Raw genomic sequence first — 116,053 nt, 5'->3', positions numbered from 1 at the left:
AAACCCTGATATAACACTGCATCATTTATTTTTCTTTAATAGCTGTGCACACAGCATATGCACATCGATTGATGGTCTTTATACAGAGACAGAAAGTTTCCCATACTACTTTTGCCGGCAGGTTGTCAGCTTGAACAGGGCCATGACGATCCGCTTTCTGGTTGGAACCGGTGCCAACCTGCGATATGCGCAACATCAAGACCAATATTACAGTCCTATCAGAAGGGCAACTGCTCCCTTTTGATTGCAATTCCTCCTCTTCTGATTGCTTTTATTTGTTAATTAAAATGACAGTAAGCTGACTAATTTCAATGAATTGTTTCCAATAATCTCCCCATTTTACCAAAACTTCAGAGGAAAGAAATTTGGGACATCTGGGAGGCGAATTAGCAATAAACACACATTTCTGAATGGAAATGGCTTCAGGGCAGATTTCTTTTGTGCTAAACCAAAACCTATGCGACAAAGTGTTTTTTAGGCATGATGTCATCACGCACTCCATTTTTATCGATAACAGGCCATTTGAATGGAAAATTGCAGAAGGCGGCAAATGTCGCAATTCTTTTTCGAAATGGATGGAAACTAGGCTTATGACAATTTCCGCTTCGTGGCACGTGGACGTGTGAAAATGGTCCATAAGCCTGTGTCTTATTGTGAACCTATATCATTTAAATTACACAGTATATTCAGTTTTATTTTCTTTCACAGCAGCAGTGTTTCTTCATGCTGTGTAAATGTTAAAATTCTTCATATATTCATAATAATCTCTTGATCTTCAGTAGAGATGAAAATCTCTAAACACTGAATATCTCGTGGGAAGTAAATCGTGCCAACTCTCTCCAAGCTTCACCCATTGGCTGTTTGTGGCAAATTCACTGAACCCGATCTAAACCGGTTTGGCTCTCTCTGGTTTTCTCAACCTAAAACTCTTAAACTCGAGTTTGTTCAACTAGCTTTGTGCAATAGGCCACTGGGCTCTTGACAATATTTAGTTTGTTTTCAGTTGTCAAGCTGTATGGTTGAACACTATTGGCCCATTAGTGTCCTCTTCAATGGTTAGGGTGGCCCCTGCAGAGGGGGGTGTATGTTTGTTTTTGTCTATGTTTGTTTTGGGACATGAGAGATTGTGGATTACAACCTCACATGCACTAGCAGACACAAATCTGAGATTTTAGCCTCTCCAACCCCCTCCTCCTCTTCCTGTGCAGGTAACCTTTGACCCTTGTCAGTCAGAAGCAAGAGAAATGAACGTGAACTCCTCTCCCAGACTACAACCCCTGACCTGTTTAAGGCTGCTCCCCAGCCCCCACCCGGGGTCCTCAACCATTAATTTCTGAGAATAGAAACTCTGTCTGAACTCAAACAGAGATGACAGATTAGTGAGGATTGTATAAATCTAATCTGCCCAGAGGAGAAAAGATGAATATTCTTGATCGCCTGAAAACCCAAATCAAATCAAACGATTATAGCAGGCAAACAAACTCATACATCAGGTCTTCATCTAGTTTTGGTTGGTAAACTGCATGGAGCCTGATAATATTGTCATAAACATGGGTACATTGACATTCAGATAGGATATTCTTACTACGGGCTCAGTCTTATTTCTTTCTAAGCTGCTTTGAAAGCTATATTTACAAAAATTCAGTTGCTGATGTGGTTTCCATTTTGAACAACTGTGTTGTGCTAAAATCACATGATGGTACAGAAAAGAATTAATCGACAGCTTCAAAAACTTTAGTAATGTTCTGACTACAAATAAGACAAGATATCAGTGATGGAGATGTTTAGCACCACACTACTTGGAATTATGCCCCTTCAAGGCTCAGATGCCCTATGACATAAGCATCACTTCACCCACTCAAAGTGGAAGGTCAGCCAGGAAGATCTCCACTCTACTTCTGCTCCCCCTGCTCTGTCCAATCAGAGCTCAGGATTCTAAGGGTCACACATCTCCTGAGGGGTCAGTGTCTAAGTGGGGCGATAGAATTAGATAAATAAAGGGGACTCAGACCATGTGCATCGGCAGTGACAGGCCAGGGCCTTAAAAGGTTGCATTTGAGCACTTTAGACAATCAAGTATCCCCCATGAGATCTCAACCATCACAGCCTACGCTGCTGTTTCCTTATTCATGGGAGATGGTCTCTTACAATCATGCTAGTGTTACTGTTGTATACTTATATAAAAATAGCAGTCATGCAAATATGCACATTAATGTGCCTTTTCTTTAAAACATCAATAGCAAGATTATACTGTGTACTGTAGGTTCCAGGTGGTGGATAAAGTGCCCTGTAATTGAGTAGAATTATAGATACCCAATCATTTCTAATTTTATCATTTTATACTCATTCAATAATTACTCATATGTAGTCCATTTAAATGTGGACTTTAGTAAAAGCACAAAAGTACTTATTTTTGAATGTGCTTAAGTATCAAAAGTTCTGATCTATTAGAACTATGTTTTATGTTTTGCACATTGATATGTTCCATCCTCCTGCTTAAAATACTTAAGGAGAGAGGTTTCTAATGGCACAGGCACACATATAGAATGGAGCTTAGATAGGCTAGAGCTCAGTCTGAAATTATTATGAGATATTATGAGTTGTCAAATAGCCAGTCATAGATCAATTAGGAAGATTTGAATGGATGCAGACATTAAATATATTAAGCAAACTATTATTTGTATTAACAGAAAGTGCCTTACACTATAAGAACAGTAAACTTTCAATATAAACTAAACTACAGATTTTTATGTGAAATCTCTTTATACAGTAAAGCATAAGATCTATTTCTGATAGCAGGTTTAGCCTTTAACATTGATTAGCACGCTGAGCATTTTCCACAGCACTTATGAAACTTCCCAAAACTAGTTTTTTTTTCTCGACTTAAGTGCGGTTCCATCACTGAAAATGAAAATACAAAACAATGGTAAATGGTCTGCACTTATATAGTGCTTTTTTAGGCTTATCGGTTTGTTAGGTGCTTTACACTGTGACTCATTCATGCGCACACACTCACCAATGGCGGCAGAGCTGCCATGCAAGGCGCTAGCCTGCCATTGGGAGAAACTTGGGGTTCAGTGTCTTGCCCAAGGACACTTCGGTATGTAAAGTCATGTGGGCCAGGAATCGAACTGCCAACCCTGTGATTAGTGGCCAACCTGCTCTACCACCTGAGCCACAACCGCCCCAAAACGCAGTAAATAACTGAGTAAAAACACTTATACATTGTCCAACATTGATCATTTCAGGGTTTTGGGGGTATCTGTTGTAATTGTAGGTTTCAACACACCCCTTCTCAACTAAATAACTGAACTTAAATGCACCAAATCCCCCCACTCCTCCTCATGTTTCTGTCCATTTCACCTTGGCCAGTTCTGACAGTTGATTCAAATGACAAACCAGAATGAAATTGGAGGCTGATGATGGGGTGAAAGAAATATGTATAGCCAATGTAGAGTTTATATAGCGTCCCTTAACAAATCACAAGCCTGCCTTTGACATTGTCAGAGGAGAGTAAACCATAGAAACTGGGATTTGGGGTGAAGGGCAGGACAGGGTACATGCTGTTCTGCCATGATCCAAACTCTATCATTATGAGCATAACACTCCTGACATTTATGTATTCATTTCTGTCTGGGTCCTAGGCAATAAACCTCAAAATGTACTGGACCTTCTTGTTTTAGAGGCAACCTTTTAAGCATATGTTTTTATCCCCCATTCCTTCTCAATAAGCTTTTGAAGGATTTTGAAGATAAATATAATTTATCATATAGTTATAACATAGTAAAGGGGAAACAATTTAACCAAAGAAGTAGACAGGATTATTGAGGATTATTATCAACTGATGTAATTTACCAGTTCAGTTGACTTGCATGGGGAATTGTTTTTTTCATTGCCAATAAGATCTCTGTGACATCTGTCTGTTCATAGCCAATAAAAATATTCTGTGTAATATCACAAGGAAATTTGTTTTACCTTAGGAACAATTTGTTCCAGATGAGCAACATGCTGCAAGATACAAGCTGTACTGCTGTTTGTGAGGAAGACTAGAATGTTTCATTGTTTCTGAGGCCGTGTGTTCATTCAACATCCTGAAGCATCTTCCCTGTCTTAATGGGGTCTTCATCATTATTTCGATCACCGCTGTGGTAAACTGCAATTCCCAAGGATATAAATGGAGTGCAAATGAGGCCATATCTCTCTCCAAGTCTTATTAATAAATCTGCCTGGTCCCTGGCAATAAGAGACTATTTTACAAAGGATCAAAGAGTCTTTTACTGCTCAGAAGACACTTACAGTATGTTCAAGATAGATGTATAGAATAATGTTTTCTTGTTGGATCATCACAGTAATAAATCTGAAAAGAATTAGTTATTATTAAAATGAGAATCAATGGCTCATACACAAAAATAAATTAAAAGTTACCATTTTATTTTTCAGATGGTCTCTTAAATCGGCACAAATACTGCATGGTATGGGTATAATACATTGTGCCAGTTAAGTGAGGCTTAGGGGCGAGTTCAGTAATTATGGCACTTTTGTGTGTGTGGAATTGCTGTGCAAAAACCTTTTGTATTATTCACTAACAACCCAGAATCCAGTTTAACCAGTCCTGAAATGTGAATTACTACGCCACCACGAGGACTTTCCAAAATGGGGAGAAAAAAATTAAATAAATAAACAAATAAGCATTCCTGTTGATGGTATAACATAATTTACAACTAAAAGCAATGCATTTGACAACTCACTTTTGGCAGCACTCTGTGGACATTTCACCAAGAAATTAGCTCTCATGTGCCCATATGTTCAACAACAATTCCAGCTTTGGCCACTGGGGGCAGTAGTAAAACTTTTGGTAAGCACAGATCAATTTCAGCTGGAGAACTTTAAACCTACTGTCACCAAATTTTAAATTACAATATTCTACATTATTTGAGCACTGGTTGAACTGGGTTCTGGGTGGTTTGTGAATATGACACAGGTTTTTGCACTGCAATAAGTACCTTTACTATTGAATTCACCCCTCTGTCTAGCTTAACTGGCATAATGTATCATATCCAACCATGCAGGACCTAAAGTATTTGTGCCAATTTTAGATACTATCTGAATAACTTAATGATACCTTTAAATTTTCTTTTTGTGTTTGAGCCAGTGATTCTCATTCTAATAATAACTAATTCTGTAAAGTGGGATGTTTTTAATTATGAATCAGCAGGAATCAACATGAATGCATTTTTCTTTAATCATACACCCAAGCCCTAACCCTAAACCTAACTGTCAGTAGAGTATAAATATAATCTCCAAATCATGCATTATCATTGATTATGTAAATGTTATTACTTCCAGTGGTCCCATGGGGCCAGAAGCCTTGTCTCTGTGTTTGCTCACACACAGCGCTATCAGTAGCATCACAGGAAATGGTAAAAGTGTTTGAATTAATGCAAAGATGTCTGATAGGAGATGGCACTTGTCAGTAACTCAGCAGAATGGAGTCGATGTCAGGGTACTGGAACATTCAGTAGCATGATGTCAAGTTCCTGGGTGTTCTTGTTGTGTGCAAATAAGCTGTGCTATCAGCGGGTGCAATTGATTCTTAGTATATTCCGCCCAGTGTTACTGGTTTCACTAAGACACACAATGGTTGTGTTTGTTGTGTTCAAAGCATCGGAAGAGACTAGTGATATTGTGTTAACACATTTTCTCTGTTATTTAGCTGAGTGTGTCAGTGTCATTTAGCTGTCTTCCTGTTAGCTACAACAAATGCTCCCCTTTCTCCCAAATGCAATGAAGGTGACAGTCTTGTACCAATTATTCCCTGCATGCAAGGCAGCCTAAACCAATAGCACTATGACATTTTGATGGTAGAGGTTGGGTGAAGGAGTGTTATACTCTGTACGCTGTGGGACTCTCTGTACCTGTACTGCCTCACGCTCTTGATCTCTCCCCAAAATGCCAACTGAGCCACACCACGGTTCCCAATGTTGCCTAGAGGAGAGTTCCCTTAGTCAGCCTCAGTCTGCACCCTTTCTGCTGATATGTGACATCTGTTTTTTTACGGGAACGTTTCATTCGCTAAAGACTCTTATGTAACGCAGCCTCCGGCACAGTGTGTAAAATGCTGAGAGTTGAAATATTAGAGAGCATTTCAAAAGCTTCTCGTAGAATGCTGCTTTTTATTTCGTCCTTCATTCTGTATTCAACAGAACTGCATGGTTCTGATTTATTGCTGCAGGTAGCACTTTTGAACAAATTCCTCACTGACATCAAAACCTGTGTGAAGCTGATATCATAATTACTTAAATTTCAATTCAGATTTATATTACCAAACAAACAAATTGATAGGACCAGTGCCAGGGGTGTCATTTCTAATATATCTCGATCTGGAGAAGCTAGGACTCCATTGGATTAAATTTATACATATGAGTTTTGATTTCTGAACACCTTTTTGAACACATACAATAATCATGCAGCTTCTTTATCAAAGATAAAAAAATAAATCTAAATCTACTCAAAAATTGTGAATTGGCATGATGATTCTGGTCAGCATGTAAATACTCACAAGTTGTTTGAAGTGCAACACATATAGCCTCCACATGCGCTACGTCTCCACGGTAACACACCCAACAAGCCACGCGATAAGATGCGTGGACTGACGGTCTCAGACGTGGAGGCAATTGAGATTCATCCTCCGCCACCCGGATTGAGGTGAGTCACTGGGCCACCATGAGGACTTGGAGCGCTTTGGGAACTGGGCATACCAAATTGGGGGAAAAGGGGAAAATCCAAAAGAAAGAAAAAATAAGTGTACACTTTACGCAATATATATAAATTTGATAATGGTAATTCAAAGTTTAATGAAATCTACCCTTGCATAATTGAACAAAAAAAAAATCTACTTGTCCCACCTAATCTCAAAAAAATAAAAATGAAAAAAATCGGGGTTACAGTGTGGCACTTTCATTGAAAGTAAATGGGGCCAATCCGTAAACATTAAAATACTCACTGTTTCAAACGAATATTGTTATAAAATAAACAACTTTGTTTTCATGATGACTTAACAGTGTAAACCCTGTAATCCCGGTAAACAACAATTTAAACAACTTTACAGCTCAAATACTACACAAGTTTTAACCGAAGAATTAATGTGTGCTTTAATAACATTTGTAACTTTTCACATTTCTGCCTTTAAGCCCTCATAAATGGTCTATAAACCCTCCAAAACTACATTAATATGCAATGACAACAATCTATTGGTAGCTTAATTTCCTTTTAATGTAAACACAGACATTCTGTGATTATTTTATAAAAAAAATTTGTATCCCGATTGGTCCAACACAGCAACATTTGTTCAAACAAGGTGTGAGTTTGGGGCAAGAATACCTCTCTGTCCAACCAATGGCAGATGGGAATAGTGTTTGGTAAACCTGTGTGAAAACGGTTGTTATTTTTGCAATTGTTTCAAACAAAGGATATATGCTATATATTAAGGATATGCTAAACTAAATTAAACATGCAAAGTTCCTTTTCCCCTGGAACCACCCCAAAAACTCATTCATCTCATTTACTTCTGGATTGGTGCCTTTCACTTTCCTGTTCCTCTGGGTTCATTGGTATCTCAGCACATTAAAATCCAGCAGCAGCCTCTGGCCTTGACAGCCCTGACAGCAAAATCACAGTCTTGCCCATCAGACACCATTACATGTGAAATGGCGGTCGCAGGGGGAAAAGAGAGGCAATTTACAGCTGTTTAAATGCAAGACACAGCCCCGGCTCTGGGGCTTTTCTTACTCTGACTTCTCTGAGAAGAGCCATAGATCTGGTGGGGACAGACTGTGCTCTCAGATTGGGTTACGAGTAAGTGGAAGGGGGTAATGATGATAAACTTTGACGGAGAGTGATGTGCATATAGAGAAGTGCGAGAGATCACCTTGTTTGAACCTGTGAGGACAGAAAGAGGACTAAGACAAGAGTTTGCAGTGAGATCCTGTCTATAGCGAATCAAAAATGAGAAAACCTTTCACTACTTTTGGCAGGATAACTTGCTGATTGATTATATCTATTAAATGAATCGATCTGCATTGTTTGGGCCCCACTGTTAATGTTTTGAATTAATATTTTAATAATATACCAAGGTTCTCTGTATAATTTACAGCATTAGCTCAGAGAGAATTTCTTTAATATGTAGGCACAATGGACATTATAAACAGTGTTGGCTGTAATCTGGTTTCAAAGTAATTGATACTGTAATAAAATTACTTTTAGTAAAGAAAAATGTAATGTAACGCATTACATTTTAAATTATTGTAATCAGATTACAGTTACTGACTTTCAGTTAATTTAACTACTTTTAAATACATTATTAGGCATTTTGTAAATATTATAAATATTTTACATATTAATTATGTAAAATACATTTAAAACATATGAACATTGGTTTGTTTTTATAACAGGGAGGTGCTGAGTGTATGACGTGTGTCACAATGAACAAGGAGGAAATATAGACACTATTTTGAATGCGTTGAGTGAAAAAGTGTTTTGAAAAGCAAATGAAAAGTAAAGTAATTAGTAATGTGATTCTTTTTTAAATTAAGTAATCTGTAAATTAATCTGATTACAATTTTATAGAGTTAATTAGTAATTTGTAGTGGATTACTATTTTGAGTAACTTAGCCAACACTGATTATCACTGAAAAATAGCTTAATATATCAGAGCTGAACAGAATCAAAATCAAATGTGAATCGATTTGAATTTGGAAATCTGTATTGATACAGGCCCTACTCCAATTGATCCTATGATACAAGGATCTTATATGTGCCATCAATGAGAAAAGGTTTCATAAGCCTTGACTCCAACATTGAGACAAAGCACACCTTGCCCAGAACTGTACTATATTTACATGCCTGTTAAAAATCACAGCCTAGAACACCAGCTGACGTTGCATTTTGCATGTGACTTGCATGTATTTTAACCTGCTCAATTTAATGCCAGGTGCCCAGAAATCACTAGATGATGTCTTTTGAACAGTAATTTTTTTTATGTCCTCTGACATGGAAAACCCATTTATTAGACACAATATGAGTGCCAGACACATTTGTATGAAATCCTTTTAAATCTTCTGCGATCATGAAATTAATTTGCCTTGCCTTGACATGTGTATCTCTAAATACCTGCAGTATACACCATAATCTCTATGGCTATCTCCGGGGAAATGCATTTTAATTTCATGGGTATAATTCTAATATGCAGAGGGGGGATATGGCAGCCAGGAGGGTGAGGAGGAAAGGGTTGATGCAAAAATGTCCATGTCTAATCCCACCCTGCTTTTTTCTGATACCCAAGTTATTTAAACACTGTTCCTCTGTATGCATATTTTTACAATTATTATAGTAAGACAAAAATGTGTGTATTATCAATGCTTCCAAGCTGTGCAGGCTTAGGATATATACTTTCATACTTGGCACTATATTATAATCATTAATGTCTGTGAATATGATGCGCTCTTATGTTGGGCCAAGAGAAAGAGACATGAAAAATTATGAGAGCGAGAACCACTGTATAACCAGCACATGTGCTTTCATTTGCTACTTGCATGTTATTGAAGAGTCATCTTGAAACACACATACAAATGTACAACCCCTGGCAAAAATTATGGAATCACCACACATCCATCAATCAAATTAAATAACATTATTTAATGGCATATTTTTTTCCAGATCAAGTAGAGGAATATATTTTGGAATCACTCAATGTTGAGGAAAAAATGATGGAATCATCAACAAAAGAAATCACAATTAGTACTTTTGCTCCTCCTCTGGCTTTTATGACGGACTGAATTCTTTGAGGCATGGACTTAACAAATGAAAAAAAAAATATTCTCCATCAAGCTGGTTTCAACTTTCTCAAATAGCCGTTGACAGATCATCTTTGCAGGATGGAGCCTTGTCATGGACCAATTTTTTCAATTTCCACCATTGGCTTGAGATCCGGACTGTTTGCTGGCCATGTCATTGAGTTGATATGCCTTTCCTGAAGAAAAGCTTTAGCACTCTTTGCTCTGTGGCAAGATGCATTATCATCCTGAAAAAATGACTTCATCATCAACAAACATATTTCCAGCGACAGAATGAGAAAAGTGTCCAAAATTTCAATGTACACCTGAGGTTATGATTGCCACCTCCCCTTGTCCTTTACCTGACATGCAACCCCATATCATAAATGTCATCTTTATATATTTCATTAGAACGGTACCAGACAAACGTTCCAGCATCATCACCTTGGCCAATGCAGATTCATGATTCATCACTGGATATAACTTTCATCCAATCATCCACACTCCATGATCGCTTCTTTTTAGCCCACTGTAGCCTTGTTTTTTTTCTGTTTAGATGTTAGTGCTGGGTTTCGTTTGTCTTTTCTATATGTAAGTCCCCTTTCTTTCAGCCCTGAAGGTTTCTTACAGTTCTGTCACAAACATTGACTCCTGTTTCCAGCCATTAGTTTTTCATTAGTTTTTTTTGTGCATTTACTATTTTCAAGGATTATTGCATTGAGTTTTCTATCCTGACGCTTTGACGTCTCCCTAGGTCTATCCTGATGTTTTCCTTTTATAACCTTCCCATTTTGTTTACACTTGCACCAAATTTTAGACACAGCTGACTGGGAACAACCAACTTCTTTTGCCACACTCCATGTTGGATTTTTAGGAGTTTTATAATGTTTCAATTGACAACTGTCTTGTTGGGGCTATGTTTCTTTTCAATTAGCCAAGTCCAACAGCTCATTAAGGTTTGTAAGCTGTATCTTTTAATTGCAGACTAATTTGCTGTATTTAATTTGAAGACTAACTTGTGCCAGTATTTGTTTTAGAAATACAAGGTGATTTGATCATTTTTTCCTCTACTTGATCTGGAAATAAATATGCCATTAATTAAAATAATGTAATTAATTTGTTTGAGGGATGTTTCACAAAGCCAGAATTTTCAGCTATTAAACAAAATCGTTTTGTGTCATATATGTGATTTGTTTATTTGCTACGAATTAAAAAAGCTGGGTGAACATGATTTGTTGAAGTGTGGTGATTCCATAATTTTTGCCAGGGGCTGTATTCATAAAGGTTATCCACCAGTGTGGGTTTCCACAGAGACTGTCCCATTAGGAAACAGACTGCCTTCATGCATCTCCTCAAATCAGCTCATTTGAGCTCATTATTAAATTCAGAACCATCAAGAAACAAACGAAAGTGGGCGGTTTTGACAACTGGGAGCCGTGGCGTCTTCAGAGCTGGCTGACATGCACTGAGACGGCTCTTTGATGCCACTATTGTAAACATCTGTTTGGTCTCACGGGAGACTGATGTTCATCGTTGGCCACCTCTCCAGAGGAATTAGTCATTCCTGCCCATTGTTTTCTTGGAAACAGGGCATTAATTATTTATTAGCGCTTCTATTGAAAGTATTTGATGTGCCACCCAATTTTAACAATGGTAAAGTACAAAATGTGGCCTGGTGTAATCTTGAACTTAAAGGAATTGTTCACCCAAAAATGAAAATTCTGTAATTATTTACCAACTCTCATATTGCTTTAAAACTACAGTATATGCGGTTATTCTTTCCTGTGGAACATAAAAGGAGAATCTTCACAAGTTTTTTCATACAATGACAGTTCATTCTGACCACATCTGTAAAGCTAAAAAAAAAAAAAAAAAAAGAACGTCAATAATAAAGTAAATAGGGATAGGAGTAAATAATAACAGAATAATTTTTTTGGGGTGAACTCTTTAAAGAACAGTGGAAAAACTGAGTTGTAAAGGTCTGCGAAAGAAACTTAAATGTTGGCCTAGTGTTGAACTACATTGCAGTGATAATGAGAGATGAGAAGTACTGTAGTTGTTGAAGCCCCAAGCAACAGGCTATACAAATGCATAGTCCTTGGTAGAGCTCTAGTAGATTTCAAAAACCTTCACACTGTTCCTGTACTGTGCCAAGACATGACATGCATCATGTGAGAACATGCAGAGGAATCTGGTCACTGATATATAAGGATTTTGACCTTGATTTTAGAGGTAGGCCATTAAATCTCTGTTTTCTAATGTTACCCTGCAGTTAAATTACATTCTCTCAACTTTTACTCACCTTCATCCCAACCCAGATGTACATGATGTTTTTTCTTCTAGAGAACACAAACAAAGATTTTTAGAAGAATATCTTAGCTCTGTTGGTCCTCACAATGCAAGTGAATGGTGACCACAACTCAGAAGGTCCAAAAAGCACATAAAGGCAGCATAAAAGTAATCCATATGACTCCATTGGTTAAATCTATGTCTTCAGAAGTGATATGATAGGTGTGGGTGAGAAACTATATAGTAACTATACTATAACTCTCCACCTTTGTCATGCCCCAACCAGTAGGTGGCTGAAGGTGAAAGTGAAACTTTCACACTAGAATGTGGAATTAAATTAAAGTGTAGATTTACCATCAAAATTACTTAAATATTGATCTGTTCTGGTCACTATTCAATTCCATTGTGAGAATCTACAGAGCTGAAATATTCTTCTAAAAATCTTCATTTGTGTTCATACATAGACAAAGTCATGCACATCTGGGATGCTTGAGGGTGAGTAAATGATGAGAGAATTTAAATTTTGGGGTGAACTATCCCTTAGGTTCCTAATATTTAGTCACATAACATTAGCATCCCTGCCTCTCTCTCTCATCCCTTTAAGGAATAGTTCACCCGAAAATGATAATTCTCTCATTTACCCATATGCCATCTCAAACTTGTGTGACTGTCTCTCTTCTGCGGAACACAAACTAAGATTTTTTTCTTAGATAAATATGTCTATATACATACAATGCAACTCAATGGGGTCCAACACTTTCAAGCTCCAAAAAGTATATTAAAGCAGCATAAAGGTAATTCATAAGACTCAAGTGGTTTAATTATGTCTTCTGAAGTAATATGATCATTTTTTGGTGAGAAACAGACCAAATCACTAACGTACAGCGCTCTGCCCACATGTCAAGTGCCAGGAAGTGTAATCGAGCTTTAAAACATCATCGTGCAAAGGAGACTGTAGATGTTAAGATTTATAGTGAAAACTAACTTACATTTTGGCCTGTTTCACCCTCAAAGTGATCACATTGCTTCAGAAGCAGTTGTACAGTCTTCTTTATGGATCTTTCATGGTGCCCCCCCCCCCTTTTTGGAGCTTGACAGTCCCAGTCACTGTTAACTGTTGTTGAATGGAAAAAAGCATTGTGAAGATTCTTTAAAAAATTTCCTTTTGTGCTCCTTATTAGAAATAATATACAGTACAATATTAGCATTTTTGGATGAACTATCCCTTTAAGTGTTTTCAGTGGGGTTTTATTGATGAATTTGTGATTTAATAAAAAAACTGCAACTAAGAATTAAAAAGCACTAAACATTTTCTGTATATTCCGTTACATTCACACACATGACTTGTTTTTATGGCATTGGTCTTTTCATGCCTCGTACAATATCAACAGAAAATCGATTTGTTGCATGGCTGCACATAATCATTCAGTAGACATTTTTGTACAAAGACTCAGAATGTTATTCAAGTAATTAAAGAAATTATATGGAAAACTCCATGAATATTTTTACAATTACAAAAATGTTAAAGGAGCAATATGTAACATTGACATCAAGCATTTAAAATGGGTACTGCAGTCCAAATGAAAAATATTGGAGAGAGTTGTCTCCCCGGCCCCTCCTCCTCATACGCGAAGCTCACTCGGGTTACCAGGTTGAGGACACGCAACAGGAATGAGCAAACTGACAATGGCAAGCGGTGAGCCTTACACTGTAAGTTGATCATCAAATGTATACATTTGCAATGTTTTTATTCTTTGCAAATTATAAACCATCTCATGTGGATTTTTTATAACTCTGTCAGTGTTAGCTAGATGTATTGCTGGCTTCCATGGCTGCAGCGCGCTGTGTTTGCCCACAAACTTGTTTCAAATCTGGCAACCCTCGGTGTCGAAATACTATTGGGAAATGGGCAGTGGGCGGGACCACACAGGCCAAAACACAAACTAAAATTCCAGCCTGGAACGGACATTTCAAAGTAAAATATAGTGACTGTAGCATTGTTTTCGGAGAAGCCAGTATTTCAACTTGTTTCCTAAATCTCTGATAACATATTATGATAATTGTATGCTTTAGTACAGAAAATATATTACATATTGCACCTTTAAGCTATGTTGAATCCACCAATATTAAATCAGTTCTGTCTGGTTCACTCTGGCCTTTGACCAGTGCTGAGATACAGTCTAACCTTCCAGTTGCTGACAGCTCAAACTGTTAATTGATTTAACATCTTTTTGATGTTCCACATGCATTGTTAAGATAATTTATTGATTTCATCAAGTCAAAACTGACACAGACATTTTCTCCCTGTGTGCTTCCTGTGCCATTCCTTCTTATGTGCTGGTTATGTGGTCCCTCTGTGGCGTTGCGTCAGAGGCTCTTTAATGGCGGTATAGTCCTGCTGTGTGTGTGCTGACCTCTGAAATGCCAACGTCAGGGTGCGCAGATGAAGCACAACTGGAACTCATGCTGGGAAGAGAGCTCTGATGTGAAGTTCAAGCTTGAGGCATGGCCAGCTGTGCCCACACCTTATCTTGCCCGGAAGATCTCCCACCATATCATAGGTATCACAGAGGACAGTGGTTCCCAAACTAGTGGTACACTCTTATATTAATGTTTGAATTAGACTTCAAAATTAGCATTTTATCATGCAATTATTGAAAACCTTTGTGTGGTTTTAAGATGCTGATATGGTAGAATCCTTGAACAGATCTGCAAAGGGTCAGTCAGAGGTCTGATAGAGTTTTGCAGCACCTTGCTTTATATGAACCTCAGAAACTACTTGATATTAATACAAATATGGCATAATGTCACATATACAGTCCTTAAAGGGATAGTTCACCCAAAAAATTACAATTCTCTCATCATTTACTTAACCTCATGCCAACCCAGATGTGTATTTATTACTTTCTTCTGCTGAACAAAAACAAAGATTTTTAGTAGAATATTTCAGTTTTGTTGGTCCTCACAATGCAAGTGATAGGTGTGGGTGAGAAACAGATTCCCTTTTTACTATAAATTCTCCTCCCTATACAGTAGGTGACAATATGCACTAAGAATGTGAATCGCCAAAAACAAAAGAAGAAGAATGTGAATGTGGTTATTGATAGGAAAAAAGGACTTAAATATTGACCTGTTTCTCACGCACCTATCATATCACTTCTGAAAATATGGATTTAACCACTGGGGTCTTATGGGTCAATTTTATACTTCCTTAATGTGCTTTGGGTCTTCAAAATGTTGGTACCCATTCACTAGCATTGAGCTGAGCTGAAATATTTTTTATTAAAATTGAAAAAGAAAGTCATACACATCTGGGATGGCATGAGGATGGGTCAATGTGTGCACTATTCCTTTAGTCTTGCTCTCAGAGTCAAATGTTAATTTGCTTAAAGCAAAAAACTAGTTAGAGGAAACACTGTTGTGACTTTGGTACTTGGACATTCTGATATGATTAAAGGTGGAGCTTGGCGTGAAAAAGTTAATAACTGAGAAAGGCAAATGCATACACACCTTCACTTTATCAATTTACATGTTCCGAATTTTCATGTACCCTGAAATTACTGAAAAGCGCCATCCCCCACCAGACATTTTTGCATCAATTCAGATGTGATCACCTTTCCCTCAAGTGCTACTGATAGTGTGTTGTACGACAAGGGTTCTGGTCACATGGAAACAAGGAAGTAATTACGTTCACGTAAACAATGATTTAATGATTCGAAGATTGTGTTTTCACTTTAAAATGACATTTTTACTACACTGGTGGTTAGGTGTAGGGTTAGGGCATAATATTAATGAAAAATGCATTCCTGTTGGCTGTATTACATCATTTAAAACTAAAAGTCATGGACTAAAAACCCTTTTTTTCTGTGCTTGGGGTGAGAGAAACAAGGGATCTGGTCTGGAAAATTAAGATAAAAATATGGGACTTGCCTCAACCAAAATAAGCAAAAATAAGTGATATTTTTTTTCCAGTGGCTCAGCGGTTAAGGCTCTGGGTTACTGACCAGAAGGTCAGGGGTTCAAGCCCCAACACCAGCAAGACACCACTGTTGGGCCCTTGAGCAAGGCCCTTGAACCTATCTGCTCCAGGGACGCCATATCATGGCTGACCCTGCACTCTGACCCCAACTTAGCTGGGATATGTGAAAAATAAATAATTTCACCATGTATATGCAGAAATGTATGTATAATGTGTGAATTGATCAATTTATTTATTTATTTTATATAGAATCTTTGCAATAAATATATTCTTAATATCAAATATATCCCCCAAAAATATTTCAAATATACAAATAACTGGCCATCTAAAATCATGTGCCTAAATCTCTCTCTCCTCTATACACAGGCTGGACTAAAAATCATCTTATGCAGGGCAAATTATTTAAAAAAAATGTAAACCTTAGTTTACCCAAAAAGAGAGCATGCACAGACCATGTTCTTCTAGATCAGACATGGGCAATAAACGGCCCGCAGGTTGGATCAGGCCCTCCACATGGTTTAATGTGGCCCGCGGCTCATTTACATTTATGCATTTGGCAGATGCTTTTATCCAAAGCGACTTACAGTGCAATTATTACAGGGACAATCCCCCCGGAACAACCTGGAGTTACAGGTGAAACTCTAAAAATTAGAATGTCATGCAAAAGTTCATTAATTTCAGTAATTCAACTTAAAAGGTGAAACTAATATATTATATAGACTCATTACAAGCAAAGTAAGATATTTCAAGCCTTTATTTGATATAATTTTGATGATTATGGCTTACAGCTTATGAAAACCCCAAATTCAGAATCTCAGAAAATTAGAATATTACATGAAATCAATAAAAAAAGAAAAGGATTTTAAATACAGAAATGTCGGCCCTCTGAAAAGTATAATCATGCATATGTATTCAGTACTTGGTTTGGGCCCCTTTTACATTAATTACTGCCTCAATGCGGCGTGGCATGGATGCTATCAGCCTGTGGCACTGCTGAGGTGTTATGGAAGACCAAGATGCTTCAATAGCGGCCTTCAGCTCTTCTGCATTGTTTGGTCTCATGTCTCTCATCTTTGTCTTGGCAATGCCCCATAGATTCTCTATGGGGTTCAGGTCAGGCGAGTTTGCTGGCCAATCAAGCACAGTAATACCATGGTCATTGAACCAGGTTTGGTACTTTTGGCAGTGTGGGCAGGTGCCAAGTCCTGCTGGAAAATGAAATCAGCATCTCCATAAAGCTTGTCTGCTGAAGGAAGCATGAAGTGCTCTAAAATGTCCCGGTAGACGGCTGCGTTGACTCTGGACTTAATAAAGCACAGTGGACCAACACCAGCCGATGACATGGCTCCCCAAACCAACACAGACTGTGGAAACTTCACACTGGACTTCAAGCATCTTGGATTGTGTGCCTGTCCATTCTTCCTCCAGACTGTGGGACCTTGGTTTCCAAATGAGATGCAAAATTTGCTCTCATCAGAAAAGAGGACTTTGGACCACTGAGCAACAGACCAGTTCTTTTTTCTTTAGCCCAGGTAAGACGTTTGACATTTGAAGCCCATGTCCAGGACCCGTCTGTGTGTGGTGGCTCTTGATGCAGTAACTCCAGCCTCAGTCCAGTCCTTGTGAAGCTCCCCACACATTTGAATGGCCTTTTCCTGACAATCCTCTCCAGGCTACGGTCATCCCTGCTGCTTGTGCACCTTTTTCTTCCACACTTTTCCCTTCCACTTAACTTTCTATTAATGTGCTTTGATACAGCACTTTGAGAACATCCAACTTCTTTTGCAATTACCTTTTGAGGCTTTCCCTCCTTGTGGAGGGTGTCAATGATGGTTTTCTGCACAACTGTCAGGTCAGCAGTCTTCCCCATTGTGAATTCAACTGAACCAGACTGAGAGACCATTTAAAGGCTCAGGAACCCTTTGCAGGTGTTTACCTGATTAGAGTGTGACACTTTGAGCCTACAATACTGAACCTTTTCACAATATTCTAATTTTCTGAGATTCTGAATTTGGGGTTTTCATAAGCTGTAAGCCATAATCATCAAAATTATATCAAATAAAGGCTTGAAATATCTTACTTTGCTTGTAATGAGTCTTTATAATATATTAGTTTCACCTTTTAAGTTGAATTACTGAAATTAATGAACTTTTGCACGATATTCTAATTTTTCGAGTGTCACCTGTAAGTGCCTTGCTCAAAGGCACAATGGTGGTGGCCGTGGGGTTCGAACCAGAGACCTTCTGATTAACAGCCCTGTGTTTTAGCCACTATGCCTCCACCACATTTATTGTAAAAGTGTTTTTTTTTTTTCATTGGATATTTCAGTTCACTTGCATTGGGACCTAACGCGTCTCCACAAGCGTTTAACATGCTCATGGTTGCCAGAGACGAAACACCCCCAGTTTGAGATTTATTCTTGCGCAAATTGGAAATATTCTGCTTAATGTTATACTTATTTTGTGCAATCTGGCAACCATGCATGCAAGTTTACTTCCTCATCAGTCCCGCAAAGCTCAGACAACTTGAGCATTGCCCATACTGCTTTTTAAATGTGGGCCATGAATGTGTTAGATGGTAACAGTGGGTGTTTTTGATGAGCTGATTTATAAATATTGTCTTAACATTAAAATTATTTATTTATTTGGATGCAACTGTGGATTATAACCACAGTGGAATATTTCCTCTAGAATTAATGAGCCGGAAAATAGGGCCGACTTGCCAAGAAAACCTTACTTAAACTGGGGAAAAATATGTCTCTCCTGGCTTTGACGTTTCCAGTAAGGCAAGGCCAGAGCTCCAGGTGATAGAAGGAGATGCAAGAGGGCCTGAGGAGCCTATATATAGTATTTCAGAATCTGTGTATGTGTCTGTGTAGAATGGTCTTATGTTGTTTTAAAGTTATAGTTCACCCAGAATTTAAAATTATGTCATCATTTACTCCCCCTTATGTTGGAAAAGGAAACATTGGTAGGATGAATAAATGATGACAGAATGTTAATCTTGGATGAACTATCCCTTTAAATATGTGGCTTTGTACTGTACGCATGTTCTGCCATTTCTCTTGTGTTAATATTTGTGTTTCATTCCAGACTGGAGTCAGTTTTAAATCACTGGAACTGTGGTGAATGACAAACTCTCAGTAAGAAGCTATAAAGAAATTGGTTTCATTGATCCATTGCAATACTTTTCCTCCTGGCTGGTTCCTGAAAAACATAATCTCAATATATTTATTTCTAACTGTCTCTAAAATGTAGTCTACAAGCAGGCAAGCCAAAGTAGGTCAGTTTTACTGCAACAAACATAGCTACATAGTAACTGTTGGTTCTGACTCTCATCAGCATCACATTGCTTCTTTGGATTAATCCCCAATGGGAGTTCTGATGCAGACGTTGTGAGTCTGCCAAAATCGCTGATCAGCAGGGTGCATCGAAAGCGAGTCTTCTGATTTTGTACTCTCAGATATGGATTTTATTTTGATGCCTGTTTAAGAATAGCTAGGCACTGAAAGTCACCATGCAAGCTGTAACATAAAAGGATTGATTAAACAGACATTCTTCTGTTAGGAGACTTTAAGCTTGCAAGAGTCTAAACTCTGGAAATCAAATAGATCCTCATCATTATACCCTGTAATTTTTGTAATTTTTAAATGTTATTAGACTTTCTCCTATCCCAGCTTAATATGCAGAGACAACTATGAGTATTCGTATTCATTCGTATGTTGACTTCCCCAAAAAGTGTAAACACTGTGACTCTGTGCTGCTTTTTTAAAACATTGCTCTGTTTGAGCATCTCAACCAGCCATAGCAGCATCTATCTGTCTGTTTATCTGATCTTAAAGTATTCAACCTACATTTGGCCCATACAACTTTTCAAATTTTAAGGCTTTTGAAAATCAATCTCTTTTAAAGCATTCTTGATAGCTGTATACGTTAAGATTAAGTAATGCAATATTAACTAACATGAGCTAAATTATTTTTTATAAATTAACATTAACCATTAAACAAGATTTATAAAAACTGTAAAAATGTAGTTTATCTCTAGATCATGATACCAATACATTAACGTAATGTTAAAGTTTAGGATGTTTTTGTAAAGTTTTACCAAGTCTTATTTTTGCAATTCTAGAAAATGAGCTAGAAACATCAAAAAACATTTTCAACATACATTAACTGAGCACTTTATTAGGAACACCTGTACACATATTTATTCGTGCGATTTAAAATATCACACACAACTCTCTGAGTTTACTCAGAATGGTGCCAAAAACATCCAGTGAGGGGCAGTTCTGCGTACAGAAATGGCTGGTTGATAAGAGAGGTCAATGGAGAATGGAGATTCTGACAGAAAGGAAAATTAGATAACCACTCTGTACAATTGTAGTGAGCAGAATAGCATCTCAGAATGAACAACATGTCGAACCTAGTCGCGAATGGGTTACAACTGCAGTAGACCACATCAGGTACTTTTTTAGGACCATTGTGTTAATAAAGTGCTCAGTGTGTGTATATTCAAAAGTGTCTAGTAAGTGTTACTAGAATTGTTTTTATTGAAAATTAACTTTGATTGGACTAGAAATGTATGGCAAATGTCCAATGAGTCAATGCGTCTGTGAAGATGTTGCCTGATTAGATGCAAATTCATTCTTTTATATCTTTGACTCGCACCGTCTCTTGTCTTTTTCTAAATCTTGTGTCTGGTCTTACGACTTTGCCACAGAAACAATATGCTGACCCATAAGACCCTTAATCTCATCAAGAACATCATGAATGTCATAAAAAAACACACAAACCAAAAAAAAGGGGTCCGTCTGTTGGCCATCATTGTTTGAGTGTTCTGTTTAGGGAATCTTTCTAACCAAAATGGACTACATTCACAGGAGCATTAAAAGGCTAAACCCCATCCATCTTAAGGATTAGGGCAATATGTAGTTAGGCTCAGATCGAATAATCAGTCATGTTAAGGCGAAATCCAGGCACAGTGCCACTAGCTGGACCTGACAGATTGCCCCATTGATTTGGATTGATGGAGTTGGCCACTGATCTCTAGGCCAAATGGTCAGGCTGGGGGTAGAGGTTTGCTTAATGGGATTTGTAGCTGGGATTTACCTAGGGCCTGTAACAAGGACAAAGCCATTTTGGGGGACCAAAATTTAGAAGTCAATGTTAATGTCATATCAAGGTTGTGTTGAACAATGCAATTTTAGTACTATGGATTTGCAAAACTACATGGATACATTTTATTGAATGACTAGTCGACCGATCAGTCTTTAGGAAACCCTCTATAAAAAGGTTAGTTTCGTGTTGACCTGACAACAATCAGACATGTTTCTTATTGGATGTTTACATAAGACACGTTCCTGCACTTACAAACAAAAAGATAGAGCACAAGGAAACGGAACTGAATTTAGGTGTCTCAAACGGTTGTTAAAAGTTGGACTTTTCAAACTTGACACACCAGTGCTAGAGATGCAACTTTGCAAACTGAAAACAGCTAAATTACACACTGTCAGCAGGGCTGGACTGGTAATCTGGCATATCAGGCATTTTCCCGGTGTGCCGAAGCACTTTGGGGCCGATCAGGGGCAGACTGGCCGTTGGGAGAATCGAGCGGGCTGGTGGGTCGGCCACGAGATGGGCCTCGATAAGCTAAAATGAGCCACTGCCTTATGCAGAACGGACCACAAAATGGCACCACGATATGCAGAAAAGTACAGTGAACATGCTAATTAAAACACCACCAATAAATATCAAAGCTAAAGAAAAATCTAAAGCTAGTCCACCTTACTAATGAACTAGTCGGTTGTTGGATGACTAATCGATTAGTTAAACATAGCATAATCTTTAGCAACAATCATCAACCATTCTATTCTTTTAAATGCTTAGGGAACTTTCAGTTAATTTACAACAAACAGGTATGTTAACGCTTCCCTCCTCTGAGACTTAAGCACACACTAGGGTGACCACCTCCAGTCAGACAAAATGTGGGACAAGTAGCATGGTAAAGTGGGACAATGTGGGACAGACGTAATAACTTTAAACTTAAGATATATTGTCTATCTAATTTACCCAGAAAATTTTTTTAAACCCACTTTAAACTAAAAGATTAAGACACTACCTGACCCAAAATATCACCCAAAGTTTCTACAGCTTAAGGCATAGGCCTATAAAAGACAAAACACTAATTTCCATCCATCTCTCTTTATTGGGACTATCAAATTAATCAACTGTTTCAAAAGGACCAGGCATTACGGAACTAAAAAAAATGCTCTCAGTGAATAAAATTCACCTTAAAATACAAGACAAAAAATATTAGGCCTAGCCTATTTAAGTTCAACAAAATATAAGGCCTAGTCAATACAGTGCAAAATATTTAGGGCTTGCCTATATAAAGTTTAACTATTTCTGTGCAAATAAGGTAAACCAAAATCTTTTTTGATAAGAATGGCTATATGGGATTAAAAAAAAGAAAAAATTCTTCCATCAAGCAGACACATATGTCAACACAATCCAGATGGTAGCAGGCCAACAGCATTCCCCAGCACCATTGCACTGATTTGCATGTTTCTTGATGATGTGCTTTTTTTCTGTGGTACTCACTTGCACCATGTCGCTTCACATCGTACTCTCCACCATGTCCCACAGAAAAACTGCTTTTGCATAAAATACAAAAAGCTCTCTCTGCTTCACCATCTACGGGTCTTAACCAAGAGTATCTTGTGGTCCATTCGCTATTAAAAGTGCATCTTCTCTTTTTCGTGGCCGCAGCACTGGCCATGGCTGCTTAACCGACCGAACAGCGCGCCCTCCAATTTGAGATTGTTGACAATGTTGAGGAGGCGTTCGTGCACCAGTCAACAGTTTGATTGACACACGACGATAGCCTATCGACTGCCGCATTTATTGCTCTCCTCTGCAGTATTGGACATAAGTTAACAGTACGCCTATGGACGCACCCGTGTATTTAGGCAGGGTCCAATGAAAAAGCGGGACAGATGCTCAATTTGCGTGAGGCGGGACAAAGGGTAAAATTGCTGTACAGTACAACGTAAAGCGGGACAGGTGGTCACCCTAGCACACACGTATGACATTTGTTGCAGATGTTAAATGTAAACTGTCACTACATATCCCATAATCTCCTGTGGTATACACTTTTGGGCTTACTATGTGTGATTAATGATTGTAGTTCAGACACCATAATGCATGGCTATACCATCAAGTCTCAATTCACATATATTCATTAGATTAATGTGTAACAAAAAAAAAGAAATGCAAGGAGCTCATTAACCCCTCCACAAACACTTTCCATTCTCCTGAGATGGCACACTTCTAGCTGCCAGTCCCAGGTGTCTTACTGCCAGACACACTAGCATGAACGGTAGTGTGATAATTGACATTAAACAGTAAATCTGTCATTGTACAGCTAGTTTCCAGAATGTCTAATAAGCTCTGATTGTTCATCCGAATGGTAGAAATAATCAGCATCTGCCAATTAATGATGCTGCCACTTGCTAATGCAATCTTGTAAGCTAAATTGTTGAGAAGGGTAAACAGTGATACACACAATAGCTTAATATAGACTACATGCCAGATTTGTTATCGTTGCTTTGGTTATGGTCCATAGATAAGTTTAAGGATCAATTGATCTGATTTGCTGTTTGGCCTGTTAACTGCTTTGTGTTTTTACTCATTCATTGTGTTTTTTGCACTTGGGGGATTTTAAACATATAATAAAAAGCAAGTTAAAGCTATTTTGTGAACCAAACATCTTCAAAATATTTTATTATGCCTGTTGTATTTCTGAGACTTAGTATCCTACTTGAAATGTAATAATCAATAATATAGCTTTGAATGCTGTTCAAAACAATAACATGTAGATCACGATTATGGCATAAGTGCTTTGTCCTATTTAACAAATCAATCATTAACCATCTACATTTGAATTCAGAAGTTTACATACACTTAGGCTGAAGTCATTAAAACCACTCCACAGATATAATATTAGCAAACTATAGTTTTGGCAAGTTGCTACTTTGTGTATGACACAAGTAATTTTTCCAACAATTGTTTACAGACAGATTGTTTCACTTTAAATTGACTATATCACAATTCCAGTGGGTCAGAAGTTTGCATATACAAAGTTAACTTTGCCTTTAATCAGCTTGGAAAATTCCAAAAATGATGTCAAGCCTTTACATTTTACATGTATTTATTTGGCAGACGATTTTACCCAAAGCGACTTAAAAAAGAGGAAAATATAAGCAAATTATCTTAAGGAGACAGTGGTACAAAAGTGCCATATTACAAAGTTTCAATAGCATCAGAATAGTATTCAAAACATATAAAAGTGTGATTTAAATTTTTTTTGTTAGTGACTCGTTAATTGCTCTTGGAAAAGATGCGTTTTAAGTCGTTTTTTTTTAAGACAGAGACGGAGTCTGTTTCACGGATGGAGTTTGGGAGGTCATTCTACCAACGTGGTATGATGAAGCTGAAAGTCCGAGAAAGTGTTTTGGTTTCTCTTTGTGTTGATACAACAAGGCGATGTTCCTTAGCCAAACGCAGGCTTCTAGTGGGTGTGTAGCTCTGCAGAAATTATTTTAGGTATGATATTTAGACCCAGTGACTGTTCTGTATGCAGCATCAGAGCCTTGAATTTGATACGTGCATCAACCGGTAGCCAGTGGAGAGAGACAAAGAGTGGTGTAACAAGTGCTCTCTTTGGTTAATTAAAGACCAGACGTGCTGCTGCATTCTGGATCATTTGTAGAGGTCTAATTGCACATGCAGGGAGGCCTGCAATGAGAGCATTACAGTAGTCCAGTCTAGTTATGACAAGTGACTGAACTAGCAGTTGTGTGGCATGTTCAGATACGAAGGGTCTTGATGTTAATTAAGAGTGTAAAGCTACATGATCTTGCAGTCTTTGAGATGTGGTCTGTGAAATTTAGCTTGTTATCAATGGTTACCCCTAGATTTCTGATTTACTCATTACTCTAGTCGAACCCAGCTGCACGGTGATGTTGTGTTCAACAGCAGGGTTGGCTGGAAAGACAAAGACAAGAAAGACTTGGCTGGGTTGAGTTGCAGGTGGTGTTCCTTCATTCCGGCCGAGATGTCTGCCAGGCAGGCAGCGATTCGAGCAGTCACGGTGGTGTCGTTGGGCTGGAAAGACATGTAGAGTTGTAGAGTTATGTGTCATCGGCGTAACAGTGGTATGAGAAACCATGTGCCTGAATGATGGGTCCCAGTGATGTTGTGTATATAGAGAAGAGAAGTGGCCCAAGCACTGATCCCTGAGGTACCCCAATAATTAGTTGATGTGGCTTGGATACCTCACCTCTCCAGGCTACCTTGAAGGTACTACCTGAGAGATAGGAGTTAAACCAGTCAAGCACAGTTCCTGTAATACCCAGTGAGGATAGGGTGGAGAGCAGAATCTGCCTTCAAAGCCTGCCTTCAAACTCAGTGCCTCTTTGCTTGACATTATGGGAAAATGAAAAGAAAGAATTCTGATTCAAGTCTGGTTCATCCTTGGGAGCAATTTACAAATGCCTGAAGGTACCACGTTCATCTTTACAAACAATAGTACGCAAGTATAAAAACACCATGGGACCATGCAGCCATCATACCGCTCAGGAAGGATATATATTCTGTCTCCTAGAGATGAAAGTAGTTTGGTGCGAAAAGTGAAACTCAATCCCAGAACAACAGCAAAGGACCTTGTGAAGATGCTGGAGGAAACAGGTAGACAAGTATACATATCCACAGTAAAACAAGTCCTATATCGACATAAACTGAAAGGCTGCTCAGCAAGGAAGAAGCCAGTGCTCAAAAACCGCCACAAAAAAGCCAGACTACAGTTTGCAAATGCACATGGGGACAAAGATCTTACTTTTTGGAGAAATGTCCTCTGGTCTGATGAAACAAAATTTGACTGTTTGGCCATAATGACCATCGTTATGTTTGGAGGAAAAAGGTTGTGTAAGTAATACAATGTTATATCTGAGCTGTCCAGAACAAAATATGCAGTATCGCAAATCATCAGAAATGTATATTATCAACTATTAATGATAAAATGTCCACTAGTCCACTCAGAGGCTGAGATATTCAATGAAAAAAATGGGGTGGTGCAAGAACTGAAAATTAGACTGATTGTCAATGGACGAACACATCTGCAAGGGCTAAAATGCATTATAGCACCACCGACATTTTAGGAAAAAAATTCTAGTACTTCCTGCCATCTAGTGGAATAAAATAAGACTATTTGGAGGGAGATGGGGAAGCAGATTCTATTCATCATTATATTGTAAACATATACAAAAATATTTTTCTTTTTTTTAATATTTGTGGGGATTACTGAAAAAAAATATGACACATTTTTGACAGTTTGTTAGACATGTTAAGCTGTTAAATTTGAGTGTGAAAAATTGCTGGCTTTAAAAATTGCTGAGTTTACTGGTTGTGACCTTTCCCTGATTAAAGGAACGTCCTGGGTTCAATAAATTAAAGGAATATTCTTGGTTCAGTACAATTTAAGGTCAGTCGACAGCATGTGTGGCATAAAGTTGATAACCTTAAAAATGTATTTCGACTTGTTTTTATTTCGACTTGCCTTTTCTTTAAAAAAGCAAAAATCTGTGGGGCCTGGTTAGTTCAGCCAGTAAAGATGCTGAATACAACACCTGGAGTCTCCACACTCGCTTGGTCTCCGTGGTAACGCGTTCAACACGCCACATGATAAGATGCGGTGATTGGCGGTCTCACGCGCGGAGGCAACTGAGATTCGCCCTCCGCCACCCGGATTGAGGTGAGTCACTACGCTATTTTTTACAGACTTTAATGGACTGGCTCCATTAACTTCCATTGTAAGTGCCATTTTACAAGTTATTTTTGTGGTAATCAACATGATGCAACAAATACTGTCGATTGAGCTTAGTTTATATTGAACTTGGAACATTCCTTCTGATTAAAGATCGCTACCTAACACGTTCTCTGCTTTTTAAGCATAAACAATGTAATATTGTGAGTGTAAACGCACTCATTGGACCAAATGTACAACAACTTTATTTTTCTAATAACAGCTTGTTTCTGACCTAACCTCAAACTCATTTTATCACTACAATGGTAACCTCTATTAATATTGTGAGAGATTACTTAATTACTTTATGTGAATTCAACTTGTTCGGGTTTATGGTGTATGTGTCTTATTGTATTAGCAATTTCACTTAGTTTTCAGTATCTTTGGAACTGCTGCCTTTTTAACAAATGTTCCATCAACTACTCCATACACACCCCCCGCCACCCTCACTTCATCTCATCTTGTCACAGCACCTTTGAAAAGCAGCCCGTTGCAAATCCCATGCCTTACACTTATCCATGAGCAAATATCACTGCCATGCAGCATCGTAATTACAATGCATTTCCATGTAAAAAGCCCTGTGTGTCAGAGCTGGAACTTGGTGGCTCACATCTGTGAGCTGTGATAGTGCAGCTAATCAAAAAATAAATGTCAGCTTGATTGTGGCAAACTGTGGCTGAGCCACTGATCCCCGCTGGTTTATCCATACAGTGAGAGAGAGATATGGAGGTAAAAAGAAGGGGCTCTCCACACCTGACGCCCGGCGAATTAATATCTGTTTTTCAGTATTTAGTACTAGCATAAGAGAACAAATATTTCACAAATCTCCCTTTCAATATTTTAGCCCTTGAGAGGATACTAAAAAGTGTGTTGTACAGGATGTGCTATGATGCACATTGAAGCTGAAGTGTGTAATTTCTAGCGTACACTAGTGTAGCCAACTGGAATTTCCCAAACATTCCATCTACCATTGGTTAAAAAAACAGATAGTACCGCCCCCAAACTCATGCCATTGGCTAAGCTGTGTGGGGCTGGTTGGGATGCTCAAACAAACAGAGCAATCTTTTGATAATGCCACAAAGCCAGCGTTTTCAGATTTTGAATAAAATAAATCTACAAATGGTTTCCTTATACTTTTTTCTGCATTTTAAGATGGAATAAGAGAAGAAAAAAAAATGACACATCATCTTTGAGCTTTAGAAAGTAAAATTAAAAAGAAAGTAAAAAAGTACATTTCAATTTGAGATTTGAGCTCAATTTTTGATTAAACAATATCCTTGTTGACAGACCCCCCCCCCACCTCCCCCCAAAGTCCTCAATATAAAAGACAATGAGGTGCAAATCTTTGTAGCCCTTTCATCCTCCAGAGACTCTGGATGCTCTGAAAATGTCTAAATTATTAAATGAAAATATTTAAATTGTGCTAATGTATAATACAACAAAGGAATTGAAGTAGGAGCCTCTTCCTGTCACATAGATAGAAACACAACACTAAAGTCCCTTTGAATTCACAGAGTTTCGGGGAACGGGGAGACAACCTGCTGTCAAGTTACCATCTGTGGTCTATTGTATCTGAATCTGAATGCAAAATAATCAGGTTAAGGAGAGATGCAGGGGTAAGCACTATTTGGGGATCATGCAAATAGCATTCATAAAATTCTCCTCTCATCTACTGTCAAACTCTGTGTCTTTGACTACGACTCCAGACATCAAAGTCAAGTAGCTCAGTGTGACTTTCAAACACTTCCATATTGTTCAGATATCACTTGAATAATCAAGTCTGTCTCTGTTATGGTATGTTTGGTTCATTCAGTCTTGCGTGGATGACACAAAAGCAGACATTTATGCATTTTTGTTCCATTTAAAGGCCTCTAAGCAATTCTATACAAAATCTAGTTCAATACTCAAATTAGGTTTTGTTTATTTAATTTTTTTTGCTTCAAATAAAATATCAAGGTCTGCGCTAAAACCGCTCAGGAAAAACGTATGCAGCCTTCGCTTTAATTAATGAGAATGGGGCTCATGATTTTGTTTCCCTATAGTCTCTTTATCTACTTAAATCAACCTAAATTTTGCACCCCACAGCATTCGTTCTCAGCACACTACAGTCGTTGCTGGCTGACCGAAATAATTAATGAGATCTGGGCAAGGCAAACCTCATTAGCTTTATGGTACCCATCATGGTATGATATGAAAATCTAGAAAATAAAAGTCTCCTCTCCACAAACTGTTTCTAGATCATGGCAAAATGAAAAGCATTACCCTGCATTTTCAAAGGATTTCTCCACACTGCATAATTGCTGAAACGGGCTCTCAAAATTGTTTTTTGCACCATTATAGCTTTTCCTAAGCAGTGTCAGTATTTAATCGGGGTATGTTTTATAATAACATTCATTAAAAAATCATTAAACATTGATATACACTCACTAAACACTTTATTAGGAACACTGTGGTCCTAATAAAATGCCTGATGTGGTCTTCTGCTGTTGTAAACCATCCGCCTCAATGTTCGACATGTTGTGCAACCGTAGCCTTTCTGTCAGCTCGAACCATTCTGGCCATTTTTCGTTGACCTCTCTCATCAACAAGGCATTTCCATCTGCAGAACTGAAACTTACAGGATGTTTTTTGTTTTTGGCACCATTCTGAGTAAACTGTAGAGTCTGTTGTGTGTGAAAATCCCTGGAGATCAGCAGTTACAGAAACACTCAAACCAGCCCATCTGGTACCAACAATCATGCCACAGTTAAAATCACTGAGATAAATTTTTTCCCCATTTTGATGGTTGTTGTGAACATTAACTGAAGCTCTTGACCCATATCTGCATGATTATATGCATTGCACTGCGGTCACATGATTGGCTGTTTAGATAATTGCACAAATGAGCAGGTGCAGGCCCTGACTTGTTTTTTTACTTGTTATTGACTGTAATTTTATATGTTGGTAGTAAAAGGGTTGTTGCACATACATTTTTTATCAATATCCATATTTTTTATTAAAACCTATATAAGGGAAAGTGTATCTTAGGTCCTTTAACTGGTCACAATTTCTATTAAGTTCTTTTTTAATGACTTTTTGCCTTCACTAGTTAATTTGAAATGATCCTGCTGTGTGAAAAATTTATTTTTAAAGGTACAAATATTCCATGTAGTATCAATTAATGAGTTCATAAATCTGCATGCATGATAATTATAAGAGAATCAGCTAAATATTGTTTAAAATAGTTAGATTAATAATAGAGTGTCACCACAGGACATGTTAACAAAAATATTTCATGTCAACTATTGTGCACCAGCAAAAAAAATAAAAAAGTTTCAGCCATTATCTCTCTGTCTTAAGTAGGTGAGGTTGTGTTTGTTGTGGTTTGCCCTTTTTAATTCCAAAAATCTAAGAGAGTGCATATACGTGGGAGGATGTCAGTGTGCTCACAAAGATGTGTTTGCATATGTGTGAAATTCAAGGGTGTACTTAGTATTTAAAACCTCAGTGAGTCAAAATTATAAAACAGATGTTAGGCCTATAAATTCTCCCACTTATCACCTCTATTTACACTCTCTCTCTCTCCCTCTCTCTCTTTGTCACTGTTGCCATGTTGGTCTGGTCACCACCCTCTCCCAGTCTAAGAAGAGTCTTGTGAAGCATCAGTTGCTCATGGACTAGAGTTCAGTCAGCCAGAAACAGACAGAATCAAGATGGCAAGACTCCAAGTCTCAGCCTCCTCCTACGTAAAATATGGGTATTGCCCCTTCCCCTTCTCTGTCTGCTCCCCACTCCTTCCCCCTTCATTTCCCTGCAGCCAAAAATGGGGGGACGAAGGGGGATTTGGAAAGGAATTGGGGCAGATAGATTGTGAAAACCATGACAGCTGGAGTAGACCCTGTGAGGTTCCATCCTGTTAATATATGCAGTGTTTCACTCACCTAATTGTTCCCATTTCACTCTGATCATCAACATGTATGTTGAAATATTGAATGTGGTGTGAAGCTTCTCTGCCTTTATTGAGCAAGTGCTGTCTTTGGAGGTGGGCTGCTAACCACAAATTGAGTTGGGTACCCACGTGTGGTGTGCCATCACAATGCACGCTGAACTCTCTCTAGCCTACACGGCACATTTCTACAACATAGTACAGTATACACTTGTTTTGACTTTTCCGTTCCAAGCAGATATGAGTTCATAATTTTCCAGCTGCTAATTAGAATCATTTTGGGGAGGGAATAAAGTAAAAAAAGACACAAATATATATAGAAAATCTTGGTCAAGATAATTATTATTCTGTGGGATTGCATCATTCAGTTCAGTGCTGTGATGACCTCACTCATCTCTTTGGACACTCTTACATCAATGCAGCTCTACGAGTTTGCGTTTATTTCTTTTATCTTGATGATCTTCATCTATTTGCTGAACAGTGAGACATAAACAGGCGCGATAAATAGATTCTGTTGCTTGGTTTCTAATGCTGTGCAAGTTACTGGTTAAGACTGCCCACAGAGATTTTTTATTGGTCCAAAATACAGCTCTACATAACTGTATGTTTAACATCATACATCCTCATATTGGCTGTGACTGCATCATATTGCACAGAAGTTTTGCATTTAGTGTGGACAGACATGTTGCTTATCTTTGGAAACTTCTGGTTTGTTGCATCACGCTGCTTTTGAAACATGTCAATTGGTTTAAAGTAGTTTGTAGTGGTAGTTCAGTCCAATATGATCACAATGGAAGTCGACACGTTGTTACCGAATGTTTCAGTACCCTGACATTGACCCCATTCTCCCAAGTTACTGAGAAGCATCATCTCCTATTAGACATCTTTGTATCAATTTAAATGTGTTAACCTTTTCCTGTGTTTTTACTGAGCAGCCTCAGAGACACTGGACAAACATGGGTTAACATAAACAATGATGAATGTGATTCAGAGATTCAAATTCATTTTCCCTCTGATATTAAATTGTTGCTCCACTGACAGTTAGGTGTAGGGTTGGGGTTTGGGTTAGGCAGTAGAGTTAATAAAATATGTATTCCTGTTGACTGTATTACATAATCTACAGCTAAAAATACAACTCTATTTTGGTGCCACTCTGTGGACATTTCACCCGGTAACTGGAGCTAAAACGTGTTTATATATTCAACAACACTTCTAGCTTTGGCCACTGGGGGCAGTGATTTGAATTTGGGTAAGAACAGACCGACTTTAAATTGCACTTTTTCTGTAAATCACTTTTTTTTTTTTCATTTCATGTATGGTGTGAAAAGGCTTTGAGACAAAAAATCCAAAGACTCACAACCTTAACCAAGTGTCGATTTAGCAAAACTCAACCCAGACAGGTGTGTTGGATCAAAGATCAAAATAAATACTCTCCACTAATACAGAAAGGGAGACAGGACAGAACTGAACAATATAGGTGTAGTTTGCTACCTGCAAAGCCAACAGTGTTTTTATTTTTGTTAAATGTCAGTTTAAAGGTTAGTACAAATCATCAATGTGCTGGTCATCACTTCCTCTTTTTAAATTCATTCTTAAATTGAGTTGGGGGATTGGGTGTGCAGAACTGGCCTAGAAGGGTGGAACTGGGAGTACAGAAAGGTTAAGGACATGTCCAATGTCTCCAGGCCCTGGTCTGTGTCCATATGCTTAGCAAGGGTCAAGGAATCGGTGACCAGGTTGAAGGTGAGAGGAGAATGAAGGCCAGTGTTACATTACTGAGGCCTAGACCACAGCAAGAGTGCCCTCAGCACTACAGACATCTCTGTCTACTGGAGGTGTAATTAACCTTGCATTCCCTTGTGCTTTTGGCAGCTTTATGGTGGGCAATAGATACAATATCAACTGTAAGCTCCAAAAAGGATAGAAAATAAATTATTAAGTTCTTAGAATATATTTGGAGTATTTGGAAACTTGAACGGATGACACATTTTCAATATAAGTTAAGCTCAATTGACAGCATTTGTGCCATAATGTTGATTCCCACAAAACATTATTTCAACTCATGCTGAATTATTTATGGTTGTGTGTGTGTGTGTGTGTGTGTGTGTGTGTGTGTGTGTGTGTGTGTGTGTGTGTGTGTGTGTATTTATCACTTTGTGGGGACCAAATGTCCCCATAAGGATAGTAAAACCCGAAATTTTTGACTTTGTGGGGACATTTTGTCGGTCCCCATGAGGAAAACGCCTTATAAATCATACTAAATTATGTTTTTTGAAAATGTAAAAATGCAGAAAGTTTTCTGTGAGGGTTAGGTTTAGGGGTAGGGTTAGGTTTAGGGGATAGAATATAAAGTTTGTACAGTATAAAAACCATTATGTCTATGGAAAGTCCCCATAAAACATGTAAACACAACATGTGTGTGTGTGTGTGTGTGTGTGTGTGTGTGTGTGTGTATGTGTGCGTGCATTATGGAGCTTCAAAGTTTTGGTACCCATTTACTTATTCTGTAGAGCTACAGTATTCTTCTAAAAATCTTTGCTTGAGTTCATCAGAAGAAGGTAAGTCATACAAATCTGGGATGGCATGAGGGTGAGTAAATGATAAGAGAATTTTCATTTTTGGGTGAACTATCCCTTTAAGTGTCCAAATACTTTTCAAAAAGTATTCGGATACCGTTAATTCCGATTTTTTTTAAATTTAAAATATAATAGATAAAATATGTTAAATATGTTCCCACATAGCCTATTATCATCCCATAAAACAATGTTTTTCAAAGAGCACCAATACAGTCAACGGATATAGTGTAACATTCTAAAAATATGTTGTCGTCTAAAGACACAGAATTGTCATAGAAAACCACCTGTTTCCCAGGGAGTGAGAGTTAGAGATAACTCACAGCACAACAGGTGCCAGACACTGTCTGCAATTGATTTCCTGTTTCACAGAGACACAATTTCAAGAATTTCAGAACTATAACAAAATTAACCTATGGTGGGTACTGCTATCTTTTAATCTTATGATTAATCTAACACAAATTAATCTTATGAGCAGTGGATTGTTGTTAGTTATGGTGGCAAATGCAATCACAACTAAGTTTGACACATCTACATCTTAAAAGCGCTTCCAGTGCACTATTGATTCAGATTAAATGCATTGCTAGACCCTTTTCGGGGAGGCATCAGCCTGACAGTAAACATTTAATCTCAACCCCCTAAAAACCTTTGAATCTGCAATCAGCATGCAAATTTGTGATTGCCTATTTTATGCTCCCTTAAACAGTTTAAACACCTGCAGTACTGCACTAGTTTGGAGCGTTAGACTGCTATGGTCTATAGCTCGAGCCAGTAGCATTCGAGTTAAGGAGTGTGGCAGATCACTAACTCTCTTGAAGGAGGAAGCGGGGGGCCAGATAAACAATCAATGTAAATCTTTTATTTGCAATGTTTTTCAGCATTCTACACCAATATTTGCTTTTCAGCACAACAGTCACACACACAAGACTGCTGTGTATGTCGTTCTCTCTCCCCCCTCTGGCTGTTTGGACTGCCCTGATATTCCTCTCCAGCTCTCACAGCAAACACAAACAGCTGTTAAGAGATGATTCCCACAGGTGTCTATCCTTACTATTCTCTCTCTCCCGGCCACGCTCTCCACAGATGCTGCACAGCCACGCCCGTATCTCCACAAGGAGCATATTATTAGTTTGACTCACTGAATAAATATGCCCCTGTTTTTACGGAACATATCCGTTATCAGCAAGGATCCGCAGGATCTGTTAACTGACTGAACAAGAGGAAGCATGTGGTTTGTTCAATTCGGTAATCTCACTTAACAAGTAGACAAAGTGCTGCTGCATCTTTATGAACTTTGTGAATAAGTGATTCCATTTTTAATTAATGTCATTTCAAGTCAAGACATTTTTATTTGAATAGCGCCTTTTACAACACACATCGTTTCAAAGCAGCTTTACAGAAAATCATGCAATAACAAAATATGAAACCGTAATATCTATAAAGTCTTAGAGTCATCATTATGTAGTTTGATTAAATGTGATAATGAAGTGTGTATAAAAATAAGTAATTAAATAATAATAGTATTTATAACCCCAGTGAGCAAGCCGAAGGCGACTGTGGCAAGGAACACAAAACTCCATAAGATGTTGGTTAATGAAGAAAACTAACCATGGGAGAAACCAGACTCACTGTGGGGGCCAGTTCCCCCTTGGCTAACAGCATGAATGTAATGCCATTATTACTTATTTATGTACAGTACAAGTCATGGCTTAAAATGATTAAACTAAGTAAGTGTTAAGGGTGTAAGATTAATGTCTAAAGTTTTTGAAGTCAATCCTGGATTAACTGCAGAAGTTTACATAGATGAATTGTCCTTTGTTAGTTGGCTGATGAAGGCTTTTGTTGGCAATTTATTGATAGTCTATGTATTCCATTATTAGAGTGTAGTCCATCATTAGACCAAGGTGATGCAGGCTGAAATCAGTGAGGTGCATCGCAGTTCAACTTGCCGGTAAATTCGGTGAGGTCTATCCTAAGTCCAAGGTTCAGGCAATGGCATATGAAGAATCCCATGTCTTATGGTTGGAGCTGGCACCAGTTTGTCCTCTGAGGTCCATCGCAATAGACTGAAGTGATGTTTGGTTTGCACCAGCTGCATTTTGTCGTCATCACTCAGAGACACGTAGCAGAAGAGTTCGATACCAAGCAGGAATGGAGCTGGATCTGGCCGGTTCTGGTGACCTTGTGATAGGAGTCCCGAAACAAATAGAATAATATTAGTATATAGGTCATGATCAATGTTTCAGGTTCCTGCAGACCTAACTAAAGCAGCCTAATTGTGGGTTGAAGGATACTTTACGTATATCTCTGGCTAAATAGATGAGTCTTTAGTCTAGACTTAAACTGAACGAGTGTGTCTGCATCTCAAACAGTGTTTGGGAGACTATTCCATAGTTTAGGAGCCAAATAGGAAAAGGATCTACCTTCTTTTATGGATTTTGATATTCTAGTAACTATTAACAGGCCATCTTATAGTGCATCTTATAGTGTCATCGTGGCTGAGTCCCCCTAAGATTGGAACCCTAAAATCGGCCATTATTCAGATGCATTTTTGTTTTCTTGTAATCATAGCTGGAGTGATGCTGGCCATCTTCAGAGTAATGAATAATTAAAAAACAGCATCAAGCACCCATTTGATGATAAATTATTCATGGGCGCATAAAGAATTCACATTTGATCAATTGTGATTCATATTGTCTACTGAAAGCATTTTAAAGGACACTTTGGTAGAGAGTAAATATGATGAAATGCCGTTTTATGTCTTAAATTGCAAAGTAACTTTGTAGCGTTGTTGAGAGTAGGCCTATGTGATGAGCATCTGTGAGTATCATAATGTGTGTAGCAATGAGCTATATATGAATGAAACTGATTAAATTGAAAGATATTACAAATCTAATGTAATTTCATGACAGCCCTGTCATGATATAATCCTGAAAAATAACACTATACAGCCGATGTGTGATTATGATGTATGCAAATAACTATGAATTTGTGCTTGAATCAGCTGTGATATGATAAACCATAATAAACAAACTGTAATGCACAGATGTGTGATATTATAGTTTATTGTAAGAGAGTGATGTCACATGCTAATGTCCAGCCAACTAAACAAATCACAGACATTGCAGCAATAAATACAGACATCCAAAATTTAATAGCATAGTGTTCCTTAGTCTGTTTTGGTAACCATTTTTATGTTGATATTACTTTAATATTTATTAAATCTGTTTTGGTCTCAGTCTCAATTAGACTATACATAATATGAACAATGTGTAGAGTTCAAACCATATGTGTTTGTATATACTATATGCTCTTACTGTCTGACTAGATCATCATGAGTGTATAAACTTATCCATGTGCAATTCATCTAGTACAAATAACAGTTCTGATCAAAATATCCTGGTTATGTATTGCATGTTTACAATATCCCTTCAGTGTGTGTAGACATAACAGGCCAATGTGGCTGGTGTGCTGGGAATAACAAGTTAAGGTTTAGTGACATCTACAGTCCAATACTGAAAATCATTCAGAAGATTATCAAAGATGTGTTGGCATTGTGTTTAACAAGTAGAACTATTAAAAAATATGTTTAAGAGTACTGAATTTCAGTGGCAATTATCTTCTTATTTAATTTGTGTTCTTATTTTGATAGTGTCAAGTGAATTTGACAGTACACTTAAGGGAAAGAAAAAATATGATGATCTTTTAAGCATGATGAATTATAGAACAACATGATGGAGGCTTAGAGAGAAGGCTAAATGAAACAAACTCTCTTTGATATGAAGGGTCTGTTGATTTGTGGAGTGCCACAAGGAACTAAGCAATGCATGAATAAGCACAGTTGGCGCAGAGGAATCAACTTGAAATCAGGAGCTATCTAGGGTCTCCCCAGAGTGCTTTCTTGGTCTCGATCTCTCTCACGTTCTCCCCCTTTTATTGCCACAACAACTGAACTGCATTGTTGCCAGGAAAACTAGAGCAAATATGAATTTATCTGACAAAATAAATATAAAAAACTTTAATTATATTAGAATACCAATGATGGGGAGAAGGGTGTAAGAAAACAAATAAACACATTTATTTATAGCCACTTGATTAATTTATAGCTGCAAAGTATTTTGCTGTTTTTTGCTGTAGCATATAGCGGTCAGCTACCTCACTCCAAACTGGATGGTACCCAACAAACTGGTTCAGATCAGTTTTTCAAGTAGCCTTATAACTTTGGGTTTGGATTGGGTTTGTATATAGTAAAAAAAATTATTATTATTATAAATATTTGGATATATATATATATATATATATATATATATATATATATATATATATATATATATATATATATATATATATATAGTATATACTGTATACACTGTATATGTGTATATATATATATATATATATATATATATATATATATATATATATATATATATATATATATATATAGTATATACTGTATACACTATATATATATATATATATATATATATATATATATATATATATGTATATACTGTATATATATATATTATTGCTGTCAGTCGATAGCATTTTTTAATCAAGATTAATCACAATTATTGCACATTTTGAAATTTGAGTTTAAATATACTTATTTTCCTCTCAAAATGCATTTGCGTTCATGATTCACATCAGGGCGTCAATGCCAACTTGATTTCTGTCACAAGTTCCATCAAGGCTTTTTTGTACAAGTAGCATTAAGAGCTCCTTTCCCCATCATTTTATCACTGACAGTGAATCACTGCTGTGTTGTTGTATTAACATGTTAATTTTGACAGCTCTAATATATATATATATATATATGTAGGCCTATAATATCATTTTTTAATTGTAACGTAACTTGTTTTGCACCTTTCTACTTCCACAAAAAACTGATTCTGTGCCGCTGAATCAGTCACACCCCCTCTTTCCAAATCCCACACTCCAAAGATCAAATGAGCTCTATTGAGATTAACACAGAGCTGAAGCATATGTCAAAAATAACAGCAGCAAAATAGTGCCCTCAATTGACAACTGTTATGAACTACATGGCAAAAAAATTGCATTAAGCCTCAATAATTTAGCTGCAACTACAATACTACGAGAAAGCACAAAATGACTGACAGACAGAAAACTTCTGAGAACACAGCCCACAGACGCATTTTTGTTTGTTGTTTTTACAGAGTCTTGAGCGGTCACAGAGACCGATGAAATACCTCACGACGCATATTTCATTAATATCTTTCAGGGAGTAGGAATGATATTCTATAGCAGCAAGCTCTTTATGAATATTTTTCCTCTTATATATTGAAAGAATGAGAGGAAAAATTAATTTCTGAAAATTAATTTAAAAAACATTCACTCAGCTTCTTTGAGCAAGCTAAAAATATACATTTTATTTTTCTCTCTCGTCTTTCTCCCTTCAAGCCAGATTAAGGAAAGAACTTCATCCCACCTAAGCGTTCCTGTAATCCCAGCTATACTATATGTTCTTAAACAGCATATATATACACACACAAACAAACACACACACACACACACAGGCCTCGAATGTGATGGATTTATACTAATGCGGTTTGAAAAGACATTCATGTTTGCTGAAATATGCTGGATGACAGGATCATTTCCACCTGCAATAAGTGACCCTGTGTTGAACCCTAAATTGAACTCCGATTCAAAAAGGCTTTAAGAGTGGAGATATGGCTGAATGAAAATGGAAGAATTATGCAAATGATAATACTAGAAATTCACAATTTTGCTTTAGAATGGACTTGTGAAATGTACACAATTTTTATTTGTTTGTTTGTTTTTTTACTGTATTTAAATGTTTCAATGTCTGTGTTTTTATTTATACTGCCACTAGCCAATATGGCAGTTTAGCAGTAGTTTTTTAGTAACAGATTACAGACTGCATTTTTCAGTTAGCCATTTAATCTGTAAGTGAAAGTGTCTGATAATAAGGGGGTTACTGAGATAAAGTGTGTAGCTGGTCATGTGATCTCAACATGGCAGCCCTCATTAGATGACCCACTACACAAAGTATTACGGCTTTTATTAAAATACTTATATGACCGAGTCTTCATCTCATGTGTGTGTATATGATTTAGGTTTTATTCATTTATTTATGGCTAAAAAAGTTTACGAGGACATGTTTTTAGGTTACAAACTGGTAATTACAAGGGTATTATGTTATAAATGAGGTTTAGGAGAACATTTCTAGTATCCCCATAATTCAAATCGAAAATGTAAAATGCAGAAAATTTTTTGTGAGGGTTAGGTTTAGGGTTAGGATATAGTTTGTACAGTATAAAAATCATTATGTCTATGGAGAGCCCTCATAAGTAAAGCCACACCAACGTGTGTGTGTGTGTGTCTGTCGTGTCTGTCTGTCTGTCTGTCTGTCTGTAAGTGTGAGAGTATGTTATGTGCAGTTTTTTTTTACTGACACTTGACAGGCATTACAATCAGGCACCACATTGATAAAGAAGAAAAGAGGTACCTAACCCATTAAAATTTCTTTTTTTGGTGTAACCTAATTTTGTTCATTTTGGTGTTACCACTTATAGCCCATTTTAGGGTACCGATATAAACATGTTTTAACATTAGTAAATGCATTAGGTATCATGAACAGCATTTATTTATTTTTGTTCATTTTGATTTTATAAAGATACATTTGTTCAATGTTAGTTCAAAATACACCATTTTTTTATATACAACTAATATACAACTTTTATGTATTAATATATGTTGAAATTGACTAACCAAGATTAATAATGTCTGAAAAAGTATTGTTCATTGTTAGTGGAATAAATGTGGAATTATTGGACTGACAGGCTTTAAATAGTGACATTAACCTTTGTAGTACCTCTAACATGTCTGGAATGCATCCTTGCTTTATTGTGTGTATTTCATACCTGATGAGGGGAGAATTTAATGAAAAATAAAACACTGGACACGGAGCTGCTGCTTCACCATCGTAGTCTCTGTATTATTTGAGCAGCACCCCCATCAGGTGAACACTCTTAAGGCAAAAGAAATCAATGATTGACTGATCGTTCAAGGCCGAGCCTCGACAAATGTATTATCATTTATATTATTATTATGTACACCATTTATTAAAAAAAACGTTATAAATTTGATTGCATTCCCTTTTTTAATATTTCAGTTAGACATATTTGTTTAATATGATTGATAGTTTTTCTTCTCCCTTTTTCAAGCCACCACATTAAATCATGTAGTTAACAAATGTTGACTAGTTCAACCTTTTTGAAGTGTTACCACTTCCTTTTTTTCATACAGTTCATAAACAACAACCCATTATTTATATTTAATATATTTAACAACCCATTATAAGTATTAAATTATATAAGTAATACTTAATTCTGATCTGTCAGATATAAATAGCCCAGAAATCTCTCATGTTCTTCAGAGGTTTTATGAGATGCACCTATACAGTGCATATTCGTATTGTGCTATTATTCCTTTTTATAACATGGCACACTGAAACACCTGATTCTTATTGGTAAATCGTAGCATTCTGCACTCGTAGCATTTTCGTATAATGACCACTAAACTGTATAATCGACCCTGTATATTTGTCCCAGGCAAATTATTTCCTAAGTTTCATGTCATATAATAATGTAAAACTCAAATCTGTATTACATGTCCATTTTACAAATGATTAGCAATTACACCCATAATATGCCAAGTAGTACTGTTTACATGCATCCAGAACAGAACAGTGGGTGTGGTCTTCAATCAGCCAAAGAGGGCTCACGTCACCCCACACTTTATTTCACTCCACTGGTTACCTGTAGCTGCCCGCATCAAATTTTAAGGACTTGAATCTGGCCTTCAGGACAACCTGTGGAACAGCAACATCTTCAATTCACTCCTCCAGGTCTATGTCCCAACTTCGCTCTCTGCAGTCAATGAATGACCGACGCCTGGTTGACTTGTCGTATTGAGGCACAAAGACTATTACACGATCATTCACTTTCTCTGTTCCACTGTTGTGGAATGAGCTTCAAAAATCCACACGATCTGCTAAAACCATCTCAACATTCATGAACCAGCTGAAAACACATCGGTTTAGAGAGCCAAAAAAATATATATATTTTCTGTATCTTTCTTTTATGCTAGCTTATATATTACTCCAGCAACACTGAGAACTTGGCAGAATGATACTGCAGATATTGTTAACTTTTATATGAGAAATTGCTTGCTATGCTCCTTTTTGTAAGTCACTTTGGATAAAAGCATCTGTTAAATGACTGTGATGAGAAGGAGGGCATTGTCGGGCTGAGTCAACTAATTAGTGGGAGAGAGAGATAAAGGGGAGCTGTAGACACCAGTTTGGGAGAGAGAGAGAGACACACACACACGCAGCCGCTTTGTGTGTGTGTTTATGTTTGTTTTATGTTGTTTTAAATTCAGTTATGTCATTAACTTTATGTTGACTGTTCGGCCGGTTTCCGCCTCCTTGCCCATCCTGAACCCATTACATTGGTGCCGAAACCCGGGAAGGAGGAAGGATGCGCTGTCGTGGAGTCCTCACCGCTGTCGTCTGCCAGAGGAGGAGCCGTGGCCATCCACCGGGGGACGGAGGAGTCGCTGTCAGCCGCCGGTAGTCAGAGGAACTGCTACCAGTTGCCCAGGGCCGGAATTGTTTTAAATTCAGTTACATCATTAAAGTTATGTTGACTGTTCTACTAGTTCCTGCCTCCTCCTTGCCCATCCTGAACCTGTTACAATGACAAAATGTAAATGTAATCCAATGTGTGCAAGTGTTGTGTGCATGACTATTCATGTTTAACATCGAAAGCAGAGAATAACACAATAATTACAAATCTCATGTAAATGTGTTTTTTCTTGTGTCGTCAGATACATTTTTTTTATCTCTAATTGTTGGTAGTTATCATCATATTGGTGTGCATGTACACACACTCTTCTTATAATCCAATAATACCCTTTTTATTTTAAACATGAGCAGTCTGTAACACATTGTTCTGGCTGATAAGAGTGAATAAATTCTAAGATATTTTCGCTCCCCAGCATGATCTGTATATAGAAAGTCCCGTCTGGTAGGCAGCGAGGTTCCCACAGGAGCAAGACTGGCCTGACATACCTGTTTTTGTTTGTATGCATTTCTATAGGTTCTATATTCTATAGCCATGCCCTTCTGTCTGCCACTTCCACTTTGACATAGAAGCCGTACGAGAGATTATGCCCAGTGCTGCTAATCTAGAATAATCTGCAGGGGAGTACTCTGGTTACAAGACCGAGTGATACCAAAACAGAGCATCGAAAAAGTCACATTGACCCAAATGGCAATGCAAATCCTCCTACTGGGTGAAATAAAACCTAAGGTAATCATTCTGGCAACCCAATACACACTTTTTCTCAAAGTCTTGTTTAAAGAGTATTAGTGGAATGTTTGTTGTGTTTGTGGGTTTATGGGCCCTGTAGGGGCAGATTGTCAAATTTAAAATGCTCCCAAATAAAAGGGGTCACATATGGTTTGGAACAGCAATCACTGAGCAGTGTGCGTGTGTGTCACAGATGTGTGCGGCAGCTCATGGCTCAAATTGTTTGTGTGTCTATTATGTGCATTTGAGTGTATTAAGCATTCATGTTGATGATGGTGGATATATGCCATCATTTTGCTCCATATCTTGAAGACCCCCAACTGAGGGGCTGACAGCCATGGCAACAATTAGAGGTAATTACAGACAGGACAGTTTTATAGAGCCTTAGCAGGGCAAAGAGTTGATTTACCGTAACTGGGCGAGGTGAAGTGTATCCTATCCTTCATTGACATCTGCAACTGTACTCAAGAGAAGTGGTTCTCCTCTTGTGTACTATATTTTTGTGCAATTGGTCAATTAAGTGCCTCTTAACTTCCCTTTCACTCCCCACCCCCTGTGTTTCATTTTCTGAAAAGCAATTATGTCCTTTCTTTTCACATGGCCGATTATCAGTGCAGTCCATTAAAATCAGATTTGCATAATATAGCATGCTCTGTAGCATCGGGATGAAATAACACATTTATCAAGCAGACTTAATCAAGGTATCACTGAAGAGGAGGATATATGACTTTCACTTAAAAATACATACAGTATCATACTGTTTTCTGTAAGACAAATTCGTCATTTAAGACAGTAAAAGGCCATCTGAGGTCCACGTGATCTGGGTGGCATTGGGTGGGTCATAATTTCCAAGTGTGCACCCTTGATTGTCGCCCTACATGTTTGCTGGCTGTCCTTGGTTCTTGGCAACCGGCAGTGGAACCAGATGTACATGGATGACCCTGATCCATATGTGTTCCTGAGGATTAAGGTCAGCTGTTTAAGATTCAGAACCAGACTGGCTTTTTCAATCACCTTCATATGGCCTATGAAAAGGCAAAGGGGAGAAGGGTCTTTTGGCTTGGGCCAAGTCAGGATGAAATGTCACATTGTAGCTTCTGAATTAAAGAAATAGTTTGGTTTCAATTCAAGTTAAGCTGAATAGACGGTATGTGTGTTATAATGTTGATTAGCACAACAAATTATTTTGACTTGTCCCTCATTTTCATTATAAAGAAAGAAAACAAAATCTGGGTTACAGTGTGGAATTAACAATGGAAGTGAATGGGGCAAATCCTTAAACCTTAAAATACTTACTGTTTCAAAAATATAGTTATAAGATGTAAACAATATGTATGTTAACATGATTTTAGTGTGATAAATCAGTTACTAATATTATCTGGTTCACAGCTCAAATAATGATACACAAATTTTAACATAAGAATTATTGCATTTGCTTTTATAAAATTATAAGCTTCACATTTCAGCCTTTAAACCTTCCAAAAATTGGCCCCATTCCCTTCCATTGTAAGTGTATCATGGAAAGACAATGAATAGAGTGAGATGTGGTTAAATCCAATTGCAGAGATTTTATTGACAGCAGCACAGAAATCAGCAAACACAAATGGGAAACAAAGAAATGATAATCCATACAATGAAGAACACAGTTCACACGACAGATGATGAAGGTAATAATCCACAAAGTTGACAAATAATAATAATCCACAAAGATGGCAAAGATAATAATCCACAATGAGTACATTGAAGCTGAATAGCAAACAGTATGGTCTGACAAGAATATAGACAAAGACCAAGTGACTAGTGGAGCGTATAAATACAGTCCAGGTTGATTGTAAACATGTCCGAGTGATGATGTGTTCATTGAAACCATTAGAATGTGATGGCAGATGATGGGGAGACCGATAGAGGTATGACAGTACCCCCCTCCATGGCCGCTCCGGAGGCATGGAACACCCGACGTCAAGGCCGGCCATGTCCACTGGGAGCTGGGCGGTCAAGGTGATCCATGTGTGAATCTGCGAGGAGAGTCAGATCAAGGATGTTGTCCTTAGACACCCACAACTACTCCTCAGGACCATATCCTTACCAGTCTATGAGGTATTCCAACTTCCCCAGACATGTCCAAGATTGCTCGGACCGTATATACCTGGCCATCCTCCAGGTCTAGTGGTGGACGAGGTTCACGAACCCCATCGGTCTCTGCAAGAGAGTGGAAAAGACATTGTAGGTGAGGTTTTAAAAGTAATACACGAAAGGTAGGCGCAATACGATATTGTGGTCTGATACGATGTCCTCTGGGATTCTGTAATTTCACAAGACGTGTTGGAAGAGAGATTCAGGCAGTAAGTAGCTAATTTAGAGGGATCAGATGGCATGCTTTTGAGAAATGTCATCAGCCACTAGTATACAGGTATACCCCTTTGAGGGGGGAAGGTCCATCACAAAGTCGACTCCCAGATGAGACCATGGTTATCAAGGTATCGGTAATGGAAATAATTTACCAACTGGGAGATGACAGGGAACTTTGGACTTTGGATGTCATACAGTCCAGGCAAGCTTGGTGATGTCCTGAGGAAGATGAGGCCACCAATACCGGTTTCTAACTAGTGCGGGCATCTGGTTGACTCCTGGGTGTCCAGATCCAGGATATGAGTGGAGCCTTTCCAGAAGCTGATGACGAAGAGATGAAGGGACATAGATGCGACCGGAAGGACAGTTGATGGGAGCAGGGTAGTCGGTGGTGGCCTGAGCGATCTATTGTTCCATATCCCAGGAGATGGGGATGATGATCACAGATGATAGAAGTATGGGTTTAGGTGGAGATTAAGTCAGTTCAGGTGAGTGGAGCTGGGACAAAGCATCGGCCTTAGAATTCTTTGATCCCGGCCTGTAGGTGACTGTGAACTGAAACCTGGTGAAGTAGAAGGCCCATCAAGTCAGTCTAGTCTCTTAGTGGATCGATGGTATTCCAAGTTACGATGATCAGTGATAAGCTGGAATGGGAAGCGAGCCCCCTCAAGTCAGTGACACAATTCCTCAAGCGCCATCTTTATGGCCAATAGCTCCCTGTTTCCAACATCATAGTGTTGTTTGGCCGACCACATCTTGGAAAAGAAGGCACAGGGATGGAGTTTAGGTGGTGTGCCTTGTCTCTGGGAGAGGACGGCTCAGATTCCAGTAGTAGATGCATCAAATTCAACCACAAACGGAAGATCCGGATTGAGGTGCTTTAGTATTGGCACAGCCGTAAAGGGTGTCTTGAGGCTTTGATATGCCTGGATTGCTTGAGGGTCCCTGTGAAGAGTTTTGGATTTGTTCCTCATCAGGTTGGTGAGTGGGGCACCTGCTTAAAGCTCTGATGAACCAACGATAGAAGTTGGCAAACTCAAGGAAATGCCACAACTCCTTCAAGGTATGTGGTTGAGGCCAGGTGGTAATGGCTTGTACCTTTGTCAAGTCCATTTGGAATCCATCTGAGCTGATGATATACCACAGGAAGTGAATGGAGGTTTGATGTAACTGGCATTTCTCAGCCTTGAGGTACAGACGGTGTTCTTGAAGGCATTGCAGGACCAGTCTTATATGACGATTAGCAAAAAATATCAGGATGTCATTTATGTAACCGATGACAAAATTATGGAGATAATCCCTGAACAGTCCCTGTAGCACTGTAAGACTGAGGGGGCATTGACCAGACCATATGGCATGACACAATATTCATAATGACCGGTAGATGTAATGAATGCAGTCTTCCATTCGTCCCCCTCACAAATGTGCTTGTGCTCCGTAGGTCCAGTTTGGAGAAGATGTTAGCCCCTCTCTGTAGCTCGAGTGCTGTGGGTACCAAGGGAAGTGTGTACTTGAACTTGATGGTTATTTAATTCAGAGCACAGTTTTCAAAACACAGTCAGAGCCCTCTCTCCTTCTTGGCCATGAAGAAGAAGCTGGAAGCAGCTGTTGAGGTAGAAGGATTAATATAGCCTTACCACAGAGCCTTGTCAACGTACTCCTCCATCGCTTGCTGTTCAGGTAGTGACTGCAGATAGATCCGTTCCTGGGGAAGAGGAGCTCCAGGTAGCAGATTGATGGCACTCCCAGAGTCAATGTGGAGTAAGTTGAGAAGCATTCTGGGGATTGAACACATCTCAGAACACTTCATGCTCAGATGGAAGGTTGGTGTTGCTGATGATGTTGGGACTGGATAACAACTTCAGTGTGTGGGGAGTGAACAGGTAAGGAAAGGCAGTGCTTTAATGATTGCTCCAGGCCACCAGCTTCCTTTGAGACAATGAGATGGTTGGATCATGATGTACAAGGCATAGTAATACAGAGGTGGAATATTCCAGTACCAGCAGTGATGCCCTCTCAAGATGGAGCACACCAACCTGGAGAGTGGGGGGTTCAGTATGGTGAGTGATCTCCGATGGGTTGCCCCTCTACTGAGTGGATGGGTAATGGTGTGGAGCAATGGATATCCTGGATGTTGAGGTGGATGACGAGGGACTGGGAGATGAAGTTCCCAGCTGAGCCTGAGTCCAAGCATGCATTAACATAAAGAGATTGTTGAGAGGTAGAAATCAACAAATTCAGGTGGAATGGTCGAGTTATGACAGTAGTGCACTGAATGGAACTCACCCTCACTCTCGGTGGTCGGACAGGGCAAGAAGGCATCAGGTGATCCGCCACTCCACAATAAAGTCACAGGTGATTTTTTTGTCTCCTCCTTTCTGCTGGCATGAGATGAGCGGAGGTCACTGGTGATATCAAATCATCTTAATTTATTTTTCTTAATAGGAAAGCTATTTCACTATACACAGAACATTTTTGTACACAAATAAAACAAATAGCCTAATAAGATAAGATATAAGAAGTAATATTAGATAAATGGTAACGTGAACATTACTACCCTCAGTCATTACCTATGCAATGCTTAACAGTTTATTTTGTATAAGGTTATGTTTGTATTGCCTGTTTTGCTGTTAATTAATAGAACAGTTAGATAGAACTGACATAGATATTTATTTATTCTCTATAAAATCCTCAATAAATTCACAGTATGCCCACCTCTACAGCCACTACTACACAACTGGGTGCAAGTGATACTGAGTTCACTGAAACTATTAGAATGAGGGAGAGTTAGAATGGGTGATGGCAGATGATGGGGATACAAATAGAGTCTTGACAAAGTGCCTCACTGTAACCATAATTTAGGGACGAGTCAAAATATTTATTTGTGGAAATCAACATTAAGCCACACATGCTGTCAATTGAGCTTAACTTGTATTGAAACCATTATATTTCTTTAAGATATTATTTCAAACTGATAATTTGATTGATTTAACAAACAAAAGAAACGGCAACAGATAAAACTAAAACAGATTTGATATTTTTTATATAAACATGAGTAGGGCTGGGATAAACGTTTATTTTTTAAACGATTAATCTAGCGATTTATTTTTTCGATGCATCGATTAATCTAACGATTCATTTTTTTTCCAGTCCGATTCGATTTCGATTCGATTAATCGACTTGTGACAACACCGGTAATACCGGTTTCAAAGGGGGTGGGGGTGTATAAAATGTAAAAAAAAAAAAAACATTTGCCGAGAGTTTGATGGACTGGCGATGTGTTCAATCAATCATAATACGCCATTTTTGTCCGACAAAGTAGTCAGGAGAGAGAAGATTAACGTCGGTGGATTTGAATTTGAATAATGGATTGTAGGCTACTGTACGGACATCTTTCCACGGTTAAAACAACAGTCCTTCTGATGTAGGCTACATTCAAGGGTAACTAAACCCTAAACCAACTTTTTTTAGTTAATGATCAGTAAGAATGGGGCTTTATTAGTACTGGTCATTGATTCAAGTAATTTTTTGACATTTGTGTATAAATTGTTTTAATTCTACAATATATGGTGTAAAAACGTCTGAGTGCTGCCCTCTTCAGGTTGAACGGTGGCTACTGCAGTTGAATTTTCCTATTGGCTGTTTGCGGTACTTCGTGATGTAACCGGTGACAGCTGACGTAAGCAGGTTCCAGCTCACCACGCCCTTGGTACGAGCTACCACGCCCATGGCAGTATAAAAACCATCTCGTTTCGTCAAAACCACTGTAGCGAGTCAGGAGTTGGAATTGCGAGTATTGAAAACGATCAGGATAGAGTATTTTAGCATCTATTTAGCTATTAATAGCTTCAAGTTAGCGTAGATTATCTGTATTTAGTACAGTGGTCAGGATGGTACGTAGGTGTAGTGATAATAATTAATAATAATTATTATTATTATTAATTATTAATTATTATTATTATTATTATAGGTGTAGTGTTTCTGGTTGCAACAGCACTGCTGGACTGTATAGCTTTCCAGCAGACTTGGAAATTAGGTGCCAGTGGTTGCATGTCCTTGGCCTGGAAGACCGCGAGTTCCCGCCTAGAGCTGGAGGAGTGTGCAAACTGCATTTTACGCGGGATTGCTTCTCCAACGCAATGGAGCTTTATTTCCAAAAGCACCATGGGTTAACGCCGATGATCGCGCGGCACTCACTGCGCGGTCCTCCGCTTTTAATTCTTCTAACACGGAGGAGCGTAAACAAGCCAGTTATGCCCTCCGTAACACTATCAGTACAGCCAAACGCCAGTACAGGCACAAGCTTGAAGGTCAGTTCAACACCACTGACTCTAGAAGTATGTGGCAGGGAATTAACACAATCACGGACTACAAACGGAATAAAGCTTCCGCCATGAACACCGCTGCATCTCTCCCGGACAAACGTAATAAATTTTATGCTCGTTTTGAGGACAATAACACCGCCCTCGCGGAGAGAGTATTCGCGGCTGACGCTACAGAGGTTGGTTCACTCTCCGTCTCTGTTGTGGATGTAACCCGATCCTTCCGACATCCATAAAGCTGCGGGTCCAGACGGCATTCCGGGCCGCGTCATCAGAGCGTGCGCGAATCAACTGGCTGGTGTTTTTACGGACATTTTCAATCTGTCCCTCTCCCTGTCTGTAGTCCCCACATGCTTCAAAACATCAACCATTGTGCCTGTACCGAAGCAAGCCACAATCACTTGCTTAAATGACTGGCGTCCTGTTGCGCTGACCCCCATCATCTGCAAATGCTTCGGGAGGTTAATCAGAGATTACATCTGCTCTGTTCTGCCCCCCTCTTTGGACCCATTGCAGTTTGCCTACCGCAACAACCGCTCCACCGATGATGCCATTGCATCTACAATACACACTGCTCTCTCCCATCTGGAAAAAAGGAACACATATGTGAGAATGCTGTTTGTAGACTACAGCTCAGCATTCAACACCATAGTGCCCTCCAAGCTTGATGAGAAACTCCGGGCTCTGGGCTTAAACAGCTCGCTGTGCAGCTGGATCCTGGATTTCCTGTCAGGCAGACGTCAGGTGGTTAGAATGGGCAGCAACACCTCCTCATCACTGACCCTCAACACTGGAGCCCCGCAGGGCTGTGTTCTCAGCCCACTCCTGTATTCCCTGTACACACATGACTGTGTGGCAACACATAGCTCCAATACCATCAATAAGTTTGCTGACGATACGACGGTGGTAGGTCTGATCACTGACAATGATGAAAGAGCCTACAGAGAGGAGGTGCACACTCTGACACGCTGGTGTCAAGAGCACAACCTCTCCCTCAACGTCAGTAAAACCAAGGAGCTTGTTGTGGACTTCAGGAAGAAAGACGGAGAACACAGCCCCATCACCATCAATGGAGCACCGGTGGAGAGAGTCAGCAGCTTCAAGTTCCTCGGTGTCCACATTACTGAGGAACTCACATGGTCCATCCACACTGAGGCCGTTGTGAAGAAGGCTCACCAGCGCCTCTTCTTCCTGAGACGGCTGAGGAAGTTTGGAATGAACCACCACATCCTCACACGGTTCTACACCAGCACCGTAGAGAGCATCCTGACTGGCTGCATCACCGCCTGGTACGGCAATAGCACCGCCCACAACTGCAAAGCCCTGCAAAGGGTGGTGCAAACTGCCAGGAACATCATCGGAGGTGAGCTTCCCTCCCTCCAGGACATATACACTAGGCGGTGTGTGAAAAAAGCTCGGAGGATCATCAGAGACTCCAGCCACCCGAGTCATGGTCTGTTCTCACTGCTACCATCAGGCAGGCGGTATCGCAGCATCAGGACCCGCACCAGCCGACTACATGATAGCTTTTTCCCCCAAGCAATCAGACTGTTGAACACTTGAATTAGCACTGCACTTTATTAATCTATAATCTCACACTGGACTGTCAACATATTCTCCTCAATATACTACTACATATACATATACATTATATATATAAATATTTCATATACTCCTTACTTATTGTATTGTATATTGTGTATTCTATATTGTGTGTATTGTATATAATTATTGTTTTGTGTAAGTATGTGTACATTTGATATGCAAATTGTGTTGTGTAAGTATGTTGTTTATTGTAACTGGTATATGTCTCGTCACTGTCATGGCTGCTATGTTGCTCGGAACTGCACACAAGAATTTCACCTACTGTTGCACTTGTGTACATGGTAGTGTGACAATACAGTGATTTGATTTGATTTGATTTGGTTTACGGTATTGACTACCTGTATAGTTTTATTTGGAGGTATACGGTTTTGTACATGACGTTACGCTTTACGTCACATTCTTCTAAGTTGAGAGAACAGCTAACTGATGTTATGTTCAAGTGAAGCTTGCTAAATAAAAATCCTGCTAAAAGGATAAACATCACTGAACAGCGTTTCGTTTGTTTTTCCTGCACGCGAGTGAAGGTGAATGCGCACTCGGATGCTCAACAGGGAGTTAAAACCGCAGTTTGAGCCAGCGGCTCGAATTGATATGGCTCCGGCCCTGTGTCCACAGACAATTCACCCTCCTCCACTTCAGGTGAAGGTGGGGGAGAAAGGTCCTCGACTTCAAAAGACCGCTCCGTGGCAAAGCTACTTGCGTCACTCCAGTCACTCTCCATTTTAGAGTCTGACAGCAGCTGTCAATTAATCTGTCACTACGGGTCTCAGGTGCCCCCTGCTCAGCTCCACCCTCGGTTCGTCCCCTCTAGCCCTGCTGGGGTCTTCCCACTTTTCGAGCATTTTTCAAATATTGCTAGTGGGTGGAGTCAGACTCTGAGCAGGGGTTTAGTTACCCTTTCATGTTTAGCCTATTTGATGCTATAAATTAACCAAGGAAAATTTGATCGGTTCACGAGCAGCTTTAACTGAGGCAATCTGTCACGACACATTAAAGAGCCACAAAATAGTAGGCCTATTTATGGTTTAATTTTCTTTGAATGACCAAATTTGAAAGTTGAGACTTTATTAAATGTTACCTGCTTGGTCCTGTCTGTCAGCGCGTTGTCAGTGTCCTCTATGTATTTTTCACGACATTCATAGCTATAAGCGCATTATTAATAGCTATAGCTGAAAACTTTAGGTGTCGACAACGTATTATAGCCTACTCCAACATCGAGTGCAAAGTGGGGAGTTGAAAAAAAACTTACGGTGCTCTGTCATCTGCAGCTGCAACTGGGTGGCGCCTCTTCAGATGCTGGTGCATTGCCGTGGTGCTAGAATGGAAGGCCATCTCCATTTTGCAAAGACGACATATCACGGAATTGTTTCCTTTTAAATTAAAGAATTCCCATACTTTAGAGGAACGAGTGCATGCCGCCTTGCACTTCTGATAGTCTGAGGAGCCACTCGTGTTGCTACTACTCGCCGGCGCCGCCATCTTTGTTTTGGGTCTGACGAATCGACACGAATTATTTTGCATCGACATATTTGTCCCAGCCCTAAACATGAGCAATAAAAACTTAAAACGTGCTGTAATTTCCATTAAGGGGCAGGCTCTACCTGACCCTTTAAAATGACTTTATTTGATTTGACCTAATGTATCCCAGCTGTATTATTAAGTAATATTAAATAACATATTTTTAACTTGAATAAAACCAGATAATGTAGTTGTTACCACATTAAGCACACTTTTAGGTTACCTGAAATATATATATATATATATTTTTTACAGTCTAGACATTACAGTGATAGACTAAAGCACTGCTCAACACTATAATATTACAGATGTAATGTACAATAGTAATCTCATAATGTACTGCTTACTGGAAAGTGAGTTTCCTATGTCAGATTTTAAAGTGAAGTAAAAAGCTTTGTTATATTAAGGAACTACCTTGCAACATAATCACATGGGAAGTTCACATGCTGCTTCCGATTGTTCATGTACCCCAAAATCAACCCCATTCTGCTGAATTACTGACAAGCACCATCACCCATCAGCTAAATAAAATATGCATTCCTGTTGACCGTACTGCATCATTTACCATTCAAATAACTTTTGCGCCACTCTGTGGACATTTCATGCATTGACGCAATGCACATATGTCCAACAACACTTCGAACTCTGGCCATTGGGGGGCACTGATTACAATTTCTGTAAGCTCAGACCGATTTCATCAGCAGAACTTGTGACCTCCTGTCACCAAATTTACAGTGTAATCAGTTTGACCCTTAAAATGGCATTGTTCATTTCAACCTAATGAAGTCTAGTTAATATTTTTTTTGTTTTTATCACATTTTTTAACAGTGCATAAAAAAACACTTAATCTGTGTGGTATTGTTATATATTCTAAAATTTTCCTGCCATCTCGGCTCATAAAAGCAGCTTAGATACAATGAATGAAAAGAGAAGAAAGGTCAGGGTTAGGATAAGGACTCCACAAGTCACAAGTTTCCCAGAAGATACACTAAACTCCAATTACTGCACACCTCCCATGACCAACCCATTTTGAGCACATAGAGTGAGTATTGTGGAGCACGTGAAATGCCTCGCGCATACGAAATGCAAGGCACGTTCCAAAGCACAGTGCATTTATTTTAGTAGAAAACACAGGCTCTGATGACTTCTTTTCCATGTTTTACCCATTTAGGATGCATTAATATGACATTTAAGTTAAGATGATACTTTTCTATATAAAAAAAATTAAAATACTAAATAAAAATAAATAAAATTGTGTTTATTGCATAGAATACATTAATAATTACAGAACTGGGCAATTAGATTCCAGTGGGTGAAATCACATGTGCCTCATATGCCACTGATTACTTCTGAGCAGATGGAGCAAGAGAAAGACTGTCTCTCTCTCTCTCTCTCTCTCTCTCTCTCTCTCTCTGTATCTGTCTATCTGTCTTCCTCTCTGATTACATTGTATACCTCACATGAGCCCAGTTAGGTTTGACCCGGTATGCAAGTTTGACCACGTTTACTTGGGACAAAAGGTTTTCACAGCTCTGAGAACTATCTACTCTGATAGCAAATTGTATTGCCAGACTGCTGGTATGTGAGAGAGCAATGGCAAAAATGTAAATATTATAGTCTAGGACTGAATGTTCCTTTAGAAGAGTTTCTACTATAGATGGAGTTTTAGTAGGAATTGCCACAGTAAATTTACAGGATTGAGCCAGTTCTAAAATTCAAACTGCTGGAATTAGTCAGGGACAGGAGCTTCAGTTAATGTTCACATCAACCATCAGAATGGGGGAAAAATGTGATCTCAGTGATTTCGAATGTGTCATGATTGTTTGTGCCAGACGGGCTGGTTTGAGTATTTCTGTAACTGCTGATCTCTGGGGATTTTCAAGTACAACAATCTCTAGAGTTTACTCAGAATAGTGCCAAAAACAAAAAACATCCAGTGAGTGGCAGTTCTGTAGATGGAAACGCCTAGTTAATGAGAGCGGTCAACAGAGAATGATCAGACTGGTTAGAGCTGACAGAAAGGCTACGGTAACTCAGGTAACCACTCTGTACAATTGTAGTGAGCAGAATAGCATCTCAGAATGCACAGCATGTCAAACCTTGAGGCGGACGGTCTACAACATCAGACTATGCTCCTAATAAAGTGATCAGTGGATGTATTTCTCTCTCTCTGTCTCTCTCTCTCTCTCTGCAATTATTTTTCAAGTAAACGCACAGCTATGAAGGACTCCCAGGTCTTGATCGCATCACTTCACCAAATTATTTCAGTTATTTTAAAGAGCCCTCAGGCTACCACAACAAAATAACCAATTAAAACAAAGACATTGGTTAAGTAAATCGGATAAGAGTGACAAACAATGTCTATAATATCCTACATTTATTTAAATTTCGGTTGAAAAGCTCCCTCATCTCCCCCGCACTAACACATTCTCACACACATACATACATACCCTCATGCTCACACACACACAAACATTGAGTCTTGTGTCATGACCAACAAATAGAGCTGCACCCCAGTGACTTGATCAGTATAACAGTTTCTATTATCCATAATAAATTTTAATATGTGAAACTTTTTATGTTTCAATGTATTTCGCCCTAATCAGCCTCACATAGCTATAATGGAAAGCACCACGTTACTCACCCCCCTCCTTCTCTCTCTGTCTCTCTCTCGCTTGAACACATACACACACACACACACTAACTTGTTACTCCAGTAAGTGCTCCAGTTAAGCCTCGCTATCCTCCGTTGCTAGTTCATAAGTGGCATTTTCGAACTAGTAACGAAGGCTTGAGGTGAATCTGAGCAAGACGTTCAACTCAGACGAAAACCAGAAAATGTATTTAGGAGATCCTGTCAAAATAGAGCAGGTATGGAATCACCGGTAGAGATGGATCTATTCTGTTTATTTACAGTTATTTTGAGTTGTCTTTCCGAAATATTGACATCTATACTTTTGAGTATAAAGTCTTTCACCACTTTTCAACATTGGTCCATGATCCCACAAATTTACACAATGCTAAGGCAACGTAAGCCAATCAGAAGCAGGGTCAACCATTGCGTGCAATGCATTATGTTTATAGTTTTTCTGCATTTATGCATTTGAAATGGTTTTACAAGGCTTTGGATTTGGATCTAAAAACAGAAAATTGCTTGCAATCAAACAAACCTTGTGAGGTACACAAATTGAATTTTTCTGGTCCCGTGCTTTGGATTTAGGGGGGAAACTGTACCCCAGGTAATGGGCTTCACATGTTTGTGATGCTATGGCAGAACTCAAGATCGCCACATTGGCAGCTTCAATTGGAAATGTTATGGTGCAACATACTTTAAGGAACATCTTAGATCCTTCATTATTTTTAATAGCAGTTTAGACATATAGTAGGTATTGCAGAAAATGAGTGTCTAATTTTGATTAGTTATCTTATATAATCTCTAGTGACATATTATAATGGATTTATGCATATTTTTTTACAGACTTACACACGCAACATTTTTATGTAACAATTCTTTATGAATATCAGGTCTAGATTATCTTATGAGGTTGGCTTTAAAAGCTTACTTCCCACAAATCTGATTGAAAGTTTTTAAAAATCTCCGACACACCTACAAATTACAAGGCATTTCATTTGGCATGACTAACTGAAACATTGAGTTGTAACCAATCAGAGTGTTTGTGTGTGTTAGTGAGGTCAGGCATTGGGTATACTTAAATCAACAGGCGAGAGCTGCTCTCATTCACACACTGCTCAAGTTCAGGATCACACTGATAGTCTTCGGTGTTAAACTTTCTTCAAGGCAAACACATCATCAACCAAACCATGCATAGTAAAGATCAAATCTGGTAAGTTATGTTTTTCTTTCCATCTTAAGGTTGAGATTATACATTTTGGGTGTGCATGAAGAAAAAAATGTTTTAAGCTACAAAAATATAAATTGTGGTTAAAATATTAGCTCTTTTTCAGACTGTTGTTCTATAAATGGTTCTTAAAATGAGCAATGAGCATTTGTTTTCATTTTAACAGTATGAAATTTCTCTTTGAGCAATTCTCTTATTGCGTAAGCAAATAAATATGTTTTTTAAATCAATCATACCAGCATTAACTAGCACAGTGTGAACTATCTCTTTAACATCACAATAGTAATAAAATAGTGTAAGGGTTATTTCAAAATGGTACTATTGCATTTTTAAAAAGATTGTCCACAATGTGCTTCAAATGAATGTGTCGCAGTCATATCGGATAGGATTATACACAGCAGTCTCTCTTTTTTTTTAGTAATTGATGCACTAAATTCCACAATTACCTGTCATGAATATAGATAGTGAGTCTGACTTTAAGTTTAATAAAGAAGTTTTTTTCATCAACAGCCATGAAGACTACCAGAGAACTGCAGACTGGCTTCTGTCCCAGACACAACACAGACCAAAAGTGGCCATCATCTGTGGATCTGGACTTGGCATGCTGGCAGATGCAATCAAGTGCCAAGACTCATTCAAATACTCTGACATCCCTGGCTTTCCTCAAAGCACAGGTGACACACGTCAGACCTTGCAACTCTAAAATTTGCCATTGTAACTGAACATAATAATATGATTATTTCAGAACTGCTGTTATGTAACATGTAGTGAGGCTTGTATATGTCCTGACTGTATGTTTGTACGTGTATGTAAACAGTGAAGGGCCATGCTGGAAGGCTGGTTTTCGGGGAGCTTAAAGGGAAGACTTGCGTGTGCATGCAGGGCCGATTCCACATGTATGAGGGACATTCGCTGTGCAAGGTTTGTAAAACCAACGATGTGCCCTGCATCTTTCACATGAATTAGGCAATAAGATGTTTTCACTTCAATTCACTTTGATTATTATGTATCATTCTTGACATTTGAATGTTGTATTAAAGGGATAGTTCTCCCAAAAATTAAAGTTCTGTCATTTACTCACCCTTATGTTGTTCCAAACCCATAGGAACATAAAAAAAGATGTTAGGCAGAATGACAGCCTCAGTCACCATTCACTTTAATTGTATACTGTAGATAAAAGATGCAATGAATGTGAATAGTGACTGAGGCTGTCATTCTGCCTAACATCTCTTTTAGTTTTCCACAATGGAAAGAAAGTCATATGGGTTTGGAATAATCCATGGAGTAAATGGTGACAGAATTTTCATTTTTGGGTGAACTATCCCTTTAAAGGAATGATCTGGGTTCAATACAAGTTAAGTTCAAAGTTCATTACCACAAAAAATTATTTTGACTTGTGTCCCATTTTCTTTAAAAACAGCATTATTTGGGATACAGTGAGGCACTTACAATGGAAGTGAATGGGGCCAATCCATGAACGTTAAAATTCTCACTATTTCAGAAGTATAGCCAAAACAACAGTAAAAACTTTACAGCTCAACACTACTATGAGTTTAACAGAATAATTAATGTAAATGTTTTTATACAATTATAAGCTTCACATTTCTGCTTTTTAAACCCTACAAACATTGGCCCTATTCACTTCCATTGTGAGTGTCTCTCTGTAACCTCGACCTTTGCTTCTTCTTTTTTTATGAAAAGGGGTGTTGAGTCAAAAATGTTTTTGGTGGTTATCAATATTCTACCACAAATGCTGTTGAATGAACTAAACTTGTATTGATCCTGAAATATAACTTCAAGAAAAAAATATTGGCAGTTTCATCACATGTCATAATAGAATTACATTACATTCCAAGAGTACATATAATGTGATGATAGAAGAAGGGAATTCTATTTACATTTTGGATGCCAAAACTGGAAGAATGCATTCACTCCTGATCGTCCTGATCTAAATCACATGCTGTAATGCCAGAGCACAAGTTACCAGTCAGTGAATCTTTTGTTTGGTTTACATAAGGGTTAGACTAACATAGCTTTTTGGCAATACGCCTGTACAGTTCAGCAGCAAGCTTATGAAGTTTATAACAATGTAAGTGCTGTTTGTTTTAAAATGGATTAACAGATTACTACAGAATTTGCCCTGATTTTCTGTTTGTGTTCCTCAGGTAACTTTTCCAGTAAGAGTGTTTAAGCTTCTGGGCGTCGACACCTTGATTGTCACTAATGCTGCTGGATCTTTAGCAGACAATTATAGCTGCGGTGATATTATGATCATCCGTGACCATATAAACTTTCCTGGACTCGCTGGACTGAATCCACTGAATGGACCTAATAATGATAAGTGAGTATCAATCTACAGGAAAGCCTTACAGGAATAATTCACCCAAAAATGAAAATTCTCTCATGATTTACTCCATCTCATATGTGTACGACTTTCCTCTGCTGAACACAAATGACATTTTTTTTGAAGAATATTTCCGCTTTGTAGGTCCTCACAATGCAAGTGAACATGTACCAAAATGTTGAAGCTCCAAAATGCACATAAAGGCAGCATAACAGTAAATCCATTTGGCTCTAGTGGTTAAATCCATACCTTCAGAAGGGATATGATAAGTGTGGGTGAGAAACAGATCAAAATTTAAGTTTTACAATAAATTCTCCACTGTGCCCAATAGGTGGCATTAAGGACAAAGAATTCAAATTTTAAAAAAAAAGAGAAAAAAAAGAATAAGAATGTGAAAGTAAAAGTGGAGATTTAAAGTAAAAAAGGACTTGAATATTGATCTGTTTCTTACCCACATGTATCATATCACTTCTGAAGGTATGGATTTAACCACTAGAGCCAAATGGATTTACTGTTATGCTGCCTTTATGTGCATTTTGGAGCTTAAACATTTTGGTACATGTTCACTTGCATTGTGAGGACCTACAAAGCGGAAATATTCTTCAAAAAAAATGTCATTTGTGTTCAGCAGAAGAAAGTCGTACACATATGAGATGGAGTAAATCATGAGAGAATTTTCATTTTTGGGTGAGTAAATGAGGAAATTGTCATTTTTGGGTGAACTATCCCTATAATGTGAGCATACATGTATTTCAAAGTAAAAAGCTCATTCTTAATAACAATGAAATGTATTGTACTACAGCTCCATTTAAATTAAACATTTAAAATAAAAGAAATTATTTAAAGAATAAGTAGTAAAATAAAATACATATTTTTATATATAGTTATATAGGGGTATGTCTGAGGAAAAAATTAGATGTGAGTGGTATGAATATTAACAACAATTTTAAGGCTGTTATGTATGTAAGTGGGTGGTGCTGTTGCAATGAGTCTGTGGGTAACACCATACATTAATAGAATAACCAGTACAATGAACGTAATTTTCTGTTCGTTGCTTCCAAGGTTTGGTCCTCGGTTTCCTCCTATGTCTGGGGTCTATGACAAAGGCCTGCGGAAGATGGCTTTTGACATCTGTAAGAGCATGGGCGTCTCCCAGTATGTCCGAGAGGGCGTGTATTGCATGGTAGGAGGGCCCAACTTTGAGAGCATAGCTGAAGCCTGCCTTTTGCACAGACTAGGGGTGGATGCAGTTGGTGAGCATTACATCTCATTTTGAAAGATCATTGCAATACAAACAGTATCCTAGTTTGCTTTAACATGATTTTTATCAAGCAGCTCAAGTAGTAATTTAGCTATGACTTACTGCAACACTTTTAGATTTAAAGGGATAGTTTATCCAAAAAAAAAAAATTATGTTATCATTTACTCACCATCATGTTGTTAAAAACCTGTATGACTGTCTTTCTTCAGTGGAACACAAAAGAACATGTTAGAATTTTCATTTTTTTGGTCAACTGTCCTTCAAAAAAAGGAGTAATATTGGGGGATAACCAGAATTAATTATACAATAATTTGCATTTAAAGGTATGAGTACTGCACCAGAAGTGCTGGTTGCCAGTCACTGTGGCATGAGAGTCTTTGGTCTTTCCCTCATCACTAACAAAGTGGTGAAAAGCTACGAGGACAATGAGACTGTCAATCATGAAGCCGTGCTGGAGGTGAGCAAAATGCGCTCAGAGACACTTCAGGCACTCGTCACAGAGCTTGTCAGCAGCATGGACATCAATAACAACACAGAGTGATGACATCAGCACTGTTACTGTTAATCAAAACCTCATCCAGAAAAATCTGCAGCTGCCATGATTACTTTTTCAATTGCTCATACTTGTACGTGTAACTATAGAACATCCATGTATGTAAAAAATATATTTGACATGTTTTCAGTTACTTCAGGGTTATGATATTGTATTATTTGTTGTAATTCTGGAATTATTCTGTTCAATGATGCCATAGCAACAAATTTAAAAACAATGGGTCAAAAACTGACTCTTCAATATACTTCTTAATTTTTGTTTTTTAGTTTTGTTTGTATTTTTTTCATTCAGAGCCTGTAAATGTATATTCATAATAACAATATAATAAGAGCTTATAATGTGGGAAATTTAAATGTTTTAAAATGTTGCACAGTATTTTCTTTCATCGTACAAATTAATATAATTCTAAATGTTAATATTTTGATAATAAAGTATGATATACTGTATATCATTCCTCTATGCTATTTATGCTGTCTTATATTTTCTGTTTGGGTTGTACATTGCCACTGAATCAGGAACTTTTTGTATAGCCTGCTCTCTTCTGTAAAAACTACAATGCAACAATAACAATAAAAGTATATATTGAATGTAATATTTTGCAATGGATTCTTTTTTCGTTCATTTTGATACAATCCCAGTAACTTTTTATAGATATTACATAATATACGTTTAGAAATTAATTATAGATATCTTTAGTTAAGCATGGCAAATAGTACATTTTAGCAGAAAACAGTGAAGTTGTTTCATTCGTTGCCGCGCATGCTCAACATGTCCACTAGATGGCAGCAGATTAGTGTTTACAGACGCGCGCCTCCGGTTGCCATGACAAACTTGAACTCTGTATTTTGGAACGGAGGGACATTTTTTGTTTTGAGAGGGGGAAAAAAAACGACATTATGAGTTTACGTCAAGAGATGTTCAACTTTTATCCAGTGGTATGATTCATTGTGTTTATGATTGATTTGTTTTTATATAAATAGATTGTAAGGTTGACTTAAATTTTCTTCCATGAATGAATATTGTTCTTTTTTTTTTTTGCAAGTGTTACAGTTGCAGGTTGATAAGTGACGTGACGTACTTTTTTTATTGTCCGGATCTATTAAAGTAAAATTCAAAAATGCTCGCAAACACACAAGAAAACAACAACAACTACTTAAAAGTGCATTTCACCAAAATATAAAAATTCAGTCATTGTTTACTCACCCCTGTGTTGTTATAACCCAATGGAAATTTATGGTGACTACCTCTTCAAGCTTCAAAAGAACGCAAAAGTATCATTCAGAAGTCTAATAAATTATTCTATGAGACTCGTGATTGTTATGAAAGTATACAATAAGGTTTGGTGAGAAACAACCCAAAATCGAATGTATTATTTAGTGAACATTTTGACTGTTGATCTCCTGTGCACGTTCATGATAGGGCATGAGAGCAACAGTTCACACATCCCCCTCAATACATTGGGGCATTCAAGTTAAAACTTGCTTGTTTATCCAAAAACAGGTGCAACACAGCAATAGTGAAAACAGAACACAACACAGCTGCACTCAAAACAGAACAGAACTTCCTAAAAAAAAAAAAGGTGTGTTGTTGAAGAATTGATGCATTTCTATGCCCAGCCTTATTTTTTTAAAAAGTTTTTGGACCAATGACAGTTCACAGCAGACAGAGTTTCCCACACGATGCCGAAAATAGAAAACAAGCGATTTATAGGTACAGTCGCTTGTCTAAGCTGAATGGGACAAAAACTCGGTTAGGACACAATGCATGATTTGCATGAAAAAAAAATAAGGCTTGGCATAGAAATGCATCAATTCTTCAACTACAATTATATTTAGTGTTATTTTGAAGCTTGAAGAGGTGGTCACCAAAATTTGCCATGTTATTTTATATGCATTTATAAAATGCTATAAATGTATTTCAGAAATGTATGAAACCAACATGGTCACAAATATTACCTTTCTACAAACTAGACACATGTTTTTTTAATTTTTTTTAAATTAGATTTTTAAAAGATTTCTATTATCTTAGACAACTTCATTTGTAAATGAACCATTTATGTTTAAGGATTACAGCAAATGGGAGCGAAGGTCAAAACAGAAGCATCAACCCTGGGCATCTAAGCAAGACAGTGGAACTACTGTAATCAGACAATTTCCAACTGTAACATCAGGTAAGACATAAACATAGCATCAAAGTAATGCTGTTAAACATATGTTAGTGCAGTCACTCAAACTCTGTGGCTTTTTTGCATGAAACTGTAATCCCTACTTTATGATCTCCATACAGGAACATCTCAATGGAAAACTGTCCACATTGATTCCACAACATTACCTAAACTCTCTAGAAGGAGAACAACTGTAAAAGTGGAACAGGAACATACTAAGGACAATGTCAAAGCACTGAAGGTTTTTTACTGTAAAACAAGAAACTAGACTTTCACATTCACTCGACTTTGGAAAGGTGCTGTTACCATGTCTTGAATTCCACTGCAATCTGTGTTGTAGTTACTCATCACATCCACAAAAGAAGCCATAAAAGTCCTAGAGGAGCACTGTGAACATCTTAAAGAGAGGAACCTGCAGATAGCCAAGACCATCATTGATACAGAGAGAAGCTCATTCTCCAGAGCTAAAGAACTGCTCATCCAGCAAGTACAAATGGGGGTGAGACAAATGACTTTACAGTGGGGTACAAAATCTAAGACCACTTAAAAATGTAAGACAAAGAAAGGTTATGATACAAAATGTAAAAATATTTCAGATTTTGCTCAGTTTCTAGGTCACTAATGAAATGTTTGCAATTTTGTGACATGAAGGCAATTTTTTCAAGCACACTGTGGCAGGGCAGAGGGCGGGGCCGGGTCGTGATTATACACACCCGGTCCCTTATCAGGCTAATTAAGCCTCCGAGAGGGATAAAGGCCGACTGCGGAGGATTGTGCAGGAGAGAGAGATCGTTTACGGACATGTCCGTCATGTGTGTGTTTGTCTTCTGTTTAAGTTTTATATTAAACTATTATTTATTTTGAAAAGCCGGTTCTCGCCTCCTCCTTTCCATTGACTTCTTTACACTGGTGCCGAAATCCGGGAAGGAGGGATACGCCGTAGTAGAGTTCTCGCCACTACCGTCCACCCCAACAGAGCAGCCCCGGCCATCTGCCGGGGGACGAGGAGCCCGGCCGCCTGGAAGCGGACGACGGCCTCCAACCGCGAGGGGAGAAGGGGCTCCTAACCGACTGCCAGGAGTGGTCAGGGCCGCTGCCAGAGGCGGAGGAGTCCCCTACCAGCCGCTGAAACGCAGTGGGGTCTGAGACTGCCGACTGCGAGCGGGGAGGGGCTCGCTGCCAACCAATATAATATAAATTGTAATAAAAAAGCTCAATAAAAGCATTTTCACTATTGGTCTCAAGATTTTTAGACCCCACTTTATGCAAAGAGCACCGAACACATACATTTCACAAATAATTGAGAACCCCTAACCAGTGAAATGTATCTCATGTTCTTTTATAGAGATCAATGGCATTCTTTAAACAATGGAGTGGCAGTCAGATTACAACTATCAATGCAGAGCTGACAGATATACAGGAAGCATCACAGAAACATCTCGACGGTTAGTTTATACATACTGTTCATTAACCACGTTTGACCTCTTGATCAGGATTTAATTTTTTTAATGCAAATTATAGCTGCCACAGCTCGCTGTTCATTAATGGTAGTAAGAAAACAAGGAATTCCAGTTGGCTGTTGTATCTTCTGTTAACGCAGATTTGCAGGAGCAATTGGATATTGTGACATCAAAGGTGGTGAAGGCAAAGAAAGAGCTACACACTCTGAAGACTTACAAAGATATGGAGTACCCAGTCAAGGCCTTGCAAATTTTAGACATGGAAAGTGAGCTGAATAAACTGAGGGAGAACCAGCAGGTAACCCATACAGAAATCTTATATACACTCACTGAGCACTTTATTAGGAACACATAAAGACAAAGATATGGAGTACCCAGTCAAGGCCTTGCAAATTTTAGACATGGAAAGTGAGCTGAATAAACTGAGGGAGAACCAGCAGGTAACCCATACAGAAATCTTATATACACTCACTGAGCACTTTATTAGGAACACATAAAGGGTCCTATAAAATGCCAGATGTGGTCTTCTGCTGTTGTAGCCCATCTGCCTCAAGGTTTCGACGTGTTGTGCATTCTGAGATGCCCACTGCAATTGTGCAGAGTGGTTATCCGAGTTACTGCAGCCTTTCTGTCAGCTCGAACCAATTTGGCCATTCTCTGTTAACCTTTCTTATCAACGAGGTGTTTCCATCTATGCCACTCACTGGATGTTTCTTGTTTTTGGTACCATTCTGTGTGAACTCTTGAGACTTTTGTGCATGAAAATCAGTTACAGAAATACTCAGACCAGTTCATCTGGCTCCATCAAACATGCCACAGTCGAAATCACTGAGATCACATTTTTCCCATTCTAATGGTTGATGTGAACATTAACTGAAGCTTCTGATCTATATCTGCATGATTTTATGCATTGCACTGCTGCCACACGATTGGCTGATTAGATAATCACATGAAGAAGTAGGTGTACAGGTGTTCCTAATTAAGTGCTGAGTGAGTGTATATGGCCATTTAAATAGAAATACAGTATATACAATTATAGTTTGTATACTGTATTTGGGCATGTATATGTATGCCCATATTTTACATTTCCTCTATTATTTGTGAAAATATACAGTATGTTATATACTGTATATGAAAATGGCCATTTCTGTAGTATTTTAAACTATATGATGCATATATATGTACAAGTCCAATATTACTTTTTTATGTCAGTGAAAGCCATACACTAACATATAGACATGCACTATATACACTCAAAAACAATTTGTTTTTTAAGATTTATGCATTTCAATTTCATATAAAAATTCCATCAAATTGAATTGAGTAGTCTTTAACAAAATATTATTTATATATATAACTATTTGTATTAATTTAATTTTGTTAGAAATTGCATAATTAAATTTGAAATGTAAAAATCATAGACTAAATTAGTTTTTGAGTGTATTTAGCATTTATTAATCTTTGTTAATGTTAATTTATAAAAAAAAAAGTTAGTTGATGAATAATGTTAACGTATACAACTTTTAATTTTAAGAATGTATTATTATATGTTGAAATTAATAAATGCTGCAAAATAAATGTTTACTGTTAGGTTTTTTGTAAAATGAATAAAACATTATATTATGTGTTTCAAACGAAAGCTGAAATGTATGCCGATAGATAGGAAAAGAGTTGAAGTTAATCCTGGTAAATCTCAGAAAATCCTTTATTTATTAAAAAGACATGTGGCCACCTCATGTGGTCCCAGCTCTCTTTAGACCACTTTAATGTTCAATTTATTTTCTCCTCTTGTAATTCTCAGGTTGAACAGGAGGATGTGACTTTGCTGTTTAAAAAAGATAGGGCAAATTTGGAGAGATGTCAACGCCAAAGAGAGCAGGCTGTACTGTCTGCCATTGCTGAGGTAATCAGCACTTTAAAGCTTAATTTGTCTGTTTGTTGATTCATTTGAATAATACTTGAATGTAGGAGCATTCAAAACCTTCTATTTATGGTTTGGTTTTCAGAAACATGAATCTCTCATCCCACCCATTGTCAAACTGATGGCCTCTCATAACCACACAATAAGGGAGGAGATTCACATGTACAGAAAGGTGATAAGTAGAATTCATTAATTTATTTATAAATCAAAGTCTTGCTTTCCATTCTGCCAACCAAAAGGTTAATTGTTTTTCTTGGTCTACATTTTTGTATAAATCTGATTTAATCTACTTTAAAGGAGATAATGGAGTTGAGACAGAAGACCAAAGAGCTAATGAAAAGTATTCAGGAACTGAAACTATCAAGACCGAACTTGAGGAGAGAGATCTTTCCAGATGTTTTCCTGAAATCAGATAAGTTAGTAAATAAGTACATTTAGTTATTGAGGCAAACAGCTTCCTTGCCACAAACACAGAAAAGAGTTTAAATGTTCAGGCACTAATGCAAAATGTTACACAAGCTCTTCAGTTTAAGCGTGCATTCACAAGTTATAAAATAACTACAGTTGCACAGAAACATTCTTATAAATTTGGCCACTTGAAAGGAAGTTCAATAAACCCCTCAAAATGTCTAGCAGTGTTAGTATGACCTGACTCCTCTCGTAAACAGATATAGAACAGCAACACTTCGAAAACTTCACTTTCAAGAGCCTTCTTCAAAGGTGCAATATGTAACAATTTTCATGTATTTTTAGCCCTTTTTTTGGCAATGTGTGAAAGGCTTGTAACGCAACTTAAAACATTAGCCATTCCCAAACTTCCTAGGTTGCCAATTAAAGCCTGTTGACTGATTTTCATGCGAAGGGAGCGGGTCGCTTTTGCCAGGAAAATCCAAAGGATGTGACATTTATGCGCACTCCCGAGAGCCTTGACTCAGACAGTAATAGCTTCTCTTCCGCTTTTCAACAACGACAACAAACTACATTACTAGATAACGTTATCTTAAGCTGCGTACACACTGCCAGTGACATCGCGTGAGACAGCGACACCATCCCATTCATTTTCAATGAGAGCTGGCGACTTCCAGCATACACGAGCTGTCGCGACCGTTGGTGACCAGATGTGGGCGTGTCCAGCGACACAACAAAGTTGAGACAAGTTTAACATTAATATTCAAATGAAGAGCGACTTATGGGAGCGACAGCCAATACGAGAGTAGACGGTAGAGCTCACATGATCCTTCTCTCTCTCAGCTCCTGCGGTAATGGAAAGATCAGGGGACCCACCCTCTGCAGCAGTCATTTATAAACGTTACTAGGCAATCAGTAGTGGGAACGCCCACTAGCAACCTAACCGCCAGCCACTGGTGACCTGCAGCGACAAAGTCACCGGTAGTGTGAACGCAGCTTTAGAGATGGAATCCAGCAAACGGCCAGTTCCGAGCACAAAACTGACCCCTACACAAACTCTGAGTATGCCAAAAAAAAATGTATCTACTGAATCCCATCTGGCTAAGCTAAGCTAAACATGATCGTGGTTGAGCGAAAACTAGAGTGAACATCGGCAGGGCATTTGATTCCTGGTGAGAACTTCGTTCGGTTTTGGGGATCAAAACTGACCCTGAATTGGCATTCTTCTTATTGGACAGGTAAGCTTTCATAACAGGAAAGCATGTGAAATATAGTGCCATAAGGATTAATCTGTGTCATTTTAGCTAACTTGATCTTGCCTGCACAGTAACTGTCATTAGGGCTGGGTATCGAGTTCGATACATTTTAGGCACTGACCGAATTGCCTCTAAAAAAATCGAGTATCAAAAAATGTCTTGACGTTCAGTACCAAATTTCGATACCTAAGGGATTAATCTTATCAACGTCAGTGATAAGCATGTAGCATGCTAGATGTGCCCAAATCTAAAAGTGCCGGCGATTAGCATCAAGGAAAAACACTAGTTTACGGCGGTTACGCCCAGAGACGCGGCTCACACGTGAGGCTGTAGTGTGTAAACTTAAGAGCAGAAAGTTGCTCCATCTTCGACTGCAAGAAGACCGAGGCAGTGCAGTCATCCTCTCAGTGTCCTCCTGCCACGGAGCTTCCTTGAACATGCCCACCACATGAGTCCTACTAAACTACTGATGAATGCAGCGGTGCTATGACTGGGACTCCAACAGGTAAGGTTAATGTTTTTTGAACAAATCAACAAACTGAAAAAATAAAACCAAAGTTTTTTTTGAGGTAATGTAAAAAATTAAAAAATCGATATCGAAATTCTTTGAACGATACCCAGCCCTGACTGTCATAAACAATGTTAATCTGTAATTATTCAGCCAAGTAAACTATAATAACACATGAAATGAATGCTAGACAGTGTTCAAGATAATGCAAAAAGACCCATTCATTAGTGTAATGTAACTTGGTTATACAGAAAATATCTACATTCTATTATTATATAACAGTAGCGCATCAATATATCAAAATGACAGTTGTGATGGAATTGTAATCACATCAATACTGAATTTTTTCAACATATTTATAATGTACAGTCTATTTTATAAACAGCTACTGTCATCATCCACCAAATTTAGCTAACAGCTATCGATAAAGCTGGCTAGCTAGCTAATGCCGACATAGGCTATAGTATAAATACAGTCAATGTATCATGCAAGGAAAAGTGATTACTTCAAACTACAATCTCGCATAGTCAGACCTATATCCACACTTTTTTTTAGCCCTGTTCCATCGCTGGAGAGTCAAATATAACATACAGTCTCGAAGGTAGTAAAACAATCATAACTGTGCAATTTTAATTATGCTACCTCATCTGTCAGCATGGTGCCGGTGAATCACGTTGTCTCTTTGTACATTACGGAATTGTTTTGGTCGATGCTCGCTCACTCGCTCGCATCCCTATGGAGTGTGTGCACAAGGAGCGCAAGCACAAGCAACAGGCAGCTGGCTGCAGTTCACTTAACCGCCACAGGTGTCATTAATAACAAGGGTTTCTGGATCTTACATACTGCACCTTTAAGGCGTTTCCAAACATTGTACTGACGGCACACAATCAATGATATTTCAAATATCGGTTATTCAGAAACATTCACAACATGCATTATGAAACAATTTCACTATGCAGATATGCATAATGACTAGCACTTTCACTATCCTCAATATCTTGAAGAGCTTTTTTTTTAGATGTCGCCACAAGTATTCCCATAGCTAAGTGTTCCTATGTTCACGTATTGTTTTCCCGTAGTCTGGTAGAGCATGGTGCTAACAATGTAAAGGTCATGGGTTTGATTCCCAGGGATTATGCTTACTGATAAAAATGCATAAATTGAATGCACTGTAAGTTGCTTTGGATAAAAGTGTCTGCCAAATGCATACATGTAAATGTAGTGTTGCTCCAGCTTTGCAAATAAGAGGAAAAACAATTCAATACACTCACAGAGCACATTATTATGAACACTGTGGTCCTAATAAAATGCCTGATGTGGTCTTCTGCTGTTGTAGCCCATCCACCTCAAGGTTTGACATGTTTCCATCTGCACAACTGCCACTCACTGGATGTTTTTTGTTTTTAGCATCATTCTGAGTAAACTCGAGAGACTGTTGTGTGTGAAAATCCCAGGAGACCAGCAGTTACAGAAATACTGAAACCAGCCCGTCTGGCACCAACAATCATGCCACGGTCAAAATCAATGAGATGACATTTTGTTCCCCTATTTTGATGGTTCATGTGAACATTAACTGAAGCTCCTGACCAATATCTTCATGATTTTATGCACTGCAATGCTGGCACACGATTGGCTGATTAGATAATCGCATGGAAAAATTAGGTGTACATGTGTTCCTTATAATGTTCTCAGTGAGTGTATATGATTACAATGGAAATCAGTTTTTAAAGTTAAGTAAAAAGCTTTGTTACGTTAAGGAGCTACCTTGCAACATAATCACATGGGAAGTTGACATGTTGCTTCCAAAAGTTAATGTACCCTGAAATCAAGCCCATTCACCTGAATTACTAATAAGCACCATGCCATATCAGTCATTTTTGCAACAATTTAAGAGTGAACACATTTCAATCAGGCATTACTGATGGCACGTTGAGCGAGCAGCCACAGAGACACTGGTTCTAGTTCAGTGGGAACCAGAAAGTAATTGATTTCACAGAAACAATCGTGAGCGCGAAACTAAGGTTGCATTTTCACTCTAAAATCTCACTGTTACTCCACTGACATTGGAGTGTGATTAGTGTGGAGAAATTGCTGGTAGGTTAGGAATCTTAACCGCTCTAATTTCAAACTAAGGCATGGTTTGGAAAAAAGTTTTAGGCTATTGGAGATAGTGTTATGTTACACATTTTTGGATGAAGAAATGAAGAACAAGAGAATGCATCGCATTCATGGAATCTCCAGCTTTCATTAAAGGTTAATGAAGGTTTCACATTTCCCACCAGTCTGTTCCAAAACACTTTGACATTTTCCTCTCCATGGCAATCAGTCATATCTCCAAAACAATCAGACACTTTATTCCAGTGATCTGCATGCACAACATCTAACACCCATGGGACCTGTTATCACAGTTAAAGATTTATTCATCTGGGCCTTCGGTCCTTAAGTGTTTCGGCCTAGGGGACAAGGATGTGGGAAAACAACCAAAAACATTTAGGGTTTTCACAGATCATGTCACACTGGTTTTATAAGCACCGAATTGTAAAGGTTTCCATTAAATGGAGATAATACTAAACAGATCTGGGATTTCCTGCTCTGCTCGTGACAGGGACATGGGTTTAGTATCTGCAGATGTCTTGAGCTCCAGCAGAGAAAGTTCTCATGTTTCCTGTCTTAAACAAACTGTCTCAGGCTGTGACCATGTTTAATGGCAGATGTTCCATAAGGAGATTTGATTGCATCCTGATTTACAGACACCCTAGCCACAGCTGTGAGACTGTTAGCCATAACTGCCTATGTGCAGGCACCCCCTCAGGGTCCATTTGGGGAGAAACTTTGCTTATTCAAAAGTGGCACGTTTGTTCCTTTTTCAGTATATTGTGCAGCTCTTTGTTCTCAAGCAGGCAAACAACTGTCATAAAGTTTATCCTAATTTAATTGTTTATTTAGTATCAAAGTGCATTACTCCATTGATAATTATAAAGTGTTCATAATATGCAATATGTATTTTGGGCCTTGGCACACAAATGCCTCTGGTTATCATAATACTAGAATTATTCTGAAGTCTAAATGTTAAAGGCAGGATTTTTGATATGTCTTATAAGTTATTCTGAGTAAGTCTTCTAAATTGTTACAACATAAAGCCATAGTTTAGACAAATATCTGAGGTTGTATAATTGTTTTGTACTGTTACAGTCACTGTTTTCTCTACATTTTAGGTGTAGTCCAGATATGGATGTCCATCTCAATATACCACAAGTGGATTTACTTCCCATTTAACCTTTTTAATTCCTCGCTTGAGCTGCTATATATTTTAGTAAACTGAATGGAACCACTTCATTAAATAATTTAACCTTTTTCAAATTTTCACTTTCTTTGTTTATTTGTTTTTAATGTTTTATAAGCAGGACCCTCTTTATTAAAAAAAATATATAACTTTTTAGAAACATGACATATTACAAATGACAGTAATACATGTGCCATAATTGCAAATGCCAACTGCATATCAATTTAGTGCTGTGAGATGCAAAAATTACCACATTTATTTGGGCAAGCTCAGTTAGAATAAAAAGTGAGTTTTTCTTCCATGATAGCTTAAAATTACTTAAAATTGTCTTGAAAAGTTTAAAGTCTAAAAGGGATAGTTCACCCAAAAATTTTAATTCTCTCATTTACTCATTCTTATGCCATCTCAGATGTGTATGCCTTTCTTTCTTCTGCAGAACACAAACAAAGCTTCTTATTAAAATATTTCAGCTCTGTAGGCCCATACAATGCAATTGAATGGCGACCAGACATTTCAAGCTCCATAAATCACATAAAGACAGCAAAAGTAATCTATATGACTCATGTGATGAAATCTATGTCTTTAGAAGCGATACAAGTTTGGATGAGAAACAGATCAATATTTAAGTCCCTTTTTACTATAAATATCCACTTTCACATTCAGAAAGTGAAAGTGGATATTTATAGTAGAAAGGGATTTAAATATTGATCTGTTTCTCATCCAAAGCGATTGAATCGCTTCAAATGACATACAACGATCAGTCACAACATTAAAACCACCTGCCTAATATTGTGGAGGTCCCCCTTGTGCCACCAAAACAGCACCAACCCGCATCTCAGAATAGTATTATGAGATGAGGTTCTTGTCACCACAATTGTACAGAGCGGTTATCTGTTACTTTGTCAGTTTGAACCAGTCTGGCCATTCTCTTTTAACCTCTCTCATCAACAAGGCATTTCCTTCTGCAGAACTACCCCTGAATGGATATTTTTTGTTTTTGGCACCATTCTGAGTAAATTCTAGTTTGTTGTGCGTGAAAATCCCAGGAGATCAGCAGTTACAGAAATAATCTAACTGGCCCATCTGGCACCAAAAATCATGCCATGGTCCAAATCACTGAGATGGATTTTTCTCACCATTCTGATGGTTGATGTGAACATTAACTGAAGCTGCTGATCCATATCTGCATGATTTTATGCTCTGCACTGCTGCCACACAATTTGCTGATTAGATAATCACATGGATGATTGTTGGTGCCAGACCGGCTGATTTGAGTATTTCTGTAACTGCTGATCTCCTGGGATTTTCACACATAACATGCTCTAGTCTAGAATTGATATCCAGTGAGCTGTAGTTTTGTGGACAGAAATGCCTTCTTGATGAGAGAGGACAACAGAGAATGGCCAAAATGGTTCGAACTGACAAAGTCTACGGTAACTCAGATAACTGCTCTGTACAATTGTGGTGAGAAGAATATAATCTCAGAATGCTATTCTGAGATAAGGGTTGGCGCTGTTTTGGCGGCATGAGGAGGACCTACACAATATTAGGCAGGTGGTTTTGATCAGTATATAGTAAACCACTGGAGTCGTATGAATTGCCTGTATGCTACCTTTATGAGGTTTTTGGAGCTTCAATGTTCTGCCACCATCAATTTGCATTAAAAATACATACAGAGCTGAGATATTCTTCTAAAAACTCTTTGTTTGTGTTCAGTAGAACAAAGAAAGGGATGACATGAGGAGAGTAAATGATGAGAGAATTTTTGGGTGAACTATTCCCTTTAATATGTGCATTTTAAAACCTTTCAGATTAATTCTAGAGCACCCGTTTGTTTTATTAATTACTGTATTAAACTATTTTTTTGCAAAGTGCATAGTGTAAGTGCAATTGCAGAGTTTCAGTCTGGGTTCAGTCAGCAAGTAAGTTTTATGACAGTTAATCATGCTTGAATTTGTCAGTCCTCACCATATTCCACTGCTTCATTTTATTGCTATATATGACTTTATTTATCTTGTAAATGAAGCATTTCTAAGTCATTTTGTATTTTTTTTTTCTCTTTGAAACAGTAGTTTTGTGGCATTGATGTAATTGACTGAAGTGTGGGAACAAGGCTTGGTCTGTAAACAGTTATGGATTTCAGCACCCCAGTGTAGGGGTGACTGGTTTGATTACTTTTGTTGTTTCAGTTGGAAACGATTCAGCTGAGTCTCAGATAACTGCAAATTCCTGGTAAAAACGGCAAGATCTGTGCAGTGAATCTTTTCTCTGTTTAATTATAAAGAGCATTTGAAATTCTTTATTTCTGTATTCTTTATTTTTTCAATAATTCAACTTAAAAATAAAAAACAAACATAACCAACTAAATAGATGCAATACAATTACAACATTCTCTAGAATATTGCGTAAGCACAAATAAAAGAAACAGCTACGTTTGTCCCTACAGAAAAAATAAACAAAAAGAGAAGCATTTATAGCTGAATCAGAATTTGTTTTCTTGTGGTTTCACATTGCATGAATTTCCAGTGATGAGATCTTTAAAGCAAGATGCGCTCAACAGAAAACTGATAAGAAATCAGATATTAGCACAGCATTATGACAGGAAATGACAGCAGATCTACGTCATGTAGTTGAAGTGGGACGGTGCTAAAAAGAGACATTATAACTTTTTGTGGCCCTGTATGATGTTAAAAGGCGCTCGTAGAGGACCCACGAGACTTACAGTCCATTTGTTGAGCTGTGTTTATGAGTCATGTGAGTAATATAAACAGAAGGCACGTTTCGCCGCTCCACGCGCACTGGACTTGAGCAGAGTTGGCAACAGGAGCCCACCTGTGTTTGATCACAAAGACAGGATACATGCAACTTCAGAGGTGACGTTCAAAAGTCTAGAAGTCGCGATTTGGACGCCTTAAAATTACTTGTGATAAGATAAATGTGAGTGAAAGGTCACAGACGTGAACTTACCGATATTTTTCCAAGCGCGTGAGGACGCCTCACTGCGCGCGCGATGGGACAAGTGAGACCACTGAATGCGTGACAGCTCGCGAGATGAGAAAGAAATCCTTGACTCCGCTCTTGAATTTTTAAAAGCGTTGTGGAACTCAGCTGGCTGTTGCTATGACTGCAGCGGTGTAGCGTTTCTGGGCAGGCTGGACCTCAAGCAAACTCCACTGCCCCCTAACTGATTGATTCTCTGGCCAGGAGGAAAGTCCAGTTACAGTTCACAGTAGCTTTAAACATTATTTTGCTGATGTGATCCTCTATGCTTTGGAGAATAAGCAACAGAAGTAAAGCTTTAAAAGGCATGGTTGTGAGTACACTTCAAATTCTATTATTTATTATTGCATGCATATACACAGGGTTGGGAGGGTTACCTTTGAAATGTATTCCACTACAGATTGCAGAATACATGCTGTAAAATGTAATTTGTAACATATTTTGTTAGATTACTCAAGGTCAGTAAGGTATTCTAAATACTTTGGATTACTTCATCAGCACTTGTTTTGACTATAAAAACTCTGCCAGTACAGTAAGACAACATACACATGTTAAAAATACATTCTCTGAAAAACCTAAATATCTTATGCAGTGTTTTTTCTAAAACAAGATAAATCAGACTGATCTTGGTTTAAGGATTTTTAGATATTTTTCATAAACAATACAAAAGTTATTATCAAGAATATGATTTTTGCCCTAATATCAATGGTCTTACTAGAAAAAAAATTATTACGATCTAACGTGAATTTTCTTGTCTGATAACGTGCATGTAAAATGGCTAGAAATAGCATTTTAGCTTTGCATAGAGATGGCAATTTACACAAGGTTTATTTCTATTTCTTCTGCCCCAAATTTACTTCAAACTTACTTCTCTGTCTGCTCGTATGAATCATAATAAAGTGTTTCACTGCTGTTCAAATGCACTTTGGATCGCATCATTTATATGTATAAAGGTTTTCCATTTAAAAGGACAAAATATTAAATGAAACAAATGACAATAAAATCCAAAGTAATCTCTCCAGGAACCAAAATACTTTTTGAATGTAACTGTATTCTAATTACCAATTATTTAAATTGTTACTGTAGTGGAATACAGTTACTTATATTTTGAATTTTAAAAACGTAATCCTATTACATGTATGCCGTTACTCCCCAACCCTGCATATACAGTATATATACATATAATGCATGCACGTAATTGATGTACACTACCAGTCAAAGGTTTGGACACACTTTGAATTTATTTATGTTTTTGAACTTGGGTTAATAATAACCTCTATCACATACTCTCTCACACACTTTTTTTTTGTCTAAAAATGGGACTGCATCTTGTTTACAAACATGCACAATTTTTTTTTTAAAACAATTGGATTATGAATGTTTTATAAACTTAAAACTCCACCGGGTCTAAACTGACCCATGGATTCAAATGGTGTAGCTTTAAACTTAAAAATCTGCATGATTTTTTATGCAAAAAGAGGGTTAAAAACCTTTTTAACGAAAGGCTAATGCTTAAATCATTTTACAGACCTTCTCCAATACTGTTTAAAAAGCATCTCAGGTGGCACCTTATGAATTTGGCACCTTATGAAGAATGCTCCATGTGTACAGAGCTAGGTAGAGGGTGGCTACATTGAAGGATGTAAAATATTAGATGGTTTTGATTTGTTTAACATTTTTGGTCCTTACATAATAACCATAATTCCATTTGTGTTATTGCATATATTTATTTACTATTCATTTAAAATAAAATTTAAATAAATAAAAAAAAAATACTAATAAATAATGAGTTAGTGTGATTAAACCTTTGACTAATAGTGTATGAGCATTGACTTAAAACTATTGAATAACAATGCATTAAATACAGTGCAAGTTGAGAAAAGGACAAAAAGTGCTCAGTGAATTTTTGTCCTTTTCTCAACAACAGGCACACCTATGTTTATAAGATGACACTCAATACACAGAAAGAGGGAAAGGAACCACTGAGGAGAAGAGCAAGCACTCCCATACCCTCCTCACGTCAAGCGGGCCGGGGAGACAGAGACCCCTCGACTGACCCGTATCACCTTCCGCTCGCCCAGTCTGCCTCATACCACCCCGGAGACAAGAGCATCCACTCACGGGCCAACTGGTCTTCAGACTCGGATTCGGACAGCTCTGGAGCGGAGTGTCTTTATCGTGTGGTTTTGTTGGGGGATCACGGAGTGGGAAAGTCAAGCCTTGCCAACATTTTTGCTGGAATACAGGAAAAGGATGCCCACAAACACATTGGAGGTTTAAAGTTTATTTTAATAAATGTTATGCTTATTATGAACATCTGTTTCTTGGACAACACCATGTTTATGCGTTTGACTAATATTCATATCTAAAATGAGTTTTGTTGATAGCCATTCATTTGACTTATCAACTTAAATGTTGTTGCAACACTTTTTTTTACTGCAAAATAGCAGCGCCATGCAAGCTTGTATCATTACAGTCCCTCAAATAACCTTGGCTAAACTGATGGGTCTGCCTGATTGATTTTGTTCACAAATTGTCACGCGTCACTATTGATTCTGAAACATTAATTGTATGGCAGTATTGATTAATATATCATTCAGAGCAAACAGTACATACAGTACATTGATTTGTGTACCAGTTTTTGTCTGGAGCATTGTGGCCTGTTTTAAGCACAGACTTTCAGCTTTAAATGTAACTTTTTTTTATATTTATTTTATCTTGATGGTACAGTATCTATTTTGACTGACACTGAAAACTGACCATCCATCAGAGACCTCTGTGCCTTCTGCTAAACTTTCTTTCTAACCATTGAAATGGCTTTAGTAGGCAGTACACAAATGAGTGTAGCTCCGTAATGCTTTGAACTTCACCAAGTGCCTTTATGAAAGCAGTAGATATATGTCCACAAGTGGGGAACTGTTGACTTTCTTGTTTTTTTTTTGTGTTTAATGGCATGTGACTAAGAGTCGTGGCAATTTTGGCTTTGTCCAAAGCAGAACATAATGCTGTAAAATAATTTAATTGAAAGCCTGATGTCTTTATATTGATCATTGTATCAGTGCAGACACATTAGTGGGTTATTCTTCTGTTAGACCCAAAACAAAAGCCTTTTGAATATTTTTTGCATGTCCTTAATGCATTAAGTTGCATGACTTGGTTTGCCAAACTATTGTCAAGGTATAATCACCTCAGCAGATTGTAGACAAAGGAAGAACTATTACATTTGTGTTCTTAGCAGGTGCTTTCTTATTAAAGTGTCTTACAATATTAATATGCAGGCATTGATCAATATCTGTAGTTTATTAAAACCCTGAAAAATCTGAATATTCTTGATGAGAAGGCATTCAATAACCATATTTAGAGAGAGACGTTTGTTAAGAAATGTTTTGTAATTTCTTCTTTCGATACTGTCATATCAGCTCTATTGAAAACTCTCTTTAAAATATTTTTTCATTTTACCTTGACTAGATTTGCTTAAGTGACATATTTGTTTTGAATGCTTTGCAATTGTATTGAAATTAAATTATTTTACTTACCAGAGAAATAACTTAATAAATAATCCTATCAAAATCATGTAAAGATAAATTGTGCATTGGACCTTGGAGGTTTAGCTCACCTCTTAACTTTCCAGTAAACTCTGTAGGATGTTTCTCAATTATAATTGAAATTGACATTATATGCTGGTTTCAGTAAACTGCTTATACTGTAAATACAATGGCCCCAAAAATTGAATGGACACTTAAGTGCTATGAATCTTGGTTGCTTTAAGAACAAACTTGGCCATGACTTGAAACGTGTGAATTCAAGATAGAAGAATAACAGCGTCCTTACTCAACTTCACTCAACTTCATTAGATGTCACTTGACATCTAAATGTTAAAGGTATAGTTCACCCTACAATTGTACTCACCCTCATTCCCTCCCAATATGTATGACTTTCTTCTGCTGAACACCAACAAAGATTTTTAGAAAAATATCTCAGCTCTGTAGGTCCTCACAATGCAAGTGAATGGTCGCTAGAACTTTGAAGGTCCAAAAAGCACATTAAAGCAGCATAAAAGTAATCCATATGACTCCAGTTGTTAAATCCATGTCTTCAGAAGCAATATGATCAGTGTGGGTGAGAAACAGATCAATATTTAAGTGCTTTTTTGCTACAAATCTCCACTTTCACTTTCTTTCTTTTTTGTGGGGGGTGGGGGTGATTCGCATTCTTGGTGCATATCACCACCAACTGGGCAGGGAGTAGAATTTGTAGTAAAAAAGTACTTAATATTGATCTGTTTCTCACCCACATCTAACATATCGCTTCTGAAGATATGGATTTAACAATTGGAGTTATATGGATTACTTTTATGCTGCCTCTATGTGCTTTTTGGAACTTCAAATGGTTGGGCCACCATTTACTTGCAATGTATGTACATACAGAGCTGAGATATATATATAATTTTTTATTTTTTTTTAATCTTCATTTGTGTTCAGCAGAAGAAAGTCATACACATCTGGGATGGCATGAGGGGGAGTAAACTATGAGAGAAATACAATTTTGGGGTGAACTAACACTTAAACATTTAGATGTTCAGTGTCTTGAAGTTTTGAAGTTGAGTAAGGACGCTGTTATTCTTCTGTCTTGAATTCACAATGTTTCAAGTCATGGCCAAGTTTGTCCTTTAGTGCTATAAATCTTGTAGAGGTCTTGAAAAGTGTTGACTAGATTTAAACTGGAAAAATGAGACGCAGTCTGTTTTGCACAAGAGCAAAGTGTGTTTTTATCTTCGTGTCAAACAAGCTACACGGTCAGTTTTTAAGTAGACATGGCTCAGTGCTTTTTCCGCTATTCCCCTCCATATTCGGTTTTCACGCTTGTGATTATAAAAAACATAGCAGCGCTTTTAGATAAACACATTAATTCCAGCATAATGAAAATGCCTTTGTTTTTTAACTATTTTTGTTCTGAAAGTCTGTATACTATCACTGTTTCACTTGCCTTTTTCTCTATTTTAGATGTCAAATTGATGTAAAGTGTTTTGAAAGTTACTTGATTCGATTAAGAATATTGAAGCAAATTTGTGTTTCTATAGAGGACACGTATGAAAGAAACCTTACAGTGGATGGGGAGGAGACGACCCTAGTTGTGATGGACACATGGGAAACAGAAAAACAGGTATGGAAAAATCATATATCAAAATGTCTCAACATATTTACAGTGACCCCCAAAGATTATTTGGATAATATAGGACACTTGAGTCACACTTAAGAATGTATACATTTAACTGCATTAGATACAAAAGGTTTCCTTGCAGAACAACCACAGGTTTAGTTCATCACATGAACTGTGTACAGGTTCCAGTATGTTATTATTGTGCTTGTGCTATGTTTCTTTCAAATAAATGACACTTTGTTTAATATTTTGTTATGCAATGCAAATGCATTCATCCATTTTTATGTTTATGTTTTATGTCAAAAATGAAAATTCTCTCATCATTTTCCCAGATTCTTTCTTCTGCTGAACACAAATGAGGATTTTAAGAAGAATTGCTCAGCTCTGTAGGTCCATAAAATGAGCACATAAAAAGTACATAAAAGCAGCATAAAAGTAGTCCATACGACTCCAGTGGTTAAATCCATGTCTTCTGAAGCGATATGATCAGTGTGGGTGAGAAACAGATACATTTTTAATCTCCACTTTCAAACAGCCCTCTTAAGCACTCTTCTCTCCTGAGTTATTTTTTTCTTCTTGCCGATTCGCATTCTTTGTGCATGTCGCCACCTACTGGGCAGGGAGGAGAATTTATAGTAATAAAGGTCTTAATATTGATCCATTTCTCACTTACACCTACTGTATCATATCACTTCTGAAGACATGGATTTAACCACTGGAGTAGTATGGATAACTTTTATGCTGCCTTAATGTGCTTTTTTGAGCTTCAAAGTTTTGGACCCTGTTGACTTGCATTGTGAGTACCTACATAGCTAAAATTCTTCTAAAAATCTTTGTTTGTGTTCAGTAGAAAAAAGAAAGTCATACACATTTGGGATGGTATGGTGAGTAAATGATCAAATGATGAGACGAGCGTTTAAGTTTACAATCACTTTTTGGGGCCAGTGTATTTATTAGCAGTTGACTGTAACCAGCATAAGCAATATAAGCTACTCAATGAACAAAGTGCCACAACGCCTATTGTGCAGTGTTGTGGAAAAAAATGGCACTCAGTGCCAGTGGCCAAACTCCACTGACAATAAGTGATGCCCTGCAGAGCGCATCCCCAGCTGGGCTCTGCTGTTGACCACACAGCCAAGTACACTGATCGCTTTGAGGCCTAATTACACAGCAATCGATGGCTCTTTTCTGTGATGTCTGTCTGGAAACAAGGCTTTGTTGGACTCAAGAATTGTTTACAAAGATAAGGAATTCTGTTCTTACAAATTAGTGGAAATTTTGTTTTAGTTTTTTACTTTTGTTTAGAATTGTCTGTCAGTTATCCCTAGTGCATGCATGTGTACACTTGCTGAAGTGAGAAATTTCCATGCCGTTGTGCCACCAAACAGAATTCCGAAAATAATAGTTTTCAAACAGATTCCAGAAAACTCCCTCCCACTTACATTGGTTGGAAAAACAGATAGTCCCGCACCAAACTCACACCATTGATTGAGCCATTGTTGGCGTGTCAGGCTGGACGGGCCACTCACACAAACCGGAATGTTTTGATAGTGCCACAGAAAAAAATATTGCTTCCGCTCTGGAATGACTTTCCTTTTAGGTTACATCACCAAGCCCTCTTACTTCTTCAACCATAGATCACTTTTCATAATTCAAGCAATTCCTGATTGAAAAAGTCCCATCACATTGAAGAAGTAAAATAGGTTGTGAATGTTTCATTTTGACTTCAAAGTGTTTAACTCTTGTTTTTTTTTTAACCCAAATCCATAGGAGGAAGATGAGAAGTGGGTGCAAGATTACTGCATGCAGGTGGGCACTGCTTACATCATTGTTTACTCCATCACTGACCGCAGCAGCTTTGAGAGCGCCTCAGAGTTGCGAATCCAGTTGCGACGTATCCGGCAAGCTGAAAACATTCCCATCATCCTTGTGGGCAACAAAAGTGACTTAGTGCGTTCTCGAGAGGTGGCAGTAGAAGGTGAGGGAACCGTCCTGATTCATATCATTTGCACACTTGCAGTGTGATGTTATATGTCTCAGGGTAACTTATGAATGAACGATTGTTTGATACGCTGCAGATAGCCTTATGACTGGCTGATATGATGTGATGTAAGGCTAATGCAATAAATATGATGAAGTTCAGACCAATCATTTCACACAATCCTGGTCTTCTGTGTCAGAGGGTCGGGCTTGCGCAGTGGTGTTTGACTGCAAGTTCATAGAAACCTCCGCTTCTCTTCACCACAATGTTCATGAGCTCTTTGAAGGCATCGTGAGGCAGATCCGACTGCGGCGAGACAGCAAAGAGATCAACGAGCGCCGACGCTCTGTCTACAAGCGACAAGAAAGCATCACCAAGAAGGCCAGACGCTTCCTGGATCGACTGGTGGCCAAGAACAACAAAAAGATGGCCCTGAAAGTGCGCTCCAAGTCCTGCCATGACCTCACAGTGCTGTGATCCCACAGTTGCAAATGTTGTCTACTTCCATTCCTTGAACATTGGGTCATCTGTTTCTTCATGTTTCATGTAAGCACAAGAAAAGTTTTGGTCTTTCAAGTATGTCCACTTTTGAACATTTACGTAAGTTTTTTTTCTATTTTTGTTATTTATTTGTCAAAATATGACTAAATGGAATATTGACATTTTTTACTGATTCCTTGTTCTGCAATCCAATAGATCAGATGTTTCATAGTTGTTTGAATTAAACCAAAGGTTTATTACTGTATATCATCAAACAAGTGGACTTGAACATTTATGAACATTTTTATCAATGTTTGCCTTATCAGACTGAATAGACTAGTTAGAATCAACAAGCAATATTTATTATTCTGTGTTGTTTATACAGTTATTCTTGAAGAGCATTTATTTCACCTTGTTTTTGTTTTTCTAACAAAGAAAGTTGTTTGTGTAGCCTGCAAGTTATTTGTTATGACAAGTTCACAGCTCATTAGAAAAAGTAAAGGAAAAACAGCAAAGACCCCTATTATTATTTGTTTCGTACAAGTTTATTCTAATAAAGCTAAAATAGTATATACACGCCAATCATCGTTTAAAAAGGGCATGTGAATATCCTCCTTAAAGGAATACTTCACCCAAAAATTGTAATTCTCTCATGCCATCCCAGATGTGTATGACTGACTTTATTCTGCAGAACACAAACTGATAGAAGAATATTTAACTTCTGTAGGTTCATTCAATGCAAATGAATGGTGACCAGAACTTTCAAGCTCCAAAAATCACAAAAGCAGCATAAAAGTAATCCAATGGTGTAATATATATATATTCTGAAGTGATCCAATCATTTTGGGTGAGAAACAGATCAATATTTAAATTATTTGTTAATAGAAATCTTTTCACTTACATAATGTGTACCTACAGAGCTGAAATATTATTCAAAAAATATTGGTTTTCGCAAAATCCTCTGTGTTAAATTAACACTCCTCGGTGTTGTCACGAGACCACTAGTGTTAAAAACTTACACTAAACAGCGTTGAATCTACTCTGTATTGTTTTGAATGTTGAATTGGACAAACAGTTAATGAGATCAAGTAGATACACTCCCTGAGTGTTGATTGATCATTAGTGATGACACAGACAACTGAAGGAAAGAGGAACAACAAGAACAGGAAAACAGGAGAACAAACCTTCAGACACAATCTGTATAACTGAGATGTACATCAACTGCAAATAAAATAGATTATTGGACAACGTTCTCTTAATATGTTGTGTGATGATGTTTAAGAAATGTTGGTAATTTTTTTTTCCATATGTGTACAAAAGTAATTTTTTAGAGGTTTTTCTCTATTTAATGATGCTGATTTCATTTTGTTTCATTTGTAGTCACCATTATGGTGATTATTGTTCACTTTGGTTAGACACTTGAACTTTGGATAATTATACAACAAATGTTTTCCTGTCAGAGCAATATTGTACAAGAAAACAACAATAATGCACTGTGATGGAGAAACTAATATATTCAAGTATCTCTTACTAAAACAAAATATAATTTGACATGCTAATATGATTTGGGAAATGCATTTTAAAATTCAGACTAAATATTTGAATAAAGAAGGGTCAATGTGGTACTGTTGTGTGAAGTTGAGCAGTTAATATCTTATAATATATAATCTTTTGAGCTGTCAATAAAATACACATACATCAACATTTCGCATAAAAAAAAACACAACAATGGTGATAATCAACAAACAAATTTTCAGGCTCATGCAGTGTGCCAATGTTGAGTTCTGTACTATGTGGACACCCACAATACATTGCAGCATGAATCTGAAAATGAGTTTGTTGTCACCGTTGTTGACTTTTGTATGCCGAGTCTTGATGTCTGTGTGTATCATTGACAACTCAAGAATTGTATCCCTGACAGGAAGTATATGAACACTTTGTTAAAATGTAATAGCATTTACCCATCTTTATTATTTACAAGTTATATTTCCATAATAAATGCAAACTTTAAGTTATGACTTCCATTCTCCACACTTTGAATAATGTCTCAATGAGATGCTTGAACCCATCAAAAAGTATCCTCTCCATAGTACAACTGTTTTCTTGAACAATGCACTGGGTGGAAGAAAATCCATTTACTATTAAACAAAGTTCAAGTGTCTAACCAAAGTGAACACTAATCACCATAATGGTGACTTCAAATGAAACAAAATGACATCTGCAACACTAAATAGTGACAACCCTTTATTAATTCTCAATAAAGAACTTTTGCACACATATAAAAACAAAATAACCCACATTTCTTAAGCATCCTCACATGACATATTAAGAGACTGTTGTCCAATAATCTATTTTATTTGCAGTTGATATACATTAATTTAACACAGGGGGAAAAGAAATTCATACACATCATTTTTGGGTGAACTATCCCTTTATGACTAACAGGAATTCATACTAACATAATTACATGACTTTCAGTGTTTTGTTATTAAATCCCAAACTGTTTTGAGTTTTCATAAGTCTGCCATTCTTAAAGATTTTATTTTAAAGAAGTTTACTAAATAATAGGATTTTGCATTTTATAGTTTCATGGATAATGTTTATAATGGAAGAATTTGCTCAAGTACCATGGCCTTTTTTTTTTTTACAATAATGAAGGGTTCAGATATCCAGTTTGAGTGATTGCCATCCTCAACACCCTGCTATTGTCCTTGTTCTCAGATACAGTCCAGTGGCTCAGAGGACTTTTCCCACAACAATATGGAAACAATCATTGAAATCCAATCACTGAAACAATGTTCAGAAAGGATTACAATGAAAGGCCATGGTCAGTCCCACAGAGTCTTTTTGTGTGATGAAAGATTAGTACTCCACTCTGTGCTAGTAAACAGATTATTTTTCTCAAATGATCATTTTCAGAGGACCCTCTCAGTGAATGGGTCTGAGTTCCCAGTTATGGCACTTTTCCACTGCAGAGTTGAGTTGAGTGGAGTTGTACCATGCAGTGGAAAAGCCCCATTAGGTCTACTACCTCTTTTGAAAACCATCTTGTCCCCCTGATTATCCCTACTCCACCTGAGTTAAAGGAATTTTCCAGGTGCAATACAGGTTCAGCTCAATTGGCAGCATGTGTGGCATAATGTTGATTACCACATAAATTAATTTAGACTCGTCAGTCCTTTTCAATAAGGGCTTTTTGGAGGGTTTAAAGACAGAAATATGAAGCTTATAACTTTATAAAAGCACTTACATTAATTCTTCTGTTAAAACTCATGTATTATTTGAGCCGTAAAGTTCTATAAATTGTAATTTTCACAGTTGTTTTAGGGTTTGTTGACATTACATCATCATGGCAATGAAGTTGTAAAATTGGCTATAACATTAAACAGAAAAGGTTAGTAAGCGATTTTATTGCACTAAAGTCATGTTAACCCACATGTTGTATATGTCTTGTGGATATAATTTTGAAACAGTGAGTATTTTCTTCCTTTGTAGCCTTATTGGAACGTACATTTTTGCCGGGCAAGTAAAAATATATTTTTGTGGTAATCAATATTATGCAACTAATGCTGTTGATTAAGATTAACTTTTATTGTACCTGAAATATTCCTTTAAGGCTGAAGTGAGTGATTTCTGCACCACTAGCATCACTAAATGGAATTACAAAAAGTAATCACTGTTTTCAAACAGATTTCAGAAGACTCCCGCCACCCTCCTTTTGTTGTTCAAACCAATAATCCTGCACCAAATGTACGCTGTCAATGTTGCTGGACTGGCCGCTAAAAAAAAGAGACATTTTTTGACAAGAATCTTATAACGGAAGTGAATGGGGCCAGTCCATAAACCGTAAAATACACACTGTTTTCATATTTGTTACATTGGTTATAACTTTAAAGTTGTTTAAATAATCAGTTTTACAGTTGCTTTAGAGTTCTCTTACGAGAGGTTCTCTCGTATTGCGTAAGCTAGCTTACGCTACGGAAAGATTCATCTTTTCTGAGATATTGAAGCCAAAAAATTATCCTTAATTTTGTATCATTTGTCAACGCAGTGCAGCAACTGCAGACCTTGAGCGGGCTAGCTAGCGAGCTCATTGGTTGCTCTGCGGCAACTGCTGCAGCCTATAGATCGAACTTGGGTGAACTCGCGATCCAATGAGAGGCGTCCGCGCGCTACTGCATCAAAGCCCGCCAAAATGGGCGTGGCTAGAGTGCATATAAGCGTAGTTCGTGAGGCTGGAACCCTGATTTTCATCTCTTCAGCGAAGCTCTTCGCATCTCTGAACTGGAAGCCGCGTCGCCGTTCGAGGGGCATCTAGCAAGCTTGGACAGCGCCGAAGAAGCCGGCCGTCTCCGCCACCTTCAGCCATCCTGCGAGCTACGCCATCCGGCGACGTATCCTTTTTAGAGCAAGCTAGTTCTTAACGAACTTCACAAAAGAGTAACGAGCGTCTTTTTTAAGATGCCTCGCACCACTTGCGCTTCATGCCGCCCCTCTCAGCCGGAGACCGCCACATCATCTGGCGCCTCTGCCTGGGACTGGGGCATGCAGAGCTCGCCTCGCTGAAGGCGGATGCGACCTCTGCGAGGAGCTTCCGATGTCGACCCTGCGGGCTCGACTCGAGCGCTCAGAACCGGCCGCCGCCGCCTTCCGCTCGCCAAGCAGGAAAAGCGCTGCTCCCAAAGGCTGCCAGAACCGGTGATAGAAGCGACTGCCTCGCCGAGCCTCTCCTCGAAAGCATTGCTTCACCCTCCCCGCCTCGGACGCCGCAGTTGCCGCCCAGCGGCCGCGACTGCTGCCATCTCGGAGGATCGAGGCGGAGGATAAGGGCTGTTCCATCATGGCTTCGACAGCCAGGAGTGGTCAGGCTCCCACGCCTCCTCCTCGCCCAGGAATCAAGCAGGACCCGCGCCGAGTCGAAGGAGAACTAACACGCATCCTCACACAGGCCGCCGACCGCCTCGGGCTCGAGTGGTCACCGCCCCTGAGCAGGCTCCCAACAGACTCGACGGCTGCTTTCTTCAGAGCCGTCGCTGCAGCAACACCCGCGCCGGGCCGCTCCCTTCCTGCCGGAACTCCACACTCAAGGGCTACTCCTCCATCCCCCCCGGTCAAGGATTCGGTAGCAGCACACCTTTGCCCGCCCTCCGCGAGATGGCGGTCTAAGCCAGTGCGTCCTGCAGAGCGACTTCCGCCTATGTTGGCTGCGCCTATTCCGCCGCCGGCCAAGCCGCATCTGCTCTGCACTCCATGGCCGTCTTACAGATCCTCCAAGCGGACCTTCTTCGGGAGTGGGATGAGAAAGGCAGGCACCCAGAGGCTGTTATAGATCTAAGAAGTGCGACGGACCTCGCCCTTCGCGCCACCAAAGCTGCAGCCCAAGCTCTAGGGAAGTGCATGGCCTCGCTGACTGTGACCGAGAGACATCTGTGGCTAACGCTAGCCGACATGGGAGAAGCAGAGCGCTCCACGTTCCTCAACGCACCGCTCTCTCCGACCGGTCTCTTCGGCTCCGGGGGGCATTGTTGACCGCTTTTCAGAAGTCCAGAAAGCCACCCAAGCCATGAACCTCTTCCTGCCGCGTCGCGCTAGCTCCTCTGCAGGCCGGTGGATTCAGCAGCCATTGTACTACAGTGGTGGATTCAGCAGCCAACAAGCCGGTGATACTGCCCACTTGCCTGCACTCAAACGCCGTTTTCACGGCGACCCAAAGAAATCTTGTAAAGAGCAAACATGCCTTATGTGTAGAAAATGTGCCCACAATCCAGTGTTCACCCCTACACACAAGCATTACACTTCCCGTGTTCCTATCAGAGCCCACTCACATAAAGCGGACACAGCCCGCCGAGTGTTAGAGTCAATAAACGCCACACTAACTGCACGCGCCCTTCTCTGGCCGCTCTGTCACACGACCAGCCTTATGTGTAGAAAATGTGCCCACAATCCAGTGTTCACCTCTACACACAAGCATTACACTTCCCGTGTCCCGATCAGAGCCCACTCACATAAAGCGGACACAACCCGCCGAGTGTTAGAGTCAATAAACGCGCCACGAATATGTGCGCGCTCCATTCTCTGCCCGCTCTGTCACACGGCCAGCAAACACTTCTCTGTATGTAAGTCCCTGTGCTCGTGACTATGCTCGCAAGATCACTTAACAGATGTGACTCTTTCCCCATTCACCTCAATCGGGAAGTCACTCACAGAACAGCCTGTCCCTGCTGTCTGCGAAGCAGTCATGCATAAGCACAGTAAGCCGCCACACATTCTGTTCAGCTGCTGTGTGCGGCAATCAGGGCAATTTGGCCATTCACCCTCTAGCATTACGCTTCAAAGCGTGGGAAGCTATCCCAGGGATATCCAAATGGGTGTTAAGCACAATAAAACAGGGCTATTTGCTACAGTTCGATCGCCGCCCTCCCCGCTTCAGAGCGTGGCTCGAAACTATTGTGAACACGGAAGCAGCCTGCATGCTTCGTTCAGAAATAGCAAACCTTCTGTGCAAAAGGGCCATAGAGAAAGTGCCGCCTTCGCTGAGCGAGTTCCCAAGAAAGACGGCGGCCTCAGACCAACATTAGATCTCAGGGGTTTGAACAAGGTGCTTGCAAAAAGACCGTTCAAAATGCTTACAATCAGGAAACTCCTCGCGCATACGCGCCAGGGGGACTGGTTTATCTCTCTCGATCTGATAGATGCCTACTTTCAGATTCAGATAAATCCCCGCCACAGGCCATTCTTGAGATTCGCTTCGACGGCCAGGTTTATCAATACACCGCCCTTCCGCTCGCCTGTCTTTAGCACCTCGTACTTTCACGAAGCGCATGGATGCGGCGCCGCACCCCCGCGGAGTCAGGGCTTGCGAATTCTGAACTATTTGGATGACTGGCTGATTATGGCACAGTCACATACGGAGCTTCTGTCTCACAGAACAGTTCTCCTCAGCCATCTGAACAGTTTGGGTCTTGCAGTCAATTGGACCAACAGCTCACTACAGCCCAGTCAGGCAATTTCCTTCCTTGAATAGAACTAGACTGCGTGGCAATGACGGCTCGCTTATCTACACAGCCAGCGCCGTGTTCAGTGACTAGCCGCGCCCTTTCAGATGAACAGCCTCACGCCTCTGAAAAAATTTCAGAGAGTGCTAGGTTACATGGCCTCAGCCGCAGCAGTACTTCAGCTGGGTTTACTCCGCATGCGCCCGCTTCAGCATTGGCTAAACACCCGCGCCGGGCCACAGGCCGCCAGCCGATCAAGGTGACTCAGACCTGTATTTCAGCTCTGCAGCCCTGGACAGTGGCCGAATGGTATCAGCGGGGAGTGACGATGGGAGCTGTATCTCGCCGAAAAGTCATCTCGACAGACGCGTCCAACACGGGTTGGGGCGCGGTCTGCGAGGGCTCTCCGGTTTTTGGCCTATGGTCAGTTCAGGAAAAGCTCCTTCACATAAATTGTCTGGAAATGATAGCGGTCGAGTACGCGCTATGCGCTTTCTCCCGGTCATTCAGGGTCACCACGCCCTGGTCCGCTCGACAACAGATCTGTGGTATCCTACCTAAACCGGCCAGGGCGGTGTCAGATCCAGGAACCTCTTCCATCTGATCTAAACGCATACTGAGTTGTCCCAGTGCCACCTGCGCCGCTGAGGGCGACGCGACGTGCCAGGCCACCTGAACGACGGCCCAGACAGACTGTCCAGAGACAATATTCCTCCAGGGGAATGGTCCCTGCACGCCAAACAGTCCAGAAGTTATGGCGATATTCGCAGAGCAGGGATAGACCTCTTAGCGCCAGAAGAGAACTCTCACTGCCCAATATTTTTCTCGAAGCGAGGACGCCGCTGGCCCAGGACTGGCCCAACCGCCCGCTTTACGCCTTCCCTTCCATCTCGCTATTGCCACAGGTAATGCAGAGGATCAGGGAAACGCGCCACTCGGTGCTCCTCATAGCCCCGCTGGGGAGAATCAGACATGGTTCCCGAGCTACGCAGCTGTCACTGACAGCCGTGGCCCATCCCAGTGAGAGCAGATCTCCTCTCTCAAGCTCGCGGCACGATCTGGCATCCCCACCCAGAGCGCTGGGCTGCACGCGTGGGTGATCAACGACTACCCGCCGCTCTGCCAGAAGGGATAATAAACACCATCATACACGCTAGAGCCCCTTCCACGAGAAGACTCTATGCGCCAAAATGGTCTGTGTTTTCAAAACAGTGCACCGACAGAGACCTGGACCCACGGACATGTGGGGTGTCGCCGCTGCTCGTGTTTTTACAAGAGCTGCTGGATAAGGGCAGATCCCCATCCACGCCAAAGTGTATGTGGCGGCCATCAGCGGCGCTCGCTGAACCCCTGCACGGCCAGTCACTGGGAAAAACGAGCTGGTCATCCGCTTCCTCAAGGGAGCTAGAAGGATGAACCCCCGCGCCTCCATCGGTTCCTATCTGGGATCTTTCTATAGTTCTCGAAACTATGAAAGCCCCCTTTCGAACCGCTTCAATCCGCGGATTTGAAATACCTTTCACTCAAAACCGCTTTTCTGACTGCCCTGTCATCAGTCAAACGCGTGGGAGACCTTCACGCGCTGTCTGTCAGCCATGCGTGTCTTGAGTTTGGACCAAGTGACTCCAAGGTCATTTTTAAAGCCTAGACACGGCTATGTTCCCAAGGTGATCGGTACTCCTTTCAGAGCACAGGTCATTTCCTATCGGCGCTGCCAGCATCCGATAGCTTAACGCGACGCCAATCTCCTTTGCCCAGTCAGAGCGCTGAGATTGTATACTGCGCGCTCCGCCTCTTTCAGACGCTCTGAGCAGCTTTTCGCTTCGTTCGGAGGGCGCACCAAAGGTCTCGCCACTCGAAACAGACACTGTCTAGATGGATAGTGGACGCTATTGCTGCCGCGATACGCCAAAAGATCTGCCATGCCCGCTGGGCATTAGGGCTCACTCCACTAGAGGCATGGCCTCATCGCGGGCATGGTCCAGCTGGATTTCCATTCACGACATATGTGTGGCAGCGGGCTGGGCTTCCTCCACCTTTGTCAGATTTTACAATCTGGAAGTGCCCGCCCTGCAGGCAAAACTACTAGCGGTTTATCACGCTACAGCTCCCCTGGTGAGCTGCACTGATGAGACTCATTCCACACAGACCGCACCGCCTCTGTCGCTCCTTCCCACTATGTGCTTATGTATTACACACACACACTGGCCCGCACTCTTGCCGCCAAATATTATTTCCCCACTCACAAGGGCTCCCCGGTCCCCCACCCCGGGCTCATGCAGTGGATGCTTGGCGCGCACGGCGCTGACAATGGGTTCCCGTGAGCGTAAGCTAGCTTATGCAATACGAGAGAACCTCTCGTGAAGAGAACGTAATCGGTTACCTAACGTAACCTCGGTTCTCTCTAGATGAGGGAACGAGTATTGCGTAGCCGGCCGTGCTCGCGCTCACCAGCGCACTTTCGCTTCATTCAATGAAAACCAGGGTTCCAGCCTACTGAACTACGCTTATATGCACTCTAGCCACGCCCATTTTGGTGGGCTTTGATGCAGTAGCGCCAGACGCTTCTCATTGGACGCGAGTTCGCCCAAGTTCGTCTATAGGCTGCAGCAGTTGCCGCAGAGCAACCAATGAGCTCGCTAGCTAGCCCGCTCAAGGTCTGCAGTTGCTGCACTGCGTTGACAAATGATACAAAATTAAGGATAATTTTTTGGCTTCAATATCTCAGAAAAGATGAATCTTTCCGTAGCGTAAGCTAGCTTACGCAATACTCGTTCCCTCATCTAGAGAGAACCGAGGTTACGTTAGGTAACCGATTCGTTTGTTGACTACATCGTCATGAAAACAAAGTTGTAAAATTGGCTATACATTTACACAGAAAGGGTTAGAAAGTGATTTTATCACACTAAAATCATGTTAACATGCATATTGTTTACATCTTGTGTCTATACTTTTAAAAGAGTGAATATTTTAATGTTTATGGATTTCCCCCATTCACTTCCATTGTAAGTGCCTCACTGTAACCCAGATTTGTGATTTTTTTTAAAGAAAAGGAGGTTTAGAAGTAAATAAGTAAAACGATGTTGTGGTTATCAACATTATTCCACAAATGCTGTCGATTGAGCTCAACCTGTATTGAACCCAGAATATTCCTTTAACACCCAATAGTTGCTTTCTTGTCCATGTGGTTGAATGAGAATTTTGATCTCCATGGGAAGAACATTTGTTGGGGTGACCACTGTTCAGCACCAGGAACAAGCAGGGGGCCAGAAGTGCAATTAGGGCAGCCAGAGTGCTGCGCCTGGGTCAGCTCTTTCCACCGGCCCTCTCGTCACCACGGGAGTGGGGGAGGGGACATGGCTTGCTGGCTGGGAGCTCAGTGCATTGATTTAGTCTGTGTAATGGAAAGAATGCACCACTCCACACTGAACATTTCCCCCAGCTAATACAGTTTACACACGTACATGCAGATCACATGCAAATACTCATCTTTGTTTTCTTTCTATTCTGTGCAGTAATCTTTGCTCATATGCACATAGTTAACGATTCGAAAATCCAACCAACATTTGGTACCATCTTCAGTTCAGATGTGCTGTTCACTAAACAGCTTTGAACTATGATTCATCTCCAGAGCTGTTTTACAAAGTAACAATTAACGTCCTCTTCAAATACCCAGCAGGTATGTTTGTGGTCGAAACACATGTAAGGTTGTTTCTTCTTTTCATAAAGTTTTTTTTTCAAGTTTTCTCCAAATAACAAAAATAGCAGTATTAAGTGTTTGACATGAGATTAAAGGGGACTCATTTACCAGAACCATGCAGTAAAAGCTAACACAACAAAGAGTAAGAGAGAGAGAGTGAGAGCGAGAAAGAGAGCATAATGGAAAAAGGGAATAAGGCCAAGGAGGTGGCAGTGCATACAGGAAGATGAATGGCCCTGTACTGGTCGCACTGACTGGTTCTTGTAATGTGTCAGGAATCTGGCGTCCGCCAGATGTGTGTCAAGTTCATACTGTGGAAAGCCTCTGGAGAAATTTACATTTGGCTGCACTCTGCTGCAAAGAGAGCTAATTACGGAAAGTTGGCAGCCAGCAGAACATCAAGCAAGCTGTGGCAAGAGTCAATGGAAAGAATATTAAAAAAAGAAAAATGTGGGGTCATATTTAGATTTTTTTGTTCTTATCAACAAAAAAAAAATGTATATCTTAGTATAGAATAGTTCCGTTGTACGGTGTTATGAGATATGAGTGGTATGGTGTAAAACCATAGGCCTAAAATATTTGTTCTATATAGTTGAGTAAATCCAGGTCAGTTTGAGAGATAATAACTCTCCAGAAGGTTAATTCTCCTCATTGCAGGCAGATAAGAGAGACAGACAGACATGGATGGATGGATGGATCCTATTATAGGCCTATATGCAGTATTATGACATCATATTAAGTCCTATTTTCCACATCAATAAACGTTTGACAGACAGATAGATAGATATTTTTGACGTCACGTCAAAGAGTAGGTACGGGGAGTGTGGCAACGGGGCGATGGATGAAGGAATGTCCGGATACGTGATAGCAGGTGCATTTTTGCCTGTCCGACGTTTGGAAGGGTCCACCATGCAGAAGTAGCAGTTGCTTGAGAGGTCAGTGGGTTCCTGCAAAATTCTTGAGATAACGAGCTTCATGGCTCTCTTTCCCGCTCTGTACCATCTTACAAAAATACATGTATTTCACCCATGACTAATGTGTAAGAGATTCTCGCAACATTTTTCATATATGATATATTGTTTCAATAACATTTAAAATTGTAAAACGTTTTAAAATTAAAAACTTAAAAAAAGCAACAATTGTCCACCTTACCTTCCGGGTTTTTTTTTTTTTTTTTTTTGCAGTGCTCGCAGGTGAAATTAGGTGCCCAGGGTTTGTCTTGATCCCCGACAGGAAAGGAGAATGCCTTGTAGGAAATAATAGGAAAACGCAATTAGGAAATAACACTTACTTAGGAACCGCTACCCAAAAAAAAAAAATTGTTACACGGTGTTCTTAGCGTCTGTTGTCATTATTAAACACGAGTTCCCTCTGGTGGAAGGTCCCGCGCATGTCCTCTTATGCAACACGAAGGAGACGTGCACGTGCCGGAGCTGTTTGCAGTCAGTTAGCTTTTCGTTTGTAACCGCGACACACGTCCTGTGAGTAGTTTGTTAAAACGTGTACGTTTGGACAACATTCACGTGTTTTGTGTAGGTTGGTTCATATTAATCGATTGAGGTAGTAACTGAAGCAGAAGCGGAGAGTAAACCGGGTTTTTTACTGGCCGTGTTGTTGGGAGTCAGGACTTGTAAATCTCTGTAGGCCGCAGTGTCTGAGGTAAGACGGAAAGGGCTAATTGCTGTTTACGACGTGCTATATATATTTTTTTTAGAATAGTATAACAAATATTAGCGTTTTATGTATCACGGGGTTATTGTCGTTATTAAATGTGTTTTCATTTTTGTATTTGTGAGATTTTAGGGTAGATAACTGTAGCTTGTTTGCAAAGACGAAGCGACTTTAGCCAGTTAGCTTCTAAGCTAACAAAGCAAGCAGAATAATTCTCAACTAAAATGTTTAATATCTGGACGAGGTTTAGTGAAAGGGAGTTATAATGTTGTTATAAGTGCTCAGAGCGTCTAAATGTATTATAAATATATATACATAACGAGAAGGTTTAAGATGGTGTGTAACACGGGGAACAAGTCAGGAAGCTAAAGTTAAACATGCGATTTCATGAAACCGTTCAGTCAGAGATACCATCCCGAGTTCAGAGTTGTATTTTCCTGTTTTGGCATGTAATTCAGATACATTTTGTTGTAATTACGGATACCTATATATTCAAACCAAGTCAGTCTTTTTCTCTGTTTTTCCTCGCCTGCAGATCAGCATCAACATGGCCGATGATTTGGACATTGAAGCGATGCTGGAGGCTCCATACAGAAAGGTGGGAGTTTATGCCAATAAATAAACTCGCTAAGGAATCTGTTTAGCTTTCATTTGAAACTGCTAACCTGTGTTTTCTCAGTTTTTTATTGTCAGTTCAATAACTTTAATGTTTCTGTCATAGTGGTTTCAATGAATAAATTGCCCATCTATCTCTTTTTGTAGACTTGCCTATATCTCACCTCTACTCCCATGAATTCCAGTGTGAACTGTCAAAAAAATGAAGGTAGTAATTGCCCAATATATTAATGTACTGTGGTACCCTTGGTTGAAATACATAGGCAGAATGATTTAGGTACCGCCAAAATAAATACAGTGGATGCACATAAGAGCTGGTATGAACTCTGTGTAGACTGTACTCATGATACTGTATGCATGGTATTCTTAGCTCCATATTTGTCAATAGAAGTTTCCCTCCTAAATGGGCATCACTGGATTGCATGACTTTAATAGAAATATATTGTAATCAACCACTAAAATATATTGGCTTAAAATGTCATAACTTTCAGTGCAGAAATCCTGGAGTTGACATATCCAAGCAAATTTACATAGTTTTCTTATACTCTTTACACCGCTTAAATTGAGAAGCTATTCAACTTTAAGACTTTTGGGGAAAAATATTATTTATGTTGAAATTAATGCATGCTGCTGACAAATATATTTACAAATTGACATTTCTGCAGCCTTACTAGTAGAAAATGATGGGGCTCAGCATATAGATGACATAGCGTTCACCATAACGTAACATATCTTGTAAACAATGCTCATTAGGTACATTTAAAGAACAACTCAACTTTAGATGGTCTGTGGGAGTCGCTATTACTAAGCCGTGTGAATCCCTGTTTGCTTCAGGGCGAGATGTGTGACTGAGGTGGCATCGAGCTCTTTCAATCCACGAAGGCAAATGGGGTGAAGATCACTGGAATGGCATCCAACACTGGAGCTCGTTTAGTGGCTGGCTGCTTGCGTTGCCACTTTGGGTCTTAGGCTCAGATAGCCTTGGTACTGAATCTGTTGGGCTGCATATTGAATGAACTCTCTAAAAATGCTATTTTACACACCCAGCATAGCACTTGACCTATTGGCTGTATTACCCAATTAATACAAGCACTAGTATGGAAGAACGACGATGGCTGCCATGTGGTTGGTTTCTTTCTAAAGGTCCCTCTTGTATTTGTCCTCCTCCCACACAAACCCTGTAATTAACTCATATTTAATGATCATATCATATTCTCTTTTGTTCCCATCCCTTCTTTATCCTTGCGACTTGAAATGTTTCGCCGTCCTCCTCATGCTGTCTTCTATCGACCCTGCTTAGGATGACAACAAGTCCTTAAGTACCAATGGCCATGAAGAACGGAGCAAGAAGTAAGTGTTTAGTCTTCACACTATTTAACTTCCTAAATTAAATTTTTATTTAATCTGTTAAAATTACATTTCGTAATGTCAGATGTTTTTCTTGCATACAACTTTCTCCTAATATATACCGTCCTTAATGTCAACGCAGTTCTGAAGTAACTATTAACTTTTGAATTGGAAGGAAAAAGAAGAGCAGAAGCAAGAGCAGGGAGCGGAAAATAAGCAAAAGCCATGACCACAAGAAGAGTCACGACCGCAGAAGGAGCCGCAGCAAAGACCGGAAACGTAGCCGCAGCAAGGAGAGACGCCGTTCCAGGAGCAAGGAGCGTGGTGGACGCTACAAAGCTCCTTTGTACGTTAGCGGTCTTGTCAGATAGGTTTAAGGTTTTCACTTTTTCCAAAATATTGTTATTTGCGTGTTACTCTTACTATAGTGAGCATGTTAACCTGAAGTATAAGGTTCCTGCAGTGTTCTTGATGAGTGAAAATGTCTGAGTATTACCAAGTATGGAGAGGGGTTTAGTTGCGGTCTCAATTCATATGTCCGTTGTGAATCATCAGAGAAGAGGAAGATCCCCCAAAACAAGGCATTTGTTGTAATGTGTACACAATTACCATTGTGTTCCCCATTGAAGCTTGTGGTATATCTTTAGCATTAGCAGTAGAGTGATAGTAGTAGCTACTGAGATTACAAACCTTGAAAACCTTGTTTTTAAATCACAGTTCTGGGCTGAAATTTAACGGTGGTCCCAGGGGGAAGACTGGCCCACCACCTGTCATCAAACTAAGGTTTCTATGATACTATTATTTTGTTGTGTGGGTTGTTGCTTGGTCGGTGTATGAGTCAGAAGTGGAAAATCTTTGCAGAAACACTTACAGAAATTCTCTTTCACAGCCATAGAAGATCTAGAAGCCACAGTCCTTTCAAGAAAGACAAAAGCCCTATAAGGTAAGCTTGTTTCAGCCTTGAAGACTACATATTTTCCCCCAACCTAGGGGGCTTTCACACTGGGCATGTTTGCTGCAGTCTGATTCAGAGTGCAATTGTTCCCCCGCAGCATTGGTCTGGTTTCACACTCACTTGATTCTGTTGAACCGCGGTCCATTTACGTTCATCTTACGACATCACAAACATGCATGTAAGCACAATGCAACATTCTTTTTGTTATTTTGGTGCCATTATGCACAGCAGAGTGAACGACAACTGCGTATATGTGCGCTTCAAGGTGTAAATCATCAGATGTCCAGGGGAAGATGTCCTTGCTGCTGCTCGCAAACAGCAGTTTTTTTTTTTTTTATGAGATGAGTGATTGCAAGGAATTATTTTGCATCTTTGTTTACACTGCATGCTTGCGCTCGTGTCCAAGGTGACGTTATCGCCACTGTCATCTCCTATTATACCCTATATTTATACCCTATTATAGTATTTATATATATATATGGTGTATAGATAGACAGACAGTATTTATAGTGTTGATTGTACTTGTATGTCATTGTGGTGTCATTACTTTTTTGGGACTTTCAGGAATGTGTGGATCCTTGTGTATTGTCAACAAATGATGTCGTCTTCGGCTAAAACGCATGCACAGGTTACTTTACTTCCTGAACGAGTGCTCTCCCGAGTCTGAGTTGCTTTCACATTCGTGTGAATCACGCTACATTTCCATTGCAACCGAACTCAGACCACCTCCTACAGGTAGTCTCTGGTTTGGTACCACGGTGCACACCCGCATGACAGCTTTCACATTACCAATTTTTCATGCGAACCGTGCTCTGTTTCGAACTAAACTGCCAGTGTGAAAGGACCCTTTACCTTTGCTGATTGTATTCATTCATTGTTTGTTGTCTTTTTCCAACAGACAGCCAATTGATAATCTCACCCCAGAGGAAAGGGATGCACGCACAGTTTTCTGCATGCAGCTGGCAGCCAGAATCCGACCACGAGACCTTGAGGAATTCTTCTCTGCAGTGGGAAAAGTCTGTGTTTGCACAACTTTGTCATTCTATAATGTTATTTGATTTAGTTGTGGGCTGCTTGATTTATTCTAATAGTTGACAAATCCATTGACACTGTTATTTTGTTTTGGAAAATACTTCTGTCGCCCACCCTACATAGGATTTGTGGCACTGCTAATAACACAGATGCCCGCTAATTCCTTCTGTTCTCTTTGAAAGGTAAGAGATGTGCGAATCATCTCTGACAGAAACTCCAGAAGATCCAAAGGAATTGCTTACATTGAGTTTGTGGATTCCACCTCTGTACCCTTGGCAATCGGCCTTTCTGGACAAAGACTTCTTGGAGTACCAATCATTGTCCAGGCTTCACAGGTATTTTTATACTTGGGCACACAAAGTGAAAATGTTTTCATAATCAGTAAATAAAAGTTGTGAAGCAACTTCTGATTGCCATGTATGTGTATATTTTGATCACCAGGCTGAAAAGAATAGAGCAGCTGCAATGGCCAACAACTTGCAGAAGGGCAGTTCTGGACCTATGAGACTGTATGTTGGCTCATTGCATTTCAACATCACAGAGGATATGCTCAGAGGGATCTTTGAACCATTTGGACGGGTAAATGGAGCCATTTATTATAAAAAAATATATATCACTACTAGATGTAGCTGATTATAGGGCGGCAATGGGTCCCTTTTATATATGTTTGTGGTTTTTCCTTTTTTAGATTGATAGTATTCAACTGATGATGGATACTGAAACGGGAAGATCCAAAGGATATGGCTTTATCACAGTAAGTTGTGTTGACAACCTAAATCAGTCCTTTTCGGCAACAGTATCATCCTGATTTTAAAGCTTTGGCACTGAAATTACGAGGTATAGTGTTTTCTGACATAAAAGGAGAAGGTTAGTTACGCATCTGCTCGAGCTTATTAGCTTTCCTCTTTTTCTACAGTTTGCTGATGCTGAATGTGCTAAGAAGGCTCTGGAACAGCTTAATGGCTTTGAGTTGGCTGGAAGACCAATGAAAGTGGGACATGTGACTGAGCGAACAGATGCCTCCACAGCCAGCTCCTTCCTGGACAATGATGAGTTGGAAAGGACTGGCATTGATCTGGGAACCACTGGAAGGCTTCAACTCATGGCCAGACTAGCTGAAGGTAAGGATTTATTTGCCACATCTGCATGTATAGTTTTCTTACTATTATAAAGTAAGCACTAAAAGCCATAGGTTTGAATATTGTCGCTGCTGGTATCATTTTAAGGGAATACAATTTTTTTTAAGGTACTGGTCTACAGATGCCACCCGCTGCACAGCAGGCTCTTCAGATGAGTGGCTCCATGGTTGCCATGGCTGCAGCTACTGGTGATTTTCTTAACTTTGGGTTCAATAAATGTTTTCTTGATTTAATAAATATTCCTTGAATTGATTTAACAGTCCATGGGGTTTGAAATGTAACCTTTTTTTTTTAAGCTGCTATGAATCCTGGACTGAGTTTTAACATTAATGTGCCCACAAACCAAGCTTTGAATCTACCGTCTCAACCAATTGCAACACACTGCTTCCAGCTTTCCAATATGTTCAATCCAAACTCGTAAGTAACAGAATTGGCATGAACATTTAAAGGGAACTGTATTTGAGTTTTTTATGCCTTGTTGAATTTTAATCACTTGTGTTTATCCTGGCAGAGAAAATGATATGGGCTGGGAAGTTGAAATTCAGGATGATGTCATTGAAGAGTGTAACAAACATGGTGGAGTCATACACATATATGTGGACAAGAAATCTGCGGAAGTATGAGTCTGCCTTGAACATATTGTCATTCATCACCACAATAAATGTGGAGTTTATGCACTCTCTTATTTTATCTTAAACCTTTGTTTTCACCCTGTCAGGGAAATGTCTATGTGAAGTGTCCCACCATTCCTGCTGCCATGGCTGCAGTCAGTGCATTACATGGACGCTGGTTTGGAGGTAAGAACAGAGAAGATGCACTTTTTGGAAGAGTTTCACACAAGGCGTGTCTGTGCTAAATTGTGTATAGTGTTTATTTTTCATTTAGTAAATCTGCTTGTTCATTTTATTGGGATTCTACTTTTACAAATATGTATTATCAGGGTTCCCATGTCTTGGGAAAACCTGCAACGGTCATAGGCATTTTTTTGTGAACACATTTTTCTAGTTACGTTCTGCTCTAAAATATTTCATTGGCTAGTTATTGGTCTTGTGTAGAGTAAAACCTGTTTGTACGGATGTCTGATTTGTGAGCAAATAATTTTGAGTTGGATCTTTAGTGAATCGGTCAAATCACTTTACAAATTGATCTGAATGATTCATTAAATGGTCTGCACTTATAGCGCTTTTTTTTTTTAACCTTAGAGGTTACCAAAGCGCTTTACAATTTGTCCCAATCACGCATTCACACGCGCTAACCTGCCATTGGGAGCAACTTGGGGTTCAGTGTCTTGCCCAAGGACCCTTCGGCATGTGGAGTCGTGTGGGCCGGGAATCGAACCGCCAACCCTTCAATTGGAAGCTGACCGCTCTACCACCTGAGCCACAGCCGCTCATTATCAAATCATTCCTAATGGAGTCAAATTGTTTTCACATTTGGATATGGAGGATTCAGTAGTGTAATCGTCAGCAAAATTAGTCAAATTTGTTTTTTTCTTCCCCATATCCATTAATCCTAATCCTTATCTCAAATGAACAGAAATGTAATGGAAATTCATTGGTCAAAAAAGTGGGAACCCTTTATTATGGTCTGGTGTCTCATTGATTTTATATTTTTACAGGTAAAATGATCACAGCGGCTTATGTCCCTCTTCCCACATATCACAACCTTTTTCCAGAGTCCGTGCAAGCCACACAGCTTCTTATGCCCAGCCGCCGGTGATCCCTTACCCCTGAACACTTTTTCAGCCTTTCTCTTTTTAACTTTTGGACAACAACACCAGTTCTGCAAGATGTGGCACAGTTGTTTTGTTTCCTTTTTAAGTTGGTTACAAAGACGGTAAGGTAAAAAAAATGAGATCTGCATAGTGTCCTTACAGATCTGTTCAGGCATTGAGAGATGTTCTGTGGTTTAAAAAAAAACTTTCCTATGTACAGCCTACTTATTGAATTTTGCCTCTTGATCCTTTATTGTTTGTGCATTTTTTTTTTTTCCTTCCATGTTTATTGTCTTTGTCATATATCTGATTGGCATGTTTCCCCACTTTAAGAAGTGTGCAGTTAGCCACATACAAAATATAAATAAGCCTTAAATTTATTAAAAACCCTGCAATTTTGATCAACCCAACATATTGGATTTTTTGGCTCTATGAGCTGTGGGAACTTAATCTGACATATCTGACATATTTGTTAATCTAGAGACCATAAGGTTTAGCAGCATCTTGTTTTTCTAATCAAGATTTTATTTTGTAAAGTCCTTGATGAAAGTTAATTTCAAATAAAGCCAAAATACTGGGGAAAAAACTGTTCTTGTTTGATTTGAACCGGTTCTTATGCTAAAAGAAAAAAAAACAGACACCGCAAAAGGTCATTTCTGGTAAATTGTTGCTTACGTCTTCAATCCTTGTTGGTTGAAATGAGAAAGTAATGTCACTTATGTCTCCTGTTTTGGCTAAATAAACACAGGGACTTCACTAGCTTGAGGACACTGAAGTTTCCTTAAAGATTAAGCAGAGTAATTTTCACAATGAGGACATATTGGGTCAAATGGTGCACAAAAAAACATTTGTTCTGTAATAAAGTATGGTAAATTCCTTGATTTTTCTGTGATTGCGAAGTTTTCAGATTAGCATCAAGTAGCTGAACTATTAAAGTGGATGACTATGATTGATATATTATCTCTGTACAATCTTGCCAAATCTTGGGGCAGGCTGAGCATTCTGACTGAGCATTTAGGTTCAATAGAACTACAGCCATCACTACCCAGAGTGTGGTGGATCAGAGCCAAAGCAGAGAGAGTCCTCTTTCTCTCCTGCAGTAGCCTAAGCATCGGTCCCACTGTAAGATATAGTTCAGAAACTGGCTTGTTCCATTGGAGTTTAGACTGGGGATCCCCTAAGACCTGCACAATAGTATACATCTGCATCAGTTTCCAGAGACTATCTGTTGCTAGAATCAAGACTTTGTCTTGACGTCACAATTTGTGATTTCTGGCTCTGCTGTGAGGTATGGTGGTAGTTTGGTGACAGCATTTTTGCACGTTCATTGCCAATCAATAACTTTAGACGTGCCTCATAGATCACTGCTCTGTCTGAATTTAATGTCCCCAAAGGCCTTAAATAATTGATAGGCACAGTAGCCTGTCATGTTTAACCAATGCCTTTTGTTCAGAAGCAGGGTGTTCAATGAGAACCTGTTGCATCTCGCTAGTGAGAGCTGACAATCTTCCAACATCCCCTTGGACACCAAGCACTGCTCTGCTGTCTGTCAGATTGGCCACATGAGCCACACAAGCTATGCAACCAGATAAGGCCACTCTGAGAGGTGTGAAAGGGGCAAAAGGAACACCAAAACATATTTCATAAATGACACCAATCAGGTACTGTAATTATGTTTCAAAAGTATAGCCAGAAGACGTAAACAAAAATGTGTGTTGATATGATTAACTATGACAAACTCAAGTTCTAACCTTTTCTGTGTAAAGTTACGTCCAATCTTGTAACTTTGTTGCCATGACGATGTAACATTAAACCATGTAATCCCGCAAAAAAACGACGATTTAAAAAACTTTACAGTTCAAATAATACACTAGTTTTAACAGAAGAATTCTGAATAGGGAAGAGTCCAAATAGAAATTATGCCATGCTGTCGATTGAGCTGAACTTGATTTAAACCCAGAATATTCCTTTAATGAGACAAACATGTATGCATTTTAACAGATTGAATCAGCTGTACCGTACAGCATCAACAACTAAATAAGTGCATTAAAAGCAACAATTAAATAATTCCTTATCAAGAAACATTTAGAGATGGAATAATGTAAGCGATATAGTTGATCTGAATATTTTTTTTAAACTTGTCCAAGACTTTATATATTTCACTGACCCACTTCAGCTTTATCAGCTGTTTAAAAGTTATGTACAAGTAAAGGGAAATTACAAAATCTATTCTGCTTTTCTTTAAAGCCTCGTTGTATTGGCAGCTTACTGAGATTTTGGAATGTGTTGCGACAGGAGCTACGAAAACTTCTTTATTAAATAGTTCTATGTTTCATTTATTTAATTATTATTTAATATTGCATCCATTACAGAACAGCATTGCATTGGCGCATATTCTGGAGCCCACTTTCTCAGCCGCTTTGATTCCTAAAACGTTTTCCCATTTATTTTCTCCACATGGATGTTCTAAATGATTAACCAAACAACCAGCTCCGATGTAGATGACATGATTAAAACCTTGATTTTGAAGCAAACAAGTATTATGAAAAATCGGACAAAATGACAAAAGTAGAGTGAACTACAATCCCATGAAACATTGCAAATCATGCAATTTAATTAAAAATTATGTGAAACAAACTATTGATTTAAAGTTGTTCATTATGAAGTATATAATTATTATATTGAAATTATTTTTTAAATATCCAGACATGTATGCAAACATATATTTTGAGTGCAGGCAGAATCGAGTGCGTCATTCCCCGTGCGTCGTCACTGCTAGAGTGGGCTCTTTTGCCGCAGCTGATTGGTTGATTTTCTGCTTCAGAATCATGGGTAATGTAGTTCTTCACAAGGAATTCCACGAGTAAACACGATTTAAAAAATGAAGTTGAATAAAACGCGGGCTGGTGGCTTCGATAGAAGCATAAACCATCAATTAACATCCTCGTTGCTCACGGTAGGTCTCTCTTTAACGGTTTATAATTCATCGTTATAAATCAATTCGCCTTTAGAAAACAATTATTAACTTCTTACATCTGGAACCAAAGAACCAGACACTTTTATTCCTTTAGCCAATCAATTTCGTCAACGTCTTGAAAAACCCGCCCACAAGGAAAACAGATAACCAATGAGAATTTAAATATCAGAAACGTCCCACCCACTATCCTTGTGTAAGCATTGCTAAAACGTGTTATGACATTTGCGTTCTCTGGCTTTAGTAAGCATGCTGTCTCCTTTGAAGGCGCCCGAATAATTCAGTCATTTGTTGAGGATTAAAGTTTAAACGAAGGTTTTATAAGAAGCAATTGTTGATATTCTGTTGAGGCGAACACTGTAATTTCACAAGCATGATGAACAGGACATTAGCAAGGAAACTTCTAGGCTCCATGTGTGGGCTCTCCAGCCCTCGACTGAGCTACGCTCAAACAGCCGTGAACGCTGTGCAGAAAGGTACAGGACAATTCAATCTAATTATTTAAAGAGTATTAAACGCCTCCGTTATGGATCAGTTGAATTTGCCATGTGTACAATGGGACACTTCGCTAACGTGTTAGCACATTGGCTTCTTTTTTTTGTATATCACTATTCTAAGCCACCATTACTTTATAGCTTTCAAATTGCAGTGAGTGTAAATAAACATACAGATATTACTTCCTCCACAGAGCTGATCAAAAGTAGGGAACTGGAAAAGGATGAGCTCAGACCTCTGTATATGGACTTTCAGGCCACCACACCCATGGTACCCATCTGCTGTTTTCCTCCTAATTATACTCCTGCCATTTACTTAAATTGAAGTAATTACACTCCTGAATCTAGTGCATGTGTCCATGACAACATTTCTAAAATGTTTGAATTGCATTGTTTTCATTAAACAATGTTGTTTACATCTGACTCAACAGGACCCTAGGGTTTTGGATGCCATGCTACCCTATCAAGTGAATTACTATGGTAACCCACATTCCAGGACACATGCTTATGGATGGGAGAGTGAGAGTGCCATGGAAAAAGCAAGAAAGGTATAAGACTGTATTCTCTATCAAACCTGTACTTTTTATTATAAAAGCAATAACTTGTTTACTTGGTTTCTGATTCCTGCATGAGACTGAAATAAGGCAGAGATCGCTTTATTTATGAATGTCAAAGCATACTATTTTGTTAAAGCCAAAAATGTTCTGTTTACTCTGTCCTCTTCAGCAAGTAGCAGATCTTATTGGTGCTGATCAGAGAGAGATTGTGTTTACCAGTGGTGCGACCGAGTCCAACAATATGTCTATCAAAGTAAGGATCTCATTACACTGAAGCAAGATTAGGATTATGAGAAAGTGGGAGGCTGGGATTTTAGACACAAACGTCATGACAAATCCTAAAATATACAAATAAATAAAGTGCACATCACAATATTTTTGGGTTCTTTGAGATTCTGTAACCACTCATTGAGAAGAACTTAAAGGGATAGTTCACCCATAAATGGAAATGCTCTAATCATTTACTCACCCTCATGCCATTCCAGATGTGTGACTTTCTGTTCTTTGCTGAACACAAAGATTTTTAGGAGAATATCTCAGCTCTTTATGTCCATACAATGCAAGTGAATGGTGGCCAGAACGTCGAAGCTCCAAAAAGCACATAAATGCAACTTTAAAGTAATCCATATGATTCCAATTGTTAAATCCTTGTCTTCAGAAGCCATCCGATCAGATCTGGATGAGATCAGAGCAAACTATAAATCTTGACATCAGCAGTCTCCTTGGCAACCATGATTTGAAGTTTGATTACATTTCCTAGTGCCATCTAGCACTCTGCACATGCGTCAAGTGCTAGGATGTGTAATCGAGCTTGATATCACGATTGTGCCTAGAGACTGTAATGACAAGACGCACAGTGAAAAAAGGAGTTCTATTTTGATCTGTTCTCACACAAACATGATTGGATTGCTTCAGATGCCGTGGATTTAACCACTGGAGTAATATGGATTAATTTTATGTTGCTTTTATGTATTTTTTGGATCTTCTTGCCACCATTCACTTGCATAGTATGGACCTACAGAGCTGAGATATTCCTCTAAAAATCTTTGTTTCCAGGAGAAGAAAGGAAGTCATACATAATTGCTATGGAATGAGGGTGAGTTAATGATGAGAGAATTTTTAATTTGGGTGAACTATTCCTTTAAAATCTTTTGGTTGTTATTCACGTTTAGGGTGTTGCCCGGTTTTATAAGGCTAAGAAAAAGCACATCATCACCACACAGACCGAACACAAGTGTGTGCTGGACTCATGCCGTGTTCTGGAGGCAGAGGGTTTTGATGTAACCTATTTACCTGTGAAAAGTAATGGGCTCATTGACCTAAAGGTAAGCTGTCTTAAAAAAGAGAGTGAGAGAGATCGGTGGGGGGTTTAAAAATCTGTAATGCATTTTTATCCTGTCAGAATCTACCCTTACAGAGCAGTTTTATTGCTGAATTCTTTATTATGTTTGAGCTTAGTTGGTTGTTTTGTCTTAAGATATTACATAATGATGTTATTGTATTGAGAATTTTGTTTTATAATTCGCTTTCTCAGCAATTAGAGGAAACAATCCGTCCTGATACAAGCTTGGTGTCAGTCATGACTGTCAACAATGAGATTGGTGTCAAACAACCAATCAAAGAGATAGGTAATGTTCATTATCAACATCATTCTCTAAACCTATAATTGTCTTCCTTGATTGCATTCATGCCTATGCTATTCTCAATTTTCTCAGGTCATCTGTGTAGATCCAAGAATGTGTTCTTCCACACTGATGCTGCCCAGGCTGTTGGAAAGATTCACATTGATGTCAGTGACTGGAAAGTGGATCTGATGTCCATAAGTGCCCATAAGATCTATGGGCCCAAAGGTACTGCATTGTAGCAAAATTTTGTTAGACAATGGTTTTGTGATGTGAAGATATCATAAAGTTGTTGCCGTTTTATCAGGAGTTGGGGCTTTGTACGTCAGGAGAAGGCCCAGAGTCCGTATTGAGCCTTTGCAGAATGGAGGTGGTCAGGAAAGGGGCCTGCGTTCAGGTACTGTGCCCACACCTCTAGTAGTGGGGCTCGGAGCTGCCTGTGAGATCGCCCAGCAAGAGATGGAGGTAGAGCTGTAAAAAGTGAACTGCTTATTTGAGTAAAAATGTATTTTCATGGCTAGTCTTGCTATCATTGCAAATTTGTATGCAGAAAAATTTCAAAATCAAGTTTCTGTCCCTCCCCCTATTTTCAGTACGATCACAAGCATGTGGCGATGCTTGCGAATCGCCTCATTCAGAAGATCATGTCTGAGATGGCTGATGTTGTGTTGAATGGAGACCCAGAGCAGAGGTACCCAGGTGAGATGCAGCTTTACAGTGATCAAATCTAGTCTAAAGGCATCTTTACACTGATTTAAAGTTAAGGTTGAGTGGACTCTGTGCCTGCTCAAAATCTAAAAAAAATAAATAAATGCCTGCTCTGATCCATCTCATCCCCTAAAATCAAAGTTTGTTCTGAAGCTGCTTTTGATTTCTTTGTAAATGAAATGCAGAATCAGAGCAGCCTTAAACTTTGTTGTTCAATTTAGAATTTATAAAATGCCTGAATATATTACATTATAAATTTCATGTTTAAAACATGAATTTCATAATATTTAATTGTGCAGCATTAAACAGTCTGTAAATGCACCTTTTCGTGGTACAGTGTGTACGGAAAGTATTCAGACCCCCTTAAATTTTTCACTCTTTGTTATATTGCAGCCATTTGCTAAAATCATTTAAGTTCATTTTTTTCCTCATTATTGTACACACAGCACCCCATATTGACAGAAAAACACAGAATTGTTGACATTTTTGCACATTTATTAAAAAAGAAAAACTGAAATATCACATGGTCCTAAGTATTCAGACCCTTTGTTCAGTATTTAGTAGAAGCACCCTTTTGATCTAATACAGCCATGAGTCTTTTTGGGAAAGATGCAACAAGTTTTTCACATCTGGATTTGGGTATCCTCTGCCATTCCTCCTTGCAGATCCTCTCCAGTTCTGTCAGGTTGGATGGTAAACGTTGGTGGACAGACATTTTCAGGTCTCTCCAGAGATGCTCAATTGGGTTTAAGTCAGGGCTCTGGCTGGGCCATTCAAGAACAGTCATGGAGTTGTTGTTAAGCCACTCCTTCGTTATTTTAGCGGTGTGCTTAGGGTCATTGTCTTGGAAGGTGAACCTTCGGCCCAGTCTGAGGTCCAGAGCACTCTGGATAAGGTTTTCGTCCAGAATATCCCTGTACTTGGCCGCATTCATCTTTCCCTCGATTGCAACCAGTCGTCCTGTCCCTGCAGCTGAAAAACACCCCCACAGCATGATGCTGCCACCACCATGCTTCACTGTTGAGACTGTATTGGACAGGTGATGAGCAGTGCCTGGTTTTCTCCACACATACCGCTTAGAATTAAGGCCTATTCTATCTTGGTCTCATCAGACCAGAGAATGTTATTTATCACCATCTTGGAGTCCTTCAGGTGTTTTTTTTAGCAAACTCCATGCGGGCTTTCATGTGTCTTACACTGAGGAGAGGCTTCCGTCGGGCCACTGCCATAAAGCCCCGACTGGTGGATGGCTGCATTGATGGTTGACTTACTACAACTTTCTCCCATCTCCCGACTGCATCTCTGGAGCTCAGCCACAGTGATCTTTGGGCTCTTCTCCCCCGATAGCTCAGTTTGGCCGGACGGCCAGCTCTAGGAAGGGTTCTGGTCATCCCAAACGTCTTCCATTTAAGGATTATGGAGGCCACTGTGCTCTTATGAACCTTAAGGGCAGCAGAAATGTTTTTGTAACCTTGGGCAGATCTGTGCCTTGCCACAAGTCTGTCTCTGAGCTCTTCAGGCAGTTCCTTTGACCTCATGATTCTCATTTACTCTGACATGCACTGTGAGCTGTAAGGTCTTATATAGACAGATGTGTGGCTTTCCTAATCAAGTCCAATCAGTATAATCAAACACAGCTGGACTCAGTTGAAGGTGTAGAACCATCTCAAGGATGATCAGAAGAAATGGACAGCACCTGAGTTAAATATTTGAGTGTCACAGCAAAGGGTCTGAATACTTAGGACCATGTGATATTTCAGTTTTTATTTTTTAATAAATGTGCAAAAATGTCAACAATTCTGTGTTTTTCTGTCAATATGGGGTGCTGTGTGTACAATAATGAGGAAAGAAAATGAACTTAAATGATTTTAGCAAATGGCTGCAATATAACATAGAGTGAAAAATTTAAGGGGGTCTGAATACTTTCCGTACCCACTGTATATATGCCGCTTCAGATTAGGGTTGGAAACTGAGAACCGGTTCTAATTATCCCCTTTTCCCCACATACAGTCCTGGTACTTTACCCTTATGAACTTTCTAGATGAGAACTCTTGAAGGGATATTTTACCCAAAAATAAAAAATGTTAAAAGAATATCTCCGCTCTATAGGTCCATACAGTGCAAGTGAATGGCATCAAAAACTTTGAAGCTCCATAAAGCACATTAAGGTATCTTAAAAGTAATCCATACGACTCCAGTGGTTTAATCCATGTCTTCTGAAGTGATCCAATTGGTTTTTGGTGATAACAGACCAAAATATTACTTTGTTTTCACAATAAATCTTGACATCAGCAGTCTCCTTGGCAATTATGATTTTAAGCTCGGGCCATATAGTGCACTGAACTAGAAAGTGTAATCAAGCTTTAAATCATGATTGTGCCTAGAGACTGCAATGGCAAGATGTACTGTTAAAAATGAGATTTATATTTTGGTTTGTTCTCACCCAAAATTTATTGGATCACTTCAGAAGACATGGATTAAACCACTGGAGTCATATAAATTACTTTCACTTTTCTTGCTGTATTGGAGCTACACTTTTGTTAGGGCTATTTTACACAAAATGTGTCCCCAGGTTACAGTCTTTACACTGGGCATGTACTTGCATGGTGCAGAAGCCCTGAAGCTTAAGTTGACTTCCAATTGTTGTCTGATACGTTTTGTATTTTTTTAGGATGCATTAATTTATCATTTGCCTACGTTGAAGGGGAGAGTCTGTTGATGGCCTTAAAAGATGTTGCGCTTTCATCTGGAAGGTCAGTTAGAAATTGAAAGTAACCGTACGTTCACACCAGAGGCGGCGAGAGCGTCAAATCGACCGGAAGTCATTCATTTTCAATGACAGCCAGTGTCTCTCGGCGGCGAGAAGCGGCGCGGCGAGTCTTGGGCGGCGTGGGCGTCAGATGGAAGTTCAAGTGCAGTCAACATTATGGTAATGAGCTGTGACGCGGTTCGGCGGCAACCTATTGGAATATAGAAGTGCTCCGCTCTAGCGAAGTCTAGAGAACATAACCGTGTAAACTTTGGTTCCCACCAAACATTCGTTCCGAAGATAAAATGGAGGAGAAACGAATTATTGCCGTGAGGGGTTTCCCTGTAATATATGACCAAGACCACAGTTATTATTACAAATGTATTTTATTTTGATAACAAACAACTATAATTTTAATTACCTTCTGCCATCAATCGATTTCTTATTTTCACATTTTAAAGAGTTCATGAGGATATACGCTACTTGTGATAGGTCGGCAAAAAGTAAATGGTCGACCCAGTGTCTGGATGTTTAAATTGCGGCCCCTTTAAATATAGTTCACAAAACAAAGCATTCTGAACAAACGTTGCCAACTACGTCAGAGCGTCCACGAGCGTCCTTGAGCGTCGAAGGCAGGGCAGCCAGAGCGAATTTTGACGCTCTCGCCGCTTCTGGTGTGAATGCACAGTAAAGAGAACCTTATATGAAGTCTTGCTAGATGCACTAACATTTAAACTGTGTTTATTCTTATTGCAGTGCATGCACTTCTGCCTCCTTGGAGCCCTCATATGTACTCAGGGCAATGGGAACAGATGAGGACTTGGCACACTCTTCTATTAGGTTTGTTGTTATAAAATGTCAGTCTAGATGCATCTCTTTTCCCAGGCCATGCTCATCACGTTACTTCTCTGCAATTCTGTGTTGTGTAATAGAGACCGTGTGTTCAGATTTTATCAAAAGTCTCAATGCAGAAATGTATTGTTTAAACCATGACCACACAAAATGAATCGATCCAATGGCAAGTTAAACCATTCAGATGATGCAATGGCTGATGTTTTTCTCAGGTTTGGAATCGGAAGATTTACTACAGAGGAGGAAGTAGACTACACAGTGGAGAAGTGCATTCAGCAGGTCAAACGGCTAAGAGAGATGAGGTGAGTCATTTCACATTTGTTTTGAATAAATCATCTGCTCATGGTGGAAAAATGTGAAATGCTATGACATTGAACATTTTTGTCATTGTCTTTTGTTATTCTTTTAGTCCTTTATGGGAGATGGTCCAGGAGGGCATTGATCTTAAGAGCATCAACTGGACCCAGCATTGAACTGTCTTCAAGCCCTGCTGCGGGTGTGAATGCTCGTTTTGTACAACTTAATTTTTTAAGCTATACTGGAATTCCTTTGAACTTCTTGTTCCCTCAAAAAAACACGCACAATTGTATTTTTCGATATGCAGGGATTGCTGAGGATATGTATTTTGTAAGTTTGTAAAACTCTTTTTAAATTTTCTGAGAGCATTATGGATTGATTTTTATTCCAGTTACATATAGTTACTCTGTTTAGTCTGTGGAACTAAAACTCTCAAAATGGGTTACCGTAGACACGTCTTAACACAAACATGCACTGTGTGTGTGTGTGTGTGTGTGTGTGTGTGTGTGTGTGTGTGTGTGTGTGTGTGCGTGTGTGTGTCGCGCATCACAATATACCATGAAACATTTTATGGTACACATTGTACCATATTGTCTCCAACTGTGACCAGCATTTTTAATTTCAATGATTAGTTATGCTTCGTTCAAAGAGGTGCAGTTTATGGATAGTTTATAAATCATGTACATAACATCAGGAGAGAAACCTTAAATAGTTTGCAGAAGAATGTGTCTTTGACATATGTAACATGTGTTGCTTGTATGCAATGTTTTTGCTTCTAACTTCACGGAAAATAAACAGAACATAAAACATCACATATTATTATGTAGAGGAGGTGATTATCTTTAAAACAAGCCCACACATGCCATAACAGGATGCATTGATCATTAGATAATCCACACTAAACACATTGTGCACTGGCTAAAAACACATTAGCTTTCCTGGATCAGGTGACTTCGTCAGAAATTATGTAGTATGTTGCCCAGCATCATGGAACGTAAAACCAATCGTTTCAGGATTCAGATCACTTCAACCAGAGGTGTACGTCATCCAAATATGGGCAGAGATTATCATTCGCTCCAATTACATATGGCCACCAGATTGTACCAAGTATGTGGCAGACTCAATGACACAATATGGACCTCAATGAGATCTTGTTACTCATGCCTACATGCTTTTTGGAGAGACAGCATACCATTAGTCGTTGTATTTGCATGTGTAATTAGTATGACAATGATCGTTTTATTTGTTTAGAGAGGTTTTTGGACATGAATAAAGTATATTTGTAATGCTATAACTTTTGATTGCTTTGTCGAATCTACACAAAATTTTACTTTGTTACGGGTGACATGATTGGGAACAAAATAAAAGCATTTTTTGGTGGTACCTTGTTTACACCCTGAGATATTATGTAAAATCATTCACGTAAAAGCTTTTTTGTGTTTTTTCTTTTTTTTTTCAGCAGTTTCTTAGGGTGAGTTTCAGAATTGATCATAATCTATATATTTGAAAAGTTTTCTTTAAAATGATACCAAACTTTTGGTATGCAAAAACACCCTCAGAGCTTAAAGGGTTAAATTCAACTGCCTATTAAGATGGATCTTGCATAAGAAATTAATTCTTATTTTGTCTAGTATGCCTTGCTTGTCTTGCACAATTGCAGTTTACAGCTTCTGTGGTAACTGTTGTTGTAAAACTTGTTTTATTAGGCTATATTTTTATGTAATCTCAATAAACATCCAAACCCAATATGTTTTTGTTTTTATTGGATTTTTCAGAAAGTTATGTTGGTACTAGCCTACAAATGAACTTTTTTTTTTATTTTGTTAAGTTTTACTGACAAATACAAGACAATCAGCAGAATTATAAAAAATACAAAAACTACCTTCAACAAAAAAACCACAAACTCAAAATTGCAAAGTGCAATTTATATTCTACATAACTAAAAAAAGGCTTGAGCAGAAACTTTGTACATATCTTTGATACAATTATATATTTTAATATATGCAATTATACAACAATTTCCCCCAAATCTTCCAAAGGGAGAAAATTAATAGAGCACACCGCTAAAATAACGAAGGAGTGGCTTCACAACAACTCCGTGACTGTTCTAGAATGGCCCAGCCAGAGCCCTGACTTAAACCCAATTGAGCATCTCTGGAGAGACCTGAAAATGGCTGTCCACCAACGTTTACCATCCAACCTGACAGAACTGGAGAGGATCTGCAAGGAGGAATGGCAGAGGATACCCAAATCCAAATGTGAAAAATTTGTTGCATCTTTCCCAAAAAGACTCATGGCTGTATTAGATCAAAAGGGTGTTTCTACTAAATACTGAACAAAGGGTCTGAATACTTAGGACCATGTGATATTTCAGTTTTTCTTTTTTAATAAATGTGCAAAAATGTCAACAATTCTGTGTTTTTCTGTCAATATGGGGTGCTGTGTGTACAATAACGAGGAAAAAAAAAATGAACAAATGATTTTAGCAAATGGCTGCAATATAACAAAGAGAAAAAAATGTAAGGGGGTCTGAATACTTTCCGTACCCACTGTACGTCTTTACTTTTTGAACAGCAATAGTATTGTTGGAGATTCTTTTATATAACAAGATACTATCCTTCACAGCTTAACCATAGGAGAGAGAGAAAAGGTTGTGAGAGACTCGATCACATGAGTCTTCCAAGCCAATCAACCATGTTCAGAGTGTTATGACAGTAAGTCACTGTTTGTGGATACCATACAAATGAATGGGGAGAGCCATAAACTGACACTTACCTGTCTCAAAGTGGCCTGACTTCTCTTATAAAATAGTAATTTTATCATAGTAAACTCCACGCAGAGTTCAGTCCAAAAGGATTGTTTAGTGAAAAACATTGGTTTCCCTTTATGTTGTCAAACTTCTTGATTTATATAGGAATTTGCCCTCTGATCAACACATGATTAGTTGATGAAAGTTTACCATGTATTCTTTATGGCACTGGCTGCATCTTTAAATACACATCAAGGCAACAGAGGGGCTGTGATAGGTTACAGAATGAGTTTCAGTGTACTGTTCTGATCTCACCAGATGATCACATATCCACAAATAACTCACAAGGGTTGCCCATTGCATGCTGAAAGGACTGGCGACTGGCAGTGAGTTCAGGAGGTATGGCCCCTAGCTCCCTTACTGGTGGGGCCCCTGGGGGGGTGCTGCTGATTGCCCCTTTAGGAGTCAATCTGGCCAGGCTGTAGGGAGGAGGCTGTAGGGAGGAGGCAAGCCTGGGGGTCCATAAAAGGAAGCATGACTCAGTTCACTTAGTGCACAAGAGGTGTAGCCGTACTTGGAAAAAGGGGCGTGGCTGTATGAAAAGGATGTGCGGCTATATTGGGAGGAACCCCGGGAATGGGTGTGGCTGTGTCCAAAGTGGCCGTGGCTGCGAGATGACACAGCATGGCTACGGTGACTCAACTGGCTGGCTGAACTTTCGCCCCGCCTTCCACCTGCACCAATGCCTGAATTCGATTTGCTGTTGCCACTGCCCACCGACTTCCGGTCCTTGTCGCTTGGCAGGGGGCGCTGGCTCCTCCCAACACTTGGGTTGGAACTACTGCTTTGACTTCCTGAAAAAGAAATAACATGAGCTTTTACATCCATATATATTGAGAACAAACCGTGAAATAAACTAATGTAATTTACACCCATTTTTAAGCCATCTTGGTTCAGGATGTGTTTTTCAACATACATTTTTTCCATAGGGATTTCATAAAATCCTCAATAAAAGAGTTTTTAGCCATGAACTAAACTAACCAGCAGCGAGGTGAATCACAACATAAACTTTGATTTGAAGCAAAACCAATTTTGAAAATCGTACAAAAAGAGGAAGGTACAAGACTGTGAACCATTTTTCATAAGGCATTTAACTACAATCCAATTTTCTGATTGGGGGATTTTCCTCTGCTGGATCATGGGTAGTGTAGTTCTACACCAGGAATTTGATTGAAGTTGAAATAACGCGGATGAGAAATTACAATAAAATAAAAAATCAGAACAGTCAGAAGCAACAGTTTGTTTATGGAACGGAACTTATTTTCTCACTAAAGCTGCATTTGGGCATATGCTTTCTATGGCAAGCCCAGAAGGGATAAATCTTCAATCACACACATATACAGGGCAAAGTTACTCTACGATTTGCTTCCTTATCACAGAGATGCAAACTCATGAAAGGAGAAAAAGTTGAGAATCAAAGCAGGTGTTCCAGATGTAAATTTTTAGTTGATTTGTTTGTTGTATTTAAAGCTTAAGTGTTTAAGTGTTTTCAATTTCAAGTGATTTCAATAAGGAAAATGTAGAACATTTTACCAAAAAATTTGGGCAAAATAGCTTCAGAAAAGGTGA

General features: G+C 38.9%; 5 protein-coding genes and 1 long non-coding RNA gene across 11 annotated transcripts; 5 read left to right on the top strand and 1 right to left on the bottom strand.

Annotated features, from left to right (window-relative positions):
- The first annotated feature begins 56,341 nt into the window (after nt 1-56,341).
- Nucleotides 56,342-61,215, top strand: pnp4a (purine nucleoside phosphorylase 4a). The gene is made up of 6 exons (XM_052101917.1): nt 56,342-56,460; nt 56,986-57,149; nt 57,293-57,396; nt 58,641-58,816; nt 59,882-60,072; nt 60,404-61,215. The coding sequence occupies exons 1-6, from the start codon at nt 56,438-56,440 to the stop codon at nt 60,619-60,621; spliced, it is 876 nt and encodes a 291-aa protein (XP_051957877.1). The 5' UTR covers nt 56,342-56,437; the 3' UTR covers nt 60,622-61,215.
- A 306-nt stretch (nt 61,216-61,521) lies between these two features.
- c32h20orf96 (chromosome 32 C20orf96 homolog) lies at nt 61,522-71,660 on the top strand. Its single transcript, XM_052101121.1, has 10 exons — nt 61,522-61,568; nt 62,698-62,803; nt 62,920-63,038; nt 63,138-63,296; nt 64,143-64,242; nt 64,398-64,555; nt 66,059-66,160; nt 66,264-66,350; nt 66,476-66,594; nt 71,566-71,660. The coding sequence occupies exons 1-10, from the start codon at nt 61,530-61,532 to the stop codon at nt 71,624-71,626; spliced, it is 1,050 nt and encodes a 349-aa protein (XP_051957081.1). The 5' UTR covers nt 61,522-61,529; the 3' UTR covers nt 71,627-71,660.
- Nucleotides 71,661-74,316: 2,656 nt separating this feature from the next.
- On the bottom strand, nt 74,317-94,294 carry LOC127626185 (uncharacterized). The gene is made up of 4 exons (XR_007968417.1): nt 94,102-94,294; nt 76,644-76,868; nt 74,601-74,829; nt 74,317-74,465 (listed from the first exon to the last, which is right to left on the bottom strand). It is a non-coding gene; the product is annotated as an uncharacterized LOC127626185 (long non-coding RNA).
- rem1 (RAS (RAD and GEM)-like GTP-binding 1) lies at nt 74,802-82,879 on the top strand. Its single transcript, XM_052101793.1, has 5 exons — nt 74,802-74,946; nt 76,561-76,907; nt 79,714-79,796; nt 81,564-81,771; nt 81,974-82,879. Exons 2-5 carry the CDS (start codon nt 76,580-76,582, stop codon nt 82,249-82,251), a joined length of 897 nt encoding a protein of 298 aa, XP_051957753.1. The 5' UTR covers nt 74,802-74,946; nt 76,561-76,579; the 3' UTR covers nt 82,252-82,879.
- Nucleotides 94,295-94,352: 58 nt separating the features above from the next.
- Nucleotides 94,353-101,999, top strand: rbm39a (RNA binding motif protein 39a). 5 transcript variants are annotated; one of them, XM_052101589.1, is made up of 17 exons: nt 94,353-94,608; nt 95,156-95,218; nt 95,383-95,443; nt 96,536-96,585; nt 96,758-96,928; nt 97,300-97,365; nt 97,472-97,525; nt 98,436-98,553; nt 98,752-98,904; nt 99,011-99,148; nt 99,258-99,323; nt 99,486-99,690; nt 99,816-99,896; nt 100,005-100,125; nt 100,220-100,325; nt 100,427-100,505; nt 101,327-101,999. In XM_052101589.1, the coding sequence occupies exons 3-17, from the start codon at nt 95,438-95,440 to the stop codon at nt 101,425-101,427; spliced, it is 1,515 nt and encodes a 504-aa protein (XP_051957549.1). In that variant the 5' UTR covers nt 94,353-94,608; nt 95,156-95,218; nt 95,383-95,437; the 3' UTR covers nt 101,428-101,999. The 5 variants fall into 5 exon arrangements, with proteins under 5 accessions (XP_051957549.1, XP_051957548.1, XP_051957551.1 ...); XM_052101588.1 differs by lacking the exon at nt 95,383-95,443; XM_052101591.1 differs by adding an exon at nt 96,070-96,360 and having other exon boundaries at nt 96,758-97,525.
- A 2,602-nt stretch (nt 102,000-104,601) lies between these two features.
- LOC127626038 (cysteine desulfurase, mitochondrial) lies at nt 104,602-113,415 on the top strand. 2 transcript variants are annotated; one of them, XM_052101551.1, is made up of 13 exons: nt 104,602-104,872; nt 105,085-105,161; nt 105,322-105,438; nt 105,617-105,700; nt 106,620-106,772; nt 106,982-107,075; nt 107,163-107,297; nt 107,377-107,534; nt 107,663-107,768; nt 110,449-110,530; nt 111,283-111,366; nt 111,591-111,680; nt 111,788-113,415. In XM_052101551.1, exons 1-13 carry the CDS (start codon nt 104,770-104,772, stop codon nt 111,849-111,851), a joined length of 1,347 nt encoding a protein of 448 aa, XP_051957511.1. In that variant the 5' UTR covers nt 104,602-104,769; the 3' UTR covers nt 111,852-113,415. The 2 variants fall into 2 exon arrangements, with proteins under 2 accessions (XP_051957511.1, XP_051957512.1); XM_052101552.1 differs by lacking the exon at nt 104,602-104,872 and having other exon boundaries at nt 105,082-105,216.
- The last annotated feature ends 2,638 nt before the right edge of the window (nt 113,416-116,053 follow it).

The sequence above is a fragment of the Xyrauchen texanus genome, chromosome 32 (genome assembly GCF_025860055.1).
Source record: "Xyrauchen texanus isolate HMW12.3.18 chromosome 32, RBS_HiC_50CHRs, whole genome shotgun sequence".
Classification (NCBI taxonomy): domain Eukaryota; kingdom Metazoa; phylum Chordata; class Actinopteri; order Cypriniformes; family Catostomidae; genus Xyrauchen; species Xyrauchen texanus.
The sequence above is the reverse complement of the archived record's forward strand: the minus strand, read 5'-3'. Positions and strand labels throughout refer to the sequence as shown.

What these genes read in the sequence shown, in the direction of transcription:
- pnp4a (XM_052101917.1), top strand. Translation starts at nt 56,438, where the DNA reads ATGCATAGTAAAGATCAAATCTG. An exon ending in AGGGACATTCGCTGTGCAAG is followed by an intron (nt 57,397 to 58,640) that starts GTTTGTAAAACC and finishes TGTGTTCCTCAG; the next exon opens with GTAACTTTTCCAGTAAGAGT. An exon ending in AATGGACCTAATAATGATAA is followed by an intron (nt 58,817 to 59,881) that starts GTGAGTATCAAT and finishes GTTGCTTCCAAG; the next exon opens with GTTTGGTCCTCGGTTTCCTC.
- c32h20orf96 (XM_052101121.1), top strand. Translation starts at nt 61,530, where the DNA reads ATGAGTTTACGTCAAGAGATGTTCAACTTTTATCCAGTG. An exon ending in ATTTCCAACTGTAACATCAG is followed by an intron (nt 62,804 to 62,919) that starts GTAAGACATAAA and finishes ATCTCCATACAG; the next exon opens with GAACATCTCAATGGAAAACT. An exon ending in TACTGTCTGCCATTGCTGAG is followed by an intron (nt 66,161 to 66,263) that starts GTAATCAGCACT and finishes TTTGGTTTTCAG; the next exon opens with AAACATGAATCTCTCATCCC.
- rem1 (XM_052101793.1), top strand. Translation starts at nt 76,580, where the DNA reads ATGACACTCAATACACAGAAAGAGGGAAAGGAACCACTGAGGAGAAGA. An exon ending in TGCCCACAAACACATTGGAG is followed by an intron (nt 76,908 to 79,713) that starts GTTTAAAGTTTA and finishes GTGTTTCTATAG; the next exon opens with AGGACACGTATGAAAGAAAC. An exon ending in TCGAGAGGTGGCAGTAGAAG is followed by an intron (nt 81,772 to 81,973) that starts GTGAGGGAACCG and finishes CTTCTGTGTCAG; the next exon opens with AGGGTCGGGCTTGCGCAGTG.
- rbm39a (XM_052101588.1), top strand. Translation starts at nt 95,168, where the DNA reads ATGGCCGATGATTTGGACATTGAAGCGATGCTGGAGGCTCCATACAGA. An exon ending in TCATTGTCCAGGCTTCACAG is followed by an intron (nt 98,905 to 99,010) that starts GTATTTTTATAC and finishes TTTGATCACCAG; the next exon opens with GCTGAAAAGAATAGAGCAGC. An exon ending in CATGGCCAGACTAGCTGAAG is followed by an intron (nt 99,691 to 99,815) that starts GTAAGGATTTAT and finishes ATTTTTTTTAAG; the next exon opens with GTACTGGTCTACAGATGCCA.
- LOC127626038 (XM_052101551.1), top strand. Translation starts at nt 104,770, where the DNA reads ATGATGAACAGGACATTAGCAAGGAAACTTCTAGGCTCCATGTGTGGG. An exon ending in TTCAGGCCACCACACCCATG is followed by an intron (nt 105,162 to 105,321) that starts GTACCCATCTGC and finishes CTGACTCAACAG; the next exon opens with GACCCTAGGGTTTTGGATGC. An exon ending in AAACGGCTAAGAGAGATGAG is followed by an intron (nt 111,681 to 111,787) that starts GTGAGTCATTTC and finishes TTATTCTTTTAG; the next exon opens with TCCTTTATGGGAGATGGTCC.